Source organism: Conger conger, chromosome 3 (genome assembly GCF_963514075.1).
Source record: "Conger conger chromosome 3, fConCon1.1, whole genome shotgun sequence".
NCBI classification, from domain to species: Eukaryota; Metazoa; Chordata; class Actinopteri; order Anguilliformes; family Congridae; genus Conger; species Conger conger.
This window is the reverse complement of record NC_083762.1, coordinates 35,524,589-35,668,767: the sequence shown is the minus strand read 5'-3', so window position 1 is coordinate 35,668,767 and position 144,179 is coordinate 35,524,589. Positions and strand designations below refer to the sequence as shown.

The window sequence follows — 144,179 nt, the reverse complement described above, 5'->3', positions numbered from 1 at the left end:
AAGTTACAAACCCAAATTTCTAAATTATATTTTAAATGGAGTCAGATAAACGAGTAAAACTATAGTAACCACTAAGCGTACAATACGGCCCCGTTTGAGAGCAGAGAATATTAAGAATTGTACTGATCCGTTTCTGGCCAGCTGTATGGGGCAGGTCATGATAGGGGGCGACATGGCTCAGGCAGTAAGAGCAGTCGTCTGGCAGTTGGAGGGTTGCCCTGTTCGATCCCCCGCCCGGGCTGTGTCGAAGTGTCCCTGAGCAAGACACCTAACCCCCAAATGCTCCTGACGAGCTGGTCGGGGCCTTGCACGGCAGCCAATCGCTGTTGGTGTGTGAGTGTGTGTATGAATGGGTGAATGGAGAAGCATCAATTGTACAGCGCTTTGGATAAAGGCGCTATATAAATGCCTGCCATTCACCATTTGCCATTTAGGTCAATCCATATCCGACCCATGGCAACGGACCCAGTATATTCTTAAACATAATTGTGCTCTGTTCTTGTACGGAGGATAATAATTAACCCTACTAATGTTCTCCCAGCAACGCCAGAAGGACAAGCACGCAAAACCCACTTCGGCCCCCGCTAAATTCCGTCATTGGGTTAGCGTGGGGTTTTACAGTTGGTGACCCCGACGTGATCAAATTTTCATTCATATCAGATTTGTCCGACGTGATGGTAATTTTCATTCATATCAGATTTGTCTGCCGATGTGATCAAATTTCATGCATGTGTGTGGAATCTGGAGTTTTACAGTTGGTAAGCTCGATATGAACAGCTTTCATTCATGTAAGATTCGCCTGCTGAGGCTTACAATGGGTGAGGTGTCTGAAGTTTTCTCCTTCTGGTGGTGTTGTGCAACCCGGCATGATACCCATTACCGCGGGTGTGTGGTTTTTCTTCCATCTGGTTTTGCGGTCCTTGGTGTGGTGAGTAGCACAATTTATTTAATCTCAGCTTATGTTTGGGAGAGTTGTGTTAGTTTACTGCATGAACACTGTGTAACGGATCAAAATATCCTGGACAGGGCTGGGACTGTGGAATCCAGTCATATTTGCAGGTTCCTACCTCTCAGGGTATGTCACGTAATTTTGGAGAAGGTAAAGAGAGATAAATGTTGATGTGCATGTTTCGTAACTGCGCTGTGTTGCTGTGGCTATTAGCTTAAAGAGCAAGTAGGTTCCGGTAGCAACATGTTTGCAAACAAGCATGTCACAGAGAAGGTAAAAATGTTTAGAACTGTTTGTAGGGATGAGTGGTTTATGAGCTGGTAAGCTTTGAAAGTTGATTAATAATACATATCTGCGCGGTCTGTTAGGATGCGCATATATAATATTAATTTTGGAGTAAGCTTGAGCTCCGTTAAAGGTGGCAAGTTTCTCCATTATAATTGCAGAAATTGTTATAAGTTGCAACTGAGTGCTGAATCAGGGGCATAGCCTAGGTTCTAGGTTCCAGACCTAGAAGCAGAGTCTGGAGAGTGCTGATACTGAACCCAGGGTGTCTGTGTTCCACGGCGGGTGTACGTCTCAAGCCCTCTGATTGTAGTGGTTATAACAAGTGTGGTGTTTATAACAAGACTTGAGGCTATCGGGTATCCGTCTGTCGGGAACAGCAGTTTTAAGTCTCAGTGATTGAGGCCTGTATCAGTGGTTGTGATATCTCTGTATACTGGGCCCGATGTTACATCATAGGGCCGCTGGGTGCCACTCCAGATATAAGTCTCCACCCCTCTGATGCGCTGTTGCAAGGTTGTGGAATATGCTGCACGTGGTGCCTATGTCTAGACCTCTGAGACTGGTGTTGGGTGTCGCCTCACAGCATTTATGTCTTTCTGAGCGGCTGGAAACTGAGTCCTCTGGCATGTGTTACCTGTAGTGGCAACAGTTGTATACTTGTAATTAAATATATAGGCTATAGTTTGGAAAGCATTTGTTATAGGCATGTGGATAGTTAAATATAACAACTGTTCTGTAATAAATGTAAAATAAACTTTGCCCTGGTAGGGATACATCCTTAATAAAAAGGATGAATTCCCTGATTACATCATTTATCCTATAAGGATAAATTAAATAATTCAGGCATAGGTCAAATGTATAGTGCATCATGGTGTACCATATTAGTTTCCTCTGCTTCACTTTGTGTGCTCTAGCTGCACCACTGTGAATGCAGAGGATTTATATTATTATATTATGCAGTTGAAATTGTACTTACCTCTAGGGTCTTTCAGCGAACTTATCCCTGGTTATGGGTATGCACTTTGTTGTACGTCGCTCTGGATAAGAGCGTCTGCCAAATGCCAATAATGTAATGTAATGTAAAATATACAGTATACTGTATGTCTGTGCATGTCATTTAAGAATTGTTAGTTAATAACACTAATATACTTACTTGGATGTCAGTTAGATTTACTGAGGCATGTGTGTACTTAAAAATCTAATTATATGTTTGTGTGGTTTCTCCCACTAACATAAAACATATATATTAGAATATTTTCTAGACCTTAGATAAACTAGTTAATGCCATGAAATGAACCCTTTAAAGTTTTCACTGATTTACAGTGACCTGTGGCATCTGTACCTATACGGTGAGGTGTTTACAACAGGAGAGGTCTTTATAGCCCAGTAACACTGAATTGGCTTATATTTTGGAAGGTGTTCCAAATGAAAAATGCTTAAGCAAATTTAAGAGTAAAGGAGAAGAAGCAATTCCTCCTCTTACATCTCTGGGCATAAAACCTAACAAGGGGGGTCATTTTCTGGCAAGGACTGATTTATGGGTCATTCTACTCCCCCCACAGTTTCAAGCTTTTCAGTTTCTCACTGCCCCCTCACAGCTCCCTTTGTGCGTTTTGTCTCTCCTTCCCTAATTGTTTGTCACGTGTGGTGTTTCTTGTTGTAAGAGCAGTGAACCTGCACTCTCAATGGTTTATCTTGAGGGAGTGTATGATTTATTTTGGTTTTGATGTATTGTTTTTGATCAATTGTTTAACTTGATTGCAGATTTATGCAGACATTCACCCTGCATAAATGTGTATATTTTTATTGTTTTTGATAAATTCTTTAATTTGATTGCAGATTTATGCAGACATTCACCCTGCATAAATGTATATATTTTTATTGTTTTTGATTAATTCCTTAATTTGACTACGGATTTATGCAGACATTCACCCTGCATAAATGTGTATATTTTTATTGTTTTTAATCATTCCTTAATTTGACGTATGGATTTATGCAGACATTCACCCTGCATAAATGTTTATATTTTGAAGCAAATAGCTGCGTTATACATCTTGTGTTTGGTATATGTTAGTTTTAACCTTCCCAGCATTCTGGTCTGCATATACTGCGATAGACTGCAATATAGTAGTATGCATGGCTACAGGCACAGCTCGATAATTTAGTTTCTGAATTCTTAGGCAGACGTGCCATCCAAATACTTATAGGATCATTAATTATCCTAAATTTCATCAAGTTTGTTAAACCAGATGATCACTGGTCTCAAACATATCATTAATAGTTTACAAAAAATATATTCACGGCTGTTAGATCTGAAGCGCAGGCGCTCCATTCTATTAGCCGTTCACTTGTCCATCAGACCCATACCATCGAGCGTGTCTTAGCCTGCAGAACATATGCCAAGGGTTGGTTTGCTGCTGCCAGCAAGATATTCTGGACTTTTGTCTGCACAAGAACCCTAGTCATGTCGTAAGGGAGTTCATTGAAGCCTTAGACTGGCATAGGTGGATTGTGTCAGAACAAAGATAAAATATTCATTATCCACCTCATTAATGTATCTATGTATTGTTTGTATGTTTACTATAAATAGTTTTACTGTCTATATTGAATTCTTGGTTTCTTTTTCTTTGATTCACCTAAAACAGGTCTATCTAAATTCCACTACCATACGCTCAACCTGTGTAGGAGTGAAGAATTAGGTATTTAAATTAGATCACCGTATTGGTGCATATCTCTATAAGGGACATGAAGACTATATTCACCACTCGCACTGGTTGTCATGAAACATCTTGCCATGATTATATGTCTAACAATATTTTCCCATTTTGTGCCAAATGTATTAGTGTTCAGTTTTTGTGTGGCCACGCTGAGATCGTCCAAGTGTCTCACCCACAGTAGTGCGTCATCAGCGAGATGAGCTCCTTCACGCATGAAGGTCTGACCTGTCCAGCGAGTCATTTGATCAACTGGAAGTGATTGAGGACTTCGCAATGGGTCAGATCTGCGTTCTGAGGAGAATTCCCCTGGAGGTGGATGTCTTTCTGTGGTGGAAGGACACTATTTCTGGACAGTGTGCGTGGTCTCTGACTGACCTAATGGACCTGGTGCAACAGGTCGTCCAGGGCTAACTTCTCTACCAGCTCTGCCCAGGATGCCTACACATGGTGGGACTGGTGGGACTGGGTGTTCTGAGGGTCCGTCATCAGCAGCCTCATCCCACTCCCTAAAATCCTCTACCCCTGCTGCTTCGGTGCTCAGCCACCTGCAGGTGTCAACACTGTCGGGATTGAGACCCCAAGCATCCGCAGGGAATTACATGTATAGCCACGGCTTTCACAGTGACCCCTTGGAACTGTGTTGTGTGTCCCACTGGGCCAAGGGGGGAATCTGTAAGCCAGTCATAAGTAACATTTGGTCTCATGCGCTGGTCAGCTTGCTGACTTCTCCTCCTGGAGCATACATTGTTAGCCCCCACCGTTGGCACACATGCCTTTGGGGGAGAGCTAGAGAAGGATTGTTAGAGGCACCTTCTTGGGCCCTGGGGGCCCCCCTTTTCTCACATTCCTGACAGGTTAGAGCACAGGAATATTGGAGATGTCATAAAGATGTTTCATGATAATCCCAGGTCAGAATATAGTAATGTTTGGTGTTATTCTGATTGGCTCAGTGCGACTGGTTTAATGGTCTAGTTTTTGTAACAGTCTACCTTTGATAGCATAACCATTCAGGAGCCGAGGGGAAACTGGGCAAAAGCTGTCTCTGTAGAAGCCATGTGTTTTAGCCCCCTGCCTGGTGGGCCTGGCTGTAAATTATAGATGGGTGACTCACTTTAAGGGTCAAGAACTAAGGCCTGGATTTCGGAGATAAGGAGAAGAAACCAAGCAATCTGGGGTTGTGTCTCCTTTCCTTTCATTCACCCAAATCAGGTTTATTCAAAAGGTATATTGCCATGAGAGGCACAAATACATATTTACAGCATAATGCAGTTATCATGAAAACTCCCAACTACAGCATTCATAGATATGATGGGGCGGCCTGTAGCGTAGTGTTTAAGGTCAGGAAGGGCTGCCATTTGTGAGGGGCCTGAGAGCTAGGGAGTGTCAGGCCAAGGAGATAAGGGGAAGATGTTTTAGTTGAGGGGTCAATAAGTCATGGGAATCGTGACCGACTACCAGGGCACCTCCAAGGGGGAAGACTCCGGACAATGTCACCGTGCCCTCATTTGGGCACTGCTGCCATTACACCGGTGACTCAACCCAGGTAAAACTGAAATGATATTCATCCCTGCTAATACCTCTCCCCATCTGGATCTCTCCATTTCTCTCGGGGATACCACACTCACGCCGTCACCCAGTGCAAGGAACCTCGGCGTGGTGATGGACAGCAGACTGTCCCTTTCCGAGAACATTGCGGCGGTGACCCGGTCTTGCAGGTTCTTCCTATACAACATACGGAGAATCCGCCCCTTTCTCACCCCCTACTCGACCCAGCTCCTGGTCCAAGCGATGGTTCTGTCCCGCCTGGACTACTGCAATTCCCTCTTGGCTGGCCTCCCAGCATCCGCCATCAGACCCCTCCAACTCATCCAGAATGCAGCAGCTCGTCTGGTCTTCAACCTTCCCAAATACTCACACGTCACCCCCCTGCTTACTTCCCTCCACTGGCTGCCTGTCATGGCTCGCATCAAATTCAAAACATTGGTGCTAGCCTTCCAAGCAGTTAAAGGGTCTTCCCCAGCTTATCTGCAAAAAATCATCAGACCCTACACCCCTGCCAGACCTCTTCGTTCAGCCTCCACAGGCCGCTTGGCACCTCCCCCTCTCAGAACCTCCACCTCACGCTCACGACTACTGTCTGTTCTGGCTCCACGGTGGTGGAACGAACTCCCCGTTGAGGTCAGAACTATAGAATCTCTCCCCACCTTCAAGCGCAAGCTGAAGACGCACCTCTTCAAGCAGCACCTCTCCCCATCCCTCCCTACCTCCCTGTGAACCTTAATTGTTGTCTCTGTGACTTGCTTTGTGTATCGGTATTTTTAGTTGGCTAGGGAAGCAGTGTTTGGATAGTTAACTTTGGTGACTTTTGCTCTGTTTGTTTGTTTGTTCAAAAAAAAAAAAAAAAAAGCCCCTTGTCCTTATCTTTGTTGTACAGGTAGCAGTTGAAATTGTACTTACCTCTAGGGTCTTTCAGCGAACTTATCCCTGGTTATGGGTATGCACTTTGTTGTACGTCGCTCTGGATAAGAGCGTCTGCCAAATGCCAATAATGTAATGTAATGTAATGTAATGACTGTTCTCCTAGATTAAATATTCAAAACTGCTATCAAGATAGTAAATAGACAAGGTAAAACCTTGAAAACATTGCCCATGTGATCCTGGAATTATTGCATTAAGTGGTAATAGGAATTGCATGTAAAATGGATAATCAGGAGGGAAGTTTCATGATAGCTGCAACATAATATTACATTACATTACATTACGTGGCATTTAGCAGACGCTCTTATCCAGAGCGACGTACAACAAAGTGCAAATCAATCACAAGAACAAGTGCAAAAGTAGACCTGAGAGGACAGTACAGTTCCGAGTCCTAGTGTAAACATACAGAAATTCAGAACCCTTGAAGAGTACAATCAACATTCAAACTAGCAAACCACTGTTGGCAGCTAGAATACAACAACAGCCAATAAAAACAACAATACCTATACAAGTAACGATATCTATACATAAGTGCCATTACGGTCTAAGGCTAATCACAGTGATTGTGAGTTGGGGAGGGAAAGGTGTAGCCTGAAGAGATGGGTCTTCAGTCTGCGCTTGAAGGAGGTCAGAGACTCTGCCGTTCTGACATTCACCGGGAGGTCATTCCACCACCGTGGGACCAGGACAGACAGCAGTCGTGAGCGTGAAGTGCAGGTGTGGCGAGGGGGAGGCGCCAGACGGCACGAAGTGGCAGAACGGAGGGGTCTTGTTGGTGTATAGATCTTGATAAGGGATTGAATATACACAGGGGCTGATCCTTTTGCAGGGAAAATTCACAGAGCAGGAGACCCCCCCCCAAAAAAGTACAAATCAAAATCAGACTCTGCCCTAATGAACAAGCTGGTTCCTTCAACACTTTCGAAAATGTAGGCTAAGAGTGTATCAATATATATGTATACACAACATATAATCAATATATCATATGTATGCTGTTTTTATTAAATTGAATGAACCTAGAACCTGTTTATAACCAAGCTTATGAAAACGCAAGAAACCACAGTGTACACTGTCGAAAGGAGAGCAAAGACTGCAAGATTAAAGAATTACGTTTAGTCACTTAGAATAAAGTAGTGATTAGATGTGTAGTAATATATATTCCATGATTTCTTTGATGATTAATGTATATCTTCTATGATGTCACTGCTGTTCAGTTTATTTATACTTTCTATGACTTACTTTTATTTTTCATTTGATGTCTATCATATAATTTCTATGATTTTGATTTGACTGATGCTCAGTACATCTGTGTACTCTTTTATGACTTTTTACTGATGAATATTGTTATTAGAAATGCATAGGTGACCCACATGTAATCCAAAGTTAAGTGAAATGATTAATATGAGGTGGAAATCACCAAAACTGATCTATAGGTCGTAGAAAGTTCTGGAAAACACTATATAGTGAATAGCACCGTGTTTCATATGTTTTTCATGTTAAAGATTTAAGTTTATTAGACGACACAGCCTATAGCACAAAATGTATGGAAAATGATCTTTCTTTGTTTTGGGAATCAAGGGGAAAATTCGCCACAGTGGTTTCAGGACTGAAAAGTAAACATCTGCAACATAGCCAAGTCATATGATGGTTTTTAAGAAAGCTATTGGTTGTACTGAGATAAGGATTGTGCATAAAAAGAAGGTTTTGTCTATTATTCAAGGTTGGAAATCTGAGGATTTTAACTGGCTTTTGTGCACGTGTGCTACAATAAAGTCAAATTTTCTGCAGACTTTGCTTTCGTGGGATCTTTTCACTTCCTGGAATTGTTTTACAACTGATTGGAGATCGGACCTTGAGAGCTTCTGTTTCCTAGCAACGACACTTTAACTGCCTGGTATGCGAGCACCAAAGTTTTAAATTTGATGCGAGCCATAACAGGCAGCCAGTGGAGGTTGCTGAGCAGGGGGGTGACATGTGAATGTCTGGGAACATTGAATACCAGACGGGCTGCAGCATTCTGGATGAGTTGTAGGGGTCTGATGGCAGATGCTGGAAGGCCAGCCAGCAGAGAATTGCAATAGCCCAGGCGGGACAGGACCATTGCTTGAACAAGGAGCTGAGTGGAGTAGGTGGTGAGAAAGGGTCGGATTCTCCGGATGTTGTACAGGAAGGACCTGCACGCCCGGGTCACCGTAGCGATGTTCGTGGAGAAGGATAGCCTGTTGTCCATCACCACTCCAAGGTTTCTTGCACTAGGGGATGAGGTCACTGTGGTATCCCCTAGTGAGATGGAGAAATCAGAGAAGGGAGAGGTTAAAGCAGGGATGAAGATCACCTCCGTCTTATCTGGGTTGAGCTTTAGATGGTGGTTGCCCATCCAGCTCTGGATGTCTCTCAGGCAGGCGGAGATATGGGTAGAGACCTGTGTGTCTGATGGGGGGAAGGAGAGAAAGAGTTGGGTGTCATCGGCATAACAATGATAGGAGATGCCATGAGCAGAGATAACGGGGCCAACCTTCTCGTCAAAAAATACCGCAAAGTCATCAGCAGTGAGCGAGGACTGAGATGGTGGGGGAGGTGTGCTTAGGAGAGAGGAGAAAATGGAGAACAGGAAACTGGAAAATGGAAAACATAAGGGTAATCTGTTTGGTATGGATGTGATCTGGTAAAATCAAGGAATCGGATGAGATACATTTCATACCAAATGGAGTTTAATAAACCATAGTTTCAGTAACTCAAGGGAAAACCTACACATCCTCTCTTGGTAATCATCTCATTTTCCCTACTCAACAACCCCCAAGGGTGGGGGTCTAAATTCCAGATCCCCTCATCCCCTCTAGGTTGATTTATGGCACTGCCACCTGGTTCCAAACGTATGATTTGGCATAAAAGCAAGGGAGACAGACCATTCTGGGAAGATCGTATTCGACTTCCCACACAGCACATTGTATGTATATGTAAGTATCGGGAAGATCGTATTCGACTTCTCACACAACATGTCTTGTGTATGTATGTACTGTATGTATGTATGTATGTATGTATGTGTAGCAGCGGAAGATCGTATTCGACTTTCCACACGGCATATTCTATACTCTGTGTTTGTGTGTAGTCCAAGCAGGCTAGGTATGATTATTTACTCTATCTCTATTCTTAATTTGTGTATTTTGTAATTGATTGTGATATTCTAAAGCTAATAACCTACCTGTCTGCGAATAAACTATTTTGTTTGTAACTTGCGTGATCTCCATGACTCTAATTCATCTTGTACCTTTTCAGCCTAAATTACAACTGAATACTCAGGGGGAAATGGTGGCTAAAGACTGACCGATCGGCGGCGTGGTGCATCTGTGGTAGTTCTAAGCTGTGAGGCCAGCAAGTTTCTGTCCGTTAAAGGGTCGGGGGACGCGCGGCTCTTGTAATCTGGTGCGAAGGGAACCCATGGGCGTTACAGCACTGGTTCCTGCCAAATTAACTCTAAGGAGCCCAGTTAATGCTACGCTGACCTGGGCTCGCAACTATCATGGCAGGTTTGCATGTATTGTGTTGACTGGACCCTCAGCCTCTGAGTTCTCCACCGAACTGAGACTTCAGCAGTAATGTTAATCCCGGGAGTAATGGTGGCGCAGGTACGAGTCGAATGTAATCACTCCCGAGGTCCGCGTAAGTTACAAACCCAAATTTCTAAATTATATTTTAAATGGAGTCAGATAAACGAGTAAAACTATAGTAACCACTAAGCGTACAATACGGCCCCGTTTGAGAATGGAGAATATGAAGAATTGTACTGATCCGTTTCTGGCCAGCTGTAAGCGGGATATGGGGCAGGTCAATCCATATCCGACCCATGGCAACGGACCTAGTATATTCTTAAACATAATTGTGCTCTGTTCTTGTACAGAGGATAATAATTAACCCTACTAATGTTCTCCCAGCAACGCCAGAAGGACAAGCACGCAAAACCCCCTTCGGCCCCCGATAAATTCCGTCATTGGGTTAGCGTGGGGTTTTACATGTTTAACCATAGTTCTTTCTTTGTTTTGTTGGACATCATAGTCCTAATACTGGAAAATAATTTCCACCCACATCCCCTTACAATATCTCCATTTAATTTGCGGTGAAGCTTTGGGGCCGCTTCTTTTTTGCCATAGCTTATGTTGTTTTCTTGTTGGTGCGTTTTGCGCTTTTATTGAAAATGTCAGCTAATCAGAGAAAATAGTGAATTACACCAGTAATGTGATGGTGCTTCTGGCAAATCAACCCTGATAGCAAACAGAGCTAGTGAGTGGAGCGGAGCGCGAGCGAGCGAGGAGCGGAGCGGATGGAATTTTGTTGGACCGCAGAGCGCTTTTTAGTTTAGAGGCCGGAGCGGCCGCTCTGTTTCGCTCCAATTTCACTCCGATACCGCTCACACCATGAGTCTGAGGCATGCCCAAATCCACCCAGAATTAATTTCTTCCTAATACAACCAAGACCGTTAAACTTCAAAAAGTCATTTAAGGCACCATGACAAAGATATTAAAATAATGTAAATAAAACATGACATGCCAAAGAAGGCGCATTTCTAGGTGGAGTAGCAGGACGAGATTTGATACCACAATCTGATATCACATCAAAATTATATATAATATATGTATACGGTTGGATAATTTAGTTTGTAAGTTCCCACCAGTCATGATAAATTCTATATTTTTAAGTATTCCTGCAGTTTTATTCATAAAGAACTTCTCTCATAATGCAGTCAAACAGTCGCTGCATGGAGTGAATAATCGATCTTAGAAAGGTAGATGGGCCTAGTAACGTTGCACGTAGAAGCTATCCCTTAAGCAACCGCCTAAGTGATAGTTCGGGAAAAATTTCATCAAGCGGTCCCCATTGGCACTCCAACAGCACAGTTAAGTAACTATTCATACAATAGAGTTTCAAAATATTTATAAACAATTAGTTGATATAACTTGAGGAGAGTCAGTAAGGAAGGTGACCATGGATGGAAAAGTTCATTTGACTGTTACATCACTCTTGCCTTCACACGGATGAAGTAGGCCTAGCCCTTGCACACTGCTGTTTACCTGAGGGCTATGGGCCTGTTGGCTCCCATGTGGGTTTTCTGTGGGCACCCCACACTTGAGCTTGCCCACAGAAAACTACAGTTTGGGTCCGTCCTGGGTTTTACTGGGCCGTTATCTGGCTTTCTCAATAATGCTGTTTTGTGAAACAGGATCCAGCAAGTTCAAAATGCATAAATAAATGCATACTGTTCAGAAGCAGATAGCTAATTGGTGTGGGTGTCCACCATGCAGGAACAACACAGAGACACTGTATTCTTCAACCATACTTGATGTTTTATTGGATGAATTCACAGTTTTCAAACAATAATTGCACGCAACTGTGATTGAAAGAGGCTGAAAATTGCGCTGGTAATAAAGCTAAAAAAATTACAAAAGGAAGCTTAAAAAGAAAGTTTGGAAATATCAAACAACATTTAACTAATAACTACTGGGATGAACAAAGGCTTGCAATTAAGGCACCAATATGTTATTGCTATAGGCAATATTTATTTATTATTATTGTACTACATAGATGCTATTATCTTTTCCGCATCCATTCCTTGTATAACATGGTGTTGCATTGAGAGACAGTTAAAGAATGCATTGCTACACCCCGCCCCATTCACTGCACAAGCTAAGGAAGGCACTTGATAGACAGAGATTAAACTTTGCTGGCCAATTGGGTAGTGTGGGTAAGCATTTAAAGACATTACATTACATTACAGCTATTTAGCTGATGCTTTTATCCAAAGCGACTTACATTTGATTAGACTAACCGATTCAATTCGATTTATTTTTGTATAGCGCTTTTCAGAGAACACTGTCACAAAGACACTTTACAGAGTAACAGGGGTCAATCCCCTCCAGGAGCAATGTGGTGGTTAAGGGCCTTGCTCAAGGGCCCAGCATCTGCATCGTATTGTGGCTTCATTGGGGCTTGAATCACCAAGTCCCAGTCAAGCACATTAACCACTCTAGGCTGCCCCAATATTTACAGAATGAACAAGTAAGATATTTTATAGCTAAAAGAAAAAAATATATATAAACATTGAATAGACGATACCCAAAGTGAGTTTCTTTCTCCTCCGCAACAGTGTATGGAAAATTCATTTTTAGGGATTTACAAAACAGGATAAACACTCTTAACAGGAGTAAATGAAAAAACACAGATTGCAGATTATTACAGATTATGGCACTGCTTTCCCTGTCACAAATACAGTTTATACTGTTGTATGCATTTGGTGTAGGTATAGATGTTATGCATGAAAATATATAGGCCTACTCAGTTTTACTGTTTTGGTACAGTATGAAGGTACATTCTTTGTATGTTTTAGCTAGTATCAGAAAAAGCATTCTCATTGAAGCATCTGTAATGCTGCAATTGCAATTCAAAAGGTAAAATAAGTAGTAAGTACTGCTATGTGATTATACAGAAAGTAAAACATTGTCTATCATCTCTGAAATGTATACTTAAACAGTGGGATAACTTTTTGTCAAAGAGCTTAATGTTAAACTGCAAATCTTAATAAACAGGAACAACTTGTCTATGTGTCTAGTAATGGCTTATGGAAAAGTCTGCTACTTATTCTTAAAGTACTGCTTCCGCAACTGTCATGCCTAAAAGCCAAAGTTGGTAAAGCTTGGCCAAATTTAATAAATAACATTACAAATAATAAATATTTATACTTTAAATAAATAGTCTTATACATTTGTTTTATAAAATTTCTATAAAATTATTGATGTTAAGTTAGAATATATACTTATTTATGCAGTGTTAAAATAATCTACAAAACATCCCGTAAATATATGCACTGGATGAAAATACATTTTGCAGTACACTATATCTATATATGTCTATCTATATATATATATATATATATATATATATATTTTTTTTTAATCTGTCCTGTGTGAGTTCACAGACTCTCGGTTCATATTTGTAAGTCCATGAAGCAACAAAGGATATATTTTTTGCAACATTGTCAAGGATGCCTGTTTTCAGTAATGAGAGTGTTTTTTATTGTCTCTTGTTCAACAATAATAATGCTGATTAGGCATGATCTTTATCAACATCATGGCGGTCCATGCAGGCAGAAAAAAAAGACTGAGCTGACAGTGAATGGTTCAAGTGAATGTATATAAACATTATTTTTACGAATAGAGGGGGCAGTTTGGGCAATAACAAGTAACATTTAAAGCAAATATTCTCTGTTATTTTTCTTTGCTAGACTCTGGGTGGGGAATTCAGCATTGTTTACTCAGTGCTACATGAATAAATGTAATTCTTCTTTGTATTTTATATTGTTTGTACACATGGTTCACTTGTATCTTTGCAATTAGTTGAGAATAAATTAATAGCTGAGGTGAAGAAAACATGTAAAACACCTACACCCATTTGTATGACCCTGACAATTTTAAAATAGGGCCCTTTTCATATGATGTCAGTGGTTTTGATGTAAAAATCAGTCATATTAAATAGGTTTCTGTTAAAACTCGTCAGATAGAAGATATAATTATAAAAACAGCACATTTAGTTTCCTTAAACAAAAACTTCAATTTCCCAACTCTGCACTGCAAAAGATTTTTTCACCCAGCTTTCTTCAAACTTTCCTGTTTTTTTGTATTTATTTTTTGTTTTAGCATTTTTTTATGTGATTAATGACAAAAACATCATTATCAAAAATGATTATAATATAAATGTTTTCACTTTTTACAAGATTTTAGCATCTTCTCCCCCACCCCCCCACCAATATTTATCTATGTTGCACTGCATTGTACTGTACTGGGGTGGGTTTCCCAATAATGCTGGATTTTAGGATTAACAAGTGTGTTAATGAGGTTTTTAAGGAAAGTGTGTGCATTACGTGGGTTTCCAAAACACGCTCGAGTTTTCACAGGACTAGTTTTGAACTAAATATAATAGCACCTAAATAAAAACTAATATAGAAAAAAGATTCCACTAATAATAGACTAAATAATCATGTAAATTCCCACACATTACTCAGCCTAGGATTCATCTGTGAAGTGGTGGTTTAAATTCTACCCTGATTACCACGTTTAATCTCACTATTTTACTGTGTCCTCCATATATTCTTTTGTACCTTTGGCTCAGGCACAGGATTTTCTGAAGCGCAGCCATGACAATTTAACCTATTTTCCAAAATACATTGATGGTTTGGCCTTATTTAAGTATACAGGTGCAGCAATTGCAATGCAAACATTTTTTAATTTGCTTATCAATGGCATCTAATTGGACTAAACGTAGTCAAGTTATCAATGTGACATTATGTTCAATTTAATTTCATACACTGTCATTCCATATTCAAAGAAAGTTTTTATGGATATACATTTAATATTGTTACAATATTTACTCTCGATATAGGCTACATGAAAAAGACTATGAGGCTAGTACACCTTTTAGGCTATTGTAGGCTGTGATTTACAACAATCTTTTCAACAAACCGGTGTCACCCAGCAACAGATGGGTTCCCCAACTGGTTCTGCTCAGGGTTTCTTCCTGTTAGCCAGGGAGTTTTTCCTTGTCACTGTTGCCCACGAAGTTTCTCTGTAAAGCTGCTTACTGACAAAGCCCCTTTGCTAAAAGCGCTATACAAATATAAATGTATAGAAAAAATTGATTAATTGATTGTAAGCATGCATCGAAAGCGCATGTGTATTATGTGTGCTGCAGAATCTTAAAGAGGTTCTTTGCTGGGAAAGAGTGATCTAGTTGGTTCGTAACTTAAAGAGGGAACTAAAGAGACACTTTGTTATGAATGTATTTGGGAAACCCACATCATAAGATGCATTTAGAGAGGTTCTTAGCATTAAGCTAATGGGAAACCAACCCCTGTCTTGTCTAAAAATGACTAGCTGGCATTACATCTGGTCTCAGTTGAGTCAGACTCTGCTCTCCATAAAAAGTGCTGCCTTCTATTGATTCATTTGCTGTTTCTCAGGTTCATACTGTCAAATCATCTGACCTGGCCCTGCTGCTAGCTTTACTCAAGCTGCTTAGGGGTCTAGTGTCTTCTATTATCTCAGTTGCCTCCACCTCAGCCTCAGCAGGTGGTTTCTCTCCCTCTTCCTCTTCCTCTTCTTCGTCCTCCTCTTCCTGATCTTGCAGCACCTCAGCAGTGTCCTGCCCCTGCTCCTCATCCTGTTCAGTGGTCTGGACAGAGGAGAGCAGGGTCTCATCATACACCTTGGAGATATCATCAGGGGACCCTGCCTCATCCACACAGGACTTCTCCTCGAAAGTCTCAAAAGGTATCGGCAGCCCGCCTGCCTCCATCCCCACCTCTGTCAGGGGGAAGAAGTGGGAAGCAGGCTTGTCCTCCTCCAGCAGTTTGTAGCCCTTGGCCTTCTGGATGGAGGAGACAGCCATGGAGGTCAAGCTCTTCTCTGGGACCAGCCCCCCCTCCGATTGCTGCTGGGGAGGCTTCTGGAAAACAAAGTGGATCTTTTTCAGTCCAAGGTGGCTGATCTCCACAAAGTTGAGGAAGAGAGAGACGCAGGCAACAGCAAGCATGAAGATGATGAAGACGGTCTTCTCGGTGGGGCGTGAGACGAAGCAGTCGACGGTGTTGGGGCACGGCCAGCGACTGCACTTGTACAGGGGCAGGATGCGGAAGCCATAAAGGAAGTACTGCCCCACCACAAAGCCCACCTCGAACAGGGTCTTGAAGATGATGTGGCAGATGTATGTCCTCAGCAAGGTGCCCTCCAGGCGGAACTTCTTGCTGCCCTTGGTGCTGGTCTCCTTGGTGGTCCTCACGCTGCCCTGGTCGGGTGCCAGAGGCAGCCGTTCCTCGTTAATCTCTTGTTGGCGGTTCATTTCCGCCTCTTCCCTTTCCTTGCGCTTCTCCTCCATGTGGACGTGGTGCACGGCGTGGCCCACATACACCAGCGAGGGCGTGGAGACGAAGATGATCTGGAGCACCCACAGCCTGATGTGGGAGATGGGGAAAGCCTCGTCATAGCAGACATTCTCGCAACCCGGCTGCTGGGTGTTGCAAACATAATCCGACTGTTCATCCCCCCAGACAAACTCAGCAGCTGTGCCCAGGATCAGGATCCTGAAGATGAAGAGCACGGTCAACCACACCCTGCCAATCACGGTTGAGTGCTCGTTTACTTCCTCTAAAATGTTTCCCAAAAAGCTCCAGTCACCCATGATCAGCAGTCAGCACTGCAAGGTAGGAGGGCGGAGGGGAGGATAGGGAAGTGGGGAGGAAGGGGGGGGGGTGTGGGGGTGGGGGTGGTAGAGAAAACAAGTGTAAGAAACAAACAAAAAGTACACAGTACAAAATAAAACACACCTATTGTTGTGATCACATAATTATTATTTCTATAAGACTATCACCCTGTCACAGGTAAAGGTAACTTACGAGCAGGAGTAACACCAACCACAGCACTCAAAAGAGCAAACTGGTGCTAAACGAAATATAAAACCCCTCACAATGACAATAATGACCTGTGTTTTCTCTCTCTCTCCCCCTCCTCTTGCAATGGCAACAGTACTGCCACAAAAACACATTACAAAATGGTTTCCAAGCTGCAGTTCACAGAACAGTTTAGCAACAGCGGAGCCCACCCCCGCCCCCCCCCCCCCCCCCCCATGCACATACCCCCCAAAAAAACTGCACAAAACACAGTTTAAAATGGATTCATGGCTAAACATATATCCAAAACAATTGTATAGATTAATGGCATCAAATGGGCAACTTGCCACAGTTAAATCTTCCAGTGTGGTTGTGTTCCCCTTCTCTTGGCACTCTGCGCTGTAAAGTGAACTTTTTTTTTGTCTCTCTTTCCCACCTAAAGCCCTGTCCCTGTCGCACCACTGAGCAGATGTGAATGAATCTAGTCTGATGGTTAGTTTTTAGTTAGCTGCAATATTTAAGCTGGGAGCCAGACGGCCTTTATTCAGAGGCCAACGTTTGGTGACGCAGGAGACAATAGGATCAACAAACACAAACGGGGAGCATATGGGACACTGCTGTTAGGGGAGCGATTCCAAAAAGGTGTGCTGTAAACTATACGTGAAATAACTGAGGTGTTTCTTTATAGCAGCTGCAGTGCTGCATCTGAATATCGCTTTGTGAAAATAAATTAGGTGCTAAAGATAAACGGAATTTATCCTACAACGTAGATGTTTTATTTATATTTTATATTTCTCAAATTTGCACATGAAAAGTAGCTCTGATAATAAATAAAATAAAATTATATACCTATCCTTTCTCATGACTGTGACCTTTTTGAACATATTAGAATTGCACCTCACACACCCTACACCACTATGGACAACTAACAGTCTAAAAATTATTCAAGATTTAACAATACATTTATTGATTTTGAATGTGGGCATTCTGGAGAATCATGTGCACATCAATATTCCTTTCAGTGATCTCCGTATGCTTTATTCTAAATTGCTTTAGAAATTTAGAGTAAAATGACAGATCGTTGCATTATGTGATTATTTCATGGATACAAAAATCTAAATTAATTATGTATGTAAAACGCAAACGTGTTAGAGTTTAAACTAATAAGTACAAAAAATAAGTAAGCGTGATGTATATAACAAGTAAAGCACAAAGGCCAAAAAAAACTGGTGTCAATTTTACAGTATCTTAATTGATGGTGGGTCCACCATGGCTCATGAGTTTCAAGCACATTACTGGTGTAACTGCTTGCTTCAGATCCAGCACATTACTAGCTAGTCAGAGAAGTGGGAAGGGCCTGGCTGCCCATGACTTTTCCTTTGTTGGACCTTTTGGTATACTACGATTAATTAAAGTGAAAGTTCATCTTGTATCATACAGTATATGTTCAAACAGCACTGTGTGAAAAAAAACACTTAGTGAGCACTGTATTAGGTATTTATTATACTTATTTTTTTTACTTATTGAGAGATGCTCTTCCGCATACCACTGTTGTAACGCATGGTTATTTATGTTAGTGCCACCTTCCAGTCAGCTTCGACTAATCTGGCCCTTCTGCTGTGACCTCTCTCATTAACAAGATGTTTTTGACCACAAAACTGGATGTTTTTTTTGTTTTTCAAGCCATTCTCTAATGGCCTGAAAATAATAAAGTGATCAATGACTGTAGATTCTACAGGGCTGCCTGCAATCAGGCCTGGCTGTGTTCAATCAGGTTAATCTACTTATCCATTAAATTTGGTTTATTGGTTAATTGAGGAAAATAAGGGGGCAATTACATGGGTTATATGGGTGTTTGATCATTATTCATTAAATAAATAATATAATAATGAAAAAAATAGGTTTCATGTTTACAGTTTCTGTATAGCTCATTACTAGAAACACATTCCCTTGAATTTATTCTAAAGCATATCATACATCAATGTGGACTGAATGTAGAAGAAAATTATGATCTATGGAAATTGTATTGCACAAGTGATCACATTTTGGGGGTTAATTGACATGATATATTTTGATGTATTAGTTTGAGAAGGGACTTGTCCAAAGAAAGCACTTGAGAACAATCTCCATTCCTGAGCATGTTTATGTTCCTCTGCTGTCTGGCAGAATGAAGTTTAGACATTTAGACTTCCATTGGCCCCTGTATGTGCTTTTTGGGGTGTGGGTGAGAAACAGCAGGAACTGAGATTGCAAGGTACATTGTGCACAGTTCACGGAGCATTCACTTCTATGTGGCAAAACTGACAAGGGGTTTATTTGAAGGGGAAAACTGTTTATCAGTTTCCTAAATTGTTGATATTTTGTCCTCCAATGAAAAACTTTTTAGAACATCAAAAAAATAACTGTTAAATCACAGCCAATGGGTATTGTTTAATTGTTAACATTCTAGTTCCCTTGTATAATCTTTCTCATGCCCCTGAACACATTATTGTTCCCACAAAAGGACTTCATCAAGATGGCAAGGTGTTTCTTTCTAAGAGAAGTGAACATATTATATATTGCTGTCATATTAAATATTGTAAATATATTTATAATAGCAACATACTCCTTTTGTTGTGTTCAATGTTGAATTCACTTGGAAATGCTTCACAATAAGAAATTCATTTAATACCTATTACTAATATACATTATAACATTAACCTTTTGTCAATAACATACCTCCCCATTATGTAACAGTCATAAACCTACATGTAAATAGCTTTATTTTTACTGAACAAAGGCTGACGCACTGTGTAATGGCCATGTGTCATTTGTGAGTTATTGCTTGAAGTCCACTATAGATTTTCAAAAAGTCTGCCTGCATTCTTACTAGCATTATTACATACAGTGTACACAAATGATACATCAAAATAAATACAAAACTTTATAGTTTAGTACTAAATATCTCAATTTCTAAATCAAGGACCAACCCAGAACTACTTTATATTTGTGCACAAACTTGATGTCAACTTGATGTGTACAACATTTTGGATATCGACAAGCATTCAAATTCCAAATGAGTTTCCCCAAAACTGCACCAAGATATCCTCAAGTGTCCCCAAATCTCTCCAAATACAAAACATCTGCATATATTTTTGTCCAGACACAGGAATGATCAGAAAAGCTCATTTTTCTATTAAAACAGTTTTAATACAAAAAGGTCTGTTTTTATGAAGCATGCCCAAAGTGTCCAACACTCCAAAAAGGATTAGTAAGCTTAATGCTTTCCAACGAACCTGCATCACATTTAAAATTGTTTAAAAATGAGGTTAATGCAGTTGCACACCGGGGACCGGGGTTCAATTCTCGGTCCTGCCAAAAGCCAAGTTTGGCCGGCTCACGTGGGGCAGCAATAATTGGCTCGCTGCTCCAGAGGGAGGGACTTGGCAGGGTTATTAGATCGCCGCACAATAAGCACCTCGGGCGCCTCGGAATCACGGCAACGGGCACAAAACGAGACGGCTTGAAGAAGGCGTGTCGCTCTCATTCGGGCCGCCGAGGGACGGGGTACGGGCGGTACATCTAATACGACTACCTCCAATTGAATCAGACAAGGTACAATTGGCTACCAAATTGGGAGAAAAAGGGGAAAATCTGGAAAAAATTTATTAAAAAAAGAAAAAAGAGGTTTAAACAGAGCCCTGTTGAATGGGTGACATTTATATAGGCATATATACAGAATTTATATATTCTGCACAGATTTATGTCAGACAAAGTGAAATGTAAACGCACATGCTCATATGAAGTTCAGTGGTCTGGACAGAGGAGAGCAGGGTCTCATCATACACTTTGCATGTCTGCATATTCATTCTGCTTTGCGAATGCAGCGATATTCCTAATCTGTCCGTCACCTGAATATGACACATTATACCTTGTTGGAAAGGTATAATGGTAAGAAGCTTACCATATTTTACATTAGTTTGGTACTGAAATGACCCAGCAACAACAAGGAACATTGTATTTAAACAGCAACAAGACAACATTTCTAAGAGGAAATTTGCTCAGGTATAGCCCCAGCAAATAGATCGTTTTCTGTCACATTCCGTACCCTTGTCCCTCATTCTTGTCATCTTCTGACTTCCCTGTGCTATCGCCGCCTCAGGAAATGTCTCTGGCTCTGGCCTCATCTCCACCTCAGGATCCGGCCCTGTCTCAGGCTCCGGGTCCCTCCAGGTCCAGCATCCTGAAGCTCCGGTGTCGCTGGAAGCCCCATGAACGCCTGAAGCCCTGTGGACACCCTAAGTCCCTTGCTCGACTGGAGCCCCTGGTTTGCCCAAGGTCCCATCTCCTGAAACCCTGCGGTCACCTGAAGCCCCGTGGTGGCCTGAAGCGCTATAGTCTCCTGAAGCTCTGTGGTCTCCTGAAGCCCCATGGTGGCCTGAAGCCCCGTGGTCTTCTGAAGCCCTGTGTTCTCCTGAAGTCCCATATTGTTCTGAAGCCCCACAGTTGCCTGAAGCTTCATGGTGGTCTGAAACTCTGGTCTTTTCACTCCTGGGTCCCCTGTGCCTCCAAACCACACAATTTCATCCAGGACCTCCAAGCCACCTTAGTCTCGCAAGCGCCTCCAAGCCACCCCAGTCTCTCCAGCAGAAGCGACTGTAGCTGAAATAACGTGAATATGCATGGATGAATTTATTCTATTCTCCTGAATATATTTATTACCGCTACATTTGTTACAGATGTTACAGCGGGAAATAACTGTTTTTCACTGTGAACACTGTGGAAAACAATAACTCACTTAAGATGAGGCACCATATAGGCAAGCCTACATTTCACTTATGTTTCTGAATTAGCATATGTGGGGTGCAACTAAAAATTGTCTAATTTAAGCTGTTACAAGGTGTTCAGATCAGACACATTGGAATTCTGGGATTAAAGTAAATAGTTATGTTTGTATAAATGTTGCTGGCTACATTAGTGTCTCGAGGCGAATCACAATGTATGGTTCATGCTTTTTCAGGCTACTGTATCTTAATATGCAAATTGTGCTTGAAACTTTTTTTAATGCATTTTTTAAATGTATTTTGTAGCTTTAAATTGGCTTACCACGTGTAAAATCTGTAATTGGCTATGGGAATATTTGTGGGCTCGACCATTTCATCAACACATTGACTTTGATGATGCCAAAGCCAGTGTGTCCCGATTTTCTTCACTCTCCTTTGTGCACTCCTTTGCTCCACATGCTTCAGAGTGGAGGAGTGGAGTAAAGGAGGGTGGGGTGAAACATGAAAAATGAGTAAATAAGTGACTTATTAAAAGTCAATCAAGCTAAGATGATTTCAAAAATAATGCAATATTTAAAGTACAAAAATATCAGAAAATTTACTATAAAGAGCAGTGATAATCAAATCAATAAAAATGGTGTGACCATCCTTCACTTTTAAAATGGCATCAAAACTGTCTTGCTGTTTCATAAGAAAATCGCCTGGTAGGTTGTACCAAACCTACAGGAGAACTTCCCGCAGTTCTTCTGCAGACGTTGGCTGTCTCGCTTGCTTCTAGCTCCCCAAGTAATCCCAGATAGCATTGGTTAAGTTTTTATCTGAAAAGTAGTCTTTTACTTAATATGTTACTCTATTTAACAACATACAAAAAAATCTCTAACATCAAAAAAAAAAAATTATTAATGTTTGGGAAAATAAACTTAAAGACCAAATTTATATAAAAGAAATCTAGGGTGCCTAAGACTTTTGCACAGCACTGTATATTTTTTAAATTAATTGGAATTAATAATAGATTTGTATGTGGGTGGCTCTTTCCCCAGTAGCATGGTAACTGTCCTGTCCTTTAAAAGCTGTACTTGTTGATATAGCCAGCAGTACTGGGGCTAAGCCGGGAGTGTGGCCATGAATGGCGCTGGGATTTTGCACAAAGACATGATGTCATGACGGAGCGCACGCTGCCCATTGAACCAGAGCACTGGCGCGTGAGGCTAGATTTTGCCAATGAAGCAAGCCTCAGAGGACCTATCCATCCAACAAACTTATCTTACACCAATCTGCCTACCGGCAGGAGTGCAACACTTGTTTCCTGCTCTTTAGGGTGGTGTGAAGGGGAATTTCTAGCTGACCATAAACATAACATAAAATACAATATAACATTAAGGAAAATACAATTTCCTAATTATTACATATTGTAGCATGGCGGGGTTCCATGACGAAACTGACAACGAATGGAATTCTTTAGTCAGGAACTTTATTAGTCAGGAACATCACAAGCAGTCAGGCTCTGAAGAGTACACGCCATATTGTGGCAAACAGGTTAATAGCCCCCCGGCCACCCCCTGATCTTGTACAGGGTAACACACATTATTTTCAAACATTTTCGTAGGTCGCCAACTCATTTCAACAATTACATGTTGTTAATTTAATATATTGCTTAGTTACTAGGTTAAAGGTATTTCATGAACCCAGACATTTGCTACATTGCTCCCACCCGAGGGGACTGTCGTCCCTGACAGCCCTAGAATCCAGTTCAAATGAACACCAGGTCCACGGCTGTCTGCAGCTCCCAGCCGAACAGGAGAGCCATGGGCGTGCATTCGGTGGACTCCTGCACGGTGATCCGATACGCCCACAGCTCAAGGGGGAGATGGCAGTCCCAGTCACGCTGGTGTCGAGTTTAGTGGCCGTTCCACCAGTCCATTGTTCTTAGGGGGTAATTCAAGTTTTCTTTACACCCAGACAGTTACAGACTTCCTGGAAGTTCCGCCCCTTGTCGCTGTAGAGCTCTGTGGTGTCTGCCGTGGTAACAGCACTCTGATCTGGGACCACGTAGGCCTTGGCCACGAGGACATTCCGGTTCCCAGAGTTGGTGGTGGGGAAGTGGCCCAGAACATTGACCCGCACACACAACATGGGAGCCCCCACCAGGTACTGCTGTAGAGGGCCGTGTGAGCGTTGCGTCAGCCCCCTCTGGGTGCTCGACGTCTTGGCTGCACCCCGCCCAGTAAAATTTGCCCCGCAGGTGGTGGAGCATCTTTGAGATTCCAAAGTGCCCGGCCCCTACCATTCCCATTGTCTCCATTCCTGTTCCTGGTAGTCATGGACAGGACCTCAAGGTGCTGCTATGGTTCTGGGGTTTATGGGTGGCATCTCTACTGTTAGCGGATGATGTCCTTTTGGCCTCACTATAGTGCTGTGTAGAGTGTGATGAAGTTTGGATCGGTGCCTCCAGGTTTGTGGCTATAGTCATAAAGATACCCTGTCCCCTTCAAATGAAGGGGGAGTAACTGGCTGTTCAAGTTCAAGTATCTAGTAATGTAATGTAATGTAATGTAAAGTAAAAGTATCTCAGTGTCTTATTCACGAGTGAGGGTAAAAGGGATCCGGAGATTGATTGCTGTGTCGGTGAAGCGCATGCAATAAGCCGTTGCCTCCATTTGTTTTTCTTCCAGTATTTGGCTGCTTTCAAAGAGCACAAGATGTATATTATCCACTCCTCCACACAACTTGTTTTGGGAGGGGCACCCACTAAAATGATGCACCCACTAATGTCTGGGAATTTTCTCTCTCTGGGTATGTATACAGTCGCTGGGGCCCTTTGAACAGCTAGTTGCTCAATAGTCCAGTCCTTGCCAATGACGGCACTTCTCTTTGTTACTCTCTAGCTTGCAAAAGAGCATGGGACTGTTCTGATAGCTTAGCCTGCAGGCTCTCAAACTGCTTATATAATTTGTACAACATGGCCTTTGTGACAAGCTCAAAGAACTGAATGTCTGAATTATACTCAAAGCTAGTGTAGTAGGCCTACCTAATCTCAGAGTGCTATATTGGTATAACTTGCTGCTTGCCCAAACAAATCTGCTGTACTGTTCAGGATTAGCGGTATTGTCACATTGTGTGGGCAGGACTTTTGGATGGTGAAATTAGCACATGGGATTTCTGCCTTAAGCACTAGTAGCATAGAAAAATGACATATATTATGCTGGCTGGTCATACAGAAAGGAATGCAATAACAGCAGGTATAAAAATCACCACTGGCTATTCACAATACTTATGTATTGACATATGACCAATATGACCAATACGTAAGACTTATCTGTCTAGCATGATCTCTGCTGACAAGACTTGTGCCAGCTACACAATCTGAATCAATCGGATTGAAGCCAAATAGAGAGGCAGGATGAGGTTGTCCCAGCTTACTAAATATTTGGGTTATTTGGTCCTGTCCCCTGCTTTTGTGTTTTAGGCTTCACTTTCCCACATTAAGCCACAGTACCCAGCTTCATATTTATTTGTTTGTAGGAAACAGAAACTGTTTTCACAGTGCCTAGTTTCACTTGTTGAAGCACCTCTGTATTTCTGTTGTTCATTTCAGTGTTTCCCTGGGACAGTTGTGGGAAGTTTACCCCATTTCAACCATTTTTAAAGCAATGTATAAAGATTGCTGGAGAGGTTCAAGCAAATGCTGATTTTCCCACACTGGAAACATGGTATGTCATAGAGATAGCCATTTGACAGGTTGAAAACTGAATACAGATAAGCTATTGTTACCTCAAAAAATCACTAAATATAATTCTAAAATAGAAAAAAATACAAACTATACTGTAGTTTGGAGCCTGTACTATACTGAGTCACAGTGGGAGAATTATTCTTACCATTGTTACCTAGCAACAGATGTAAAAGTAATGAATTAAAACATAAAGAAGTCCTACAACTGTATGCTATGTAATCATTGCTGTTCCGTGAAGCAGGATTACAGATTACAGAAAACCCAGAACCCTCCCAAATATGGAACATGGACTGAAGGAAAAATAGCTTAACTTTGTGTAATTATCCAGCTAACTTACTTATCCTGATTTGTTGAACATGCTCCTGATCTTCAAATCACCATTCACCACTGGCTTGCCCTCTGAACCCCCTCCCCCCCTACCTCCCCTGAGAACAATATCCTTAAACACAGCAATCTGTTCACAGGCTCCAGATCTGCTGCTGCTAGGCCGACAGCAAATCACCCACACCCAGGGCGAGGTGGGGCGAACAAAGATCAATTGTCCCCTTCCAATCTGACAGGAAGCTTAAATATGACTTCCTGTTTATGTTCACAGGGGTATGAAGGGAGACCAACAGTAACACAATGGAGGAGAGGAAGAGTGTTTGAGTGATGCTAAGGCAGGATTTGGTGGGTGGGGGCAGTTATTCAGATGGAAGAAACAGGGAAGGAGAGCCAGAGCCTGAGAGGTGCATAAAGGTGAAGGGGGTATAAAGAGCACAACCCATCCTATCAAACTGCTCTTCCCCCAGTTCCAAATATGACATCATGCTGCAGGCTCCTTCTACCAGTGCCCATGAGACAATGTTATCAGCACTGACACTGTACCCGTTCTCACACATTCACTCACACTCTTACATGCATACGCACACACACACACACACATACACTAACATTAAGCACACTCTCAGTAACACAACATACGCCCCTCTCATACGCCACAACATGAGATGACTGTTTCAGACAGATTAGGCAAGGCAGGGTGTCAACCCTCGAAAGTAATGGAGGACAAATATTAATGATATTTTATGTTAGTTTGTTTTTAGACTAGCCAGACATCTTGCTGAAGTTTAGTGAAGTATGCTTAATCATTTTAGCAGCTATGTAAATCCTACCAACACAGCACAGTTGAAGAGGGTTAGTTTTAAGGTAAATAACTAGCTACAGTGGGCCCCAGAATTATTGGCACCCTAATAATTATGCGCACAAGTACTGTAAACGAATACAAAAATAATACAGTTATTGACATAAGCTTTATTTTCCAACATGCATGAAATCATGCATGCAAGTCTTACATTTTTACAATTATTCGCACCCCTGGTATAATACTTTGTGCAATCATCCCTGACAAAGATGACAATCTTTTCCTATAATTTGTGATAAGGTTAGAGAACACATTTGGAGAGAGTTTTGACCATTCCTCTATGCAGAATTTTGGGATACCCCCCCTCTACAGTTCAGACAAGAGGTTTTTCATAGGATTTGAGTCTACGGACTGAGATGGCCATTGCAGAGCATGGTTGTCGCTTTTACTTTTAACTTACCATTTCTGTGTGGATTTTGATGTGTTCTTGGAGTCTTTGATGTATGAATGTCCAAAACATTTTTATTTGGCCTCAATTGACCATAGCACTCTCTGCAAGTCATTATTCCAATGAGGTTTGGCAAACTCAAGATGCTTGGTTTTGCTTATTGTGCTCAGGGTTGTCTTTGTGCCGCCCTTCCAAGGTTTGCTGTTATGGTGGTGCCATTTAATGTTTTTTTTTTAGACTTGGTGCAATTGCTGTGATCCGTGGCCTCCCTCACCATCTTCCTTACTGTCTGTGGGGATAATAAGTAATTGCATCCTCTTCCTGGCAAGTTTGCAACCATTTCATGTATTTTACGTCTTTTTATTGTTGCCCTTACTGTGCTAGTGGTATGTTTAACCATTTAAGTAATTTGTTGTACCCATCAATTACCATGTGTCTTCTGAATTGACAGTTCTTTGGGATTTTGCATGCTTGTTACCTCATTTCTTATAATCAAGTGAAACAGGAAGTCAGGGACACAATATAGTCCCTTTAGACAGAGAGCTGGACGAACAGAAAAGTGACAGTGGCTCAGACTGCAGATATGAACTGAGACACCCCCCCCCCCCCCCCCACATAGGCCTGTTAAATGGAAAGATGTTGGACAGGCAACTTTAAAGTGGAGCACATTCACGTTATGCCCCACCTGTCATGCTTCAAAACTCCCTCAAAGCTTGGGAGGCTGTGGTGTGTCACAGATATTGATGTTTTAGTGCATTGCATTCATGAGTGAGAGAGTTTGAGTTTGATGCTTGCCTGACACTTACCTGCCTTTTGCTTAAAATGTCAGGAGACATTTTTTAGTGTGGAGGTTTAGTTTAAGACTACTGATATCTATCGTGACAGGTTAACTACCCAGGTTTGCAAGAGTGTTTACACAGTCCTTCAGTCATGAATGTGACGTAGCTCCTGGGATTGTAAACAAGGAAGTAAATGCAGGGTGAATCTTTTATTAGTAGTGTGTGATTTAAATGTGATTTGAGTGAATGGCAATGTAATTAATTATTTTAAATATGTAATTGTAAGAATATTATAACATGGGATAATACATTTGGGTACGTCTAGATTTAAATTCCACCATTTCTTCTCATTTCTTATTTTTGAATGAGAAATGAATATACATTCAGCAAGCACTTTATTAAGTAGACCTGTACACCAGCTTGTTAATGCAAATCAGCCAGTCATGTGGCAACAACTAAATGCATAAAAGCATGCAGACATGGTCAAGAGGTTCAGCTGTTTTTCAGACCAAATATCAGAATGAGGAAGAAATGTGAAGAAAAGTGACTTTAACCGTGGAATGATTGTTGGTGCCAGGCAGGGTGATTTGAGTATCTCAGAAACTGCTGATTTTCTCGGATTTTCATGCACAATAGTCTCAAGGGTTTACAAAGAATGGTGCCAAAAAGCACTGCGGACAGAAATGAGAGATTGGTGAAAGCTGACAGGAAGGTGACAGTAACGGAAATAAGCACACATTACAACAATGGTATGCAGAAGAGCATCTCTGAACGCACAATGCATCATAACTGTAAGTGGATAGGCTACAGCAGTAGAAGTGTAAAAAAGTCTAGCGATAGAGTAGTCTAGCGATAGTTGTGAAAGCAGATAGAGAAACACATACATGCACACAAACACACACACACACACACACACACACACACACACACACAGATGAGGCACCCACTGCATGTTCTGTTCTGCAGGACCTTACTAGGGCGAGGATTGTGGCGGGTGTGAGTCCCCCCCAGCCCTGGCTCAGTCAGCAGGTCACTTTGTCGGGCGATAACCCTGCATAGGTGTCACAGTCACACACCAGGGAAATATAATGGCAAGCCTCCTTTTTTAAAAATAGCGTGTGATAAACGGTCAAGTGTTCCCATTTATTCTGCCCACACTCCAGCCATGCACATTTTCATCCTCACAGCCATCGGTCCAGCTGCTGGGCTTCCTGTGTGATGAGTTGTCCCTGTTTATTCTTCACTGGTCGGCTAATGGTTCTGTTCTTCCCCGCTAGTTGTCTTGTGATTCTGTAAAGATCTTTCATGTTCCTCTGTCCGGCTGCTACTTCTGCCTCACATGCTAGGTTGTCCACATATCTCCTCTTGTCCCTTCTCATCTTCTTCTTCACTACCCTGCTCTTTTGTAAGTATTCTTGCCTCCATTTTTCTTTCTTTGTCATATCTGGTTCCCTATTGCACTTGTTTTTAAGGTTCTTCCTTTCCTCTATGTCTTGCCAGGTGTCATCTGCAATCCAGTCTTTTCTTTCACCTTTCCTATAGCCCAAAACCTGTTCACAAGTGTCAATAAGGGCCTTCTTGCAGCTTCCCCACTGTTCCTCAACGTCTCCTGTTTCTGCTAGTGTTTGGAATTCGTTTTTAAGTGTAAGCCCTGCTTCCTGCCTAACCTGATGATCCCTTAGTTTTCTGATGTTAAATCTTCTCTCTGCCCTACTTTCTTCCCTTGTCCTTACAGCTACCCTAACATCTAAGAGTAGTTTTCTCCATTTTCTTGTTACTGCTATGTGGTCGATCTGGTTCTCTGTGTTTAGATCAGGAGAGATCCACGTAGCTTTGTGTGTGGGCTTGTGTGGGAATAAAGTCCCTCCGATGGTTAGTTCATTAAAAGTGCAGAAGTCCGCAAAGAGAGTTCCATTTTCGTTCATTTCTCCGAGACCTTCTGTTCCCATGGTGTTCTTCCAGTGCCCGTTGTCCCTTCCAACCTTGGCATTCACAATCAAGGAGGCTTCTTGCTGCATTTTTAGAGAGAATTAGGCCCACATCCTGCATGTGTGGATCCTCTTCGTTCTCCTTCCCTGAATACAGAAACCTCTCTCCTGTGGCTGTGGTGACTTCCCCAAAGGTGTTCCATCTACACTCGCTAACTCCTATTACACTGACATTATATCTTCTCATCTCCTTTGCTAGTTGTGCTAACTTTCCTGCTTAATGTAGAGCTCTCACATTCCAGCATCCTATTCTGGTCTTGGACTTGAACCGGAGCAGGCCTTTCCTCCCTTGGGCTTCCATCAGGGTGTGCTAGTCCTACCCAATATATAACCTCTTCTCCAAATGGGAGGGCTTTGTTTCGATACCGACTGCACGGAAGTGTAGCTGATTAAGAGTCATGTTTAGAAGGAAATTAGCTTCCTTTGTGGTTTGTTTGGTCACTTTTTGGGAGAGCTAGTTTTGCCAAATATATAGCCTCCTTTCTGAACGGGAGGGCTTTGTTTTGGTAGAGACTGCATGCAAGGGTAGCTGATTAAAAGTTAATCCTCTCATTGGAGAAAGCGAGTGGATTGGTTTTGCTGAGCAGCGCCTCTTCCCCAGTCAGGGTGAAAGCAACCGTTTCGGCTATGGCTGTTGACCGGCGTCTTCCCCCGTCAGGGCTTTGACCATATCAGCCACATTGGAACTGAGCTACAGTGGTGCCTCTGTGTGACCTTCTCGGCAATGGCCCATTGAACTGGGTAAATAATGAAAAGTAAATTATTTAAAATAATTTGTAGATTCCCACATCAGCACAAGAGTGACCGTTTGGCCATGGCTGTGCTAATTGGATTGGCTATCAGATGAATACAGTTGGCTATGTAATATAGTTATGTGGGTAGATTATATTTACAGATATGCTGTTAATATATTGATATTGTTGGGAAAGCAGTGTTTTGTTATGCTACCAAAAAAATTATAATAATAAGAAATAAATAGAAATTTAAAAAAGGAGAGAGGAGCCTCCCCTGAGCCATGTTGCAGGCTGGTCAGGAGGAGGATGGCAGTGGCCCTCCTTCAGAAGAGATGTCTTCTGGCCAATATGGCCTCCTGATAGTGACTCGGAGGGTGAGCATGAGCTTCTGCAAAGGCCTGGTGGCCGGAAGCAGTCACCGAAGTGTAAGCATGTGCAGATGCAGCAGCTTCAGCAGCAGGTGCAGGTCATGCAGCACACCCTGCGAGGCCTTCTGCAGGTTCCTGACCGGCCTTCTGGATTCCCAGGTGTTCTGGACTTGGTGGCTAAACACCCTTGTCGACGAGCTGTCACTAGCAGCATCGGGTGCTTTTGGGGAAGGGGAAAGTCCTCGCTCATCAGACCTGGAGGAGCCTTTAGAGTCTGACTCCCAGACCTCTGATTCCATTGCCCTGGATCCTTTGATCAAGGTGGTGATTGCTAGGGCAGCGGAGCATGCATACCTGCTGCCTCCAGCCCCACCACCGACTCCCTCTGTTTGACAGAGATTTACAATGTCGAAGAAGGATTGAGGGGTTGCCAGTGTTTCCAGATTTCATGTCTGAGCTGTTATCTTCTTGGGGGGCCCCAAGCATGACTAGCCTCCCAAGGTCCCAGTTGGCTAACCTGGAGGGAGCTGTGGCCTATGAGGTTGGGCCCACCTCTTCTATGCTGGCAGGAGCAATGGTGAAAGCGTGTTGGGATGCCCACCCCCAATAGCTGTGCAGGGAAACTGATAATCGGCTGCGCAAGGCCTATAAGGCTTGCCTGCTCCAACTCCCTCTTTCTGGTGTATTTGGAGGGCTTACTTCAAGATTCATCCCGCACTACTCCTAGTGAAGGGAAAGCAGCAGTGGTGGAGATGCTTTGGGTGATAGATATCTTGATTTGTGGGGCTAGTGCAAATACCCAGGCACTAGGTCAGTATCTGGCCTCCTTGGTCCAGGCACAGCATCGGTTGGCCCAATCTAATCTGGCTGTGCAGAACTGTAATGCAATCCTTGCAGCTCTAGTGGTCCCAGGGGAGGTCTTTGTGTCCCCATAGGAGGCAGCATTGGAGCAGTCTTGCAGGACCAGGGAGCTGATGTGTTCGATTCAGTGGGCACCAGCCGTGCCTATGGACCGGCCCTCAGTGTGGCGTGTTTGCGCCAGGGCTGGTCCCTTCGGGCTTCCAGTGCACCTCTGGCCCTGGGCCTTCATTGGGTTCAGGCAGGGTCAGGGTCTTTTTCATAGTGATCAGCATAGTGACTCAGCCACAGTGGGGCCATTCAAAGGCAAAGGACGTCTCAAATGTGATGCAGATTTGTTAGAAAGCATTACGGTGAGCAATCCTTTTTGGAGAGCTTTTTGAATACCTTGGGCATACTTTATAAAAACATACTCTCAAATATGTGAATAAAACTTGTGAAGTTTAATTTTCTTTACATTTTGTATCAGAAAATTGGTTTCAATGGAAAAATAAGCTTTTCAGATCATTCATGTGTCAGGACAAAGAGATATGCATATTTTTCTAAATGTAGATATCTTTACTAAATCTTCTACACACATAGAGATAAAGCTTGTTCACGAATATAAAGTAGTTCTGGGTTGGGCCTTGACTTGAAAATTGAGATATTCTGTGCATAAGGGGTTTGGAATGTTTTTGTATTTTTATGTAACTTTTGTGTACATGCTCTGTTACCAACCACCTCTTCTCCCTTCTTTAGGGCCACCAAAATCCTTGAGCCAGCTCTCTCAAGTTTCAAGTTTAGTAGCGAGTGGTGTATTGGCATAGGCAAGCATGGGAGTAAACACAGCGTGATTCTCTGTGTTTACAGCACTCCATATTGCAGCTATGTCTCTTTTTCTCTCACCACAAGGTCACACAAAGGCCTTGCATTTCCATTTTTGTGCCATTCAGTGGTTCACTCATGAGGCACAAGGATCTGTTAAGGATCTCTGATGAAGTGAAACTTTGCAGAAAGTGAGGCTTGTTAGGCTTTAACCCTCCTATTATGTTTGGAGTCATTTTTACATCTCTTAAAAATGATGTCTCTTAACCTTGTTTCATATTGATACTGTATGATTTTTCAAATTTGGTGGGATTAAAAGGTAAGAATGCAGTAAACATACTGCTATGCTAAGTCCTGTACCAACTTTGCATACAAATGTGTTGTGTGGGGGTTCTTTTGACCCTCTGTAACTGTATAAAATGTAAGAAAATATACAACCATTTTTATTTTTATCTCAGATTTCTTTGCAGATGATTCTGGGACCTTCCCATACAGGTTAGGCTCTAAAATGAGATGTTTCTCACAGATATTTATGGATAAAAGGCTAGTAATTTTGGAAACAATAAGAAGGCAACAACCTAAGTGTCTAAAGCGGTCTTAAATGCTTAATATAATAGGAGGGCTAAAGCTGGAACAATCTTTATGAGTATGTCTGACAGCCAATGATTCAGGAGAACATGGAAAAATGTTGGATATAGGCTGAAAGTCAGTCCCTCTTCAAAAGTCTTTGCCCTGTTTATAGAACCAAAGTGCAACTCACGTGAAAATAATATTTTTTTTGCCATTGTCTTAATAAAGAGTTCAGTTTCAGTTCTGAGGAAAGCTCACTTGCCTGAAAGATAAGCATAATCTTTGTTTTTGAGGACAAAATAAAGACTTTTGCTGAGTCAATTCAGATTTGCTGACAGCTGACCTCTGTCTTTCTATTGTAAGGCAGAAAGAAAATGGTCACATACTTCTTAACACTCCCAAACACTGGGGAGATGGAGATTATACCCCCTGGTTTGTTTTGTCATCTAAATGCCAAAACACAAGGACAGGTCTTTTTGTGTTCAGCTAGTCCACATGAATCGACAGTTATCTGGACTCAATCAACATTTGTCCTTAAATTAGACAAATCAATGCCAGTGTTTCTTCTTTTCTTTGCAAAAGCAGATTAACAAATTGATTTCTGGTGACTGCATTAACTGCTTTGACATAACTAACACATCAATTTATTTGTCAATTGAATATACAGACAAATATTGAATCCAGTCCAGTCAATGCAGGCTTGTTAGGAGAAAAAGCACATTTGAAATTGTTTTATCATTTCTATTCATACAGGATGCCAATCACCCTTGTATAGTAATTCCAGTTAAGGTTGTGTAAATGTTTCCCATCTTGCTGTACAGGGTCCATTGACTTAAAGGTGAGATTATGTTGATGGGATGTATCACAGGTGAATTGGGGATCCTCCTAGCAAAATAACAGTTTATATTTTGAATGTTCACACAAATGCAAACATTTTATTTTATGAAGTGGTGCTATTCACTCATATAAATCTAACTTCTTAGACCTAATGATAGGTTAAACAAATGATTTATAGCACTGTGCTGTGCATGAAGGAAGGCTGTGCTTTTTCCACTGACAAATGAACTCAGAAACAGCAACGTCACCACTTGTTATTCTGAGTTTCAGACATCTCTATCTAGGCTCGTTAAGCTAGCTAAAGTCGTGCCACACCCAAGTAACGGAATTCCGATGAAGAGGGGTTTGTTTTAATTGTGACATTCACCCTTAAATTCGAATAACTTGCTGATACGCATCAAGTTAAACATACCACTTAGCACTGTAGGGGTCCTCGCACGGGCCGCCAAATAACGCAGGGATTTTACTCTCTACAAAACCGGGGCGCCAGTTAAACGTTGTGTAGCAGTATAACTGCAAAAAGTAATCAGTCTCATAAAATTACTATTATCAGAAATATCTAACCACAAATTTAGTATTTTAATTAATAATTAAAATAACCAATATTAATGATTAAACATACCGATAACCTGAAGGTTGGAAGTTCTTCGAAAGACTGCTTTAACTCGGCTCTCATGTCTATGTGATTCCAAAACGGACACCGGGGTTTAATAAAATATATTTATTAAACAAACATAAAACACAGAACAGATAAACTAACGGGAAGTTAGTAATGAAATTTAGTTGGGTATGTGTGTGTGTGTGTGTGTGTGTGTGGCGCACGCAAGCGCGCGTGTCGCTTGAACAAAGGAAAGGTAAAAGTGGGAGTAGCTAGCTTGGGTAAGCTAGAGTTCTGGGTGTGTTAGTTATTATTAGCTGTGAGAAGACTACTTGCGTAGTTTACTCTATATATGCGCAAAAGACGGCGAATCAATTCACGTACATATATAGCTAACAAAATACATTCCAATGATAAGACGGCAAATATGGAAACACAGATTCACAAAAACAGTTAAGACTAAACTAAACACTGGCTATGCCTGAATGTTTGTTCTCTTACTGAGTCCATACGCATTGGATCCAAAAGACGTGCTGTCCTTGTAGGAGCCGCGATGGTGCTGTGAATGTGTGTCCTGGAGAGATGTGCAGGCTGGGGCGTCTTAGCCACGCGTTGTCGTCTGGTCCGCTCGGTTGCTGGAAGGATGTTCGTTGGTCCCTTTTCCGGGTGGAAAGTTTGTTGCTGTTGTTCTTTGGTGAGCTTTGCAGGGGTAAACTGATGTAGCATTCCGCGCACACCAGTTTCCACTCGCTATAGGCCACGAAGTTACCGCCAGGTAACTGGGTGTGTCCGTAGGCCTGGTAGTGCGCTGTGCAGCATTCAGCCTCTGTCCGAGTCTCGGAGCAGATGAGCTGAAGCGAATGGCCAAAAAGGGTGCGTCGAAGAGAAGAAGCAGAAGAAGCAGAAAAAGCAGAAGAGAGATCCCAAGAACGTGTCTTGCTCTTATACGGGACCGTTTATTGCTCCCGCCATTACGGGATTGGCTGAACCAAGTTAGACGTCATTCGTGATGGACGTCGCAGAATTTTCCTGTGGGAATGTGGAAGTTGTAGTCCCTACAGCACTGTAAGTGCAATAATAAAAAGGCATAAAAGATATGGAATGGTTGCGAACGTGCCAGGAAGAGGCAGCAAGTGCATATTATCCCCACGGACAGGAAGGAAGATGGTGAGGGAGGCCATAAGTAACCCAAGGATCGCAGTTTAAGAATTGCAGAGATTTGTTGCATCTTGGGGTCACCAAGTCTAAAAAAACACATACAATGGTACCTCCATACCAGCAAACTCTTTGGAAGGGAGGCACAAAGACAGTCCTTACTGAGCACAATAAACAAACCAAGCATCTTGAGTTTGGCTAAAATCATTCGAATTATGGAAGAAAGTGCTATGGTCAGATCAGGCCAAAATGGAATGCTTTGGCCATACCCATCATCAACATGTTGGAAGTAAAATGGAATGTGTCATGGTTTGCTTAGTTGGGCAATATTTCTTGGAGCTGCGTGAGGGCACTCCCATCACATTCATGTCTCCCTTGTGTAGCCAGTTATCCCTGATTGCACGAGGAGTGGTTAATTGCGAACAGGTGCTCTATATCTATAGAAGTCCTTTCTTTCTGAGACCCAGCGCTTGGTCTGAACTGAAGAGAGGGGTATCCCAAGGAAATCTAAATTCTGCATGGAGGAATGGTCAAAACTCTCTCCAAATGTGTTCTCTAACCTTATTACAAATTACAGGAAAAGACTCATGGCTGTCATCTTTTTCAGGAGTTTTTACACAAAGTATTAAAACAGGGGTGCCAATAGTTGTGGAACCATTTTTTTGGGGAAATATGTTTTTATGTCTGGCGGAGGCCCCCACCCACGAGGTCTTCAACTCCTACCTCCGGAGGAACTTCTCACGCATCCCGGGAAAGGCTAGGGACATGGAGTCCGAGTGGGCCATGTTCAAAGCCTCCATTGCAGAGGCGGCAAGCAGGAGCTGTGGCCAGAAGGTCATCGGTGTCTGTCAGGGCGGCAACCCAAGAACCCGCTGGTGGACACCAGCGGTGAGGGATGCCATCAAACTGAAGAAGGAGGCTTTTTGGGTTTGGCTGGCCCGGGGGTCCCCTGAAGCAGCAGACAGGTACCGGGTGGCCAGAAGGGCTGCGGCTTCGGCAGTCACTGAAGCAAAACCCGGGTATGGGAGGAGTTTGGGGAGGCTATGGAGAAGGACTTTCGATTGGCCTCGAGGAAGTTCTGGCAAACCATCCGACGACTCAGAAAGGGAAAGCAGGGCTTGTCTCAGGCTATTTTCAGCAGGGGAGGAGAACTGCTGACCCGGACTGGGGATGTTGTCAGGCGGTGGAAAGAGCACTCCGAGGAGCTCCTGAACCCGAACAACACGTCCTCTGTGGAAGAGGCAGACCGGGGTGGTGGTCCCCATTTTCAAGAAGGGGGACCGGAGGGTGTGCTCCAATTATCCGGGTATCACACTCCTCAGCCTCCCCGGGAAAGCTTACTCTAGGGTGCTGGAAAGGAGGCTCCGACCGATAGTCGAACCTCGGATTCAGGAGGAGCAATGTGGCTTCCGTCCTGGTCGTGGAACAGTGGACCAGCTCTTTACCTTGGCGGGGTTGCTGGCAGGGTCATGGGAGTTTGCCCATCCAGTCCATATGTGCTTTGTGGATTTGGAGAAGGCTTTCAACCGTGTCCCCTGGGGAACCCGGTGGGGGGTACTGCGGGAGTATGGGGTACTGGGGCCGTTGTTACGAGCCATCCGGTCCCTGTATAACCAAAGTGAGAGCTGTGTCCGCATCCTCGGCACAAAGTCAAGCACGTTTCCAGTGGGTGTTGGACTCCGCCAAGGTTGCCCCTTGTCACCAGTCCGTTTGTGATCTCAAGGCGCAGCCGAGGTGAGCAGAGTGTCCGGGTTTGTGAGTTCAGGATTGCATCTCTGCTTTTTGCGGATGATGTGGTTCTGCTGGCTTCATCGGACCGTGACCTTCAGCATGCACTGGAGCGGTTTGCAGCCGAGTATGAAGCGGCCGGGATGAGAGTCAGCACCTCCAAGTCCGAGGCCATGGTTCTCTGCTGGAAAACGGTGGATTGCTCCCTCCGGGTTGGGAACGAGTCATTGCCCCAAGTGAAGGAGTTCAAGTATCTCAGGGTCTTGTTCACGAGTGAGGGTAGAAGGGAGTGTGAGATCGACAGGCGGATCAGTGCAGTGTCAGCAGTAATGCGGGCACTGCACCGGACTGTTGTGGTGAAGAGGGTTTACCGGTCGATCTACGTCCCAACCCTCACCTATAGTCATGAGCTTTGGGTAGTGACCGAAAGAACGAGATCGCGTATACAAGCGGCCGAAATGAGCTTCCTCCGTGGGGTGGCTGGGCTCAGCCTTAGAGATAGGGTGAGGAGCTCGGACATCCGGAGGGAGCTCGGAGTAGAGCCGCTGCTCCTTCGCGTCGAAAGGAGACAATTGAGGTGGTTCAGGCATCTGATCAGGATGCCTCCCGAGCGCCTCCCTTTGGAGGTTTTCCGGGCTCGTCCAACGGGGCGGAGACCCTGAGGTAGACCCAGAACCAGGCCAGGAGAATATCTCTCCTGGCCTGGGAACGCCTCGGGATCCCCCAGGAGGAGCTGGAATGCGTTGCTGGGGAGAGGGACACCTGGAATACCCAGCTTAGCTTACTGCCACCGTGACCTGACTCCGGATAAGCGGGTGATAATGGATGGATGAATGGATGGATGGATGGATGGATGTTTTTATTTTAAAAATGTAAGATTTTGGTTGATTTCATTGAATCATTAATATAGCACACTAATACAACTCATAAAACATTAATAAAACACTAGGCTAAAACCAAGAGTAGATATTCAGAAGATTCAGAGTAGACATTCAGAACTATTGCTCACCTAAAAATTGGGTGGTCTGATAAAAAAGATTATATGTTCTAAGTTATTTAACAAATGAAGATAAAAATAACAGGTAATAAAAGCTGAAATTCAGATCTGTCATCAATATCATTTCACCTCAAACTCAATTGTCTTCAGTGTATCGCACAAAAAAAGGAAATGATCCTGCTGCTCCAATACTTTTGGATGGTACTATAAATGAATGAATGATTTCTGAGAATTGCATCATATATTTTATGAAACTATAGTAGTTGTAGAAGCTAACTAATATCTAAAAATGGATCCAGCCAGAATCGTCTGTGGTACCTCCTATTCACAGACTATATCTCACTATTAAAAATGCGCTCTTAAAATCAATATGTTTTCCATTTTTAGGACAACCTCTCAGCATTAAACTAGTTTTTTTTTTTGTTTCCAGTCCCTGTTTACAATTTAGGAAGCCTGCAGATCTCCTCTCCTTATTAATTGGTCTGTGATGTTTCAACGCATTCTCTTCTTGGTGCTTGTCGTTAGCATTAAGTTGATTCTTATTGGCATTAAGAAACATTGTTGGCTCATGTTAACATGCTTCACTTCCAGCTTGTAGTCTAAAATGAGTTATTGCTATATAAAGCCCACCCGCTTACAGTCTGCAGTGGGGCTGTTAAGGAAATTTTGTAGAGTTCCTCATGACAGGGTTGGAAAGATAAGATATGAGAGGTGTTGGGACTCACAGAGTCACTGATGACAACCAAGAGGGTTTGCAGTTGCACAGCTGCTGATTGCCCATTTCTCTCCTTTCAGCCTCCTCATATGTTGGGGAAGGAGAGGGGAGAGGAGTTGTGTAAAAAAAAAAATATATATATTAATAATAAATATGATATGTGTGAGTAGGACGTACTCGGGAGTCGCTCCGCAGAATTTGACATTTTTACATTTTACTTTTGAGATTTTATTACTTTTAAAACACATATATTTTATTTGAAGCCCATCCGGAAGCCATATAGCGTTTAATGGAGTATGCCAAAGCCGGGTAGGCAACGAAAAAAGAACGAAGAAGTGTCTGTGTCGGGAGACACCATTGATTGTGACAAAATGGCGGACAACAGTAACCTGAAGGAAGTGCTTGACACCATACGCACAGAGATGGCTACCTTGTGGTCAGAGGTCCTCGCTGAGTTTCGCACAATGGTTGTTTCTTTACAGGTTCTTTCTAACCATGGGCAGAAACTACAAGAGGTGGAAACCGCACTAACAGGTGTGGATACCAGACTCACTGGCGTGGAGGAACGCTGTGCCAATCTCGCCGTGGAGAACGAGACATTGAAGCGTAAAATTGAAGCAAGAAAACCGGGCGAGGAGACAGAATATTTGTGTGATAGGAATTGCGGAAGGCGAAGAAGGGAAGAGCCCCACTGATTTTATGGCCTCATTTTTGACTGAAGTCCTCGGTGAGGGTGCGTTTGATACGCCTCCGGTGATAGACCGGGCGCACCGCTCATTTGCGCCGAGGCCACAACCAAACGCTCCTCCAAGAGCTATGATCGTACACCTCCACCATTTTCAAACAAAAGAAAAAATTATGAAGCTCTCCCGTGATCATGGCCAGCTTCACTACAAAGGTGGTCGAATTCATATTTCAGCGGAGCTGGCGAGGCGCAGAGCTGCGTTTAAAGAGGTGAAAACTCAACTGCATGACGCCGGGGTCAGATTCGGCATAATGCATCCAGCCCGACTGAGACTAACCTTCCAAGGATCCAGTCACTCGTTTGATACTCCGCAAGCAGCAGCCGAGTTTTACCGAGCCAAAATCCGACCGATGCTGTCAAACGAGCCTCCTCCAGTTTGATGTCTACCCTGCTAGATAAGCCATCGGAATGTCCGTTAACTATGTGACGTCGCCGCATCTTTTTCCTGGACTAAAAACTTTTCTTCGTTATTGCTCATTGGGGAGTGGCAACACTCGGCATTTTGGAGCTCTCCCATTGGACTGGTGGTGTACAGTAAGTGAGTCTGCTGGTGTCAGACTACTGATAATAGTGACGTATATTTTGTACTGTATTTTAGATTTAGATGACCAGTTACATCTTATTATTGTAATAGGCCAGCTTAACGTGGTCTGTTGTGTTTACATTGTTTCTTTTTACTTCATTCTGGAAAATGTACTGCCTTGAGTTAGGTTGTTCAAATAGGATTTTTTTTGTGGTGGACATTGTATATTGCACTGACACCACTCTATTAATGGCTTGTTGCTTTGGACTGTTGTTTAAACTTTGTATTGGTAATAGCCAAAGTTAATATGGCGTGTTGTGTTTAAGCTGTCCCGTTTTCTCTTTACATATATGTTGTGTTGGCTAGCAATGGCACTGGTAGTGGTGCAGCTGACATTCAGTGTTACTTCATCAACCTTAACAATGCTTTATTTACTTGTTATTTCTTTATGCTATTGCAATAATAATAATTTTGTTATAACCTGGTTATTTTATTTACTTACTAATTTTGTTTCTTCTTCTTTTACTTGCATTTGAGAGTGGCCACAATAGCCATATAAGAATAGGTAACTGTCATACCTAAACAGGGAATGAGGGAGGGAGAGGATAAGCAATAATAGGTGTTAATCTAGTTTTTCCCCTTTGTGACTCCCTCCCCCCTACTGGGTTTTGTTTTTGAATTGATCTACTCATTTTATTTTATTAATCCTGTTATTTAGTCACTCCAACCTTCCAGTTTGCTACATTCCTGATGTAATACGTACGTTATCACGTGTGTTTATATTTCAAAGGCTATAATTTAGCCTCTTTTTTACTTACTCTTGTGTATTGTTTGATTCTGTGGAGAGCCGAAGATCACCAAGTGTTAAGATGATTGGTGAACACAGAGTAGGTTCTCTGTTTGGTAAGTGCCGTCTCGTTCGGGGAGATGGCTATTGGGTTGTGGGACTTTTTTAATGTTTTTTCCCCTTTTTTTTTCTTTCTCTTTCTGTTGGTGACTTATGGTTCGAGAATTTTTGGTATCTGGCTAATCCTCCTTTCTATAGTTACTCATACCAATGGCAAATTATAACTTGATAGGCGGCTCTAGTGTCAGGCTGGTCAGCTGGAACGTGAGAGGGATGAACAACCCAATTAAGCGCACCCGAGTGTTCACTCATTTTAAGCAGTTAAAATCTGATATCTGCTACCTGCAGGAAACCCACTTGAAGGTGGCAGACCATATCCGATTGAAGAGAGGGTGGGTGGGGCAGGTGTTTCATTCTGGGTTTCAGGGCAGAGCTAGGGGTGCAGGTATTCTAATTAACCGGAATGTTCCCTTTACGCCAAATAAAGTAGTCTCTGATCCCCATGGTCGTTTCATTATAGTTTCTGGCTCCCTTTACGAATCACAGGTGATTTTAGCCAACTGCATTTTAGCTATATGCACCTAATTGGGATGATAGTAATTTTACTGCAAAGCTTGTTTTGTCTCTCCCAGATCTTAATAACCATCAGCTGATTATGGGTGGAGACTTTAACTGTGCCCTTGACCCCTCATTAGATCGTTCTTCTTCCAAGCCCTCACCCTGCACACAAACTGCAAATGCAATTAAATATTTTTTGGCCAAATACGGTATGTCAGATATATGGCTCTTTCTGAACCCCACTTCGAGACAATATTCTTTTTTTTCTCCGGTACACCACACCTACTCCAGAATCGATTACTTTTTTCTTGATAATAAATTACTTACTTGTGCCCGTTCTTGTTCATATAACAGCATTGTGATCTCGGATCATGCCCCCTTGTCATTAGATGTTGCTCTCCCTGGAATCCACCACACACGGAATAATTGGCGCTTAAACCCTGTTTTGCTGTCAGATAAGACTTTTACCCAGTTTATCTCTGATCAGATATCCTTTTTTTTGGAAACAAACTCCACCCCAGGTATCTCCCCTTCCACCTTATGGGAAACATTGAAGGCCTACCTACGTGGTCAGATAATTTCTTATACCTCTTATGCCAATAAACAGCGTACAACTAGGCTCTCGGAAATTACAGATAAAATCTTACAACTGGACCAAGATTATGCAGTGTCTCCATCCGCTGAGATTTATTGAGAAAGGTTGGGCCTACAAACTGAATTTGATTTGTTGTCATGCAACCAAGCTGAGCTTTTACTGTTCAAATCACAAAGTACTTTGTTTGAACACAGGGATAAGGCAGGCAAGACCCTTGCTCTGCAACTGAAACAATCAGCAGCTCAGAACTTTATTACCCAGATTCGCACCTCTACTGGCACTGTAACCTCTGACCAACAGAACATTAACAACGAGTTCAAATCTTTTTACTCCACATTGTATACCTGAGCCTCCAGGTGACCCATGCATCATTGATAATTTCTTTGATAACCTTAATATCCCCTCCATTGATGCTAAACACAAAACGGAGTTAGATGAGCCCTTCACAATCAGTGAAATTACCCAGGCTATACAATCTATGCAGAGTGGGAAATCACCCGGCCCGGATGGGTTCCCAGTTGAATTTTTTTAATCTTTTTCGTCCCAGCTTACCCCAGTCTTAGCCTCAATGTTTACAGATTCCTTTGAATCACAGTCTCTGCCACCATCTCTATGCCAGGCTTCCATTTCTTTATTATTAAAAAAGGATAAGGACCCTCTTAGCTGCAGCTCATACCGCCCTATCTCATTACTCAATGTTGACGTTAAAGTGCTTGCTAAGGTGCTTGCCCTGCGCCTAGAGTCTGTCTTACCCAACATAATAGCTTCTGATCAAACTGGTTTTATGAAAGGCCGACTGTCTTTTTTTTATCTCAGGTGCTTAATGAATATTCTCTATTCTCCCACTAAATCTGATGTCCCTGAGGTCCTAGTTTTACTTGACGCAGAGAAGGCATTTGACCGCGTGGAGTGGGACTATCTTTTTCGTACACTGTACAAATTTGGTTTTGGTAGTAATTTCATATCCTGGGTTAAGCTTCTATACTCTACCCCAATGGCCTCTGTCAGGACTAATAAAGTCTCGTCTAAAATGTTTCCACTTCACCGCGGAACAAGACAAGGGTGCCCTCTGAGCCCTCTCCTTTTTGCCCTGGCGATCGAACCTCTCGCTATCTCCATTAGAAGTAACAAAAATGTGCAGGGGGTGATTAGAGATAAAGAACAAAAAATTTCACTTTATGCTGAAGATGTGGTACTGTACCTGTCTAATCCAGTGTCCTCCCTTCCATATCTGCTGAGTACTTTGGCCCAATTTGGCATAATCTCAGGCTATAAACTAAATGTTCAAAAGAGTGAGCTATTCCTAATCAATTCTCCAGCTAATGCCCCATCTCTATCACATTTCCCATTCAGATTGGTAACCTCAAAATTTTAATATCTAGGTATAACAGTAACTCGCAAGCATACAGACCTCTTTAAAGAGAATTTTTCTCCAATGCTGGAGCGCCTTAAACAGGATTTTACCCGGTGGTCATCTCTTCCTCTTTCCCTAGCAGGCAGAGTTAATGTAATTAAAATGAACACTCTGCCAAAATTTCTGTATTTCTTTCAAGGCATCCCAATCTTTATCCCTAAATCTTTTTTTCACAAGTTTAGATCAACTAATTTCATTTTTTATTTGGAACGGCAAGCCCCCTCGGATCAGAAAATGTTTTTTGCAGAGGCCTAGAGGCATGGGTGGGCTGGGTCTGCCAACTTTTCTTTTCTACTATTGGTCTGCTAATATTCACAGTATGCTGCATTGGAAACATTCGCAGCTAGACCCACTTATACCAGCATGGGTCGCTATGGAGGAGGCATCATGTGACACATCATCCCTATGGGCTCTGCTTTGCTCTCCTTTGCCATTGTCAATTGCCCAACATAGCCTCAACCCCATAGTGCGAAATTCACTCAAAATATGGGTACAATGTAGGAAGCACTTTGACCTTCAATGTATTTCCTCCCACTCCCCTATCGGAGGCAACCACTTATTTCTTCCTTCTCTACAGGATAGTGCCTTCGATATGTGGGGGGTGGGAGGCATCAGTACAATTAGGGACTTATATATAGATGGGATATTTGCTTCTTTTGACCAAATCTCACAGAAATTTAACCTTCCCAGAAATAATTTTTTTCGCTACCTCCAAATTCGTAGTTTTGTCCAACGTAAGTTTTCTCATTTCCCCCAGTTACCCCCTGACTCATTGGTAGATAGTATTCTTTCAAACAAGATTTATATTACGGGTGCGGTTTCAAAGATTCACTCCCACTTGTCTTCGGTATCCTACCCCTCTCTAACTGTAATCAGACAGCAGTGGGAGGCTGATTTAGATTATAATTTCTCAGATGAGGAATGGGAGCAGGTTCTTTCCCGTGTCAACTCCACTTCAATCTGTGCTCGCCTTGGCCTTATACAATTTAAACTTGTCCACCGACTTTACTGGTCAAAAACGAAACTGGCCAGGATAAAACCTGATCTTGATCCACTCTGTGACAGGTGTAAGCAAGCCCCAGGTTCTCTCATCCATCTATCCGTCCTGTCCTAAGTTTTCAGTTTTCAGTTTTCATTTTCAGAAATCATTGGAACTAGCATCGACCCTGACCCTCTTATAGCCCTCTTCGGCCTACGTCCCAAGAACATCTCAATCTATAACTTACAGTCCAACTCTATGGCCTTTGACTGCCTTATCGCCAGGAGACTCATCCTGCTCAATTGGAAACAGGTTCGCCCTCCCTCATATGTTCACTGGATGAGGGACGTGATGTATTTTCTCAAACTGGAGAAATTGAGATATACAATTGGAGGTCAGACAGATCGATTTTACCGTGCCTGGCTTCCGTTTATGTCTTTCATCAACAAAGAAAGGTTTGATTTCGATATGAGCTAAATATTTTTTGTTTTAGAAGGGATAGATATGTCAGAAGTTGAACAATGGATAACTCACCATAACTAGTCACCTTTTTCTTTCTTTTCTTTGTTTTTTCTTTTTTTCTTTTCTATTAGAACTATTAGTATTACTAGTTATTCCTATTATCTTGTTTTTTGTATATGCACCTTGTCCATGTTTATATTTTTTTATTTACGTCTTTTTAATTCATGTTCTAATCTCTGTTGTCTTTATTTTTTTATTTTTTTATTCTCTGGGGTTGGGGGGAGGGGGGTGTGTTAATTGTTAAGTGTTGGCATGTATATCTCCTGGTGCTTTCAATTTGTTACAACTTTTATATCTTATAGCACTGGATGAATCCTGTATTCTAAATGGAAAAACCAATAAACAATTGTTTAAAAAAATATATATATATATAACCGTAAGTGGTAATTAATGGGGTCCAACCAGCATGCAACAATTATGCATTTTCAGGCTAAAAAGACACATATTGGAAGAATGGTAACAGTCAACATTGTTTTGATAATTACTGAGGTTCAGACCTCAATTTTCTGAAGATGGCCCAAAAACCCAGAGACTAGTTTGCAAAAGTAGGTTTTTCATATAATTCAAGGTGGCAGAAAATGAAAATTGCTTGAGGAAAAGTTGTTCAGCTGGAGGACATAAATCATATGGTATGGTATATAATTTTCCATTAATCACTGATACGCCAATGATACACTCTATGAAAACGTGCATATTTGCTATAGTCCCCCTAATGGCCTACTGATTCCAAATTTATTTTGATTGTGGTATACTGTGCTTGTAGAAACTTTGTGGTGACTACTACACTCTGATAGTAAAGTTCAATATGAGTGAGGTTTAGATTGAATAGGATTGGCTGCAATCATTTCTGGCTGTAATTATCAATTAAATTTGATTGATTGGTTGATTGAGTAACTAAGGTAGAAATTACTTTATCACATGGGTGATATGTTGTTATGGTCTAAATTTCCCTTTAGCACCCAATGGGCATTTCATTATAAAAACTGCAGCAAAATGTACCTTTTAGATATTTGTTTTGCAAAAAAGTGCTCAGAGGTACATATTTGCCATGAGACTGGGTAGAACACATTCCACAATTTCTCATTCAATTTATTATTCAAAAGCAGGTCTACTTTATATGCATACTGAAAAATAATAAAAATATTTTGAGAGTGTATCGAGATGCTCAATGACATTAGGCAGACCTGTACACCAGCTTGTTAATGCTAATATTTGATCAGCAAATAATGTGGCAGCAACTAAATGCATAAAAGCATGCAGATCTGGTCTAGAGGTTCAGCTGTATTTCAGATCAAATCTCAGAATGGGGTAGAAATGTGATCTTAGTGACTTTGACCGTTGAATGATTGTTGGTGCCAGACAGGGTGGTTTGAGTATCTCAGAAACGGCTGGGATTTTCCTGCATAACAGTCTCTACAGTTTTCAGAGAATGCCAAAAAACAAAAAAACATCCACAACATAATTTCATTAGCAAAAATTCTCATCAGTCATCACTATAATAGCATATAATTGGCTGGATGTATGCTGAGCAGAAGTGACACTGTAGTTGCTTTCACATAGAGGGGAGCATTGCCTGTATTGAGAGACTGCTTGAGAAAGAAGCTTGGAGCTGGACTAATCTTGTTCCATCTTCTGTTTAATTGTGCAGAATTTAGAGAGTGCAAATAGCTTTTTTAGATGCTCCCTTCTTTAGGGCCACCAAAATCCTTGAGCCAGCTCTCTCAAGTTTCAAGTTTAGTAGCGAGTGGTGTATTGGCATAGGCAAGCATGGGAGTAAACACAGCGTGATTCTCTGTGTTTACAGCACTCCATATTGCAGCTATGTCTCTTTCTCTCTCACCACAAAGTCACACGAAGGCCTTGCATTTCCGTTTTTGTGCCATTCTGTGGTTCACTCATGAGGCACAAGGATCTGTTAAGGATCTCTGATGATGTGAAACTTCTTAGGCTTTAACCCTCCTATTATGTTCGGAGTAATTTTGACATCTCTTAAAAATGATGTCTCTTAACCTTGTTTCATATTGATACTGTATGATTTTTCTAATTTGGTGGGATTAGAAGGTAAACATGCAGTAAACATACTGCTATGCTAAGTACTGTACCAACTTTGCATACAAATGTATTGTGTGGGGGTTCTTTTGACCCGCTCTAACTGTATAAAATGTAAGAAAACATACAACCATTTTTATTTTTATCTCAGATTTCTTTGTGGATGATGCTGGCACTTTCCCATACAGGTTAGGCTCGAAAATGAGATGTTTCTCACAGATATTTATGGATAAAAGACTAAGATGGCAACAACCTAAGTGTCAAAATATTTTGATTGAAAACATAAAAGCGGTCATAAATTCTGAACATAATAGGAGGGTTAAAGCTGGAACAATCTTTATGAGTATGTCTGATAGCCAAGTCAGGAGAACATGGAAAAATATCCCTGCATCACTCATGCCCATAACAAATATTAGAGATCTATGACAAACTACATATATGTTTTATTCCTTATTTGATGGCTTTCTCTTTCCTCTCATAGAACAGCCCAGCTCATTGTTTAGCACTGTTTCTGTACACTGAATGTATTATATTGACTGCTCTCTCTCTCTCTGTATAACAGTACTCTGTAAGAGTATCATAAGCAGAGCTCATAGAGAGTATTTGTTTACAGTTTGTTGACTGCTATAATCCTGATGGTAGAGGTACTGGGGGAGTAGAGCACCTCTTCTGAGTATGTGTGTGTGAGAGAGAGAGTGTGAGTGTGTGTGTGTGTGTGTGTGTGTGTGTGTGAGAGAGAGAGTGTGAGTGTGTGTGTGTGTGTGTGTGTGTGTGAGAGAGAGAGTGTGAGTATGTGTGTGTGAGAGAGAGTGTGTGTGTATTTGTGTGTGTGTGAGAGAGAGTGTGTGTGAGTGTGAGAGACAGAGTGTGTGTGTGTGTGTGTGAGAGAGAGAGAGAGAGAGAGTGTGTGTGTGTTTGTGTGTGTGAGAGAGAGAGTGTGTGAGTGTATGTGTGTGTGAGAGAGTGTGTGAGTGTGTGTGTGTGAGAGAGAGTGAGTATGTGAGTGTGTGTGAGAGAGAGAGTGTGTGTGTGTGTGTGTGTGTGTGTGTGTGTGCGGAACATGGCTGAAAGTTCACCATGGCAATAACCACTGATTTTAAGTGAGAGTCAACTGAGAAAACAGGTCAGATCCATTGTTTCCTAATACAATCTCACTTCCCTTCCTGGTGCAGTTATTCTTCTTACAAAAATAGTACTAGGGAGACAGATTATGGCTGACTGTGAGCGGGGCGAGAGGAGGGATGTAGGGAAAGAAGGAGGTGGAAGAGATGGGGGTGAGGAGTTGGGGAGGGGGGAGAGGAAATGCAGCAGAAATGCCTGGTACGTCTTACCATGCCCCCCAGCACCAGCCTCCACTTCTGCACCCAGACCGAGAAGCAGCCACAAGTGCTCCTCACACACAGCAGTGACACACAGCTGCTCGCCTTCGTCAGCTGGAGATTCTCTTCTCTCGACAGCACACAGACGCGCTCACACACAGACAGGCTCCTGCCGTCCTCCATCAGCACCTCTGCTGTTCTCCTCCTGAGGGCTTTCTGCTGCCTCTCCTTTGGAAACGTCCGGAAACTCCACTCCACATCTCTGAGACGGGACACAGAGCCACAGAGCCATAGAGCCACAGCGCCAGCTTCATACAAGCCGTGGGCCTGCAGGTAATTCACTGCTCCCCCCTTTTCCTTGGAGAGGTATTTTCACAGTACCTGTGTACCTGCGCGTATAGGGCTATGCTCAAGAGGCACGACAGATGACTGCTATGCTCTTGTTTGGGCTAATAAGACTGGGGGGTTGGAATTGGGCTGGTCACCCCAATCTCATACAGCTTTAAGGCTAAGGTCACCAATCCTGGTTCTGGAGAGCTGCAGGGTCTACTGGGGTGGTTGACTGGAACAAAGCTGAAGGGTGTCATTGGGGCAATGGCTGAGAAAACTGAGTTGTCAAATATGTCTTTTATGCCTAAAGAGAAGGAGACATAGAGCCTTCTTTGAAGGCTTTCTCTTTCACATCATAGAACAGCCTAGCTAGTTTCTACTCAGGATCATATTATGCCCAATAAAGTTAAGTCTCAAAAATAATCTGGCCTTTATGTTATGAGGTTTCCGGAAAACCAAGCGGTAAAGGATCCGGTGTTGTCCGTGGGGAGGGGGAGGGTCACTGAACTTTAACGCAGTAGAATAACAAACAAAAGATAGAGTTGTACATATTTGCGAGTGATATGAACATGTTGCGTAGAATAAAAGTGTTTTTATTCTTGGTTTCTTGACATAGAAAAACAAACATGATTATTGAACTTATTTCAAGCCAAAAATCTCCATCACGTGTTTACTAGTTTACTGATAGAGGGAGGTAGCGATGGCGAGCGGTGGGGGGGGGGGGGAGACAGCAATTTTGGATTCATGGATTTTCTTTCTCCTTCATTTGGCAGTCCCAAATGAACTGTGCATGTTGTTTGCTTGTCCTGTTCAGTATTTGTCCTGTTCACCTCAGTCTCCAGAATTGAACCTGGTCAAAATGTTGTGGTTTGAATTTAAGAGGTCAGTTCACAAGTGCAGACCAAAGGATCAGAAGAATTGTAAAATATTTTGTAAGAAGGTATTGTCAAACTTCACTCCCCCCACACAATATATCAGTAATCTCATGGAACACTATAGAAGATACAGCCAGGTCCATGGGAATCCTGGGGAACAGGGTTCTGTGTTTGTTTTAGAGCTACCTATTTGATTTAACTTTATGTTATTTAACCATATAAGGTTATGATTAACTTTGATTAACCGAAGAAAAGACACATTCAATGGCGATATACAGCAAAAAGCTAAAAAGGCTTTAATTAAATAATTAATGTTGAACAAACTCAGCCTGTTATTTGTCTTCGCAAGAAGGACACCAGGCAAGCAGGTTCCTCCGTGAAACAAAACAGCTTGTGTGGTTGACACTCTCCCGAACAGCGCGCCAGTGGCCTGAGCAGAGCGGCTCAGCGATGAGGAGACCTGCTCACGCTCCTGAACCGCAATGGATTCAAAGACTTCCAGGAAACGAGCAGCGAGGCAGCTCAACACAGCGTTTGGGAAACAGCTGCACGTTTCCTCTCCAACTTTTCCCTACTTCAGCATGTCTGGGCTGGCTGCAGTGTACACGCATTACCATGCCAAATTATCCCTGGGCAGCCTGACATAGTGCAATATTGAGGACAGTGTTTTCATTTACATGTTATTAAGTTATTCGGAAAAATGACAGTAACGTTATTACTTATTTATTTCCAATAATTTACTTGTTAAAATATGCTGTGGGCAGGAATTCCACTGGATTAAAAGATGTCTAAATCTAGTACTGTAGTATGTGGTCTGTGTTTATGTGACCACAGAGGAGACGATCCTCGGGTTCCCCTTGACCGTATTCTGTACTAGTCTCTGACTCGGCCTCCTCTTAAAAGCACTGAGATTAGTCAGCACATGGCATTCACCACTAAGCTATTACTGACAACTGTCCCTCATGCTTTGTGGCACAGTATATATATTTGTGTTTATTTTAGATAAGCTTTCTGTTATGTTGTCTCATAAAGATCCTGGGAGGAGTTCATACCTCTTCCTGTAACTATGCAGTTATTTTAAGCGAAAGCCTTGCTGCTCTGACTCCCATGGATACTGAGTGCAGAGCAATTAAAACCACAAACGTGTAAAATTACCCCCTTCCCACTCCAAGGGATTATGCCGGGTTGGTATTTCTGTCGGGAAGATCTTTTAGGTTTGCCTGTCCCTGGTCATGTCAGTCCTACTGGACACCTGTTTTATTGCAAGAGCACACTGAGTCAACTTCCAGGTTGTGACAGGTTCGCCCGCTTACGTATCCTTACTGTAAATATAGAACGAACATGGACACTGGTGATCTGGCAGAATTCTCGAGACAAATGTGGCTGTCTAAATATTTACAGTGGCAAAGGACAGTAAAAGCTCAGAGCGTAGCAATGGGTACAGCCTCTTATGGTACGGGACAGAAAAGTGCCACAATCAGAAAGAAACTGGTCAGGCTGCTGCAAGGGAGAACTCTGACAGCTAGAGCCCACTGGTCTGATTCCTGTACATTACTCTCTCCCATTATAACTTTAACACTAAGTGTTATCATGCTGCTGCAATGTCACAAAAATGGACAATAAAAATAGTGGTTTTCAGTTAAATGAGTAGGCGATTACTTTCAGGTCTGGTTGGTATGAGGCCTTGTTACTCAGCACACTTTTCCAAACATATGATGGCAGTTTTGCAAGCTCCTTCAGCTCAGGTTTTGTGTACATACACTCAGTGACCACTTTATTAGGTCGACCTGAACACCAGCTTGTTAATGCAAATATATAAACAGCCAAACATGTCCACAGCTGTTGAAGCCTAAAAAACAAGCCTAATAAATACCTAATAAAGAGGTCACTGAGGGTATGCATGTCTACTGTAAACAGATGCAGTACGATCAGTATTATACAATCAGTATAACCTAAACACTATGATGTCTATTTTTCTGACCATAAAGTGTATCAAACATATGAATGTGTCCTCTGATATACATTATCTTAAAAAGTCTGTCTTACTCATGGCCTGACAAGTTCAGTATGTACATATGAGTTTCAATCAGTAGTGGTATTCAATCTTTTTGCTCTAGGTTCGGTCCCCTACAGCAGGGTTTTTAGGCCCTGGTGTGGCTAAAGGGAAGTGGACTCAACAATGTGACCACAAGTGTACTGAAAGCAATTGTCCTTTTGTAAAATAGTCTAACACAATTACATTGGCCAAAAATAGCAGTAATTGATTTTATCATTTTATCATTTTATCTAAATTATTTTAATATATTCCGTTGCTCCCAAATTTAATTAGCTAAAATAATCAACTACTACATAGCTTTTGAGGGGAAGGGTTGCAACAGGTTATTAAGTGTATAACTGAACTCAACTTTTTAAGTTTTCCACTTTTCCATAAAGTTCACCTACTTAGTGACACGTCTGCCTACTTAATCTCGTCAAACAGTATGGGGTATGTCAGGTTTTGTTCAAGTTAACCTGCCGAGTGACAGCGTAGTTTCAGAGCATAAGTTCCCATAGTAACTGACACAGGCCTTTTCTGTTGCTACTAAATTTTGACTTAATAGATCTGGATAACTTGCTAATCACACTTTCTGGAATGGACTCCAGAATAATATTTAAGCAGCCCTCCCATAAAATTCTGTTTATTCAAATAGCAATTTTTTTAAAGAGTTGCTTTTGGAGCATTCAAATGTTTTCAACTACTTAATGCTTAATAATTATATTGTCATGAAATATTCGAACTATATTCATCCAGGTGTGATGGGCACTTTCTACAACCCTCGAGTGGCGTATCAAGATTATTTTTAATATTTTCCCTGGTGCTCCTCGTCCTCTAAAGCAGGACCCATCAATATCACCGTCTGCTACTCAAATTAATCTATATGTAACCCTGTAGTTCAGGTCCCCACAGAAATAATGATTCATGTCTGAAATATCTGTATGCTATGGCTGTATATCAGTCATGTACTGTATTTAGTATTTAGAAATATAATAAGAATATCTAAATGTTTTCGAAATTCCAATTACTGTCATTACTAGCATAATTGTCAAGATGATTTAAACCAGCCTTTTCCGTAAAAATTGTTTATTTAATGTGTAAAATATGCCATTTACAACACCGAGAAAAGAAACAATATACTGTATTCTAAAACAATTATGACAAGGCTCCCCTTGGACTGGACTCACTGACTGCTATGAGACCCCATGAGACTACATCTTCATCTTTCCCCAAGTATGATGGGAGAAATAACTGTGATCCAGCCTGTGTCCCTGAGAGCACTAGCACCATTGTACCACCAAACGGCAGTATTGTGCAGCAGAGGCAGTCAGCCATGGTATTAAAGGGCCTGCCGCTATCATTAGCAATTAATCAATTAAAGAAGTCAATTTATCTTGCTGATGTTAAGTTAAAAATGCACTATTGTCTGGACTGTTAAAATTATAACCCGCCGAGCTGTTTTACACTTCCAGTCCTTCACTGTAACACCCCCCCTAAACAGGTTTTCTGTCCTCTGAAAGCAAAAGCTCTTATGAGGGCGATTTCCTTTTAAGTGCCTTGTCACTAGGAAATCATATTGTTTGAGATTGCTTCCTCGGGAAAGCTGAAAAAATATGGCGACTAAGAGGCTGGCCTCAGAACAGATGGATATTTACGTTTTTTCCCCCATCTCAGCACATCTGTAAATTATGTTCCCACAACTGGCAGCAGGCTCACAAAAAGGTGACAAGCTCAACCAGTGTTCAACCACGTTCAACCAGTGCATTGTGATGGTATTATTCATTTATAGTATTAATTTAGACTTGTACATACACATGCTGACACATGCATCAACTTCATTATTGAAGTTGATGGTGGCAATGACATTAATGTACCAATGCAAGGCCAAGGGCTCTCCGGGGAGAGGCTAAACAACACACTCATGATGAAATGTGAGTGACATTTTTCGCCAACAAAACATTTGTATTGTTCAACATGTCAGGAATGGGAAACAGACCCTGAATAATGCGTGATAACTCCTGTTGCGATAGTGAAGATAGCCTGTGCCAATTCAGGCCAGACAATAGGGGGCTCCTTGTTGACTGGTGAGGAAATGCTTCAGCTTCCTGAACCGGGCTAAATGGGACTTCCTACATCTGTGACCTTTCTCCCCCTCGCAGAAGTCTGGACAACAAGCGAGGGACCCAAATCTCAAACTTTTATAATACTTCAGTTCATCAAATGTCAATATCAATCCAAACTCCACCATGATAACTACTTGGCCTTTAAAGGGGAGCGCAGGTAAAAACATGAAAATAGTATATTTTGTGACCACTTCATTAATTTAATAAACTTTTTTTGCTTTTTACTTTTAATGTACTGAACAAATTACAATTTTCTTGTTTGAAGAAAAATACAGTCTGTATATTTCAGGAAATAGTACAAAAGAAACTAAAAAAACAATCAAAAAGTATTATTGTATATCAAATATTAAAAGAAATGCAAATGTACAAGAACACTGCCTGTATGAAAAATGTAAGCTTTGGACACAATTAATCTATTTTTAATCTATGACACAGTCCCGTTCGACTGGGATGTAATTCTGATCCAGCCTGGTTTCGCCGAGAGCACTAGCACCATTTTGCCACCAGGCAGCAGTATTGTGCAGCAGGGGCGACCTGGTACGAAAGGGTCATGGGGTCTTCATTGATCAATTAAAGAAGTCAACTTACCTTGTGGATATTATATAAATAGCAAAATAATTAAATAAGATGACGGTGCCTGTATAAAAATGTAAATCTTCAGACACAATGAACCATCCCATGTCAATTAGAGCACTGTGCCTAAAGCACTGTAAACATTCCACCATTTTCTGGCTACATAAAGAAAGAAACACAGCCAGTCTAAGGAATCGGTTTGTTCTGAGAGTTCAGGAAAAAGCTTACACCCTTCCATACCTTCTGGATTATTAGATTGAGAATGCAGTGTGATACCCCCTGCAGTCATATATAAGGATGCCTTTACATCATTGTTTTTACTGTGGGCTACAGGTGTTTGTATCTCCTGTATTCCGGCACATGCACAGATAGAACCGGGACCCCTGCCCCGAGGCAGCTAGTGTCATTTTGGCTGCAGTAATTGCTGGTTTACTTTAATGAATCAATTCAATAAAGACAGAAATAACAGATGATATCTATACATGTACAGGCACATGGCATTAGCATGTTGGGATATTTTGTGGCAGTTTTCAGGGAACATTGAAAGACACAATCATGCAGATACGGGTGAGGAGCTTCAGTTAATTCTGACCAACCATCAGAATGGGGACAAAATGTGATCTAAATGACTTGGAGCGTGTAATGATTGTTGTTGCCAGACAGAGTGGTTGAGTATCTCAGAAAATGTTGATTTTCTGGGATTTTTCACACACAACAGTCTCAAGAGTTTGCAGAGAATGTCAAAAACAATAACATTACATTAAGTGCATTTGTAAACATCCTGTGAGAAGCCTTGTTAATGAGAGAGGTCCGAGAAAAATGGCCAGACTGGTCAAAGCTGACAGGAAAGTGACAGTAACGCAAATAACCACACATTACAACAGTGGTATGCAGAAGAGAATCTCTGAATAGACAATGTGTGAAAACTCCTAAGTGGATAGGCTGCAGCAGTAGAAGACTTAATAAGTTTAATAAATATCTAATAAAGTGCTCACTGAGTGTATAATCTCCATTTAGAGAGAAGCTAAAAATGGGCATTAATGTATTTCTATGAAGGTATTAGGGCAGGGTTGCTAGCCACAGTCTTCATTTTTGTCACTCAGCACAAGTTGTTGACAGCAGTAACCTCACCTGGTTTCTTGAGTAGCGTAGTGGTTAAGGTACATGACTGGGAGCCACAACGTCAGTGGTTTGAATCCTGGTCGAGCCACAATAAATGATCCGCACAGCCGTTGGGCCCTTGAGCAAAGCCCTTAACCCCACATTGCTCCCCGGGCGCTGCACTGTGGCTGCCCACTGCTCCTAGGTAACTAGGATGGGTCAAATGCAGAGGTCAAATTAACCCACAGGGTTCAATAAAGGATATCTTATCTTATCTTATTATCTTATTAACTGGTTGCTTAACTTTTAAGGTAAAAAAACCAGGATTGGGGGAACCAGCAGATCCTGTGACTCTCCAGGACAAGGGTTGGGGGAACTCTTCAGTACCAGGACTGAATATTCACTCTATAGAGGAAAAGGTCAGTGGCTCAGAAGGACTAACTGGTTTAGGGAATAAAAAAGGTTCTGTGCATAGAAACACAACCCGTAATGGGATTGGAATTACTCAATTCTTAGTCCTTCATCAAAATATACACATACACTAATCAAATGATGGGAAAAGCGAAGTGAGAACAAACAAAAAAAAGAAAAAAAGAAAAAGCTCACAAAATGAACGAGGAAAGATACTGGCCTAGCCTACTAGATACTGCAGCTCACACATTTACATCACGAGAGTTCCAGCATTTTGGCCAAACAAAAATCAAAGATCAGAACTGGAACACTATTATTATAACTCCCCTATAACTCCAGTAACTACAGAAAGACTGGAATCTGTATGTGTTTTTTTCTACTTTGGCATGATGCATGTCAAAGTAGAAGAAGTGCACAGGGAGTGGCCTGTAGCATAGTGGTTAAGGTAAATGACTGGGGCACGCAAGGTCAGTGGTTTGAATCCCCGTGTAGCCACAATAAGATCTGCATAGCTGTTGGGCCCTTGAGCAAGGCCCTTAACCCTGCATTGCTCCAGGGGAGGATTATCTCTTGCTTAGTCTAATCAGCTGTACGTTGCTCTGGATCTGCTGTCTCTCCACAGGTATCTTCTAAGAGCGGTGTGAGAGGTGATGGGTGATTGGAGTCTCCTGGGAAACTTCCTTGAAGAGGTGCAGGAACACTCGACTTCGGTGGGCAAGGTGTGGCTGACCGTCCTCTTCATCTTCCGCATCCTGGTCCTGGGCACGGCGGCGGAGTCCTCTTGGGGTGACGAGCAGTCGGACTTCATGTGCGACACGGACCAGCCCGGCTGTGAGAACGTGTGCTACGACAGGGCCTTCCCCATCGCCCACATCCGATACTGGGTCCTGCAGATCGTGTTCGTCTCCACGCCCTCCCTCATCTACATGGGCCACGCCATGCACATACTACGGGCGGAGGAGAAGCGCAGGAGGAGGGAGCTGGAGGATAAGGGCGGGGGTGAAGCCGGCGGCGGGGAGAAGGAGTACCTGGAGGGCAAGGAGGCTGGGAGGGGGGAGGACACAGGCAAGCTGCACCTGAAGGGGGCGCTGCTGAGGACCTACGTGCTGAGCATCCTGATCCGCACGGCCATGGAGGTGACCTTCATCGTGACGCAGTACATGATCTACGGAGTGTTCCTCAACCCGCTGTATGTCTGCGTGGCCTGGCCCTGCCCCAACCCAGTCAACTGCTACATGTCCCGCCCCACGGAGAAGAACGTATTCATCGTCTTCATGCTGGTGGTGGCGGGCGTGTCCCTGTTCCTGAGTGTGGTGGAGCTCTACCACCTGGCCTGGAAGCAGTCAAGGCGATGCTTTCGGGCCTACCTGGCCTCCCACTCTCGGCAGTCCAAGCCCGCCCCCATGTCGGCCGTTGGCCGTGAGCCCGAGAGTCCCCTGCAGTCCTCCCGCACCCGCACGCCTCCCCCTGATTTCGACCAGTGCCTGGTGACGGCGCTGCCCCGCTCTCACACTAGCCTCACCCACCCAAGCTGCCACCCGTTCAACAACAGGATGGCTCACCAGCAAAACTCTGTGAACCTGGCAACTGAGCGCCACCACAGCCGTGACAACCTGGAGACGGTGGACTTCCTGAGGATGAGCTACATGCAGGAAGCCGAGGGGACTGGCACCTGCGCCCCGCCCCCAGCGCCGCCTCCAGCTCTATCCCTGAGCAACGGCTTCTTCAAGGACAAGCGGCGCCTCAGCAAGACCAGCGGCTCCAGCAGCCGGGTGAGGACAGATGACTTGGCTGTGTAGGAGATCGAGAGGGAGCAGAAGTGGAAGGGAGAGGAAAATGAAAAGTGGAAGAAAGAAATTATGAATGGACAAATCACACTGAAAAAGAGTGAGGGACAGGGATAGGATTGGAAGACTCTGAAAGAGAGAGAGCTGCATTTCCTAAAAGACAAAAGAGAAGCAGGAGCCCCATTGATTTGGGGGCGGGGGGTGTAAGTAAGGCACTGACTGCTGCCAGTGAAGGCCATCCAAAGCAGAGGGAGTGCAACTATGTGGACATCTGTCATTTCATCTTTATTTAAAAAAATAATAAATCATACAGTTCAGTTGAATATTTTCAATATTTTTTCCATTGACTTCAACAGAACAAATTGTCAGGAGAAACAATAATTTTGCCTTCAGGGTCCTAGTCATGTACCTTAACCAAACCACTTTTTCACCTCATAATTTTTGCACTATTCACTACTATTTAACACACAGGACAGTAAGGAAGAATGCTTATCAATGCAATGTCAAATACATCACCCGCCCATTGTCTTCACCTCATGTGCCTGAGGGGAGGCTAGCCTATAATGCGAATGCGAATGGATTCTAACTGTACTGTGATGTATTGAAGTTGTTTGTTATTTTTCATATGTTTTAATAAAAATATATAATATAATGTATAAAAGAGTTATTTTTTGATGAGGTATGCACAATGTACTGCATATGAATGGTATCTGCAGAAATGTATAATTAAAGGCAAACCAGTATTATCCCTGCAGAAATTCAAAAGCACTCACCCTCATTTAAAGGCAACCTGGGCCTTTAACCTTTAATCTTAACCAAAGTTAACAAGACTAGGTGTGATCAATTTACAATGGACGCTTATATCCCTCCTGTATTAAATAATGACATGTCATGGGATTTACACCATATTAAGGTTTGACCTTCAAGCTTAATTTATAACAGGATATGTGTTGCACATTCATTGTGAATGAACCAACATTCTTAAGTTATATGATGTTCAAAAAATATGATGTTCAAAAAAGCTTTTGTGAGGCCGATTCTTCAGGAATTGTCAGTTCTCCTATCAACATTCCATAAACCCAGAATGAAGTGTGGCTCCTTTCTTTAAATTGTTCTTAAATGGAAAATAATAGGGGAAAAATAAAAGTAGAGGCACCTGTCCAACAATTAACTCAATAATATAACACCATGCGCTCTGAAACACTGTTCAAATAAGGAAGGTGACTGGTACATGGTAAATAAATGATAAGAAATAGCAGGCATTCCATCGTCCAAGTTGTACCTTGGAAGGGCATGGTCCATACTGATACAGCAGTGACAGTTTGGAACTTTTTAGAGTTTCCACAGACATAACGAAAATTACCCAATGACTCTTAAATCTAAATTCTGTACTCACTGGCCTCATGTAGATTTCTCCTCCCTGACGGTCCATTGCAGTTCTGTTCCATGGTGGAACGGGAGTCGTGGGTAGGTGCTGGCACTGCAGATACCACTTCCTATGGCTGCGAAGGCCAATGTGAGAGCCACACAGTCTGCTGCAGGTGAGCCTATTGGGGGCAGCAGACTCAAGTTCTGCTTGAGTTCACACCTCTTCCACAAATCTTACTATCGTCATTGAATCTTCTCTTCTACAGTCCTGCAGATCTCCTCGCAGAACAGAGTAGTCCATACACGCCTGCATGGCAACTGATGATTTGGCATCCTGCTTTACAAGGCTGAGCCAGTGTTGATTTTGAGGTGATTTTAACAGCTTATCACATCAAAGTCAGGGTTGCCTGGTCTACATTAAAATGCCAGCCCAAGGGGAATTGAAAACCCACACAAGAGTGGACAAAGGTTGCCAAAATCTGGTGAAGATCTGGGGAGGGGCAGGGTATTATGCTGCTAGACCAGGGTGAAAGGGAAACAAAGGCACTTTTCACGACCACACACTTGTTAGTTTTATTTTATTTTATTTTATTTTTACAATCACTTTGGCACAAATTTCAGAACCTTGAGGTAATTCTTGAAAACTGTAGACACAAAATTCAAAACGGATAATTAAATTAAAAACTCAAAAAACCTTTTTCAATTGCCTGAATACAATACACATAAACCAGAAATAATTTTTTTCGCTGAACCAAATCACTTGCTCACAATGACACAAGACTTAACATCAAAGCAATAGCATTTAAAAATGAAATTCACACGCTTCATATAAGAAACTGCAGATTATGAATGGTTTATGATGAATATATCTATTGATAGCAATGACTTTGGAACATGATCAATTTTACTGCATTATCATTGAATGTAATATTTCATCATTATCTTCTATCACTGGGGTTTTATTGTTTTTTTGTTACAATAGAGATCAAGCAGTGAAGGGAGGAGGGAGAGGATGTGGAGATGGTCAAGGGAATGGCAGAGGACAAGTACCCCTTCAGAGAGGTGGCCATGGTCAGGGGTGGTTGGGTGTGTGTGTGGTAGAGGACATTGTCTTTCACTGCATTTGAGCGATTTTTTCTCCTTGGTAGCTAAAATTATTTTTTGCTATGATTAGTTTTTCGTTTACAATTGCTAACAATTGAAAAAAACTATTTTCAAAACTCTAAAAAAAAAAACCCCCAAAAAATCGCGCGTAAAACTATACAATAAAACATAAAACTGGAATTTACATAAAACCGGAAACGTGGCAACACTGACGAAGTTCATGGTGCTCCGGTCGCACAATAGACTATAGACAAAATAGGGCCGTAGGAGAGGCAGATATGACGTGAGAAATGGGGAAGCTCTTCAATCGTTCTTGGGAAATGTAGTTTTAGCATAGCAGTTTATCAATTATTAGGACGTACGACACACTACAATTCCCAGAAAACATTCTTTCCTAAACCGGTCTGGCGTTTTCAAAATAGTCCCAAAAAGGGGTTTTATCTACTAGAACAAGTTTATGCAATTGCATCTACCGATAATGCGGAACAGTGAGTTCAGTTTAACTTACCTCTTTTTGCTTACAAACACTTAAATCTAAAACTGTCATTTATCCAACAACGTTACTTTCAAATCGTATGGTAGCTAGAGATCGGCGACATTACACTCTTGGGTAGCTAGCCTTTCATTTAACATTTACAGCAAGGTAACGTTAGTCAGCTGGCTAGCTAGCTAGCTAGCTGGCTCTGAAAGTCGAATGAGTGTAACATTTATCAGTTGCTTTCCAATAGCTTTAATGTGTATTTAATGTTTATTTGCCAGTTGCATATTGTGAAGCGGCATTGGTTAACTTTTCCGAAACTCTTTCAATCAAACTTGCTAGTTGGGTGCACGCGTCAAAGTCATATCTTTTAAAGTTGTTTTATGACGGGCTAGCTAGCTAGATTGTGTGGCAAAACCCGCTTTCTGTTTTGAGGCATCGTGGCGAATGGGGTTTGACACTTCCGTTTAGAGTACTTGTTTAACTTGCTAGCTACGTTTAGGTAACATTTTTGATATTGTTACGTTAGTTAGAGCCGACTGCTCGCTGAATAGATTAATTTGAACTGAATCGCTCCCGTTACATTGTTGCCACATGAGGAGTCATTGGATCAGGGTGGGTGTTTTTGGGTCGGCGGCATTAGGGTCCATGTTGTGGTCGGAGAAAACTGCTCCCGTTCAAACGGATTCTGCGAAGTTCTCCGAAAAATATGGCGATCAGTCTCAATACGAGCTCAAGCTGGTCCAAATCCTGTTCCGACACGGCGCTCGGACTCCACTGAAGTCAATACCGGATATAATGGAGGTAAGAGCACACTTCCCATTTGCTATTGTCGCTGAGCACATGTAGCAACACCGCCCCCTCCCCACAAAAAAAACTGCATTTATAGTGCGTTCCCTCCGTTTGTTCCCATTTATAGGCGCAGTGGGTCCCCAATCTTCTGAAAGTCCCTGCTCACACAGAGGTCAATTACGTAGTTACAGACCTGAGTGGTGGGCCCCGGCCCCCGGCTCCTGTGGAGGACAGCTACAGAGCCAGCACCCTTACGGTTAGTGTCAAGTCCTTTGCAATGTTATGTTCTGTTGCTTGTCTCTTGGAACATTCATGGAAAATCCCACACACAGAAATCTATTTGTATTTATTTTAAAGGCTATAGCCTACATTTTAATTACAATAAATAGACATGTATTTGTATTTATTAGCTCATGCCTTGATCGGTGGTATGGTGCAGGGCTGCCTGCCCAAACCCTGTTCCTGGAGAGCTGCCATCCCGTCGGTTTTCACTCCAAACCTAACAAAACACATCTCATTAAACATACTAAACATACTGCCATCTTATATTATACGCAATGTGCTAACGAATGCAGATCGTGAGTACAATACATGTAGTTAAGTAGGTGAAATGTTCTCTCAATTTAGTGTACTTTATTAAACATATTTCTGGGATTTTGCCGAGTGTTTTTGCAAGCAGACTTTTCAGGAAGTAAACCACACTTTTTAGGTGGTCCCACAGACGAAGAGGCAGTGTCATCTTTGAGTCCAGTCACAGTCCAATAGATCATAGACAAAGAAGCGGGGCTTGATGGGACATTCTATTGGAAGATATCATGGAGGATATGTCAGACAGTATGCAGTATGTTTAGTGGACCATACATATTTTGAGTACACACTAGTGTTGTGCACACCCACACTCAGCGAAACCCTGGAAATATGTATGTAATTTACACTACATTTAGAAAAACTTTGCTTACTTAACTACTTTCTCATCCACTGCTTTTTGCTGTTGGTGTGTGATGGGTGAATGGGAAGCATTAATAGTAATGCATTTAACCCTCACCCTAGTTGCTGGAAAAATTTTTTTACTCAATTTACAGTAGTGTATTTGCTCTTATGTAAAATTAAAATCTAATGGTTTAGATTTACTATATAAAATAATATGGGCCCCACAGTAGGAACTCAATGCAACAAAAGTCAGTACTTTCATTACTGAGATTCAAATCTTTTATTTTTTCAGTACTTGATATGTCCACCTTTATTTTTGATGACAGACTCAATCCTCCTGAGCATGGAAGATACCAGTGTTGCACAAATTTCTGGAGAGATGTTCTGCCATTCTTCAGTGACAATATTCTTCAGCTGCTCTTTGCTGGAGGGGTTGTGTTGCTCTGCCTTTTGCTTTAAAATACCCCAAAGGCGTTTTATTGGATTCAAATCTGGTGACATACTTGGCCAGGTCATAGTTTTCACTCTTTTCTTCTTAAAAAAAACTCTTGCGTGATTTTGGCAGTGTGCTTGGGATCATTATCATGCTGGAATGATCTTCTTCTGCCAAGCTTCTGGAGGCTGGGAGTCATCTTGTCAGGCAGTATTTTGGTATATCCACAGGGATTCATGGTGCCATCTATAAATGTCATCTCCCCAACACCTTTTGCATTCATGCAGCCCCATATCATCACACCCCCACCTTTGTGCTTCACTGTCAGGACTATGCATTCACTGTGGTAGTCCTGGCCAGCTTCACGCCAAATATGCTGGACCCCATCTGAGCCAAACAAATGTATCTTGGTCTCATCTGACCAAAGAATGCGCTCCAATATTCATTGGGCTTCTTTTCATGCTCTTTAGCAAAGTTCAATCTTGCAGTTTTGTGCCGAAGAGCAAGCAAGGGTTTTTTTCTTGGACGCCGTCCATAGAGGTTTTGGCGTTATGCAGTGTTCTTCGCACTGTCTTAGCTGTCACAGAAACTCCATTGATAACCCCTGTGCCAAATCTGAAGCACTAGCTTGTCTGTTTTTCAGAGCTAGATTGTGCAAGTAGCGCACTATCTTTGATGTCATTTTAGGAGGACAGCCACTGCGGCTCTGATTAGTGGTACTATGGCTTGTTGTATACCTCCTGATTACTGCTGCAACTGTGTTTCTACTGATTTTTAGTTGGTCACCAATCTTCCTGTATCCTTTTCCATCTTTGAAGTCTCACAATCAGATTTTTCCTTTCCTCCAGCTATTATTTTCTATGTGAAGCCATGATACAGACATGCAGATCGACACAGCCAAATTTCTGGTGTTCACAGGTCATTTTATAACCATATTCATGCAATTAGTGCGATTAGGCTAATTAGAAATCACAGGTGTACTCAATTTTGGTTCAATGATCACACGTGTATTCACTTTTGTTGCATTGAGTTTATACTTCCAGGCCTGTATTTTCAATATGGTCTTTCCAAAGTATTTGTTTTTGATTGTCCATAAGAGGAAATACTCTACGTGTCAACAGTGGCGCAGCCTGTAGAGCACTAACCGCATGCTCATTGCGAGCCGCGACGTCGGTAGTTCGAATCCGACCATGTCTTTCTCTCTCTCTCGCTCCCATTCTCTTCTCTTCCCAGTCTCTCTATACTATACTGTCCAATAAAGCTGAAAAAGGCCTAAAAATATCTTTAAAAAAAGATAATAATAATGCATTTATTGAGAGGTAATACAATATTGAATAATTTGACATTTAAGTGATATTGCACAGGGGTGTACTCACTTCTGTTGTATACTGTATATGAAAGCTTTCAGTATCTCATCTTGATTCTAAGCTTTTGATTGCCTTTGGAGTCTCTTATTGGCATTTGTCAACATGAGGACCAATGACAGCCAAGGAAGTGATTATGAGGTTGAGAAATAATAAATAAATAAAAACAGTCAGACTGTCTGGACCTAACCTCATATTCATTGTTACATTTCAAAACCAATGCTTAATTTGTGAGCCAAAAGAACGGGAATTGTCCAAATACTTACGGACTGCACTGTAAATGCTCACCATTTTCATCACTGATTATAAAAATGATGTATTTTCTTATTTGTGGGTAATTATTAGAACTTGCTAGCTTGCTTCTTTGTAGGTGAAAACCTAAAATTACAACACAATGCTTGAAATTCCAAACACACTCCAAAATGGCATCTAGTAATGTAAGCATCTTACTAACACTGACACGCACACATAACGATGGTTGTCTTTGAGGAGCACACCTGATTTCCTGTGGTTCACCTGCACTTGCTGTATATATTTTCCACAATAACCAGAACAAACATGGAACCCATACAGCTTGCGACAGTTGTGCTTTGTGCTGTAATTTGCATGGGAACTTTAGCACTCCAGGAAATTTATTTATTCAGCTCAGCCATCACAAACGTTGGCTCCTGTGTTTATTTCCGAACCCCTCCCTCCTTCCTCTGTAACAAATGTAACATTTTCATTGGCTGCTGGAAATTCCCCTCGTGATTTGAGCCTTGGTGAGCGTATACCACTGGATTGTAACCACAGGTAACACCAATAAAATGACTGTACACCTTTAAGTATGCAGAACTCTGTGTTATTCATTTATGATGCTAGGAGAATGATTCTATGGGTAGTGTTTTCAAAGCATTTTCGATCCTGCCTCCAAAGGGTATTAAACTAAAATGTTTCCTGAGCCGAAATGGTTTTCGAAATGGGTTTTGGTGCTAGTGTGCACAGGCCTTATATTGTTTTGAGAGCACCCTGACATAATATTGAAGCACCATAGTAGGTGCAAGTGGGAGATTGAGAATGTAGTGCTTCAAGGAACAAATTGGGTTGAAGATACCATTTTCAATGTAATATAGGGGAGGCTAGTAAAGCTATGGTTAGTGAGGCTAGTGGTCTGTCAGGCTGCTGTTTAACTCTGACCCCTGCCCTTCCAATCCCCCTCAGGGTGGGACACATCCTGGTCAGTTGACCACAGTGGGCATGCAGCAGCTGTATGATCTGGGCAATAGGCTCAGGAAGAGGTATATTGAAGATGTGCGCTTCCTCACACCGGAGTTCAACCCAACTGAAGTCTAGTGAGTACTGAAATATTCTGTTTCTAGGGGCCTGATAGATGCCCCTTTTGTGTTAATGTTATGGGGGACAAAATACATTTTATTTGTATTGTGCCTTTCATAGCACTCCAAAGCTTTTTACTGAAATATGATGCAGAATTACACCAACAACAAAAAATGTAATACAAGAAAAACAACACATTATAGTAACAGGGGCGCAAAGCTAGTGGACATTGTTTAGAAACAGTGTCTGGATAGTTGTTACAGAGCAAAGCGATGTCAGGATTTAAGGTTTTATAAGCATGGCTGAAGAGATGCATCTTGACAGCTGACTATAACAGCACTCTTTTAAATCAAATGGACTGCATTATTGTCTCCTGATTGATATAATGTGATCCTCATCCCAAACCATACTGGTGAGATAATGCCAGAGAACTGCTCCCCTCTCATTTCAGACTCCAGTCAGTAACTTCAGACTGTATTCAATTGATTCATCAATCCATTGAATATGAATATGAAACCCTAGTCCTTCCAGCTGGATAAGGCAGACTCACCCCACAGTGGCAATAACCAGAAAGCACCACAAATATGGACTTCGCACACTGATGTTTTAGTGCGTCATAAATGGCAAACCTGCACAACAGACCACAAGCAATGGAAAAGGTTGACCTTCACAGCACATCACCAGTTTCTGTTATCAGTTTCCCACTTAGTGAAATAATTTCCTTGACAATATGGTGCAATACAATGGCAGCGTGAATGTGATCTAAAATGAAATAAAATGGTCGTTTGTTAAATGCAGCATCTTGCACTCTTAAGGTATTAAAAGAACAGCCAGCAGTATACAGCACAGGCCATATTTGGACAGTGGCACAATTGTCACGTTGTTTTGCTGTTGTGCTGTCTCCAGCACATTGACAGTGGAACTATGAATAAGGTGAAAGTGCAGACTGTCAGCATTAATTTGAGGGTATGTTCATTCATATTAGGTTTCATGTGAAGGAATTAGTTATTTTTATTCATACGCATTTTAGGGGACCAAAATAAATTGTACAATTGGCTGTTCGGTTGTTTTTTGGCCAGCTGTGTGTCGTTGCATGATTAGCTCATGCATAAGAAAGCTATCAAAAGCAATGCATAAAAAACTCATTGTACAGCACTTCACCAGCAGGACAATGACCCCAAACATATTGCTAACACAACCAAGGAGTTTTTTAGAGCCAAATGGTGGAATCTGGCTAAGTCAGTTAGCTAGATTCCACTATTCCCAACCTGAATCCAATTGAACACGCGTTTCACTTGCTGAAGACAAGACCGAAAGCAAAAGGCACACAAAACAAATAGGAATGGAAGATGATTGTATTATAGGGTTGACAGAGCATCAGAAGGGAAGATACAGTGGGAGCAATAATTATTTGATCCCTTGCTGATTTTGTAGGTTTGCCCACTTACAAAGAATGGAACTGTGTAGAATTTTAATTTTAACATTGAGAGACAGAATATCACAAAATAATCCACAATAACAACATCATATAAATTTTATAAATTTAATATCATATTTTCACATGAAATAAGTATTTGATCCATAGAACAATAGGACTTAATACTTGGTGGAGAAACCTTTGTTGGCAAGCACAGAGGTCAGAAGTTTGTTGTAGTTTTTCACCAGGTTTGCACAGATCTTGGGATGGATTTTGGTCCACTCCTCTTTGCAGATCCTCTCCAAATCCTTAAGGTTCCGAGGCTGTCGCTTGGCAACTCGAAGCTTCATCTCCCTCCACAGATTTTCAATGGGATTTAGGTCTGGAGACTGGCTAGGCCACTCCAGGACCTTAATATGCTTCTTTTTGAGCCACTCCTTTGTTGCCTTGGCCGTATGTTTTGAGTCATTGTCATGTTGGAAGACCCATCCACGACCCATTTTCAGTGATCTCACTGAGGGAAGGAGGTTGTCGCCCAAAATTTCCTGGTACATGGCCCCATTCATCCTCCCCTCGATACGGTGAAGTCGTCCTGTCCCCTTAGCTGAGAAACACCGAGTTTCCACCTCCATGCTTCACAGTGGGGATGGTGTTCTTGGGGTTGTACTCAGCATTTCTCTTCCTCCAAACACGGCGAGTCGAGTTGATGCCAAATAGCTCTATTTTGGTCTCATCTGACCACATCACCTTCTCCCAAGCCTCCTCTGGATCATCCAGGTGTTCTTTGGCAAACTTCAGATGGGGCCTGTGCATGTGCCTTCTTCAGCAGAGGAACCTTGTGCGCGCAGCAGGATTTTAATCCTTCACGGTGTAGTCTGTTACTGATGGTTCTCTTCGTGACTGTGGTCCCAACGGCCTTCAGGTCATTAACAAGCTCCTCCTGTGCAGTACTGGGCTGATCCCTGACTTTTGTCATGATCATTGATATCCCACGAGGCGAGATCTTGTGTGGAGCCCCAGACCGAGGGAGATTGGCGGTGACTTTGTGTTTCTTCCATTTTCTAATAATTGCTCCAACAGTTGTTAACGTCTCACCAAGCTGCTTGCTTATTTTCTTGTAGCCCATCCCAGCCTTGTGCAGGTCTGCAATTTTGTCCCTGATGTCCTTAGACAGCTCCTTTGTCTTGCCCACTGTGGAAACGTTGGAATTTGATTGATTGTGTGGACAGGTGTCTTTTATACAGCTACATAACGATGTAACGAGTTGACACAGGTGTTTTGGGTAATGAGTTGAGATTAGGAGTGCTTCTTAATGGAAAACTAACTGGTCCGTGGGAGCCAGAATTATTGCTGTTTGGTAGGGGATCAAATACTTATTTCATGCAAAAATACGATAATACATTTATAAAATGTATATGATGTTGTTATTGTGGATTATTTTGTGATATTTTGCCTCTCAATGTTAAAATGTACCTATGATAAAAATTCTACACAGTTCCATTCTTTGTAAGTGGGCAAACCTACAAAATCAGCAAGGGATCAAATAATTATTGCTCCCACTGTATGCAGCATCTGGTGATTATGAGTTGCAGATTTCAGGCAGTTATCGAATGCAAAGAATTTGCAACCTCATACTAAATATCACTACTTTATTTAAAGCTGCAGTAGGCAACTTTTTCAATGGTTGCGATGTTACAGTATAGAAGCATTTTGGAAGTCGTAGCAGCTGCTGGCCCCTCCCATGCAGAGAGAGACGCACTCCCCTGCTTCACCACACACCTCGCACGTCAGCATCTCTAGCAAATTCCTAGCGTGATTTCTAGCTACGACATCTCGACAGACAGGATTACAGGCTGGCATAGCTGCAATAATCATGTCAGGGAAACAACAGAATCTTGTTGTATAATGAGCTCTTATTGAATTTTCCCATCCAATTACTAACCTACTGCCTCTTTTAAGATTTGTCCAATTACTATTGGTCCCCAATGTGAATAAAAAGGTTGTAATTCCGATGCAGATCACCCAATAAATGGCCTCGAAATAAAGCTGCTGATAGTCTGCACTTTAACGTCATGTTTTTGGTTTCATTTCAAATTCACTTGGCTAAAACAACAAATATAGTGTCACTGTCCAAATACTTAGTCTATATATTTCTGTCTTTTGTCAGTACCTGCTGACGTATTAGAAAAATAATTTTGTCCATGTTTCATTTAGTGTGCGGTCCACCAACATTGTGAGGACAATAGAATCTGCCAAGTGTCTGGTGGCGGGCTTGTTCCATCAGAAGCAGGGAGGTAAGGCTTGCTGCTGTGCACACAATGACACTGGTCCCGCATTCCTTTGGTAATTTAGTGTGTTTTACTGTCCAGAGCTGTCTGTGGTTAACAAGGGTTTCCAGTGCTTTATTACAGCATAGGTACATTGCCACAGTATTGCACTTGGTCACGCCCCATTTTTCAGAAGATGCATTACACGGAGCGTAGAACATTACATTACATTGATGCCATTTGGCAGACGCTCTTACCCAGAGCGATGTACAGTTGATTAGATTAAGCAGGAGACAATCCTCCCCTGGAAAAAAAACAATCTCTATGCCATTTCACAGGTGAACTACAATATGTTACTCCATTACTATGTTCTGGATACCCCCTAAAAATCAGCAGAAAAAATTAAGACTGGTTTTTGCGCAATTAATTTAAATCCAACATTTCCCGACCACCACTCAATCGGACGGTTATTTTGAGACTTGCTTTTAATACTGTCAGGGCTGTAACATTTTGAGAATTAATTGTCTGTAGACTTAACATGGGGAGACACAATGCTAATGTATGAATCAGGCTACCTTCTCCTAGTTTGAATAGTTCCACCATTCTAAAGTTTTAAAGGAACATAAGGACAACAGGCTATGTCTAGTGCCAGAGTAACCGCCGCACGATATACAGTACTGTGCAAAAGTTTTAGGCAGGTGTGAAAATATGCTGTAAAGTAAGAAACGTTAACAGTTTCTTTTTATCAAATAACACAATGCAAAGTGAGTGAACAGAAGAAAAATCTACATCAAATCAATATTTTTCCTTCAAAACAGCATCCATTCTTCTAGGTATACTTGCACACAGTTTTTGAAGCTGTTTTGAAGGCAAAGGGTGGTCACCAAATATTGAGTTGATTTAGATTTTTCTTCTGTTCATTCACTTCTTCTGTTCATGCATTTTGTTAATTGATAAAAATAAACTATTAACATTTCTATTTTTGAAAGCATTCTCATTTTACAGCATTTTTTCACACCTGCCTAAAACTTTTGCACAGTACTGTATGTACTTATTTACTTATGAGCAGACATGTTTATGAAGAGCGATATACAATATATGAATGCCTATTTATTTTCAGTATATGGAGTCCCCAGTTCAAACCCACTTGTACCTTAGCATTGTTAGCTCTATGAACCATAGAGCCATAGCACTATTTCACTAGGTGAAAATTAGATCTGTAAATGTATTGCATCCAGGTTTAATATGAAAAATAATATACAAGTCTCACACACAGTGTAAAAGTATGGGTCACACGCAGTGTAACTGGGTATAGTTTACAAATGCTAACACAGGAAAGCGTGGTACAAGCCAAACATGATAACAGTGTGCAGGTTAAACAAAGATAGCACCATATAACAGGCCACACATATGATATGCACACACAGGGTAAAGGGGTTACAAACAGGATGACGTGCCAATTCCTCTCATTGCCTGTAACACGGCTTGGTCACTAGAACAAGGGCCATTGTGTGTTTACATGAGCACATGCCATCACTTGGACACTAAGGTTAGGGTCTCTGCCCTCTAGATATTGTGCCCATCGTTACCACGGAAGCCGAGAGTGAGGTCCTCTACCCCAACTACCACAGCTGCAGGCTGCTCAAATTCCTGAGTGGGTGAGTGACCGAGGCAGCCTTCTGGGGAATCCAGAGGAGTCCCATTATACCCTGCGGGTATGAATGAGCCATGGCTCCTAGCGCTTATTTCTAAGTGTTAAAGAGATGCAGAACACAACATATAGAACATATAAATACTCAAGTCTGGCTTTGGGCCAGAGCATGTGAGCAGAATGGATGTAATTTCACTGTAGCCAGGTTTCAAAAGGATGGAGCATCTGCCTGTTTTCTTGTTTCAGTTTTGCTCTTATATTGCTCACTCACAAGCTGTGTACTTGAGCAGACAGAAAACATGGCCCAGCAGGCCTATGCTGCTTCCCCATTTCCCCAACCCCGTACCTGTAGCAAGCAATTGGCTTAGCTTAATTTGCTAAGCAGTTTGTTAAATATTTTCACCAGGAGACTGACTAATAGGTGCACCATTGAAGTATATTCAGAAGAGCGGAATGAAGGGAGAATGTGGCGATATTGGCCCATTTCCGTATCTAGTCCATAATTCCTGTATTGGTGCATTAAATATCGGCAGCCTCGAATCTCATCAACACTATTCCTTAGTCAATTCAAAGGCTCTCCAGAAAATCTTGTTTAATTGTAGCCCATTAGCTTTATTGATTAACAAAGACTATCATTTTATGCACACAAATGGTGCCAGAGAGCATATACTGTAAGAACTAAAGTAATAAATGCACTTGTTTGGTTTAAGTGACTTTATGGGTGTTTCCCTATAATGGACCATTTTCTATAAAATTTAAAAGTACACCCATTAAATAAGAAATGCAATAGATTGGCTCTCTTCCATAAAAACACACAATGTCTACTGCGTATAGTCTAGGCTGCTTGGGTTTCCTTTTTGTGTTTGATTCACATAAATTTTACAAACGCATTGCATAGCCTAAATGAAATGGTGTTCCTCAAAAGAACTTTGTTAACTTAGGGGGTCAGTAGTACTGCTGGTTTTTATTCCTCCCCTCTAATCAGGCCCGGATTTAAACCTGATGAACCAGGTGAGTGTAGTCTGGCCAAGCAGTTGCATTATGGACTATCAGACAGAAAAGATAAAGAAAGTACCCTCCATAACAATTTGGGACAAAGACCCATTATGTCTTGATTTGCCACAATTTTAGATTTGGAATCTCACAATCAACATGGTTAAAGTGCACATTCTCAGATTTTTATAAATGTTTTATACATGTGGAAATTACAGTGGTGTTTATACATAGTCCCCCCCATTTCACAGGTGTTTGTAATTGCTCAGGTGTGTTTAATTGCCTCCTTAATGTAGGTGTAAGAGTAATCACAACACCTGGTTTTTCCTCTAGTCCAGAGGTGTCCAATCTTATTCTAAAAGGCCCGGCGTGGGTGCAGGTTTTTGTTTTAACCCAGCAGTAACCCACCTGATTATACTAATGAACTAATCGTGGTCTTTAATCAAGACCTTGATGAGTAGAATCAGCTGTCTTAGTCCTGTGCTAAAACAACAACCTGCACACACACCAGCTCTTTCTGGATAAGATTGGACACCCCTGCTCTAGTCTTTTGATCACCCTTGGGAAGTATTATTTTAGAAGCCATCATGAGCCTGAGAGAAATGGTTTGAAACATTAGGCTTGCCAAAATCGACTGTTTGGAACATAATCGAGAAGAAAGAACACTGGTGAGCTTACTAATCGCAAAGGGACTGGCAGGCCAAGGAAGACTCCACAACTGATGACTGAAGAATTATCTCCATAAGAAAGAAAAGTCCCAAAACACCAGTCCAACCGATCAGAAAAACCTCTTCAGGAGTCAGATGTGGATTTGTCAATGACCGCTGTCTGCAGAAGGTTAGCTGCATATGGCCAGATCACAATTTCTGAATAAGTACTTAAAAGTACTACTACAACTACAGTTCTGGAAAAAGATCTTGTAGACAGATGAGATAAAGATCAACAAATCAGAGTGATGGCAAGGGCTGGAGGAGAGAAGGAACTGCCTAAGATCCAAAGCATACAATCATCTGTCCTTGAATCACAGACTTCAAGCAGTCATTGCATGCAAAGGATATGCAACAAAATGGTAAACATGACTACTTTCATTTACATGACATTGCTGTGTCCCAAACATTATGGTGGCTTGAAATGGGGGAATTATGTAAACACTGCTGTGAAATTAAAATCGTGAAAACAAAATGTATAAAAATGCCCTTTATTAAAATCTGACAATGCGCACTTTAACCACATGTGATTTTTTTAAATGAAATTGTCGAGTACAGAGGCAAATAAATAAATGAGTCTTTGTCCCAAACATTATGGAGGGCTCTGTACATGTGTGTTTGTACCACACAAAAAATTTGATCACACGTTCTATATAAACAAAACATAATTGCAGTATAAATGAGGACCAGCATTTTACCACCCATGGAAACACGGCTGATCTGTTGAAATGAGCTTCTAAATTCCGTTGTACAGCAAGATGGTAGTTTATCTGCAACATCATTGGAAAACAAGCATCAGTACCATGTACGTACAATGTTAAGAAAAGTGCTGTAAACTTGGTGAAAATAATTTCCTTTGACTCTCGGTCAGCCATCGCTGGGCAGAGTCCTTGCAGCTCCCAGACATTGACAGGGACCTGAAGAAGCTGCAGGGCATGCTGGGTATCGCTGCACACCAGCGCGTGGACTTCATCCTGATCCGGGACGACATGGTGGCCAGAGAGGTACCGTGCCCACACACAATGCTGCGAATGCTGCAGCATACACGAACAGGCAGCCCAACATTCTGCCTCGCGGAGGAGCCTAGCCTAACGCTACCGCACTTTAGAATGGAAATTCATGGTTTGGGTCCCACATCGGGCAATTAAGGACTTTCCTTTACAAATAACTGACATGTGTTATGAGGTCCTAATTCAGTTAGCACCTCATAACACCAGGTATTCCAGAGGGATGGCGGTTGAGTGCATGCCTGTGGTTTCTGTTGGGCCCGCAGACGCACGGTCTGCCTTGTCCGCCTGTGCTGAGCACCTGGAGGACCACAGTGGAGCAGAGAGCGGTGGACATGATGTGCCACATCTACGACCCCAGCCAGAGGTGAGGGGTGACGTCTGCCTTCAGAGTGTAGGGTGTAGGGTATAGGGGGTTTAATTACTATAAACTTGCATTTTGAACTTTGGAAAATGTAGACTTGTGTACATAGACATTGTTTTCTTATTTAATCTTTCAATTTTGTTTTCATCAGGCAAAATCTTCAGCTGTGTGTTGGACGGGTACTGAACATTCTGGTAGGAAACATGGAGGACAAAGTTAAAGGAGTGTCATCTGAGACCAACAGGTGAGACGCCACAGTGAGCACTACCCAAGGCATAGTAGAGCATATTAACATTAGTACAGTGGGTAGCGATAGTCCTACCTCATCCACAACATAAGACTGCTCAAAGGGGAAGTTACCCCCCAAAAAAAGAGTATGCTCTTTATTCATTAAGATAGTTTTGCTGAGATTTGACAAGTTTTCTAGAGATCTGCTGTAGCTCACACCCTGATGCAACAGACCCATATTTTCTATGGCGCTCGAAGACATTTTTGGTGGTATCTTAAAAAAATCCTAAACTCAACAGCAACGTCTCTAAATATAATGCCAGAATTACTCACAAATATCTGAAGCTTCTTCTACCGAAGTACACCAATTGTGTATATCCGAGCAGTTTAAAACAAAGCATGCTAGTGTTACAGTTTATAGTCCGAAAACCCGGAAATCAGCAGAGGTGGATGGACCAAGTACTAAACCAGGGATGCGTAAAGCTTTTTCTTTTTGCTTTTATTGTAATGTGTAACCATCTAAAATATACACTCACTGAGCACTTTATTAGGAACATTTTTACTTTATTACACCTACTTATTCATGCGATTATCTAATCAGCCAATTGTGTGGCAGCAGTGTAATGCATACAATCATGTAGATACGGGTCAGGAGCTTCAGTTAATGTTCACATCAACCATCACAATGGGGAAAAAATGTGATCTAAGTGACTTTGAACGTGGAATGATTGTTGGTGGTAGACAGGGTGGTTTTGAGTATCTCAGAAACTGCTGACCTCCTGGGATGTTCACATACACTAGTCTCTAGAGTTTGCAAAGAAGGGTGCAAAAAACTAAAATAAATCCAGTGAGCAGCAGTTCTGCAGACAGAAACACCTTGTTAATGAGAGACGTCAGAGGAGAATGGCCAAACTGGTCAAAGCTGACAGGAAGGTGAGAGTAATGCAAATAACCACACGCTACAACAGTGGTATACAGAAGAGCATCTCTGAACACACAATGCATCATAACTCTCAGTGGCTACAGCAGTAGAAGTGTAAAAAAATAAGTAATAAATACCTAAGAAAGTGCTCACTGAGTGTAACAGATGCTTTCAAAATGCTAGAAAATAATGTGGTTAAGGTTGATCCCTGTAGTACATGCAATCTGAGGTCCTAGTATATGGGTATTTTCAGATGCGTAAAGAAATTAAACGGGTCGTAAGACCTGGATCCATTTACTAACCTAACATGGAGCTGGAGAAGCTCCATGATGTCCTTCCTGTGGGTAAAGTTTCCTCAAAATAAAGAAACGGACATCTGCATTTCCTCACAGAAAGCTGAACCTCTACTCTGTGCACGACACCACCCTGATGCCCTGCCTTATGGCACTGGGAATCTTTGACATGAAGTGGCCACCCTACGCTGCAGAGATCACGCTGGAACTCCACCAGCACCGCGACACCAAAGAGCCCTTCGTCAAGGTGTCTTACATCGGCCAGGTGAGACAACACAGGCCACTGGGTCAGGGGACAGAGTGGGAAGATGAAGCAGCACACTTGGCAAGTTCATTAACATTTCTCAGGAAGCAATGTCTCACCCTTTAGTGGGGGGGGAATCACAGAAACGTTATCACAGTTTTTACATGCATCCGGTAGGTGGTCTATGAAGTAAAAGTCTAAGTACAAAGGTTTTTGTAAATCTAAAACAAATAAGTCATTATGGAGAACAACTTCAAATCAAATCATTTTACCTGTATTAGAGCCTTACAGATTGATCTCTCTAAACAGGACAAGCTGATTCCAGGTTGCAGTGGGATCTACTGCCCCCTGAAGGAATTCAAGGAGGTCATGTCGACCTATTCTCTCACTGCTGAAAACTACCGGTCACTATGCAACCAGACCCATGAGGACTGAAGAAATGATCCATTCTCTCTTGCCGTTCAGCTGAAATGTTTCCACACATTTGCTTTTTATGAACTTATAACCACATTCAATCTTGGCAGCTATGTGGTCTGTTCTAAACCTCAATTAAAGGAAGATTTTTTAACAGGGTTTCCACTCGTCCTGAAAAACCTGGATATTTCTAGTCTGGTTTCCCAGTCATGGTAATGGTGGGGGAGCATGATAGCCCAGTCCCCCAGCTTTGGGCTACCTTTGTCCATGTTTCATGCATGCAAGCCGTGGAAAATATCCTTGAATGTTCTGGAAAGCTATTTCCTAAAAAGAGTGGGAACCCGTTTTTTTGTTGTTTGTTTTCTTGCACATGAGTTTGGTAGTTTCTAAAGCTAAATGGGAAAAATGTTTTTAATCATAAAGAACTAGTGCATTTCTGCAAGATTGAATTGGGGGGCATAGCCATGAATTTGGCTGAGGAAGCTTAATCATGTTAAATGTGCAGTTCATTATTGTTTTTTAAAGTAATAAAATAATTGTTTTTTTCTGGACATAAGGGCTTACTATGAAATCCCCAGAAGTAATTTTATTTTGAAAAGCTGCAAATCTTTTCCAGGGGACTACATGGTACTTGATGAATGTTTAGTAATAAACTTCATTAAAGTTGAACTCTCTCACTCATTGTCTTGCTTTTACAGCTGTGGTTGACTCACAATACTTACAAACCACAGCAAGATTGCATATGATTGACAGTAGCATCACCCAGGGTTAGGGAGGGTTCAGTTGACCAGCATCTGCATCTTATTGCTCTACAGTGACCCCACTGGTCAGTGCATGTCCATCTACACTCCCAGGTACAAAAACTAGCTATGTCACTGGAGAAAAAACATTTTTAAAAAAAATTTAAAAAAAATTTTTTTTAACAGGTTGTACAGTGTACAGCTGACCTGTTCAGGTGAAACAACCTATATACACCGATGAGCAAAAACATTATGATCACCTGCCTAATATGCTGTTGGTCCGCCAAATGCCGCCAAAACAGCTCTGGCCCACCGAGGCATGGACTATACAAGACCTCTGAAGGTGCCTGGCACCAAGACATTAGCAGCAGATTATGTAAAAAGTGGAGCCGCCATGGATCGGACTTGTTCCTTGTTCTCTGTTGAGATCTGGAGAATTTGGAGGCCAGGGCAACACCTTGGAATTCTTCGTCATGTTCCTCAAACCATTCCCGAACAATTTGTGCAGTGTGGCAGGGCACATTTTCCTGCTGAAAGAAGCCACTGCCATCAGGGAATACCGTTGCCATGAAGGGACTACTGCCTGTAGGTACTCGGGGAGCACCCCACAAGCCTTGCTTTTTCGGGGATGCTCTGACCCAGTCATCTGGCCATATGCGATTTGGCCCAAAGTCGATCAGGTCTTTATACCTGCCCATTTCTCCCGCATCCCACACATTGATTACGAGAACCAGCGGTTCACTTATTGCCTAATATATCCCAGACCTTGACATGCGCTGTTGTTACAAGATTATCAACCTTACTCGCTTCATCTCAGAGTGGTCCTAATGTTTTGGCTCATTGATGTACATGCTGTACATTATGGGAAGGCTGTACATTCTTTATTAGCCATTTTCACATTCCATGAATTTACACCCAATTTCCTTCAAGCATCTGTAATGCACTGGCACACACTACCTGCACCCCATTCAGGGCAATGTTCCAAATGCATACTTTCACATTGTGCTTCTGCACTTAGAACATGCTATGATAAAGATACACTGTATATAAACATGGCACCGTACACACTACCAAGCTGGCAAGTATGCAACAGGACAGAAAAAAACACATTAAAACAGGAATGAAATATTTTCCAAACCTCAACACACTTCACAAGAACCGATTAATATTTCTTGTAAAGAAAAGACCAAAAACACTTGCTCAACTCAGCGCATGTACATGCATTCTTCCATCACAGCGGTCTCCTGTGACATTAAAATGGCTGAGAATTCTGGGAATGACAGGTACTTAAGTGTTCTCCGGTGCATGTTACAATTTTCAGTCCTCTCAGGTACGATTTTACACATGCCTGCTTTCCAGTGCTTTGAGCTTGAAACTTTACACCGCACCTTTCATACAGTGAACTGCCAAAGATTTGAGTTTTGAATGGTCGATTAATATGGCGTCCACATTTATATGTGCATTAGGTAGCATGTGCTCAGGGATTTTTGAACAGTCAAAAGGTGGGCACCTGCCATGCATTTCTTGTGTGCAGGATCTGTAAAAAACACACAGCTGCAGAGTGCTTTATACCAAACAATATATTTTATTTGTCTTCAACACCACAGCGCTGGGAAGTGGTTCTGTACCAAAGTCAATGGAGTTACACATGACAAGTTTACACAGGAGGGGGAGGGAGATAACAAAACAAACCATTTTCTATGTTTTAGTTCTGTTTCTTTTTGCTTTTTATTTCATTTATTTTTTAATTTTTTTAAACAAAATTCTGGTTTTGACCTCCAGAACTCCAGGTGTCGACTCACCGCCTTGCGCACCTGGAATTATCTCGAGTAACTATACACAAAAAATGTGAAAATAATAGTAATAAAGTCATGTTTGCATGACTGTTGAAAACAGGTATAACGGTAAAAGACTGAACCTGGTACAAGCATGATCCACCATTTTGAGAGCTGAGGATTCCCCCACCCCCCTTGGAAAATGTGGCTGAAGAACCAGAGGACACACTGCATATAGATAATTACGGTTCCTACTTTATCCATAGTGTTTTTCTCTACAATAAAAAAGGAGGAGAGAGACACCTTTTTATTTATAGTTAATCCATGTTTGTGCTTTTTATAATACTATTATCTGTAATGAGGTCATAGTTTGGTTTGTTATACACTGGAGTTACAAATAAAAAAAAAGAAAATTGTCCAAGCCCACCTGTGGTAAACAGTACTGTGTGGTGGGTGGGGGGGGGTGGGGGTACACCACCTCCCACCCCCCTAATGCAAAACAGATGGGAAAACCCAAGTCACTGCTAAAATCCCTTTTACAATACAAGTACAGTACACAAATACAAAGAGCATTTTTATCTCTGGAGGGAACAGCTCAGATGAGACGATAACAGACAGCAATAACGGTGCAACCTGGTGACAAAATGGAGTCTCCTTTGCGAGTTCACTGTTTTTTCTCGGTTCGTGTATTTTACCCTTTCCTTGATGAATCATGTTTTCTTATTTAGTTTTTTTATTTGACTTTTTTCCTTTGTAAAAAAAAAAAAAAAAAAAAAGTACAACTACAGACCTCTATTTCCGGTTGTTTTTTTCCCCAACATAGCTTCCGAAGTCCAAACATTGGTGGATTTCAAAAATTCTAGGAGCAGTTCTGAGCTAATCATGTAGATTTACTTCCATACATTCAGGAGTTTCTGAAACAAAATAACCCCCTCTCCACCCTCCTCCAACTGCCCCACCCCAAAAAAGCGAAGATCCGTGAAGAACTCATTCTGGTTTTGTACACCTTCCCTCGGTGTGTGCGCACAGACCATGGTTTTGCCCTCAGAAGGGTGAGCAGGAGGGGAATGTGGGGTTGCCACTCCTCACGTGAGAGCGAGTGCAAGCGACGGCACTTCTCCTGTAGTCCCCGGCTACACTCGTGCTTCTTAAGGACAAGTCTTCTTTTTGTACTCCATTCGGTTCTTGCTCTCAAGCTTGGTTTCTGTGTTTTGTTATGTTTTGGCGAGTTCTCAGCAGCTCAGAACATTAGGTTCCCTGGGTTGGCGGGCCCGGGGTTGAAGCCCATCCCCACGTCGCCCGCCATGCCGCGGGGCCTCATCTGCGGCGGCATCATCATAGTCTGCTGGGGGCCGCCCATGCCGTGCAGCGACATCATCATGTTGGGCGAGCCCACGGGCCCCGGGTGGTTGTAGATCGGGCCCCTCTCTTTGCCCTGCATCATCCCTGGGCCTCCCATCATGCCGGGCTGCCCCGGCGACAGCATCCGGTGCTGAGGTCCCATCATGCCCTGGGGCATGAAGCCCGGCGGGCGCATGCCGTGTTGCCCCGGGTTACCCATGGACATGTCCTGGGGGCCCATGTGCCCGGGGCCCGGCATCGGCAGGCCCATCCTGGGGCTCCCCTCTCCCATCATGCCTTGCATCTGGGGGAACCCGGGGGGCTTGCCCCCGCCGGCGTCGCCCCGGGGGAAGTACGACAGGGTCTGGCTGGGCTTTTCGGACGGGATGATGCGGGAGAGGTCGAACTCGGGGATGCCCGAAGCCCCGGGCCGGATGACCTCGTGCAGGTCGGCGTCGTTGAATACGCCCGGCATGTTGCCGAAGGCCTCAGGGCCACCAGGTCCGCCTGGTTTACACATTCCCGGCTCGCCGCCCCCGCCGTGGGGCATGCCGCCCAGCCTGCCCATGGGACCCCCCTCCCCGGGGTACCCCATCCCGTGGGGGAACCCCCCCTGGGGCCCGGGGCCGTTGTGGGGGAAGGGGACCTGCTGGGGCGGCGACTGGCCCGGGGGAAAGCCCTGCTGTCGCTGGGGGGGGAAGCCCATGCGCCCCTGAGGCATCATCTGGGGGCCGGGCATCCCGGGGTCCTGGGGCACTGGGGGCATCATCATGCCATGGGGCATCATGCCGGGTCCCATGGGCCCAGGGTGGGGGGGCATACCCGGGCCCATGGGGTTGGGCGAGGGCATCTGGTTGGGCATGCCGTGGGAGAGCGGCTGGGAGCCCATGCTCATGCTCATGGGGCTCAGGGCGTGGCCGGAAGAGTTGGGGCCCATCATGCGGGGGTGTCCCGGGTGGTGATTCACTCCCATTCCTGCAGAGGGCAGAAGAGAGACAAGCTTGTAAGAGCTCCGGTGCACACAGTATGAGCAAACAATGGGTATCAAGTACGGGCAGACCGGCAGCTTTAATTTGAGGCTTGTGCCTATATTTGGTGACGGCCGTCGCACTGGATAAGAGCGTTTGCCAAAATGCCATTAATGCAATGTAATGTAATGAAACATGCAGGAACTGCAGCCTTTTTATACATAGCACCCCCCATTTTAGGAGACCAAAAACATACATGGGGCCGGCCTGTAGCGTAGTGGTTAAGGTAAATGACTGGGACATGCAAGGTCGGTGGTTCTAATCCCGGGGTAGGAAAAATAAGATCAGCACAGCCGTTGGGCCCTTGAGCAAGGCCCTTAACCCTGCATTGCTCCAGGGGAGGATTGTCTCCTGCTTAGTCTAATCAACTCTACGTTGCTCTGGATAAGAGAATCTACCAAATGCCAATAATGTAATACAGAAGCGCACGCATTTCATCCTACCAGGCATGTTGTTATTCATGGGCAGGTTCGGCGACCGGGCAGGCGGCGAGTCATCGTCCGAGCTGGCGACGGTCTTGATGGCATCGTGGTAGAGGGGTGTGGAGCTCGGCATGGCAAACTTGGACATCCGGGACATCATGATGGAGAGGGGATTCTGGGATAGCGTAGGCTCAGGGGGCAGGGCGTAGGGGCTGCCTGTTGAGAGACCCGCTGACAGGTTCATGGAACCAGGCTGGCCAGAGGAGTTACTAGAGGGGGGTTGTGAGGGGGGACCGTTTCCACCTAAGAGATGGGGAGGGAGAGAGAGAGAGAGAGAGACATGTCACTCAATCTGACTTCTGACACCTGTTCCTATTACACAAGCACATGGGGAAGCCAAATATACTTGCGCAAATCTGAGCCTTTTATTGGCTGTCCCAACGTAACACCTACTTATGCGTCAGCATGTTATGACCAATGCGTCGGACAGTAATCAAACTGTACATATACCTGCATCCAACTGCAAATTACTCAGTTTGGGCAGTCATGTCTATAGAGGAAACAAATGCAACTACCACTGAACTTTCCCAGTCAATCCAATACAGCAAGGCAAAACAAATAACCTGTACATTGTGACAGCGTGCATGTCTCCACTAGCATGTGATATTCACTCATTCATTTTAGTTTAGTATTTGCTTGTTTTAAAAAGAGCCTTGTGCTTTAATCTCTCAATTTTGGCAAAGTTTCAGCATTTAACTGCAGAAACATCCACAGGAAAGAGGCATTTTGTGGTTTTATGTTGCATCTCAAAGCACAAATACAAGTATAAATTGCAGTTGGCTAAAATAACCAGTGTAGTGTTAAATAGCTACTTACAGGAAGACATCAGCTATGACACTTAACCAATTTAAATTGCATGTGGAAAGAAGCTATATCAGGATACATTCTTATTGTCCCCCACCAGATGAAATCGGGGTGGAGGACGAAAGACCAGTCTTATCCATATGTTGTATTCACAGTATATTATTGTGTGTCCACCACAAGGTGGCAATGAAGCTCAATCTCGGTTTGAGCTAGGCTACTAATGTCATCAGGTACCAATTTCAGTGCCTCCGTTGCACATCTAGAATGAACAGTCATTCATTTCATTTTAAAATATTTATATTATTTTGTTTAGCCATCATAAAATGGCTGGGCTACTATGTGCTAGTCCAGAAGAGACCTGGGCTACATTGTTTTGCTTGCAGTGCCTGGCTTCGCTGCTAGCTTAAGCGTACCATTTGCACAGTAACCTTTAGCGAATTAACAATCTTTATTCTTAAATTAATGAGATGGCTACCAAAGTAACTACAGTGGCTTCAGAAAGTATTCAGACCCTTTCACTTTTTTCACACTTTAGCATCTGAACCTCCATCTTCAGGTCTCCCAAAAGATGTGCTATTGGGTCAGGGCTTTGGCTGGGCCACTCAAGGACAGTCAGAGACTAGTCCCGTGCGTGGAGCAGGTTTTCTTCAAGGACTATATTTGGCCGCATTCATCCTTCCCTCAATTAAGACCAGTCTCTCTTTGTCCCTGCCACTGAAAAGCACCCCTACAGCATGAGGTATTAGCCAGGTGATGAGCAGCGGCAGGAGTTTGCCAGGCATAGTGCTTGGAGGTAAATGTTTGTCTCATCAGAGTCCAAAAGGGCGGTCATTTGCCTTTTACTGAAGAGTGGCTTCCGTCTAGCCACTCTACCATAAAGGCCTGATTGATGGAGTTCTGCTGAGATGGGAGAATCTGCCTGAAGGACGACCATCTCAGCAGAGGACTGTATTAGAGTGACTGTTGGGGTCTTGGTCACCTCTCTGATCAAGGTTCTTCTTGCCCGGTTACTCAGTTTGGCCGGATGACTCTAGGAAGAGTCTTGGTGGCTGCACACGGGAGGGTGGAGGCGGCGGTCACATACCTTGCTCGACGCTGCCCATCATGTTGGGCGAGGTCATGCTCAGGGGGGGCTTGTTGTTCTGGGGGATCCCGGGGCTCTGCATGGGGGGTTTGGGGGAGGAAGTCCAGCCAGGGGAGGGGGCAGGGAGAGAGGGGGACTTGAGGTGGACGGGAGAGGCGCCGGCAGACCCCATCATGGGTGGGGACTTGATGGAGGCGGCGGCGGCTGCGGCAGAGGGCCCGCTCAGGATGCCGGCCAGCTGGGACGGCGTCTGGGGCGACTTGAGGTTCCCGGAGGGCGAGCCCAGCATGGGCGACTGCACCTGCCGCAGCGTGGGCGACTTCAGCGGGTTGACGTTGGGCGAGTTGACGGGGCCGGTGGGCACGCTCAGGTCCGAGGGCTTCCGCCCCATGCCCCTCGGGCCCCCCGGGGGCCCCGCGCCCATGCCGGCAGGATTCGGAGGGGGCGGCTGGTTGGGAGGTAGAGGGGGCAGGTGGCTGAGCCGCCCGTTGCCGCCCATGTTAGTTCTTTGATCAGGGCCGAAGGGCTCGCCCCGGGGGCCTCTCATGTTCCCGGGCCCCTGGGGCCCGTGGGGCATCCCCGGGAACCCTCGGTTGGGCCCCATGAAGTCCCCTGGCTGCGGCTGGTCGGGGAACGGGGGCCCCTGCAGCATCTTCTGCTGGGGCCCCATGTTTTCGGGAGGTGGCCCCATGTCCGGTGGAGGCCCCCCTGCTCCTCCCTGCCTCAGCTTCATGATCTCCTCAGGACTCAGGCTCATGGGCGGCTCTCGCATCTTCCCTCCCATCATCGGGGGGCCGGGCCCCATGGCGAGGTGCATGTCCTTCATGTTCCCGGGGCCCATGCCGAATTCCCCCATGTCCCGGCCCATCCCCTTCACAAACTCCATGCGGGAGGGGCTCATGGGGCCTTCCCCCCCGGGCATTCGGGGGTCCATGGCTCTTTGGTTTCCCATCATCCTGTTCATCTCCATCACCATGCCCGGAGGGAGGCCCATGGCCTGCTTGTCCCCCATACCCTGCTGGAACATGGCTTCCTGCACGGCCTGTGGATTGGGGAACCTCTCACCTCGCCCCCCGGGGCCCCCGTACACCCCCTGCCCCGGAGGAAAGCCCCGGCCATCTCCCATTTTGGCCATGTCGTCGGGCCAGGCCAGACCCGGACGGGACATGGGGTTGGGGCCGGCGTCCATGTCGGGGTTCATCATGGGGAACCCCGGCATCCTCTGCATGTGGTGCGGGGGGTGCATGCCGCGGGGCCCCATGTTCATCTGCTCGGGGAAGGGCTCCGGCCCCCCGGGGCCCCACACCTCACCGGGGTTCATTTGGTAAGGGGGAGGGGGCCCGCGCATCAGGCCCCGGGGCCCGTGTTGGTGCAGCATCATGTCGGGCAGGGGCCGGTGCTGGAGCTGCTCCTGCTTCCGCTTCTTCTCCTCGTAGAACTCCTGCTGCAGCTTCAGCCAGGCCATCTGCTCAGGGCTCATGTGGTCCCCGGGTTCCCCTCCGGGGCCACCGGGCGGGGGCCCCAGGTCGTCCGGTGAGAAAGGCATGTCTCTGTGGCCGGGAGGGCCGAAGGGGGGCCCGTCGGGCCGGGGCCCGGGGCCCGGCTTGCCCAGGCTCTGGGACTGAGCCATCATGGCCTGCAGGGGCCCCTGGTCGGGCTTCTTGGGGCCCTCCATCATGCCGGGGTTGGGGGGAGGGGGCGGCGGTGTGTCCTTGTCGTCGGGGAAGAGCATGCGCTGAATGTCGCGCAGCGTCTGCAGGGACCGCTCCCGGTGTTCCAGCTGCTCCTGAGACAGCCCCTCGGGGTTGTCCCCCATGCTGGACATGATCTCATTGGCCAGCTGCTGGTGATGCTGGGCCGTCATCTTGGCATCGGCCCCCTTGGGGAGGCCCTCCAGGGAGGGGAAGGTGGGCTGCGGGGGCCCTGGGGTGCCGGAGGGCTGGCCGCCGTCCTGAGGCGTGGAGGTGTTCCGGGGGCTGCTGCCCTTCGAGTCGCCCCCGGCCGCCGAGGCTCCGTCCTGGGCGAGGCCGGCCAGCTTGGGGCCCTGGGCTGGAGTGGGTTTGGAGCCCTGGTGGTTCTGGTCTGGGGGGTGGGCCTGCTGCTGCTGGGGGGGTCCGCCTTTCGGGTCACCCCGGATGGCCCCCACCTGGTTGTTCTGGGACAGAAAGCGGGAGAGGAAGAGAGAGCGGGAGAGAAAGAAGAGAAGGGTGGAAGGAAACAGGAGAGTAAGAGCAAGATAGAGGGAGAATAAATAGGAGAAGGGAAAATGAGAAAATAAGACAGAACGAGGGAGTGGGAAGAGAACACATTTTTTTAGACAGTGACACATCAACAAGCCTTAAAACATTATATATATACAGCATTACCTTCACACGGTAAACGTGTAGCTGCTGGGACAAACGGCTGCTGCATGGAGACACTGACACCTTGAGTTCTCCGGTGTGCAACGTATTAATTGTCCCCATTAATTTTGGGCTCCATTAAGAGAAGCTGCATCAGGGGAGCGCTTTGGCTATTAGACTCCTGGTGTGGTGGCTTAGCGCACAGAGTGATCACTTAAGAAAGATAAACAGACACGCGGTTTTATTTCTTCACTCGGTTGTGCGTCTAGGTAATTCAGAAAGCAAGAGAGATTGTGGATTCTGTCCCCACTTTCCTAGTGTGTGTCTGTGTGTAGTGGATTTGTGCCTCCAAGTTGGTCTGTTTTTTATTTGTAGTGTACATACTGTATCTACAGGTGTGCGCACTGCAAAAAAAACGCTTAACAAGTGTTAGGTCTTGGAACAACACTTTTTTCCCCTCTCAAGTATAAAATATTGGCGTCTTTTAAGTAAATTTTTGCCTGTCAAGCAAAATATCCTCACCCCATTGCCAAATCTTGAAATGAGTCAAACTTTCTCATTTGTCTCATTTATAAAATGTAAAAGAGATAGTCTTACATTTAGACTAAAACCTTAACCCACTTGTTAAGACAGACTTATTTCTTTGCTTTTTGCAGTGCACGTGCATATGTGTCTGGTCTGGCCTCACCACAGGGAGATGGGGTTTGTCGGTCTTGCTGTGGGAGATGTTCTTCATGTGGTAGGCGATGATGGTGTCAGCATTGCCTGTGATGACTGCATCTGCCGCCCTGGAACAGAAGACCACAAGAGTGTGGTGAGTGCGGGGAGGAGGCCACAGAGGAAATGGAGAAAAGTCTCATTTAACCATAAACAAACAGGACTTAATTACCCACAAAGCAGGATGTTGACCCACGGTTAAAGACCAAGACAACAAAAACATCACAAGTCCCTCACTGAACACTCCATAGTTACTAATAGGGGTAATATGTGGGAGTGGGAGTGGGAGTGTGTTAGCAGTAAAGTAATTGGACTGCCGGCCTGAACCCACAGGTGGCACACATGTTGCGGGGGTCAGGAATTGAGCAGCATTCCCCAGATTTGGATTTCTGTTCAGCGAGTTTCCTCTTTCTCCATCCCACCCCTTGATTAACTGTAGGACTCACTCTCTCAGAAATATCACAACAGCCCTCCCCAATTTCACAGGAGACCCAGAGTAAAGGGTCACGAATCTCAGCGCAGCAACTTTTGTTACTTCTCACACAAAGCACTCTTTTCTCAAATTGCAGAAACCAACAGACCAAATGGGAATTTCACTGTCTCAAGACTGATAAGCTGGACTGTCCGTACGTGTCCATCTGCTGCAGTATGTTATTGCCAGGCGCCACAATATTTCACGCATTTGGTCCTTCACCGTCTTAGCAGTTTTTACTTTGTATAACGTCATCTCTCTGCTTCTATCTGACAGCATTATTTGAAACCTAGCGGACTACAGTGGGGGTGGGGTGCATTCACTGTTAATAAACACGTCATCTGACCTCTCTCATCTGGATGGTCTGAGGGCTGTGCGAGTGAAAACATCTGCAGGCCAATAATAACCATGTGCAAAACGCAGACGTACAAATAAACTAAAAGAACCCAAACACAAGCGCACACAGGCATCCCTCCACAGGACAGACGCAGGCAGTTATGCAGACAAAAAAACCGTCAAGCCTCCTTACTTGTTGGCCATCTCAGTGGTGAAGACGTAAACAACTTTCGACAGAGGCTTCTGGCTGCCGGCCGGCTCGGAGACGGCGTTCTGTCCCCCGGCGGCATTGTGGGAAGGCGTGGAGGACCGGCTGAGCCCGGCGCCGGGGGGAGGGAGGGAGCTGGGGTCCTGGGGCTTCACGTCGCTGGAGTTACAGTCTGAAAGAGCAGCGAAAAGGCTCATTACACAAAGAACTGGGGTACACACAGATCAGTCCCCTAAACTGGGATACACACAGCTCCATCACAAATCCAATTTCCCCATATAAACACTTGCTTTGTAAAACAGGGTGACAGTGACACACATTTGCACTTTGTACCGAGCTACTCTTCATATAACTGGGTAAAAATACTTTGGGATAAACGTTTATAAATCACAGGCCTCGCATTTATTACTCAAACGCATGCTATCATTTCTACACTGATGGTGCTGCTGGGTGCAGTTAGGGTGGCAGAGGACCAACAGTAGTACTCTTTCAGTCCCAAGAGTGCAATACGCCATCAACCACTCAAAATGGCTGCTATACTTCTGTTTTGAGCCCTTTTTAAAACCCTACTAAGTGCTCAACCAAAGCCAAAACCCCTTGGAATCCGGGTGGAACCAGTTCGTATGGGGCTGGGGACTGAACGGGATGAAGGAGAAGAGCAGAGCGGGCCGGCTGAGCGACAGGCCGGCGGCGCGACAGGCCCTGCAGGAACTCACTGAAGAAGCGCGGGTCATCATCCTCGCTCTCGCCCCCAGAGCACCAGTCCGTCCCACTGTAGGGCTGCCGCCGCTCGGCAACACACATCCGCTTGGCCCGGCTGCCTGGTTCTGAATGAGAGAGACAGAGTTACCGCAGTCGGAACGAGTCCAATCCCACATCTGGGCACAACTGAGCTTAAGCAGACTTTCATCAGGGACTATCTAGCAGATAGTGGCATTTTGTCACCCTGGGTACAGGCATGACAACGTGGAGAGGTGTGATGGCAGTCAAATCTAAACCCTTCCCCTCCCGGTGAACAGAACTAATTCAAGGAGAGTTGAAACCTGTGCCATTCTCGCTTGCTCACTCACACACAGCACTGAAGACTGAGCATCATTAGTCCCCAGTCTTCACAGAAGATACAGCCATTTTTCAGTGACCCCACAATCTCTTTATCTATGTCTTTTGGGTCAAATAAACAGAGTCTGATGTACAAATCCAAGAATATGGTCATTAAAATGATAAAACATTTATACTGTACTGAATAGCTACATGTCTTACGCTGACTCATGATATGCTGCCATGCATTATAAATCACGACTCAAAGCCAGTTTATAGTCCAACAACAGTGTGTGGCTGTACAAGCATCCCACCTCTCCCGAAATGCGTCACCTCCTACCTAATACCTGCTAGTGGGCAGGAAATCAGCAATCTGCACCACGGGCAGAAGTGAAGTTGAGGAATTAGCATTATCCTGTGCCGATTTGGCGAGCTGTGATTTAAGGAAGCTAAAACAGTGGAGGAATCCCCCAGGTCACATACAGGGGGACTTATTGTTCGATAAAGGTGGCAAAAGATAACCAGGTTTTGATATGAGATGAGGGGAGGGGTTCATTTGTCGATGTGCGACAGGAGGTAAGAGCGGTCGTCTGAGTTTTGAGTGAACCGAAGAAAACAAACAAAAAAGGGGGGCGGGTTATGAATGCAAAAGGCGGCAGTGGGCGGCAGTGTGGAGAACCCAAAGGGACTCTCTGAAACACAGCTGCGTCCAGTCGCTGCTCATCACTACAACCCCAAACACAGGAGCGTCGACCCCGTCCCGACCCCCAGGGGCCGTGCGGTTAACCGCACGCCGCCTACCCGCCGAGTGTCCTCCTGATAATTAAAAGAGCCGCTCCAGACGCGCTCCACCCTCTCAGCTCAGCGTTGAGTTTCCTCTCCCGTCTGCCTGCCCGTTCCGCTACAGACCGTTACGCTCGACGAGCGCGCCGGCTCCAGATGCACGCGCGAGAACAGTGGTACGTCAGACGCCATTCTGGCTCAGCCCACGCAGTGCCACAGCACCTGCCTGGTGTTACAAGGTGTTAGGATGGAATTGCATCAGGTAGGAAGGGGGGAACGGGGGAGGGGGAAACAAACCGTGACACACACACGCGCACACGAATGCAAAACCCAGACAGAACACGACCAAGAGAGGCCTATATAGTAGTACACAAAAGCAGTTACAAGATTTTTGCCATATACCACACAAATTTGAGGCCCAGACCGTCAAAAAACAATACTGCCATTAGCAATGTTAGCAAACAGATGAGTGAGGGTTCCATCGCTTCGTCCACAACGCCTGCAGTGTAAGAATTCCCCAGGAGGGGTCTTATTGTGGCGCAACACCCAGCTAAACACGCACGCTCTCATCCTCTCGCTGTCCCAGCTTGTCGCTTCCTCCACACCACTGCCAGCACAGAGAGATGTTTCCACGGTGATACGCGCAGGGCGTGAATGTCAATGCAACACTCTGGTCTGGCCGCGCTACACAGCTGGCTGAAGCGCGTGCGCTCGTACAGCCCACCCCAGTGACGGGTCGCACAACACGCGTTTCACAGACAGCCCGGAGGGCCGGAAATGTGCGTTTCGCTCAGCGCTGAGCCAGCAATGTGTGTTCCAGTGAAAGAGAAAGGGGGCTTGTGGAGCCTCTCTGGAGGTAGGATTTCATTCTTCACAGACAGCTTCAGTGTGGTCTGTGAAACGTGTGCTTTGAAACTACCTGTGAGGGTGGTTGTTTCACAAACAGCCTTCAAGTAACAACATGAAAGTGTCACAGTGCTGAGATAATGTTTCATACCGCACCAAAGGAGCATGCGTGGTTCAGACCGCACCAAAGGAGCATGCATGTTTTACAGACCGCATTAAAGCAAAATTCGTGTTTTACAGACAGCAGTGAGCTAATGCGCGTTTCACAAGCAAAACTAAAGCAACATGCATGTTTCAGACAAACTAAAGAAACATGCATGTTTCAGACAAAACTAAAGAAACATGCATGTTTCAGACAAAACTAAAGAAACATGCATGTTCAAGACAAAACCAAAGCAACATGCATGTTTCAAACAAAACTAAAGCAACAAGGTAACAACATATGCGTTTCACATTGTTTTACCGAAGGTGCTGAGGTAACATGTTTCATAGAATGAGACAGTGAGGCTAAAGTCAAAGAGGAAAGTCTATCACTAATTCTTGAAGCTCCACAAGTCTCTTCACTGCAGAGCCAACAAAAACATTTATAAAAAAGACCAGGAAAGGGGCCGCTAACTTGATAAAACAGGCGAAGTAGTTACGGAAGAGAAATACCTTTCCATTACTCCGCTTACCATGTGCAGCCAATCTCCTGCAGAGTCTGCCGAAATGCCCAGCACACAGCCAGCTCCAAACACAGGCAAGAGCCAACAGGACGGGATTCCACCAACTAGCTCTTCAGCTCGCGAACAATGGTGGCCTATTACATCGTGGGAATTGGAAAATGGTTCCATATTCCCAGCCATCTCTCACTAAAATGACAGTCATAAACATAGCTTGCTCGACTCACCCACTGAAAGACGCCCCCACTCTGCAGTTATACGGACTGGTAACATTTTTTGGCGGAGGGGGGACACAGACCTTTCTATCTATGGACCAATGTGCCAAAAGCGCAAACGCACCGTAAAACCATCAATGCCTCGGCACAATTGGCCACAGCTGCACCATGAATCTTTCGCATCTTTAGTTGTGTTCTCGACAGTTCTTCTTTAAATTGGAGCGATTCCTCCATTCTGGATCAAGCCCAGCTAGGAGAGACATAAGGCAAATCTAAATGGCAGAAGAAACTGGGAAACAGAACTCCCCGTCTCCAACACACATCCATGAGCTTAAATACAGGCAACAGCCCAGCAGGGCTCCAACACAGAAGAGCAGTTAAACACTCCTTTTAGACTAAACTGTGCATCCCACGAAGCACATAAAAGAGCAGCACATTCCATCTCAAAGAGAGCACAACAGAGCTTGACGTTCATTTGCCAATAAGAGGATGTAATTCGATGCAAGATGGCGGTGAGAAAACTGCAGCATGGCTTCTGAGGAGCTGACAAGCGCACACGCGACTCTGAGAGACGACTGCAGGAATGCAACACCGCATTACCAGTTTCGGCCGATACCAAGTAACGATTCGATACCACTGCATTACAAAAAAGAATAATGATATACATTGTTATATATTTTCAACAGCTGTATACTACTAACCCTGTAAGGATGTGATATGATTGCTATCATTGTTGTATGGCCTGGCTCAGGTTAAACCATTTGTAAAACATTAAATACATACAGAGAATGAATGCCTGTACAATAGTGCCAAATTGCTTACATTTTTCTAGCTCTGACTAAGGTTACACTCCGCAAGCACCGCAAATGTTGTTGTTTGCCTGTGTAGTGTAAATGAGCCATCATCACGTGATCAATTCGGCGCATAGACTTGCATACTCGCCGATACCGGATCCAGCATTTTGGGTTTTCCCGATCCTGGTATCGTTATCGGAACAACTCGACGGTCCATACCTTTCTGCTCCACCTCGTTCCCGGGCGTCCCTGTGTCCCGTTGCTCAAACGACTCCACAGACGTGCTCCTCTCCCTCTTCACCTTGCCCTTGGCCCCGTTGCCCGAGTTAACGCCCTGTCCGTTTTTAAGCCCCAGGCCGCCTGCCGTCCCCTGCGGGCCCTTCGGGGCATGGCTGCTGCTCAGCGTCTTGGGGTCACAGGGGGAAGGCTGCGATTGGCCACCCGTGCCCCCTTGCTTTCCCTGATTGGGCAGTTTGGAGTCCATTTGGGCGGCGCTGGAAGGAGACATCACAGGGGGTGACCGCACCATAGCCTCCTGCTTGGATTTTGGACTGCTGTCAGGAAGGGAAAGAAAGACTGAGATGAGAAACAGACGAATAAGGGCCATTCCTCTTTTTGTAGACATAAGGAGGCGGTTTCTATCCCCATACATTGGAGAGTACATCCTTCCCGCTCGCCTCCCTAAGGAAGCAGGCAGACAGCTGGACCAGTCGAGCAAGCAGAGGGTCTGTTCTAGGCAAGGAACCAAGGACTGAGCTTCCTCCCTCCAAATGCTCATCGCCAGCTCATTCAGCTGGCAAATTGGTTGGTTATCAGCTGTTCACATGTGTAAAAGTAAAAACGGGTCTTTTGGAGAAAAGTATGGTCAGAAGCCTGGGACGGCAGGGAACACAAACTCTGCACAGTAAAAAGAGTCACGCACCTGTGACCACACACGGATGCTCAAAAGCACGCATGATAACTAATACTGCCCTGTTAATCGGATAAGGTAAACGCTGCTTTTGTATACTTGTACGTGATCCTTTTTTTGCAGGGATTTCTCCATACGGACCTACAGAGAGACACACTGAGACGCAGTAATGGGGGTACTGTCTGCCCTTCTACCCTCCTGTATCTCTCCCCTCCTCCTTGAGTCAGCAGAAAAACAAAAGGGGTGGTAGAGGGTTGGTTAAGTCCTAGAGCCCTGAGCAAACGCACAGTCTCCATGGCCAGGTCAGCGGAAGCTCCGAACACTCTCATTAGCGGTCAGTGAGAGAAGGACCAGACGCCGTTTTTAAGAGAAGATTACTTCCCATTTCACCGGTAATTATTTTGCTGTCTCCGATGCAGTTTACTAAGAGAGCGAGAGATGGCAGATTGCAAATGAGAAAAAGGCAGGGGTAAAATCAGGGGACAGAACCAGAGTTTGTCTGCATCTGAAGAAATCAATACACAGAATGGCTTTCTGAATGTTCTTCTACTGGAATGACATCATTGTGAGACTGAAAACAACTCAGTGGAAACCAGTGCTTGGATCAGTGCAACAACATGGAGCAAACAAGCAGCTCAAAAGTAAACTTTCAATGCTTCCAGTGTTACTACATGTCCCTGTATCCCCCCGTTATTTAGCCCTCACTAGAGGCTGAAATGCGCTCTGGAGGATGACCAATAAGCAGAGAAAGACAAAGACCATTGGCATTTGTATTGCCTGCTTATTTTTGAGAAAAAAACTAACAAAAACATGACTAATTATGTACATCTCTCTGACCAGTAAGGTGGCAGGTCTTGTTTTTCGGTCTATGCACTGTTGACAGAGCAGCAGTTAATTTGTAATCCTGGTGTAAGCTCTATGCAAACAGCCAGGTCAGCAGCAGGTTTTTCACAACACACACACACACACACACACACACACACACACACACACACACACACACACACACACACACACACACACACACACACACACACACACACACACACACACACACACACACACACACACACACAGGGGTGTGCTGATAATCAGTTAACCACAGTAACGTGCCCATATGACAGTAAAAAAATTCATTCATTTATTTTGCACATGCCAAACAAAGACACTAGTATAGCCAGTGCTTGAAGTGGACTGGTACCAGTACCAGAACTTCCCTGTTTAGCTCTTTGCAGTAGGTCAACCTAGATATTTTCAGCTCCCGGTCATCTTTTCTGCTCCTGTCAGCACTTGAATAGGTTCAGTAAATACCTTTTGCCCATATGCATACTGTTACTAATTGCATACCACCACTTGTTAGAGGACATTGGTGTGCTAGCTAGTCATTTACCCCAATAAAGCTTAGTTTTAGGCTGGTGGTTTGGATTTCAGAAATTTTATAATAAAGGCAAGTTCTTTGCTGTTAAAGAAAAGGAACAGCTTGAATGAAACAAGAATTCTGATGACACCTCCCCATACGGAATTTAGAATAGTGATGTCCACTTCATGCAATTTACAAACTGCTAATAAAACCAAATTCCATCATAAAAAAAAAAAGCCTGCTTCAAGCGCTGAACATAGCTACTACTCCCATGCGACTTTTAATTACGTTAGGTGGCAGCCTGCATTAATAGCACATTTATTGTATCTAAAAGTAGAGGATGATATTCTTTTCCTCAAGTAGAAATGCAGCAGCCCAGAGCAGTTTATTTGAAGCTGCTGTTCTGTGACTGTTTACTTTTGAAGTTTTATTGGATTTTAGTTGTATTAATAATCTGTATAGCAAGTTTACACAACATAGTTTTTTATACTGATTGTAATGGCAGGTAAACGGGGAAATGTGTAATAAAAACAAACAAATGTGTGCAACACTTCCCCCCTGGTTTAACCATATATCACGGTTACTTTACGCATGGTTAACAGAGTATTCAAAATCACACACAATAATATTTTTACCTTACAGAGCGTAGTGTGTCATGTGGAGGAGCTGATTTTGGGGTGGATGGGGAGTATTTTTGGTAAAGTCTGCAGCTACATGGCTACTCAGGAGGGGAGTGGAAATCAGCAGGGCTACTACACCCAAGCTTCAGAATTGCATGAACACCACCCTGGGTGCATATGCAGTAATTCTGGACAAAGTGACCGTTTCTCAAAGGGTCCAAATTTCAGGACTAAACCCCACTGTGTGATGGAGGCATTGACAGGTCCTTTGCAATCCAGACTCCCCTACCCATTCCCTCCAGAAGCACGATACTGAGCACAGAGCTGCTAGACCCACCAGGACCTTGGGTGACCTTCAAAGGAGCCAGTTCCTTCCCAGCATCCTCGCTGAGTCACTGCAGGGTTAAACCAGGTCACTCCAACATGAATAGCTCTGACAACCTACCTTACCTCTTTACTGACTGCAGAACACCTTTAGTGGATTGTGAGTGCATGCCTGGGCTGGTGCCAAGCTAGCATGTCATAGCTAATGCAACTGCGCCCTGACAGCACAACATCGCACATATGCTTGCAACTTCTATCCCTCGCACCCCAAATTCTACCTAGAGGGGGTCAGTTTGCAGTTTTGTTTCACCCCAATACACTCTACAAATGTGTGATGTTCCAAATGGCTCCATAAGGACTTTTGAACACCATTGCTTCAGCCCCGCTGCCTTCCTCTGACATCACCTCCAACCAGAGGAAAGTCCAGGCCGTTGAAAGGCCAGCGCATTTCAAGCAAGAATAAAAACAAAAGGCAAAAATCTGCACTTTCCTGACAACAAATTAACACACTGCGACAAGATGGCAGCATTAACATGCAGGGACAAGATGACCCTGTCTCCCCAAATTAATATCTCAGAGCTATCACCACAGCTGGGGTATCAAGGAGTACAGCACAGTGTGGGTTCCACTGCCTCTTAGGGATGGCCATTTTCAGTATTTTCATGTTTCAGTTAACTGCCGACATTTAATCGATTAACCAATTATAAATCTATTTTTAGAACTCAAGTAATCATGCTGCAATAGGCTGGACCACAGCCAAAACAATAAAAGTCAGTATAAGCACATTAATTAGAGATATTACTCTACAACAGGAACATTATTTCAGGAAAAAAGTTGGGCAAAAAATGACTTGACGAATGTACGGAACTGTACATTCGGAACGTCAGAACAGTACTGTCCTCTCAGGTCCTCTTTGCACTTGTTCCTGTGTTCGATTTTCACTTTGTTGTACGTCGCTCTGGATAAGAGTGTCTGCTAAATGCCACGTACTGTAATGTAATGTAATGTACGGTTGCCCAAAAGACAGGATGTCTATAGCAGTCCATCACCGGTGACAAGGGGTGACTCTAAATGGCAACTCTAAACATCAATACCAAGATACTAAGCAATAGGCTACCCACTGAACAACAGATATTATAATAACTATAGGACACTACCTGAAGAATGGAATGGAACAACATAGGCTACCTGTAGGCAAAGTTGCCTGCTAATACTTTTTCCAAAGTAAAAAAAAAAAAAAAAAAAATGGAATGGAATTAGCGGTTTTCGGCTGGTTGCCCGTTCGCATGAAATGTAATAACCTACCAGTTTTTCCACATTCATGGCTACTCCACTATCGTTCAAGGACAGTAGCTTGCGTTTTAATTTTAAAATTGATTAGGTATTGTACTCCCCTAATCCCCACAATTGAGCCAGTAGTTTAGGCTTGAAAGCTGGTAATAGCAATTGTCGAACTGAACTTGTCAAACACTTGAATTGTCATTTTTCCCCTAAAACCCATCTCATGCAGTTTTGCTTCATTTAGTTTTAAAGGTAATAAAAATACAACTGACGTTTCCGATTCTAATCAGATCTAAGACGAGCAAGTAACATTACAGACACCAGGAAGGTTGGATTTTATCTTAATCTTTACCCAATTTAATCGTAGCTGTAGTGTGTTCCTTCTCAACCTGCACTGTAATGATCTTGTGCGATGGTATATTCTGGTTCTAATCATTCCAGGGGTTCAAGAAAGCCTTTATATAGGTTAACAAAACTAACAGGTAAAATGTCATTAGTAGAGCGCAATATGATTCTTTCTGGTTGAATCGCACTAGCGTTTTCCTATAATGCAGGATTCAAATTTTTTTCTTTTTTATGTTAAACCTTAAACAGGTAAAACATTGGCTATTTCAGTCAAGTGTCCATTTTGGTTAACCATGCCTAACCTACTTCCTCCCTACTTCAACAATTGTTATCGCCTAATTTAGCTAATGTCGGTATGTTCGACCTATTTGTTATACAAATTTATTGCGAACATATAGGTACATCTCTGGAAAAGCTATTTTTCTTCCCGTAATTTTATTCAAAAAGTGAAACATTCTAGATTCATTAGACAAATTAAATATTTCAAGCCTTTTTTTTGTTTTAATCTTGATGATTACAGCTTACAGCTCATGAAAAAAAAAAACAGCATCTCTAAATATTAGAATATTTCATAAGACCAATCAAAAAAAATTTATAATACAGAAATGTCGACCTTCTGAAAAGTATGTTCATTTATGCACTTGATTTCAAAAAGTATTATAAATCCTTTTTTGACTTGTCTTATGTAATATTCAAATATTTTGAGATACTGGATTTTTGCAAGCTGTAATCATCAAGATTGAAAAAATATTTCACTTTAGGTGTAATGAATCAAGAATATATGAAAGTTTCACTTTTTGAATTAAATTACGGAAAGAAGAACTTTTCCACAATATTCCAATTTTTCGAGATGCACCTGTATGTTAGCATAGATTTATTTATTAAGTAAAACTTAATAATGCTTAGCCGTAGCTATACTGAGCTTACATTACATTACATTATTAGCATTTGGCAGACGCTCTTATCCAGAGGGACGTACAACAAAGTGCAAAGTGAATACCCATGACCAGGTTAGCTAAGATATCAGCAGCTAACCTTAGTCATCTCCAGTCAGTGACATTAGCAAGCATATGTATTTTAGTTTGCACTTCCTATTAAAAGTCTGATATTCACATCTTAAATAGCCAAGTTCTATATTTGTCTTAAATGTGCATTGTTCAATACGTTAATGGTAAATACTGCCCATTACAATTCTTAATTGTAAAAATGCTAATGGACAACATGTTAAAGTGTTATGTTAAATAACTATTCATTAAAAGATTAGATTTTCATTACATTATTTCCTAAAATTGCTTGTAATACATGGAAATAAGTTGCATGGAAGCACAAAAATTATTGTATTATTGAGGAAAATGTATAAAATAGCTTTGAGGCCAAATCTCCCAGCTCTAGTGCATTTGTCCAGTCTGGCAGGCCAAAGCATCGTTCCAGCCGTCTCAGCCCAAGCGAGCGAACAGGGACAACCCCGTATCGACCTGTGACTCGCGACCCCACATGCCCGTCAGCTCACCTCTGAGTGTTTGCCGATGGGGAGTTCCTCACTTTGGGATTGCTGGAATGCATTGACGGAGATCCCAGGGAGGCAGAGGGAGGAGTGGAGTGCTGGTGTGGGCTGGGCGTGGGTGTGGCAGTGGGGGTGGCAGTAGGAGCAGCCTTGGCACGTGAACTCCTGGGGGGGGCGCTGCTGCTGCTGGTGGAGGTGCTGCTGGGACGGCCGTCCTTGGCCTCCTCCCTCTCCTTCTTCGGGCGCTCTTTCTTTCCGAAATGTGCTGCTGCGGTCGCTGCTGCTCTGTCGTCGTGCAACTCCAGCATTCTCTGCGTCTCCCAGGAGCCCTCACAGGCCGTGGGCACCCTGCGCAGACGGGGACACATACAGACAGGCCATTAACCAGGGAGCATGTAGCCTAGTGGCTAAGGTGCTCGACTGGGACCTGGAAAATTGGTGGTTCAAGCCCCAGTGTACCCACAGTAAGACCAGTTCAGCGGTTGGGCCCTTGAGCAAGGCCCGGTCCTGAGTGGGTTGTCCCCTGTTTGCCTAATCAACTGTAAGTCACTTGAGATAAAAGCATCAGCTAAATAACTAATGTAACGTAATAACTATGACATACTTCCTGGCCCGCCCAAGCCACCATCACACCATGAGGAAAAACAAGGACTGCCACTGACCATGACCCCCAACCCCATGCCGACCCAAGACCCTGGGAGGGCTGGAGACTGGCGCCGCTCTATTTTCCCTTCTCCACTTCGGGGTGCTTGTGTGTGTGTGTGTGTGTGTGTGTGTGTGTGTGTGTGTGTGTGTGTGTGTGTGTGTGCATGTGTGTGCATATGTGTGCATGTGTGCGTGTGTGCGTGTGTGTGTGTGCTCTTACACTAAAGCTTTTCTCCCAACAATATGAAAAACTTCTTCAAAAGCTGAAGAGCCAGTTTACATTGTCATTCATAAAATATTTACAGCAGCGTCCAAAATGCTGCAATGATGTAAGCGGCGCTCACGCTAGCCTCCGGCTCAGAGGACGAGGCACTGAACACAGGCGTGGAGGCAGAGACTCCAGCCCACACTGTAGCCATGTTTACAGAGTAGCTGTGTGAAGGTGGGGCGGGACACCTGCCACAAACCCTTAAGCAAGGCACTTAAATTACCCCAGTAAATGCCCAGCTACATGAACAGATAGTATTTAAAAATACAAGCAATACAGTTCACCATGGGTGAGTACGTCTGTTAAGCCAATTGATTGATAACATTAAATAAGCTTTCCAATACAGAGACTACACTGAGAATGCACTCCCATACAACTGCACAACCACAGAGACCACACAGATTATATTATGCTAAGCTAAAACACAACAATATAAACTACACCTTAATAAAAAACCACACCAATTAGACAAGACAAAAGGCAATACATGGGGCGACAACACACATAGCAGAGAACACTGATGTAGCACTAGACTACACATGTAATTCCACCTCAGGAGGAGCAGGACAAACACGACAACTGCCCAACAGGAGTTTAATTTGTTTCGATTTAAACTATGTTCTTTAAAGGGATAAAATGTTACCAACAATGTCTCAGGAGATGGGTACTCTGCATCACTGTCACCACATACAAGACCTGCTACAATGAAAGCAAGCCATTCAGACTACACGAAAACCTCCCCATGGTAAAACAATAATGTCTCCCCCTCCCTTTAAAAATAAATAAAATGTTTGCACTTCTGAATCTGTAGTCTGAGAGAAATATTTAAAATCCATGTTTATCGACCAACCTTGCGGTACTCCAGCAAGCCACATCTCTTTCCCTCCCTGTCCATTAATGTGTCACAGAGGGGGGCTTGTCTCTACACCTCTCCAGAGACAGAATGTCCATCCACAGCTTGTCTGTCCTGCCCTGCCATTTTCACATAATGCATTGGTTCCATGGTATGCCTGTGAACTCTGACCTCCGCCCTGTCATTCCAACTCAACCACGCCATCACAATCACAGAAGAGCTGGCCTATGCAATCACTGCTGAGGTAACCACAGCTGCAATGCTGCACATTCACACTTAGCATTTTTTAGATGTGATTCATAAAAATAAAATTGTCTGCTCACAGTCACAGATGTTTGTTGTTCACACTGCTCCAAGTAGGAGCTTGAGCCAAATGCAGCAGGTGCAAAATGAGTGTCACACAATTGGCAAATCCAGTCTTTTGCTGATGTTCAGTTTTTCCAAAACTCAAACACAGCTGTAGATGAGTTTGCCTATTCTAATGTGTGCACGTGTACACAATTCAAATACACCAGAGTCCTGTAGCAATTTTCACAGCATTTTGTATAAACTTTTATACAGCACCATAATAACTTTTAATGCCGACAGTGTTGTTAAAGCATTGTGTATTGCATTCAGTGACAAGAGGAACAGTAGAATTGCATTCGCTAACATTCCTTAAGTTTTACAACTTTACTTTCGCTAAAGTTAATGCTAGATGTGTGTATGCTGCCATGGTAATCCAAAGACACTTTTAGTTTGCCAATTTTTAAAATTTATATAGCCATTAAAAAAAGACATTAATGGTTTGCCAACTAACGTTCATCATGACTTACATGTTAGCCTGTAACTTCTTACGGTAAAATTGACACTCAAATAACAGTTCTCTATCCCAAGCCTAGCCATTACATATTTAGTGCGCAACAGAAAACCTAACATAATTATAAGCTAATCAAAGTTTCATTTCAATGTGGGTTAAAGTTTTTGTTTGTATTGACCACACATTTGTTATGCTAATAAAGCTATTTGCATTTAAAAATTGTGGAATGGCATCTGATATCACTGTGAATGGTTTTGAGAAGTACAATAGCATCACATCGAGATATTACTAGCTGTAAGCTCTCTGTTATTTGTATGCCGTTTGAAAATGGACAGCTGATAGTGGTTAGCTATCACCAGCACAAAAAACAAGCTGAATTGTGCAATATAGTTGTGTAATGTGTGACCCAAGACGATTACGGCGAAATTTCAAATAGGCAGTTACAACACCGGTGTAAAAAGAAATTAAGGTGGATCGAGAATTACGAAAACAAACAGTACTAAAACAGTTCATTTAACCAAGATAAAGTTTCAGCAGAACTTAACCAATATACACTCACTGAGCACTTTATTAGGCATTTCAGACTTAGCATTGCATAGCATTTGACTGATTGGTTCTGCTGCTATAGCCTATCCACATAGAGGTTTGAAGCGTTGAGTGTTCAGAGATGCTCTTTAGCATACCACTGTTGTAATGTGTGGTTATTTGAGTTACTGTCACGTTCTGGTCAGCTTTGTCCAGTCAGGCCCTTCTACTCTGACCTCTCATGAACAACAGGCTTTTGCCCGTAGAACTGCTGCTCACTGGAAGTTATTTGTTTTTTGCACCATTCTCCACAAACTCTAGAGACTGTTGTGCATGAAAATCCAAGGAGATAAACAGTTTCTGAGATATTCAAACCACCCTGTCTGACCCCAATAATCATTCCACGGTCAAAGTCACTTCAATCACATTTCTTCCACATTTAGTATTCCATGACACCACTCAAAAAGACTGGTGGCCATATTGTATGGATGCACAATTCTCCAGCAGGCTAAGGCATGCAGACAAAATATCACAAATGACAACCAGAATCAACCAATGCCAGCATGAAATATAACAAAGACACTTTAGATAAACGATCACAGAGATGATATGGAGGGAAAAAAAAAGTCTTATCAATGGATTAGATCAAGATAGACATAACAAAACTTGACAATTGGCCACTCCGGTTTGCCTGGAAATAAAGGAAAGATACCATAAATGTAGCCGATTAATCTTGGAACACATTTATTACAGTCACAGAGCAATTTAGCCAAATGACAGACAAGTCAAGATTAGTAGCAGAGTGTGCAGTGCGCTCATTTAAGATAAGGATCTCTCTCTCTGCTAACGTTAACAAATCATCGAAAGCTAGATAACATTAACCAGCCAACTAACGCTAAGCAACTAGCCGGCTAATGTTACCCTGCTTATGCTTATGACGTTAAATTACACACGTTGTGACCATTTTTAGAAGAAAGAAATCAGCCATTTTACATGTTTCTAATTCTACTCCACAAAGCGGCGGGCGATTCCATGTTCGTGAGTAGTTAGTAGTTAGTATCCGTACAATATGGTGCCCAGCTATTCAAGTGACATCATCGTAATACTATGAATACTGACATTCGGTCTGAAAAACAGCTGAACCCTTTGACCATGTCTGCATGCTTTTATGCATTTAGTTGCTGCCACATAATTGGCTGATAATACTTGCACAAACAAGCTGGTGTACAGGTGTACCTAATAAAGTGCTCACTAAGCGTAGCTGACACTTGTACTCATGTCAGCTAGCTAAGGACAACCCAAAAATAAATAAAGAAATAAATGAAAAATTTGCATATTTTTTATTCTGGCATAAAAGTATTTAAATTGACGATAACATTGTTTGTATGCTTTCCGAATAAAATAACTTATGGTTTATTTTTGATAATGATATCCGTCTTTGGGTAGGGATTCAATATGGGTCAACTTTGATGGTCCCAGTCTCCTGAATGTTTGGTCATTCTAGTTAATCATAGATTAAAATGTATTTAAAAAAATATTAAAATCTAACAGTGAGATCTGAAAGTTCTATATTTTGAGAGCATGCCCCAAAAAGAATATAGTTGGTTAGCCTGCTCTTGCTTTCGGTAATCTTATAAACAACGTCACTTTGAATTTTCAACTGTTCTATGGCCTGTTCAAACCATCTGTGCGCCCACACTAACAAATTACCCAAATCCTTTTCAGATATAGCTGCATACCAATTCACTGCTTAAGTGAGCAAGCAGTGTCCTTCAGTTTTGGGTCATGCGGTTTCAAAACTAGCTCACAAGGAAAACCACAGCAAACTAATACAACAGTTCTGGAATCACACCATCAAAACTGATCCAAGCGCAGCACTCATCTTGACATACATGCCCCTAAATGTAATTCCCATCTATGTAATTTAGAAACAAAACAATGCACCTGAAAGAGCCCAATGGCTATTCGCATGCTATTGAGAGAGCCTACCATACACTTCGGACTTGCTAACAGCATGCTAGGGTAGGTGTGGGGGGAGGTAGGGGTGTAGGAGTAGGCACCCTCAGAGTAATTTAGTAGGCCTAAAATGCACACCAGAACCTAAACATACTTAAAAACGTCAGGACAGTTGTGGGGATTGGGGGGTGTGTGGGTTGATCAGATGACCTAAGAGGCAACGACTTTGAAGAGCCTGGAAAACCCATTTCACACATTCCTATTTTTTCTTTGTGTTTTGTTTACACCACATTGGTGAGCATATCACAGCTATCAGCAGCATTTCACAAAACAAAAGAAAGGGAAGAGAGGGAGGGGATGTTTTCGGTCAATTGTTCAAAAATTGGTGCCGATTCATCTGTGATATCTGGGGGCTGTTGGCCATGTAAAAATGTGTCTGTGTGCGAGTGTGTGTGTTTATACGTGCATGTGTGTATGCACACAAGTGCGTATATGTAGAGTGCATGTGTGCATTGCATACGACTCTCTGCACTCCAGTTATACATTCACTCCACATCATTGGGGCCACATCACAGGCACTGTTGGTATTTTGTGTGTAACATACCCAGCAGTGCTAGCCTATGGCTAGCTCACTCCTCCCTTCCGCGTGGAGCCAGCCAGGGTTTTCGCCAGAGGCGTCCGCTTCCCCAAACTCTGCATCATAGACCTAACGGGACACCATTAATTTTCCCTCTTCCCTTCATTCACCGGTTAACAGCAATAGTGGCAGGAAAAGGGAAACGGACGCGCAGATTTTTTACACTATAAAGAACCTAAAACGTCACTCACAGCGTACACTCGGTTTGAATTCATACAGTGCTGAAAGATAAAGGCAGCAAACAGCCTAATGAAGGGGCTCTGTCAAACCCTGCACCTCGCGCTGAATATAAATATTAACAACTCCCATCCGAACAGAAGAGAAAATCTATTAATCATCGGAAACAGGGAGAAGGCGCAGGGGAGAGTTGCCTCCTTTTATCGTCGAGGTTCCGTCGCGCTCCCCTGCAAGGGAGGGTTTTTTGCGAAAGTCGGATTATCGCAGTTCTGAGGGGGGGTAGAAACGCCACCACCCAGCGTGTGCTTACGGGGATGTCTGAGCCTGGGAGAAAGGCGTTTTTTTTTTTTCTTTACCTCTGTTCCAGCGAAGCAAGGGCACGGTCGCCATGGCAACGGCAGAGGTGTCTGAATCGGAGTGACTCGAGAGGCGAAAGAAAAAAAAAAAAAGAAAAAAAAAGGCCAGAGAGACTGTCATCTAGACACTCTCACGCGCACGCACTGACAATGCCGCAGTAGGCTACCACTTATCTAAAAGAAATGTGAAATATGATGTTTTGTCGGACAAATGATAGATCAAAATACTTTCAAATTGAAATAACCCCAGGGAGTGTTAACTGAATTAATAGAGGAGCAAAAAGTTCCAATGCCATGATGTTAACTGTATTCCTGGCCCACATGTATGACTAACTATGCAAACTCATTAACTGCAGGCAACTACACTTATTGAATACACGCTGACAAAATGGTCTTACAAGATTATCACGGAAACTTGTTCAGTATTAATCTCAGAGAACGGTGGTGGTATCAATTAGTGATCACTTTGGAGTTTTGCCTTTTATCTGTGAAGGGGCATTCAAACAAAAATGAGTCATTTCTCATAACATACCACCATTATGGATGAGTAAACCAACAGAGAAGACAAAAAATTGGCACACAGTTTCCACAGTGCAAAATGCGATTAGCAGTATTAATAATATTGGCCAAGTCAAATCACTTTTGTGCAGGAACTGACATATCGCCCAGACATTTTGCTACATGAATGAATAAACCAGGGACACCTGCAGTAATGTGATAGAGTAAAAAGTCTGCTTCGGTTTTTGATGTGACAGTGTTGGTTAGTGATGCAACGTGGGTTAGTCACGCGACATTTGCTACAGTGTGGGTTAGTCACGTGACGTTTGCAACAGTGTGGGTTAGTGACGCAACGTTTGCAACAGTGTGGGGTTAGTCACGCAATGTTTGCTACAGTGTGGGTTAGTGACACAACGTTTGCTACAGTGTGGGTTAGTGACATGACACTTGCTACAGAGTGGGTTAGTCACGCAATGTTTGCTACAGTGTAGGTTAGTGACGCGACGTTTGCAACAGTGTGGGTTAGTCACGCGACGTTTGCTACAGTGTAGGTTAGTGACGCGACGTTTGCTACAGTGTAGGTTAGTGACGCGACGTTTGCAACAGTGTGGGTTAGTGACGCAACGTTTGCTACAGTGTTGGTTAGTGACACGACGTTTTCTACAGTGTGGGTTAGTGACATGAGGTTTGCTACTGTGCAGGTAAGTTAATTGATGTGCTGTCTACTACAGATTACTTCCCTGCTACTGTGCGGGTTAGTGGTACATCCTCTACAGAGCAGGTTAGTGACACACCGGTTACGGCGCAGGTTACTGATGCATCCAGGTTAGTGATGGGCCAGTGAGATGTCTACGGCAAAGGTTAGCAACACACGGCTGCTTGGCAAAGTATTTTCATTTTAGCCTGGCAGCCCAGAGGATGGAAGACGAGGGATGAGGTGTGGGAGTATGGACTGCAACCAGAAGCTCTGCAGATCGAATCCTGGGTGGGATGCTAATGTACCCTTGAGCAATGTGCTTCATTTGCATGGTTTATGCATTGTACATATCCAACTGCATAAATGGATTATCCCCACTGTAATTTCCATATGTCGCCCAGGGCATCTGCTCAGCACACTGATAAAAAATAAACAAAACACTTCCGCGGGGATACACAGTCTCACAAAGCCATCCTTAGGGCTCCTACAGAGGGAAAACATCTTTCAAAGAGTCATCACAAGCAGTTAAAACACTCCGCTATGTACACAACCCAGATGGAGCTAGCTGCAGAATGTTTCATCATTCTTTGTCACCATCTTCACAGTTGCTGTTTTAACACTACACTCATATTTATTTGCAGAAGACAAATAGGAACGCATTCGAACATAAAATGTACAATTTGAAAACAATTTCGAAGGAATAGTGCCACAATAGCAATCTTAAAGGAGCTTCACTCTGGGAACTGAATATGACATAGGACATATAGGATTTCAGTTCTTATTACATTAAACAATGGGCTAAATGTACATAAGTGTCTTCAACATGCAAACACATGGACAAGATGTCTATTGCTCTTATGTCCATGTTAAAAAAGGCCCAGGAATAGTAATCATCCCAGAGAGGAGAGGAGAGTTTGATTAATCACTGTGGACACTGCCTGTACACAGAGCCATAAATTAAAACCATTCAGCACCAATTAACAGGTTAGCAGGAGATAGGGTCAACAGCAGTGCAACACTCACACTCTCGTTAGTGTTATACAAGGCAGACTGAGGCTGTGAAACAGGGAGAAGACCCACCCAGTGTCTCACACACTCAGAGGCACACATAGACAAAAGAGCAGTGCACGTCAGATACACACTCGCACACCAATGCACAGAATTACACACGATGTGTGCACAGCACACAGGTGCACACATATGTAGAAATATGCACACAGAAAAAAAACATGTAGAGACACAGGCCAGCATGTACACATGCAAGTACAAAAAAATGTACATGCACACACAGGCGCACACTCACAAAAACAGACACACACTCACGACACACAGACACAGACACGCACGCACACACACACACACACACACACACACACACACAGGCATAGACACAGACAGACAGACAGACACACACACACACACACACACACACACACACACGCACACACACACAGGCTCCCCCTTTTAAGACCTCCTGTTTGTGGCCGCTAGCTAAAAAAAGGCCCACTGATCTACCAGGCATATTATGCAAATCCCATTCTGAAGCAAAGCCATAACTCATCAGTGATAAACTCGCTTCCTCACTCTCCATTCCTCTCTCACTCTCTCCTCCCTTCTACGAGCTTGACTGCCTGCAGGGACAAAGGCTCACACACATTGCATACACGCCAGCCCAGAACTGGATTATAGACTGCACAGCCATTACAGTCCAACCAGCCAGACGAACCCTGACTGCGTTTATTCATGCACTGTAGTGTACACACAGAAACACACACACATGCACAGACACCTGATTGCATTTAAACACACATACAATCCCAGAAAAGCAAACAAATTTCCAATCCCATAGCCCAACCGCGACATTGGGGCGACATTGGCTCAGGCGGTAAGAGCAGTCGTTTGGCAGTTGGAGGGTTGTCGGTTCGATCCCCCGCCCGGGCTGTGTTGAAGTGTCCCTGAGCAAGACACCTAACCCCTAAATGCTCCCGACAAGCTGGTTGGTGCCTTGCATGGCAGCCAATCAACATTGGTATGCGAGTAAATGGGTAAATGAGAAGTATGAACTGTACAGCACTTTGGATAAAGGCACTATATAAATGCCAGCCATTTACCATTTACCCAACCATTACTGTTGACTAAAGGTGATGAGAACTGAAAGACCAGTTAATCCAGCATCTCCATGATACCACTTCCAGCTTCATCAGCATCCATCTATCCCACAATCCTCTTCTCTAATCCTCCATTCTTTACTTCAAATCCTCCAGTCTGACTGAATATCTACCCAACAATCCTCTTCTCTGCTCCAAACATTCTTATCTGACTATCTATACCACAATCCTACCCTGTATGCTCCAAACATCCTTCAGTCTGATTAAATATCCATTTCACAAGAGTTCCTCTGTGCTCCAAATATCCTTCAATCTGATCGAATATCTATCCCACAATATTCCTAAGTAAAAAGGGTCCACACACTGTATATCTTCCCATATAATGTTAATTTATTAACACAGATAACGTGAAGCCATTACGCTTACTTTCTGGTGTTAATAAATTCATGTTATACAGGAGCAAATGGGCTAGTGTGCAGTCTTGCTTTATACTTAATGTGATGGTCTCATTTGCTTGTTTGTCAGAGAGGCATTAAAATGAAATTGAGACTAATAACTAATCAGTGAAAATCACAATTTTATGTTCACAAAACTAGCTGTGACTACCTCTAGTTAACTACCAAGTTAGCTAGAGGCTAGCGATGAGCTTTAGGTATGACCTGAAGGAATGCAAAGTCTGACTTCAGAGCTGTGATCAGCTCCACAATTGGTCATGAGCTACTCATCCCCTGATTAGCAGTGGATACCTTAATTTTGTTAGTGCATACACTTGCAGTTTTTTCCAGACACCTACGTACAAACCCGTTTTTTTTTCCCCTACTGTACTGGAAAAAATGGCACAAAAATGATTTGTGCTAAATGGGATTTGTTGTTTTGCGATGCGTAAAACACGTGTTGTTTTTGCTATTCACAAAATAGACTTACGATTCACAAAATAGTGTGGATGGAGAGACACCAGTGTCAGTCAAATACATAATTAAGCTCAATGGTGGAGTGTGGCAGCTACAGTGGGAGCAATAATTATTTGATCCCTTGCTGATTTTGTAGGTTTGCCCACTTACCAAGAATGGAACTGTGTAGAATTTTAATCATAGGTACATTTTAACATTGAGAGACAGAATATCACAAAAGAATCCACAATAACAACATCATATACATTTTATAAATGTATTATCGTATTTTTAAATGAAATAAGTATTTGAGCCCCTACCAATCAGCAATAATTCTGGCTCCCACAGACCAATTAGTCTGCCATTAAGAAGCACTCCTAATCTCAACTCATTATCCAAAACACCTGTGTCAACTCGTTACATCATTATGTAGCTGTATAAAAGACACCTGTCCACACAATCAATCAGATTCCAACGTTTCCACCGTGGCCAAGACAAAGGAGCTGTCTAAGGACATCAGGGACAAAATTGTAGACCTGCACAAGGCTGGGATGGGCTACAAGAAAATAAGCAAGCAGCTTGGTGAGACGTTAACAACTGTTGGAGCAATTATTAGAAAATGGAAGAAACACAAAGTCACCGCCAATCTCCCTCGGTCTGGGGCTCCACGCAAGATCTCACCTCGTGGGATATCAATGATCATGAGAAAGGTTGGGGATCAGCCCAGTACTACACAGGAGGAGCTTGTTAATGACCTGAAGGCAGTTGGGACCACAGTCACGAAGAGAACCATCAGTAACACACTACACCGTGAAGGATTAAAATCCTGCTGCGCGCGCAAGGTTCCTCTGCTGAAGAAGGCACATGTACAGCCCGTCTGAAGTTTGCCAAAGAACACCTGAATGATCCAGAGGAGGCTTGGGAGAAGGTGATGTGGTCAGATGATACCAAAATAGAGCTATTTGCCATCAACTCGACTCGCCGTGTTTGGAGGAAGAGAAATGCTGAGTACAACCCCAAGAACACCATCCCCACTGTGAAGCATGGAGGTGGAAACCTTATGCTTTGGGGGTGTTTCTCAGCTAAGGGGACAGGACGACTTCACCGTATCGAGGGGAGGATGAATGGGGCCATGTACCAAGAAATTTTGGGTGACAACCTCCTTCCCTCAGTGAGAGCACTGAAAATGGGTCGTGGATGGGTCTTCCAACATGATAATGACCCAAAACATACAGCCAAGGCAACAAAGGAATGGCTCAAAAAGAAGCATATTAAGGTCTTGGAGTGGCCTAGCCAGTCTCCAGACCTAAATTATAACTAAATAAATGTTATAATTGTGGATTATTTTGTGATATTCTGTCTCTCAATGTTAAAATGTACCTATGATTAAAATTCTACACAGTTCCATTCTTTGTAAGTGGGCAAACCTACAAAATCAGCAAGGGATCAAATAATTATTGCTCCCACTGTATACCCAGGTTTACTCTATAAACTATGCGATAACACTGCTCCTATAGCATGGCTAAGACCCTGTAGCATCACCGCCAGCATAGCTTCCAGGCAAAGCTCCTGTAGTTTGACCCCCAGTGTAGCTCTAATGCTGAGGTTATGCAATGTAGCCCAATGTGGTGTGAGGACTCCACAGTTTCACCATTTAAACATTCAGCCTTTTTCATCCAAGAAGGAAACACCGTTGACTATAACACCTCTTCTTCAAGGGCTATCTGGCCAGCACCTTGAAGGGGTAATGTCCATGAAGAGGTCTGCTGTGTGGCTTCCACTACCTGTTCCATCCATGTGCACACTAAGGCTTCTCACCACCTCTTACTGCCTGGAACACTGAACACCTCCCATCTCTGCAACTCAGTCATCTGTCTGTTCAATGAAGCCACACAGCAGACCTCTTCATGGACATTACCTGTCTGCTACACTCACCGTCACAGTCCCATTAGGTGTGCTATATCCTTAACATGAGTCACCAGCAAGCAGGAATGACACATACTGACCTGAAGCCCATTAGGGGAACATTTCCAGTGCATGTCTCAGCTCCTCTAACACACATCAAGTATGAAGATAATAAAGACAAACTGTTAGGAACCAAAGCTTCTTTCCGTGGAGTCAAAGTCAGGAGAAAGAAGAAGCTCACCATTAAAATAATATATTAAAGAAAGCATGCTGGCCAGTGGGATGATCTCCGAGTTATTCCATGAAAAAACTGGTGTGGGAGGTGACCTCACCAATTGTTCACAAACATTGTACTGTGGATGCAAATGCCCTGTTGATGATAGATGGCAATGGAGAATGGCCAGACTGGTTCCAGCTGAAAGAAAGGCTACCGTAACTCAGATAACCACTCTGTACAATTGTGGTGAGCAGAAAAGCATCTCAGAATGTACAACATGTCGAACCTTGAGGTGGATGGACTAGATTACATATTACATACAACTATAAAAGCAGAAGACCATGTCGGGTTCTATTTCTATCAGCCAACAGAAAGCCGAGGCTGCAGTGGGCACAAGCTCACCAAAACTGGACATTTGAAGACTGGAAAAACGTAGCCTGGTCTGATGAAATTTCTGGTGAGGCATACAGATGGTAGGGTCAGAATTTGGCACCAACAGCATGAATCCATGGACCCAACCTGCAACAGTCCAGGCTGGTGGCGGTGGAGTAATGATGTGGGGAATGTTTTCTTGGTACACGTTGGGCCAGTTAATACCAATCAATCATCGCTTGAATGCCACAGCCTATTTGAGTATTGTTGCTGACCATGTGCATCCCCTCATGTACCCATCTTCTAATGGATACTTCCAGCATGATAATGCATCATGTCACAAAGAAAAGGTAGTCTCAAACTGGTATCATGAACATGACAATGAGTTCAATGTTCTTTGTGTCCTTTGGTGTCCTTCCCTGTCACCAATAGAACACCTTTGGGATGTGGGTAGAACAAGAGATTCACAGCATGAATTTGCAGCTGACAAATCAGTGCGTGGTGCAATCATGTCAACATGGAACAGAATCTCAAAGGAATATTTTCTACATCTTGTGGAACCCATGCCGCAAAGAATTGAGGCTGTTTTGAGAGCAAAGGGAGGCCCTACCCAGTATTAGTATAGTGTTCCTAATAAAGTGCTCAGTGAGTGTATATGCACCACAAACTGGCTCTAAAAAAACAGGTTGTAGAGTATCGCCAGGTACAGGCCATCAGTGGCGTATACGCTGGTGCAGGTAAAGTTGTGAAAGCTCCACCTCGCCGTGCCCATCTCAGGCTGGCGCGAGCCAGCACCCTGTTGTCCAGTGGAAATGTGGGAACTTTAATGGAGATTTATCCACAGCAGCGTCAGAGAGCCTTCTGCTCCTCCTGCCGCTGTTATTCCCCACCTGCCCTTAGACCCCTCGCCGCTGTCCCCAGACGCCACACACCTGCTCCGTCCTTCACGGACATCCTCCCTGAGCAGCAGCTGCCGGCAGCTGGCTCGCTCTCCGCACAACCTTCCTGACAACCTTCAGCCAGGGAGACGCGTACATGCACAGATACACTCGTCAGCGTAGAATTGCAAGGTTAAAGCCAATTACCTCAGGCACAGCCAATTACTCAACATGTATGTCAATGCAGAGGGCTCCTGCAAAGCTACAAAAGGGACAAAGGGGAAATGACAATGGAAAATAACAAATGCCAGATACTAGAGGGAGAGATTGAAGGTAACTAGTAGTCACACCAACAATGTAAAGTGATGTTCTCTTTCTGGTGTTTTATGATATTATTTCAGTTTTAGTGTACATTTTGACTGGCCAAGACTGTTTCTTTCAGTAGTGTGAAGGATATTTTAGATATTTACAGAAGTCTCTGTTGGATTTACAGTGACTGGTATAAATCTATTTAGAGTTCTAAAGTAAAACAAATGCATTTGAAGAAACTTCAAAGGTACCAGTACAGCAATGTTATACCACCATATATAGAGGCTGAGTTTAGAATAACAGGTTATTCTATAAAATAGCATTTAATCTTACTGTTATTTCTAACCATTTCCAATGGCACATGCAATGCACGACTGAAGAAAACTGTGCTGCAGCTTCATATATCAACATACAGTAACCACACCGTTCCTTGAAGTACCATAACTTTATAAAATAATAAAATAAATAAAAGTTTCTTGTCTAGTCTAGTTTCTTGTTTCTTGTCAGAGCATATTTTCATTGGATAAACCTGTAACCTGTATTTATAACGAATCAAAAATAGCAACAGTTAATTCGGAAACTTTCTGGTACATCAAGGTCACATGACATCATTCATACAGTTGCTGGGACTCAGTAGTCATTAGCAGTTTCATTCAGCACACTAATGGAACTGGTCACTTGGCACATCAGTATCAAAATGATAAAAAGATGTGGCTTGGTACCTTAAGCTGGGTATACACTGTGAAATTTTTGCTAAGAGTCTGCAGTTGCAGATAAAACTTGCAAATTGCAGAATAATTATTTTATAGCGAGCCAAAATTGGCCGTCTTGGAAATCTGTGTGACATTCCCACAGCTGATTTAGCCTCTGACGGAAGTGTCACATATTTCGGGCCAAAATCATGCAATGTGACAGCTGCTACAACTACAGACAATGGACGTCTAACGAACAACCAATAGGAGCATCGTAATACAATACATGATGTACTGTAAACGATACATGCAGCACTCCAACCACAATAAAAACATTGTTTTAACATTCATTAATTCAGTCAGTCTATTTCATAAACACAATGAAGCATCATTAGACCTTATACCGTCCTCTTCATTTGAATTCTGAGAGAATCGAGTGGGACTTCAGCATCATTGCCTGTAACCTTGATGAAGCCAACAATGCTGAAAGTTCCACTGCTCCAGGGTCACAATTGTTGCTGAAATGAAGACAGTGGAGTAAGGATTCCAGAAGAGTGTTACCCATAAATACCAAACTGCTAAATCCATATGAAACTAAGACCACTTGCATTTATTAAGGAGGCTAAGTTATCGAATACTGTATAGTACTCAACAGTACACAAGCACTTGTGCCCCTGCCTACAAAATATCCATCAACCAAAACGGTAACATACCCAGCTTGATTACCATCTAGGTTCTGGAACCGGCAAAATGATAACTTTAGGAGTAAGAGGCGTTTATTTAGTGTGAATTCTTAAGTGAAACAAAACACTCTATTGGGCAACTGTAAATGTGAAGTCTTGGATTTCTCTCGTAATAGCAAAATTTTTTTTTTAATGTATAGCCTTTACTTGCTTTATAGCTGCTTTGCTTTGTAACTTTGTCAAACTTGCCTAAAAATATATTTTGCATTTCTCAGCAGCACTGGGGCAATTGCATTATAGTCAGCTAACTACACTTAACAATTGGCATACTGTATATATTTACTTGCCAAATTGCTACTGCCATCTCCCAAAAAAACAGAAACGGTGAAAGAGCTCATTGTGAATAGAGAGCAGTAGAGACCTTTTACTTGGTCTGTGGTCTGTGAGAAGTTTAAACATAAGTTTCATTCAGATCAGAATGTTTTTCAGAATCTTTCCCATTGTAGGAGATGTTGAACAGTTATTTAGATACTCAAGGTTGACCACCTCCATAAGGGCAAATCCGTGAATAGGTGGATATGGACAAAATAAATAATTTTTACTGTAGAAAATATTTTACGAGAGCGGTTATTTCATGAGACCTGATAGTTTCTGAAATGATAGATTTGGACTCTGGGGCCTCTCCTATTTTCTTTTAATGTGGCCCTTACAAAGTTGACCCATTCTACCATAATCAGGATTAAGTCAATGTTTATGTAAAAATGTTCATTTTTGGCTGTTTTAGGCTTTCATCTTCATTTTATAGAACAATATCTTGGCTTTCATAATCTGCATGTCCTAATGCCAAATTCAATAAATTCAGTAAAAATATTGTCAAAGTTGCGCTTTGTTTGGAGGTTAGTCAGCTTGTCACCGTTCACCAGTCACAAACAACCACATGAGCTTTGTTTGTGGCTACATGTTAATATACACTCAACAAGCACTTAATAAAGTATTCAATACACTTCAGACTCAAGTCTTCTGCTGCTGTAGCCTATCCATTTAAAGGTTTGACACGATGTGTGTTCAGAGACGCTCTTCTGCATATCACTGTTGTAATGCGTGGTTAGTCACCTTCCTGTCACCTTCGACCAGTCTGGCCCTTCTCCTCTGACTCCTCTCATTAACAACGGATTTCTGCCCACAGAACTGTTATTTTTCGCACCATTCTTTGCAAACCCTAGACACTGTTATGAGTGAAAATCGTAGGAGATCAGCAGTTTCAGAGATAATCTATACACCCCGCCTAGCACAAACAATCATTCCACGGTCAAAGTCACATTGTCACAGATTACATTTCCCTCCCATTCTGACATCTGGTCTCAAAAACCTCTGAACCTCTTGACCATGTCTACATGCTTTTATGCATTTAGTGGCTGCCACATGATTGGCTGATTAAATATTTGCATTAACAAGCTGGTGTACAGGTCTACCTAATAAAGTGATCACTGAGTGTATTTGCTTTCATGGTCTGTATGTCTTAATGTCAAGAGTAAATGTTCAGAGTAAAGGGTTTATACATAAAGATAATGAGACGTAGCCAGAGTTTCATATACCAGCCTCACATAACTCTCGCAACAAAACTTTGAAGCCATTTTTCCCAAAAGCATGGTTTGGTGGCACTCAAAATGAAATGGGACACGACTCCCTTGATATCTGGAGAAGAAAGATAGGTTTGGTATCATTAGAAAGCTTAAATTCTTTTCTTTCAATTTGTTTCTAAAACTCAAAATATGTTTTGGGGTAAATGCACCTGATTTTGATCGAGAAGGTCACAAATAAGCATCAGTTAACTAATTACAAAGACTGTAATTCCTCTACATTTCAGAACTCCTTGAAAACATGCAGACTGGCCTTCAGTATCAAATTAACTGAGATTACAGTTAATGGATTCATTTACAAAGCTTTCAGCTTTTGAAGAAAAAGTCTCTATTACTTTTTTGTCCCATGGTTCCTCAACCACATGTAACGTCAGTCACAAAAAGCATCACTTTATTTTGCTGCTAAGACTTCAATATGCGTCTTTCACATTTTTGAAATAACGTAAATGCAAAGTGTTGCTTTCGGACTGTTTATTTTAAGGGTCGTAACTTCAGTCACAGTAATGTCAGCATCGCTACATTTATGTAGATTACTGGAAAAACAAACACTCTTTCAGAGATGTTTTTATTCTGTATATTTTAGTGGGATATGGTCTTCTAATTGTATAAGCACCAGTCTCCTACTTCCAGTTGTTTGAAGACAATTTTGAATCAAAGTTGGCAACTTTTTTTTATTTTTATGTCCAAACTTCCACCTCAACACAAAAGACGCGCAGAGCTAATGATGAATTGACAATGCTTCCATGACAAGCAAAGAAGCAAGATAAGCAAGCCTCAAAACTTGCAGCTAAATAATGAATGGCATTGGCAGCTGCACAAAAATTATTTTTCCATAACCCTCCAAGTTGTAATGCCATGATGGAATCGCCCACAACAACCCCACTCCATGAATCAGGCTTTTTGTTGATTTTAGCTTTTTCTTAGCTACTGCAAGCTATGTACTTAATAGCTGACTGATTTAAATAAAATGTAATTAATGTTGAATTCTCCTATTGCATTTGATTCTCCCAGGAGACTAAACATAGTGTTTTTCTAATAGCTAAACACATACCAGCAAGGTGTGCATGCACATGCTGTACCCTGCAGGTACTGTATGTGAACACAGGGGACAGGTCCTTGGAGCCAGAACTGCAACAAGGTGGACCCATGTGAAAGCTCCAGTCCTGCTGTTATAGTCTGGGAGGTGACTGGCTCACTCCTGTGTGCCCACCCACCCCAGGTAAACCACTGCAGAGATTACCACAGCGGAGACTCCCCCATAGTCCTTTTCCCTTGTGATCAGTAATTGCATGCTGCAAGTAATACATGTTCACCCACTTTTCTGTTTTCTGTGAATTTAGTTGTTTCAGTCATAACTTCACAGACTGCCCACATAAGAAGGCCATTTTAAAGGATATGAAGTACAAAATGTAATGTGTGTTAATAGGCATATTAATTTCACAGTTAAAACTGAAACAGTGAATGCATGTTCATGGACATCGCAACATGTTTTGAGGAGTGCAGACCAGGTTCGCCCTACTGGTCAAAATATTCAAGTGACAACAGCAGGAATATGTCCTGTGGAGCTACAAAAATAAATGAATAAATAGATAGAAAAACCCACCAGCACCAAAACAAGCCTGCTTCCAAGGCAGTTCAGGAATACAATGGCATGTTGGCACATTTATGACGTTAGGCCTAGCATCCCTGCTGATTAGATTTGCATACCTGTATGACGCCATTGGCTCACAGAGTCGCATACGTTTATGCTACCGAGACAAACGCACATTTGACTCCAGCTCATTCTTCCTCTTGAATGCCAGCCATTCCAAATATTTGCCGTGAACTTTTCAACTGTTCCGCATTCCCAGCAAGCATCTTCACAGCAGCGTTGGCTCTCCCCGGGAGAAGGCCTGGCTTTCACAGTGCAGACTGCGAGGCTCCCTTGGCCAGGCACTGCATCAGGTCGCGCTTCGCTGGGAACCCCACCTGTCGTTAATGCCGCCGCAATGAGAACGCTTTCGATTTAGGCAACCGCCAGCACTGCGCCGCAACATCTCTGAGAATCCAATTAAAAACTGAAATTAAAAAGGAGAACAGCACAGAAATATGCTTTAACTGATGGGGCCGAGAGTCATAGGGCCGAGGGATTCATCGTAGAAAAGCTTTTATTATTAATCTATAAGAATCTGTCATTGCTCCAGTTACTGCGCAACAGAGTGAGGAGATTCACAGCCTCGCTGGGCCGTGTGCAAAAACTTGTCTGCTGTACCACTCAACACCATTCACCATTTCTCCTGCCTATGTACCTTTTCTCAAAAATAGACCATTCACCATTTCACCTGCCTATGATCTGGATATCAAAACAATGCCATACATCAATTCAACAGCATATGCCACAAATTTCTGTGCCCCACAAACTGCTTCCTCACTGCATGAATCCAGGTACTCACCATGTCCCTCTGTGTCACGATATAGCCGTCGCCATATCTTCTTCAGCACAGCAACTGGACACGCAGACGAAACTCTGAAATCTGCCGGAGGTAAGGAGAGAGAACAGCACAGCATTACACACCACAAATCAAAGTATAGTGCATAAAACCCGAAGCGCACTGTGCACATTAAAACACAATGCACTGTATTGGACACAGAGTAGAACTGCAACACTGTGTAGTTCACGCTGTGAATAAATCCACTACACCCAGCATTACACATGGTGAATAAAGCCACTACACTGCAAAACATGTTGTGAAAAGGGCCACTACACACTGCACTCCACACTAAATGTCAGATCACAACATACATAAATGGTAAATGGTTGGCATTTATATAGCGCCTTTATCCAAAGCGCTGTACAATTGATGCTTCTCATTCACCCATTCATACACACACTCGCACACCGACGGCGATTGGCTGCCATGCAAGGCACCGACCAGCTCGTCAGGAGCATTTGGGGGTTAGGTGTCTTGCTAAGGGACACTTCGACACAGCCCGGGCGGGGGATCGAACCGGCAACCCTCCGACTGCCAGGCGACTGCTCTTACTGCCTGAGCCATGTCACCCTGTCGCACATACAAACACCTTCACAAACCACCAAACTCACAGCATCACAAGCCCAATCTGCACTGCATTCTGTTGAATACAACACTATGAACTGAACCATCTAAGGCAGGGGTCGGCAACCCAGGTCCTGGAGAGCCGCAGGGTGTGCTGGCTTTCGTTGTTACTTGGCATTAATTGATCAATGAAAGCCGTTGATTACACAGTTAACTCATCTCACCTGGTTTCTTGGGTCTGAATCGGTTGCTTATTTTAAGGTGGAGACGAAAGCCAGCACACCCTGCGGCTCTCCAGGACCAGGGTTGCTGACCCCTGATCTAAGGTGACACTGGAACATTGCTGCCTGACAACATAGCACACACACACTGCTATATGCCCATAAAACACAGACCTCCACATAACAGGTCACAAAAGACTGAGGCAATCCTATTTAGACCCAAAAGCAGGAGTTTAAAACACTGCATCTAACATCTGCAGAAGGTGCTCTGGGAATAAAAAAGGTCAAATATACAACACACAAGCTAACCAAGGCTATATTTATTGACTGTACAACAAAGACAACAACTAGCCAGGCTTGTTTGTGTGTGTGCGTGCGTGTGTGTGCAATCGCATGTAAATCTGTGTGTCAGAGCAAAAAAAGAGAAGATGAAGTGGTCTCGTCAACTAAATAAAATATATGCAGTTTGTTGTGACTGCACAGCACATTACATCAAAATTATGCTGCATTATCTCAAGTCACACCACCACTGTCTATTTGTCATTTTCCACAGCCACCTGTGATGCCAACACGCAAACAAGCACATCCAACTACTCCCACTGTGCACCTCAGACACAGGACTGTGCATTTTGAGATCCACAGATAATGCAAACGAGATTCCTGTTAGAGAATTTCTGTTGTTTCAGCTCTGTACTCCAGCACATGCTGGTATGCCAGGCCTCTACTGCATCTTCAGTTCCTGTTTGATTTGGGGGCTGTTTGCCTATTATCTTCTCTTCAGCAAGTGAAACATGTTCAATCAGACTCAGGTCAGGTGATTGACTTGGCCAGTCAAGATAATTTAACTTTTTTTAACCATGAAAAACTCTGGGCTCACTGTACTGCTGGAAGGTGAAGTGCCGCCTAATGACCTTTGGTGCATTCGATTGGATCGGAGCAGAAAATATATTTCTAAACACTCTAAACACACAGAATTAATCCTGCAGTCAGCAGTCGATAATGACAAGCGAGCCAGATCCGTTGGCTGCCGTGCCCAGATGGCACTTTAACCTTATATGCATCGTTTAATTTCAAATCCAATGTGGAGCACAAAGCCACAAAAAAAAATTGTGTCACTGTCCAAATACTTACGGACTGTCCAGTATCTGGCCTCCTTTCACCACAACCTGCTGGTGAACCCCAGTCTGACAGGGAGAGTACGGAACCAAGCCCTCACTGTTGGACCCAGGACCACCCCTCGTCACCCTCTACACCAGGGGTCACCAACCCTGTTCCTGGAGATCTACCAACCTGAAGGTCCACACTTCGACTCTAATTTGGCACACCTAATTCAACTACCAGCTCAATAAGATCTGAGGCTGTTGAATGAGGTGCACTTTTTTAGGGCTGGAGTGAAAATCTATAGGACCATAGATCTCCAGGAACAGGGTTGGTGAGCACTGCCCTACACCTTCTCACAGGAAGCCAACACATTTGGTTGGGCCAGTTCAGCATTTGCCCGAGTTTACACCGATAAGGCCATTGCCTTCGTTCTACTGCAGTTGTGAGAATGTTAACATACTGTACTGTGCACCTGGTGCAACCTGTTCGGAATCGCAATCCTGGCCTTGCCAGTCAGGGTCCAATTAACACAGCAGCCATATAGCCATTGCCTTGCCCGCCCCCCTAATTTTGGCCTTTTAGAAATAACTACCTACATGGTCATTTGCCCCTTCTCTTGCAATCTATATGACCATGGTGCCCTCTGGAGGAGAAACCAAAATAATTACCTGTCCCTTTTCATGGAAATAATCATCTCATCTAGTGTTTTAGTTTTTCCCCAGTGGTGCTGTACAGAGGGTTTTCCCCTATGGCATTTTATCACCCAGATGCCATTCTGGTGCTCTTCATAGCAGGCTTACATCACCCGCTCAACCATACATCTGTGTGCATGGTTTGTGTCCACTGACATACCAATTTTATCCAAAGTTACCCATACTAACCAAGTTTCTCCATTAGCGCCATGGGGATATAGTATAGTTCAAGCTGTAATTGGCTAGCTAGCCTAGCTAGGAATGTAAGGTTATTTTGCAAGACAGGAGGAAGATTGTATGTTGATTGTGAATTTCACATTACCTAGAGATAGCTGACTAATCTACCAGTCACTATTAATATAAATTCTGATATAGCCTGCTAGCTAAATTTGCTAGCGGGAACAAAGAATGGCATCAGGTAAATTGATGCATAAAATCAGTGGTCACTGTCTCAGTGGAAAGTCCTCTAGCCCAATGGGAGTAGCCAGTTTGGCTTTAAGTTTACAAATGACAGGCACAGGCAGGTGATGATTTCTCATGGTTAAACTTAAAACCGGCCTCAAGCAATGACTTCATATAGCTTCTGCGCTACTGCTAAACTAAATACCTTGAGCTGCAAACAAAGCAGGCACATCCCCAGACACTGTCAGAAACAAAGGTACAAAAAATGCCTAAAAAGATACAAATGTTTGTTACTTGGGAGGTAACCTACAGGTACATAAAATTGTACACCAAGCCAGCAAAATATCATTGATGTGTACCTTTTTTGCCTGGAAAACATACTAATTTGTACCCAGAGAACATTACTGTACTTTCAGTGTACATTTGGGAAATTTGTTACTTGAAGAATGAAAATGTACCTCCACTGCCACTTTATTTCTGAGAGTGCAGCAGGTCTTAGCAGCAGGAGTATTCTGTAATTAATATCTAGATAATTAATTTAAAGAAATTCATTACAGATGCAGTCAATTTCTACTATTTTTTTCATGAAATATGTACAGTAGCTAATTTAAATGACACTGCTGAAGGTGCAGTAACCATTTCTGAGAGATTGCGGTCCCCCCCCCCCCCTCGCCCATTGCTCTCTCTCTCTTCACCCCTGACTCCGCTTGCTCCCACACTGTAGGCACATTCCTTCACCCATGCTGTGCGAAATTTTCCTTGGCCACAGCCCAAGGCATTGTGGGAATCCCCCCCCATAGCTGGACAGTACAGGGGCTCTGAGCACCCTTTGTCTCCCCACTGCTTTGCCAGCCTGAGAGACCGAGAACACGAGGAGAGGGGGAGTGTTTCACCATGTCTGAGGGGAAACAGTCCCCTGAATCAAGCCCAGTGTGATAGACACAATGAGAGAAAGAGAGGAAGACAGAGAGCCCAAAAGGGAGACAGAGAAAGAATGTTCCAGCACCTGCTGCTTCATAGTCTGACTTTCACAAGGCTATTTTGGCTATTCTATTTTGCCATTTTAGTAGCTTAGGGTTATATACTTAAATACATATTTACACACAATACACACAAATGTAATTTGCTAAGGCAAACCAGATACAAAAGGCAGCACTCCATTCACTCTCTCAACTTGACTGATTAATAATGTAGAATGGGAGGCAACTAAAAAATTTAAAATGGGTTGCGTAAAACCTGTAATTCAACATTAAATCACAGATTCCACATTCAGCCTCCTCATCATCACAACCGGACAGATAGATAGGTTCCCCAACTGCCCAGACTAACTTAGACTCACCATTCAGGCTATATCACACAACATCTGAGGGAGGGATCTACTGGGGATCCACTCAATCATAAGAACAGCAGTGATCTACTGGAGGCCCACAATTTTAAAGAGCAATTTGGTATGTTTATCTGACATATCAACATGATATACTGCTAAACAGCAGACATTTACAGGGGAACAACTCAGTTAGACCAGCAGTGATACACGGTGTATCCAGGATATAAAATAATAACCTGCAAAGAACTTATTCCCCTTTATTTCTTGTCTTCAGGATGTCTCTGAAAAAATAATCCATATCATTCAGCTCACTCAGCATGCAAGCAATTATAATCAATAATTTGCATAATTTGAATCGCAATATTAATACTGAAACTAAAGTTTTCCGAGGACAAAGTCAATAAACTGAAGAGCACACTCAGGGAAAGTGTTTTGGCTTGGGCCCACAAAGTGCACTGCAAGGATGACTGACAAAGGCCTGCATCGTCCAAACAAACACTTGCCCTGGGAACCGTTCCTCTTTCCAGTTAACAACCATAGCTGCCTTGGGCCCCTGTCTGGGCCCCTGGCTGACCCCCAGTTTTAGACGGTCTAACCGAACCGACAAAATGCACAAAGCATCTGTAGAGGCCATCTTATTTAACTGCCTCTACATTTCCCCCAAGAGTAGACATGGAAAGGGAGGCCAGTAGAGGGAACCTAGGTTTTACGGCCACACCTATCAGTACAACAGACAGCTTTGTGTTAGCGACCGTGGGCTGAGGTACACACAGGGTGCTCACTGATACAGAACAACAGCTACACCCATTCCACCATCTCACCACACAGGAACATTGCCAATAAGGAGCAACAGCAAAGTATAACTGTCATGGGGCCTGGCACAGCAAGCCAATCAACAACAGCCAAGCCAATAGAAGACCTAGAGAAATGCTCCGATTGGGGGGGGGGGGGGGGGAGAGACTGGGCTCTCTCCAATCGCTTATTTTTCACCTCCTTGTTCTTTGTCTGACCCGGAAATCGATCAAGGTCTGCCAATCTTTAAGGAAATTACATCCTGTTAAATGTTCCTTCTAAGAGATAGAAGCTAGAAGTGACTAGGCTCCCAAACTTTTCTTGAGCAAGGTAACATGATAGGGCTGCATGATATGAGGACAATATGCGATAACGTTGTTATGCATCGCGATGATATGACTTGCGATGAATACATATTGAAGTGTGCACAGTTCTAGCTTTAGGTACACTGCTAGCATAGACCCCAGACAATGCATAGCCAATGCCCACTGACTAGGAAAAGATTAAAATACATTAATTTAACATAACATAACATTAATTTTAATAAATACAATTAATTGCAGTTGAAGCAGTCTTTTGCGATGTGTTTATCTTGCAAGTTCATATCTCGAGGACGATAAATATAAGATATATCGTGCAGCCCTAAAACACAAGCACATTCTTTGGAGAATTATTTTTTCATAACACGTGGACTATATAGACCTGTGGATCCACCTCTCCCGATCAGCCATGCATGCACCACATCACTCTGACGCGGCTTCAAACCGACTTTTGAAGGACCTTCCATTTCCCTAATTCACCATTTCTTGATTTCCCCGTCTTCACTTCCTTTTCTTGCCTCTTTCTCTTGCCTGGTTGGAGCTAGGAGCAAGAAAAGGAGCAAGGAAAGGAATAAGGAGGTGAAAAATAAGCAATTGGAAGGAGCCGTCTTGCTGGGGCAGAGACTGTGAGGCAGAGAAAGGCATGGAGAAGCAGTGCTCCAAGCAACAGGGACCTTTTTAACCCGCGGGCACTTTTGTTTAAAATCCAATGAGCAGCACCACCTTTGCCTCACCTCTCAGCTAGATGCACCTGGTGCCTCCATTTCCCCCCGACCGAGCAGCATACAGCCCTCTCCAGCCAGCACACTAAAATTAGCGCTGTGCACAAACCATGAGCCGGGTCCTGTCCCCGTGTTACCCCAGACTGCCACTGCGCTTAAAATTCCAACAGAATGACACAGCGCTAAAAACCGTTCCATTCAGCGTCCTGGCACAGGAGCATGCCCTGGCTGGCACACAGCTGGATTTGGGGATGTGGGGGGGGGGAGGGGACGCTGGCACGGCTGCACCGCTCAAAGCCGCAGTTTGGCACAGGCTCAGCACCACGTATAATCTGGCAATGGTTACACCATACCACCATGACAAGCCATTATGGTGCGGTTTTTTTCCCTTCAGAGATTGTTGCAGTTATCAAATGTTTTACCCTATCGCTTTCCCTGAGCAGCAGACTAGATGCTACATCCATGATGGTAGAGGTTTACTGAGGTTTACACCAGGGGTTTAAACCTTAGGCATCACCATAGTAGGCATTATATTAGTTATTTAGCTGAGGCTTTTATCCAAAGCATCATACAGTTGATTAGACCAAGTAGGGAGCAATATGAGGTTAAGGGTCCAACAGCTGCACTGATCTTACTGTGGCTACACTGGGGCTTGAAGCACCAATCTTGCAGGTCCCAGTCAAGCACCTTAACCACAAGGCCATAGGCTGCTCCAGGCAAGAAAAGATTTAGATTCTTGGGACATTAGGTAATACCTCACAGTTTGCTATGATAGGACCAGAAACATTCTGATACAGTACGAAACTATCAATATATAGCACATGATCAAGCTAACAGAATCCTGTAACAATGCACACACAGACCATGAGAGTGAAAAAACATTAACGTCACGTTTATCAGAAGGAAAAACGGCCCTAGTGCGAGGGCTGATGAGTTTCAGTCAGAAACATAATGTTGCCAGTGTTGCTAGAGAGCAAACTGCCATAAGATTATGGACTTTTAAATAAATATTTTGCTATGAGTCATAAGGATACAGATCAATTTTTGCCCGTTTTATCGATTGGATCATGCCCTTTGAACTGATGCACCAATCTTGGTAATGACTGGGTTTGATTCTGTGTCAGCATAGTTTACCCGACAACAGGTTCCAAACACACTTCGAAATCCACATCCTCACGCACTCGCGACTGCGTACCACCAGAGTGACCAAAGCCACCTCTCCCCAATACCCTTCAACCAGGAACGGATTCAAACCCACACCAGTCCGATCACTTTTGAACACTAAAAACAAGGATGCAAATTCTTCCATTCTGCAGAGCAATGAAACTGAACCAACTTCACTGGGGGAAGCTTCCAGAAACAGAACACACACAGAAACCCAGAGAGAAGCACTCCTTGTACTTTACTTAATGGAGGCAATCTTTTAAACTTTGGTCTAAACCGGCCACTGCTGTGCTACTGCTGGCAATATAGAGACAGATTTTCTGTTCATGGTCATGAACCTAGGTTCAGGTCCCTTTAGCATCATTGTGAGAGAAACCAAACACTCCATAATGCCTTTTGGGCTGGTCATTACAGTCTATAAAGCACTTGGGGCAAGTCATAGCACTTCATAAAGCATTTAAGACTTGTCATTAGAGTCTCTCCACTTTGACCCAGCTGTCTCTGACTCGGGCACAGATTTTAAATACCACAACTTTACCAAACCCTGGAAAAGCACCTATTCCTATGGATGAGTGTGTGATAATTCTAACACATGAAAGAAAAACAGAGTGAAGAACAACGGAAGAGAAGCAGAAGCTCTGCCTTGAGAAAATATTTCCTGAAACACTGGGCTGTGCGCTGGCCCATCTCCGTGCACAAAATATGATTAATTAAGCTGTTATTTTCCACTACACAATGGACTATTTTGTGCGCTCTCCATTAAATTCTGTTTACCTGCACTCCATCTTTTCTGAAGGTTGTTAAGATAAGGACGATCACGATGGTTTTGCTCATTAAATGCTACTGTGGGCTGCATGCGAGAAGCACGCGGCTACATCTTCTGGGACTGAACACAAATATTTAGCCAGATTCCAAAAGCATTCGTCACCGACGAGGACGAACTGCCCCTGAACACACATCACTCTAGCAGCGATTCCATGTGTGGATCCGATCATTTTGGATGGATGGACAGATTTGGCCTTCTATTAGTGTTTTTTTTTTTTTTTTTACGCTTCTAAATGCTCCCCATTTTTTCACTGTTTTTCCTCCACATTTTTTAATGTCAAATCAAATTATTTCGTATTGTTATTATTACATGTTTTTAATTTAAATTCTTGCATATTTGTCTAATGGTTTTATCCAAAGCGACTTACAGTTGATTAAACAAAGCAGGAAACAATTCCCCCCCCGGTCATATACCTTAACCAAAACACGACAGACTGCCTCTTTAGCAGTCATTGCTGCAACCTGCAATACTAATTTAGAAGAGCGCAAGCAAGCATTTGCTCCTCCAAAGTGTGTGATGTCAGCCACCACATGTTATTACACTACGGTTTCAATGTCGGGCTCACACAGACATGAGTAGGAGGAAGGCACTTCAGGTGCAGTCCAACATCCACATTTCAGGTGGGATCGCCGGTGCGCAGTTGGGTCTGGCATCTCGGCCAACCGAAGCCTTCGCATCCCTGGGCAGCAGTAGCACAAAGTGCACGTCAGCCTTGAGGAGATGCCAGCCACAGACTTGATACCAGACTGTGGGGCCCATCCACACACTAAAGCAGTAACCTTTCCCACAAAACTTCCTTTTGTGTGTAGTAGTTTGCACTGTTAGCAGACATGGGTTCAAGTAGCATTTGTTTTGGATTCAAATACTATTGTGTGCTCCATTAATCTGGTCTGGAGCATTTGAGCCTACAAGGAGGAGCAGATGTGTGGGGTTTATACCTTAGGGATCATTTAATTTGTTCCAATACACCAGGCGGCAAGCTTAGTCAACTTCAGAAAAGTAGTTGAATCCAAAACAAGTACTGGGTCTGACTGTTAGTCAGAATCAAATCAAATTTCAAACTAATCATATCAAACTAATGTTCTTTACAACCATGTATATTCATATATTTATAACATTTTAAATGGAACCATTGCACTCCAGGCCAAATTGTGCACTCAGTGAACTGTGTTCCTGACAGTGAATGACAGAGGAACTAACCCAAAGTGAAGCAAAAGGACACACAGAAGTGGAAAAAATAGCCCTCCCACACAGAAACCAACAGTGTAATTTGCTTTACATAATTATCCATTTAAAGAACATACCCAGCATTAAAGAGAAGGCAGCACTCCAAGTTCAGCTGTTATGCAATTTCATTTCAATAAATCATTTTCAAATGCAAAATGTTTTCCTGAGTAAAGAAAGCATTTTTTCATCCCTAGATGAGGCATATTCTTTCTGGTTCTGTCCAGGTGCATGTCTAAAGTCACCGTAAGGACAAAACCAAACCACTCTTCCAGAACACACACAAACATAGTTACACAAACACACACACCGACTTAGTTACACAAACAAAAACATGAAAACAGACACAGACAGAGACACAGCCAGATATACATAGCCACAGACAGAGACACAGAGAGACAGAGAGAGACAGAGACACAGAAACATAGAGACACAAAAACACAGACAAACAGACACAGGCTGCCAGGTAAAGGCAGTTTGTGGGTCAGAGCAGTGGTCAAAGCGGGGCGCAGGCAGGAGGATGCTGGTGCTGATTAGCGCTTGACGCTCTCCTCTCTTTGTGCTCTAGCACTGCCAGGATGACAGCACTGAACAGAGAGCAACGAGACCACTGCCCCACAGGCCAAGCCCATCTGTCTGATCCACGGGACGCTCACCCCTCCCGCCCGGGGCCTGGGAGCATGCAGGGCAGGGCAGGGCAGGGCAGGGGCTGGCTCACTGCTCAGCCAAAGAAGCAGAGAGAAAGGACTGCAGGCACTCAACTTAACACTTTCACTCACAAGGACAGAAGCATGGACACAGAGACACAGATACAGACTCACAGAGAGACACACAGAGACCCATAACTCTAAGCGAAATAACAAAATTCATCATGTTGTGATTTTTGGACAAAATCTGGAATGTCTGATGTGAGAGAAACAAGCACACAAGAGCTGCGTTTTCCTGGGAAGAGCAGAAGCCCCCTCTCACTCCCAAAAGCACTTGAACAGACAGAGACCAGGCTAACCTGAATTTTCTCCCTTCCATTCACAGGCTACGGCATGTTGTCAGAGTTACAAGGGTTCACCCGGAAAGCTCCTGACACAAACACGCCGCCAAACCGGATGCCGCACAAAGTAGGATGCGTCGGGCTGGTCACGTGACACCACACGGGGGTGCGGCACACCTCTAACAGCCTGCGTGTTCTTGAGGGCTGAGACCAGCAGCACTGGCTGGGTACAAACCGTTAATTATCCAGAGTCAAAGATGGAAAAAAGACATGGCTCCTCTTTTCATGTTCATTTTCCGAAACTGCACACAACACCACCTCCCTACATTACAAAGGACTTATACTGCATCAAAGTCAATGCCATTATGGGCTGTGCATGTACGTGCCAATACTGCATAGCAAGTGGGGCACGTGCACTCTTCCGACCACTCCCTAATAGATCTGCAGGCAACCGCTGTGCCAGTGAGGCAGAGCAAATGAGCGCCTGATTCACGTTAATGTTCTCTCCCTCTTGCTTTCTCTCTTAGAAACACACACGCACACACGCAGAGCCTGAAGCGAAAGTGATATTCTGTTGCTGTGGAAACACAGGTAGTGGGGGAGTCCGAGGGGTCTGAAGGTTTAGGGGTACGGAACAGACTGCGCTTCAACTTTTCTCTGCATACCGTATGAGACCAGCACAGCAGAGGGCAGCTACTGACAAGCCAGTATCCCTGACCACTACATGAGACAGCCTGCCATGCACCCAGCAGCATCACTCACTCACTCCAAACCTACACTCAGACCTTTAACTCAGAGTCCAAACACACACAGTCCAATAGCACAACTCACTCCAAACAAACACTCAGCCCAGTATCACCGTCTCTCTCATGCGTCCATTTCTTCTATGATGTCATATGCACTGAGACTGATGTGCTATATGAACAAACACACGCATGCACTTACGCACGCAGGCAGAAATACCCCCCAATGCTCCACTCAAAAAAACAGTGCAACATAAATAAATCTTCATTATTTATATGAGCAGCAAACTGATGAAATTAAGGGAATTAGCAGAATACTTTTGGGCCAATTGCACTGCTGCCCTTCAGAGAAATCCCTTTGGGCCTGGTGGCTGGCAGGCAGACAGGCTTTGGCCTTCCAGTGCTCTGCAGCAGCAAAGGTTCAGTTCTGGGCTGTGTGGTGTGTTTCAGCCTCCACACACTGCCACCTTCAAACTCAGAAAACACAACACACTCAGTCTGGAATGTTCTGCTCTTCATGTGCAGGAGTTAGTGACACACTGTAGAGAAGGCGGTTTGTGTGTCTGGCCTGTGTGGATAGTGTTCATGCCAGACAGCATACGTGTGTGGGTGATGCACATGTCAGACAGCATGTTTGTGCATGGTGTGTGTTGGCATGTGCGTGTCTGTGTGAATGTGAGCTTGTCAGACAGCAAGCATGTGTATGTATGTGTGTGTGTATCTATGCATGTCAGACAACATGCGTGTGTATGCATGAGTTTGTGTGTGTGTGCACGTGAGAGTCAGACACCGTGTGTGGCTGTAAGCGTGTGTATGTGTGTGCATCCATGTGTGTGTATCTGTGCATGTCAGACAACATGCGTGTGTACGTATAAATGTGTGTGTGTGTGTGTGTCTGCGTGAGTCAGACAGCATGTGTGCATGTGTGGCTGTAAGCGCATGTCAGTGTGTATGTATGGCGTGTGTATGTGCGTTACAGGTACCTTGAATGCCCCCAGGTCTCACAGGGCTCTCGGGCTGTTCCTCATCAGGAGCGCCTACCCACAGGTCCCCAGGGGAGTAACCTCTGACCCCTCCTCAGCAGACAAAGCAAGGTTGTGTGTGCTGGAGCAGTTTCACAAACTGCTGCCGCCTCCCAGTCTCCAATCCTGCAGCTTGTCCTTAAGAGTGGCTCACACCATCCATTCACAAACCTGGAGAGATGGAGAGAGAAAGAGAGAGGGGCAATGTTTCAGGGTGGAAAATGGGTCAAACTGGCAGACACATCCATCCAGCAAGGTAACCTTTTTAATGACCTATTTAATGGTGGCAAGCATGAAGTAGGTGCTGCAACTATTTCACTGCAACTATACTGTACTCTCTGAATGAACTTCAAATGAACACAGCACAGTTCAAATGAACGCACACAACAGCCTACAATTTACAATTTAGGCAGTCTGCATAGTTTTAGCCTTTAAAAGGTCCAGGAGAATAAAATCTGTGTTGATGTGTTTTGTATTAATACAGTTTTGCATTCACAAATGGCCAGATACATTTAAATACATTTAGATTCTTGCAAAAAAAAAAAAAAAAAAAAAAAACAAAACATAGAAAAGCCCATGGCGAGATTGGCTTGCTTTCCCCACCTTTGCTAAAGAGCAGGTTCAGAGGGCAGGGTTAGTTGAGTACAATGTATGTCACTAAAACCCCAAGACCTGTGAAATCCTTTCTACTTGTAAACTGTAAATGATGCTCTTGCCACTTGAGTGGGCAAGCCAAGATGGAATTGCCTAAGCATTGCGCCTTCTCTGGATGCAGAAAAACCAGTACGCCATTTTATTTTCCAAAACACAACCCATTTCTTGTGGGGGTTATTTCTGAAAGCCCATGGGCACAGCAATATTGCAATAACCCCAATATTTTCAGTGCCCACGGATGTGGCAGAATAGACATGACAGATCAGTAAGTAGGTCTGCCATTAGCGAGCAGAAATTAAACAGCTTTCACGCGATGTAGAATCAAACCCTTTATTCCGGTATAATGTGCAGAGTAATGTTAGTGTAAAGTGGCACAACATCACTGCAGGAAATATTAGTAGTTTCAAACAGCAGGGAAACATCCGATCCTATTCTCATCTATACAGCCGCCTAATCTACCACTAATGCACAAAATCACAAAGGTGAATGCTAGATGCCAGACTGACATCACAGAGGCACACAGTTGTCAAGGGTCACCCGGGAAGAAGAAAGGAAAAATAATAATAATAATCATAAAAAATAATAAAACCCCACAAGAAAAAAAACCTCAGTTCAAGCATAAGGCTGTATAACACCAATGTTTGCAGTGTGCCATTTTTATATTGGTCATCAAACTGTGCTAGCCTGCATAGGACATCTAGCTGGAACCTAGCGACAAGGAATGGTTTACATACAACGCATCTGGGAATGTGGGTTCAAACACTTGCAGAAAAAAGTCTGGAAGTAAACAAGAGCGGAGAAGACCTGGGGCCACAAGGAGTGGCTGCTAGTCACCCAAAGAGAACAGACAACCAGGTGACAACAGGAGGCAAAGCTATACAATATATCTGGTGGGAGTCTGTGGTCCAATCACTGTCTGAAGGCAGGAGGGCCAGTACCTCACACAACTTGGTATGCCAGTGGAAGCGACTTATTGGATGTGCGCTGAAATGGAAAAACAGTGAGGTTGTTGATGTGTTGGTGGGTAAGCTGTGAACCTAAATAGGCAGAAGACCAGGCCACCAGGGGCATCTCGACTAGTTTCAGTGTACTGATGACACCCAGCAAGCAAGCCATTGCAGTAGTTCAGACGAGAAATTACATGGACTTCAGCAAGTAGCGGGGCAGCCTCTTAAGTGAGCGAAAGGGTTCTCCTGGCCTGAAGAGTCTGCAGGCTCGGGGGGGGGGGCCTCTTAGCATGTTGAGTCGTCAGAAATTCACTCACTTCAACAGCACGATCGTTTTACCCTTTGCATTTTTGCCATTTAGCAGACTCGCTTACCTAGAGCGTTATACGCTGTACTTTCAATCCTTTGAAACAGCTGGATATTTACTGAAGCAGCTCAGGTTAAGTACCTTGCTCAATGCCACCTTGGAATCTAATCTGAAACCTCAGTTATAGGCCCAGTCACCTACGGAGTATACCACCCTGAGATTTGTTCCTCACATTGTCACCGTAGCAACAGGTAAAGGAAGCTAAATAGGTAGGACTTTGTGGCCATGCCGTTACCTGCTAGGAGAGAGAAGGCTAGGGTCATGCATGTGGGTTTATACTGGATTGAATGTGGTTCAAACAACTGGATAAAACACGGATTTCCTGCAGTGGGAAAACTGGATTTTTTTCAAACTCAATTTCCAGTTATAGTGAGAAGGGGAAGAAAGCCTTTAGAAGCGAATATTCACATGGGTGAATAAAAGCCTTGATGTTGATTTGGCCTAATAAGAAACCCATGGAACCGAAATTACACTCGTCTCGGATTGTTAATCTGGGAGATATGGACGGAGGTTGCAGGATTCGATGCGGTCCAAAAGTGTGTTGGCACCTACACAGAACAAAACTTGGAAAAACAAGCACAGGAGAAGCAATTCCGAACCAGCCCCCCCATCTTTTTGTTCAGTCTAACTATGGTGCATATGCTAAACATCTGCTTTGTATATACTTTACAATTTACATACATATAGCTGGGGCAATTCAGGTTGCAGAAAGTAAAAGATCCGGCAGTCACAGAGCCAGACTGGCAGGTCACTCCACCTGATCACAGGTGTGACATCGTTTCTGTGTGACTTGCTGAATGTCACGAATGGCGACAGTCAGCAAGTCAGTCCCAAGAAACCAGGTGAGTTCAAAAAAGAAAAAAGGTCCAAGGCACTCTTCTGGCAAAATGCAAAAGCCTTTATTTAGATGCCGAGTAACAACAGAGACTAAAAACCGTACAGTCCACACAGCACAACAGGAGAGCAAGTGACGATTTACACCCTACAGGACAACACAGTACTACAGGAAACTGATAAAACTGATCAGTGGAGGCACATATCCTGCACAGGCAACTAGCATCCTGTACAGGCGGTCATGGCAGGACAAACTAATGTTGCTGTTATGCAAGGAACAGTGATCAGACAAATCCACTGTACCTCTGATGGCATTAAGCTCACGTGTACACAACTGCAGACTCCTTTTGTACTCAGTCAATGACCATTTGGTCATTTAGATCAGTGTCTCAACCCCAGTCCTCAGGACCAACTTGCCAGAAGGTTTTTGTTTTTTGTTGCAACCAGGACCTCACCCACCTGATTTTACTAATCAAGGGCTTTTTTTTGTGGTTTGATTGGTTCAGTCATGAAAGCAGGTGTGAGTTCCCTCCAAATGTGTTATTTAACATTGCCAATCATTAAAGTCCATGCGGTTATTCTTACCAGAGGTGCATCCAAGTACTAAACAAGGGGCCAATAATGCCAATCATGAAACCTTGATTTTGGTGAAATGTAATGTTAACAAAAATTTCATTATTAAATGAATGTATGATTTGGTCCCATATAAACATTAATGAAGTATGGTTTTTTTCCCCACATGTAGGCATTTTGAGTTGCTGAATAATGATATGGTTTCTTTCTTTGTTTTTGTTTTTTGTCAGTGATGCCAGTAACTCTGAAGCCCACCAAGTAATAGACCACTTTTCAGATATAAACTTGATTGAGGCCATCTGGGAATACAACATGTTTGGAACAACCTACCAGCCAGTTTTCTTCGGTACACTGTCCGGCGGTGTCAGAGAAGTGATACCGTTGTAAAGGCAAAGGGTGGTCATAATAAATATTGATTTGATTTAGTTTTTAACCGTGCACTGCTCTTTATAGTATTTCTTCATATTTAGAAACTTTTCAGTAAATTCTTTTTTAAATAAAATTGAAATTTGGATTTTAAATGAAACAATGATTATGATGTGAAAGTACAGACTGTCAGCTTTAATTTGAGAGTATGGTACATCCATATGGCGCGAGTAAGAGTGGAGGAGAGCTCCCACATTTCAGGAGGGCAAAAATTATTTTACAAATTACATCATCTTACACAAAATCCTTGGTTGCCTTAGCAGTATGTTTTGGGTCATTGTCCTGCTGCAAGGTGAAATACCATCCTGTGAGTTTGGAGGCATTTGGCAGGATCTGAGCAGTAGAGATGCTTCTGTGCACTCCAGCTGCTGCCATCTGCAGTAACCTCATCAATAAATACAACAGGTAGTTCCAGTGGCAATGATACATGCCCAAGCCATGATACCCCGACCACCATGTACACACATGAGGCAGTGTGCTTGGGGTCATGAGCAGTTCCTTTCTTACTCCACACTTTCCTCTTTCCATCACTTTGGCACAGGTAAGTATTTTTTGTTCCAGAACCCTACACTTTAGCAAATTGTAACCTAGTGCAACAGTGTGTTCTTGCTTCCAGACAATGTACCAATCAGTTGATTTTGACACACACAAGATTTTGGCTATGAGTCAGTCTGATTTTTCAGTCTAATGATGCCCTGCGTTACTGGCATTGACACTTATTTGGTCCTCGTGTAGAGATAACAGCAACAGACTCCAAATACAAATTGCCCACCGAGAATCAACCTTTTGTTACCTTTCTTGTGGATAGACTTTTGAAGACACAGCTGGGCAAGAAACGGTAGAGAAGACAACTGTCCAACTACTTTGGTTGAAATGGGAAAATATGTTTAAAAAAAAGACTGCAATTCCTACGCTGTTCACCTGACATAAATGCAAATACTCTTATATTACAGCTGACAGTTCGGCCTTTAACCACATACTCGCCATTTCCTTTCAAATGCAATGTGCTGTAGTACAGAGCCAGGACCACCAGAAATATATCACTCAAAATATTTATGGACTGCAGGAAAATGGAACTCCAAAATGTTCATAACCACTTACCTACATTGCTTATCCTTTTTTATACAGGCACTCGTTTTGCAGCTATAAATCCTTTCAAAAGTTAACAACCAATGATTAAACATGCCACAGGCATATACTTGTTCATTAGAATGTATAATTTCCCGTATGTTGGCTTTCAGAAAGATGCGGCACAACATGTCCATAGTTGGAAACTATTTGCAAACAACTGCAAGATATTTTTCCAATCTCAGTCACAGAAACATTAAAAAATGTTTGTTGAAATGTCCTAAGAATGTATAAATGCTGATTAACAGGAAACTGAAAACAACTCACTGACCAAGGACACCATGAAACAGACTTGAGGTCACAGCAATTTAGACACAATTCTAGCCATATCATGTAGGATACAGCATCAGAGGGCACACTGACAATGGCACTCTGCTGATCAGCAGCTTCTGACTACCCTGCTCAACTTGAGCAGTAATGCCTATTAATAAATACATCAGTCAGTGTGTGCAGAAAGGGATTAAACAGGTTTTATAGTACACAAGAAGGTAGCGTCATTTTGTTTTACTGTGCTGCTCCCTCAGACACTTGCTCTCAAACCAGACTTCAGATGAACTCAACATACAGTAAGAGAGATTTTTCCTGTTGGTTTAAATCAATGAAAAGTTATGCATCCTTCATTAACAATGACTTTTTTTGAATGAATGATAAAAGGCAGTCTGTAATGCAGAGATTCCAAATACAATTCATTATGGTACTTCCATACACTGATTTGAAGGACCAGACACCTGGTAAATTTATAAGCAGGTTTTCTATCGCTAAGGTTTTATTGCACATGCAAACTCTTTATTTATAAATGACCATTTCAATCACAGCTCACTCACTGTCACATAATTTTTCACTTCTGTATCTAAAAACACACATCATCAAGAGTAGGTTATGAACATCACACTATCCAGCCATGAAAAATAAACCAATATCAAATATTATTTTTTATTTATTTTTTATGAACTCAGCTTCCACCTTTAGTCTAGAGTAACAAGGCCCTGGTGGCATTTTGGAGGGACTGGCACGCAGGTTTGGAACCAAAGCTTTAGGTTGCTTTCCTTATATGCTCTATGTATCTATCCGTATTGTAAACTCTGGACTGGTACATCGATAACAATGTAATCATATCCAAAACATATAACAGAATATGAGAACCAAAGATTACAGGGAAAGAATAATTTATACTACTGTTTAAGTCGTATCCTATGAGTTTTCTGTAAAGCATCCCACTGCCTCTGCCACACCTTATCAATGTACCAAGATGTCTCGGTAAAATTCACCCAAAAATTGTCCATCGTCAGGCCCAGTAGCAGTGTTATAATACGGACGTCCAATTATAAAAAGGCAAACAAGACATAGTATTTTCTGTCTGTCCCAATGCAACACTTCCCAAAGCGGAGAGGCGCTAGAAGTCTCCAAAAACACGAGACATGCGGGGAAACAGCCACGACTCCGAACCGCAAAGATCCCGTGAGTTCGCACACTAAGAATGTGCAGCTATTCTGAGCCAGGGCTGCAACATGTTTACCCTCAGACATTCTAATGTATCGCCTTCGCTTTTTGTCTCTTTGTTAGGAGTGAGAACAGCCCCAGTCCCTAGAGTAACTTTGAACGGCGAAACATGGCTGTAACACAATCCGACCCTCCTGGTCCCAGCTTTATAGTAAACTCGATGCAGATCAAAACGGGCCAGGACAAAAGTGGGTGAAACTAAATAACGCCTACAAACTCCAATACCCTCCATTCCCCTCTCTCACTCACAGATACGACTGAATCGTAATAAATGCTCTGCTTTGATTTTGCCCACGTGTAAAAACACTGAAATGCTTATTCAAATATTGCGATTTAGAAAACTGGAGACAATAGAATAAGCACTGACTTTTAAAGAAACATGCTGCCTCTGGCCTCACTTAAATTCTACATTTTGATATTTCGAGCCTGGGGAAACTGGTTAGCTAGTTAAGTTTGGAATAAATATTTTTACCAGTTTTTAAACATTTCCTCTCCATTATGAAATCAGTTTTAAGAACGATTTCAACAGACTGCAAACCTACATAGTAAGAGAATGCTAGAAATCCAAGAGGTGAGGATAAATGGCTGACTTCCCAGAGAACAAGGCCGAGCGTGTTTCTGCCGGGCAGCGGGCATGAGGGTGAGGAGAAAGCGTATGCGCTCGGAAACGGCTACTGTATAGCAAAACTTACCCATTTTTGCAAAATGAACAAAGACCGCGCTCCATCAGGAAGTCCTTCCATTCCAAATACAGATTTTGTATAGCGATCAGCAGCAAGTATCCCACAAATCCCGTAGTTTCTCTTTTGAAAGACGTAGCTTGCTGCTAACGTATTCCACAAACGAAAGCTTGCACCCAATTAAAATCTTCGAAGTAAATAAACCATTTCTCCAGGAGGGGGAAAAGAAGATTAAGATGGAGTGTGAATGTTTTTTTTTGTTGTTGTTTTTTTTTTTTTTAGAATATCCACTAACAACAGCAATCCACAAAACAAAACAAACAAAAAAATCTCAGCGTCTGACTGGGGTACGCCAGACGACCAAAAAGTTTCTTCAAGACGTTTCAAACTTGTGCAACTTTTTTTTTCTTCGAAGAAGAAGTTGTTCCTGTTTCACTAAGGCTTGGGGGAGGGGTTTTTCAGCAAGCTCACACTCAGCTCGCTTAGACAAAGTCTCTTAGCAAAAAAACAGCCAACATTGACAAAAGTCTCAGCAGCGGCTGATTAGATGGGTCATAGGCCTACAGTAATAACGACATTACCTTCTATAATTCAAAGGAGAAATAGTATCGGTTTTATTTAAATAAAAAGTAACAACGTTAAAGTAGCTAAGGCTGACACGCCTTATATGCGATTTGTAACAAAGTTACACGTAAAACAGCAGTGCTTCGTTGTGGTTTACATAATTTGGCACACTGGAACACAATTATCTGTTCAAAGACTGCGATAATACTTGATGATATAATTTGATTGATTTAAATGCCGTGTAGATCATTTCATCGCATCACTTTGTGGTTTCGGTCTTTGTAGCGTTATCCTACTTATTTAATATTAATATCAATATCACAACTGAGTTGTATTTACTTCACAAAACGCTAGCGATAACATATTCCTTGTTAATGCCATCCCGTGCGCTTTTGTTCCAGCAAGTCAGCACTATTGCAAGCAATTCGATCGAAATTCTCCATAAATTCGTTAAGTTAGCATTGTGCTTTCTGTCCTTTCAATTAAACGTACGGATGGAACATATTGCAGCTACTTCACTGCTGCGAGCAAGGAGGGGGTAGTTTAGGGGGGAAAGCGAGGGGATTCATCATATACCGTTCTTAGGAGGTGTGCAATAACAATACTCCATAATACTCACCTAGAGGGGGTCTTTGCAGGCGACGTCACCAAACGCGCGCGATAAGAACGTAGAAAGAATGGTAGCATTATTTGTGACTACGTGTAAAGAAACATGTTTGCGTCTTTGCATTTAATTTCTGCTGTTTGGCTGGAATACACCCGCCACCTATCTTTCCTTCTTTCTCCCCCGCCTGTTCCCGCTTGTTGGTTTAGCCCGAATTCTAAGTAGCAATTCTAGGTCAGGTCTGTGTGCCATTGAATACATTAAAAGCTTGGAATCAATGCAAGATTCCAGCCTAGCGAGCTGACAAAGAACGGATTCTCAGCTCAGTCGCAGACAATGTAGTCGAGCCTTCGTAAGAACTTATATAATTATTATTTACTTAAAATATCGATTCTTATTAAACGTCTAATGGTTATTTACAAACCACTGTGTCCAGAAAAAAATGTTTTGGCTAAGTAAATCATGAAAAATGATGCTGTGTGTGTGTGTGATTAAATTTTTTCCCAAATAAATTTTTCACGTGGGAAAGATGCGGTAGAGGATGCAAAGGAATTAGCCTTTGGGAGAACTGATGAAATCTTATACAAAAAAGAGCATTGTGGTAAAAGCAGCACTATATCAATTAATGACCTTTGACGCTTAGACGCATCTCTTCCATTTAGCGGTTTTACTAGACTGTCCCAGCCTGGATGAAATAGGCAGTGTAGATGCTGGTGCGATTTGTGAACACTCTCACCGATCGTTAAGCATTTTCAACGAAATATGTTACAATTCATCTGGCAATTTTGTAACAATATTCCAATTGGTAACAATAACCAACCAATACGATGGTACTCTGATGCTACTTGATTTTCTTATCAAATGTTTCTCTTGACAATTTTTCCTGTTGAACTCAATGGAAAAACAATCATTTTTGTATCTATTGCATATCTGGCAGTGGCAGGGTGGTTTCAGGCTCAATTGATACCTTGGGCCCTTGATGACTGAAAGCCATTTAGCCAACACATGTGTTCCATACTGTATCAGCATAATGTACAGCTGAATCGAGTCCCACCCCCCAATTCCCATAGAGATCCATTCAATTGCAACAAGTTTTAGTATCGCTTGTAGGACAACCGGAAAATAAGATATCCAGACTCTGATGCCGCTGATAGGTCACAGACATCAGGAAGTCATTGCATGCAAAGGATATACAACAATATACTGAACATGACTACTTTCATTTACACAACACATGCACATGCACTTAAGTTATGAACAGAACTGCAATGAATTATAACAATTGGTAGAACATTTTCTGAGCAAGAAGTTGTGCCAATAGAGCTTAGATGTTATAAAACTCATTTTGCAAAATCTCTGCAATATTATCATTCTTTAGATCTTATAGTATGCTACATTCACATCCTTGCATGCAAACAGTTGCACATCCATTCATATTCATATTCATACACTGACATGACTACTCATGTACATGTGCGTATGAACATGCTCACACACGTGGGTACAAAATCAGACTAAAACTCTCACACACAAACACGGGCACATTAGTGTACGATTCCTTCACACAGACTCGTCCTGCCGTGTCCTCCCTTCCTCCTCCCCCTCTGTTGTGTTTCAGTCATTTCCTTTAAAAAGCCAGGGCTTGTGGGTAAACTCATCGATACATGGCCCCTCCCCCTCCCTTTGGCGGCCATGACTGCGACAGTGCCAGGAGCTGGATCTGATGCACAGGAGGGGGGGGAGGGCTTGCTGTCACACAGGGGTGTGTTCGGACCGTGCCATCAGCCTGCGCAGCAGCAGCACTTGTTCTGCAACGGTCCCCAGTGTCACCCAGAGACGCTTCTCTCACCCACTACCCCCGCCCCCCATCCGCCGGTCTGTGAACCATGTACCAAGCTCTCGGACATTCACACACAAAGTCACGCGCACGCCGCTCATAAACTCTTGCGTGCACGTGTACTCACACTCGCTCGCTCACACACACACAGTCCCAATTCAGCTGTCTTATTTATACATCTGATTCGAGACATAAAAATGTATGCTCATAAAATATTAAAGTAAAGCATGTGCAGTTTACTTGTGTTAAGCAGCCTGGTGTGACTGAAGCTGTAGGAGGGAGGTGATTGTAAAGTGTTCCCTCACACCAAGCACTGCTCCGCTTTCCCACTGATGCCTCACAGCCGAAAGGCACAAGCACACACCAGCGGAAACAAAAAGGATTGCCGTGCACAGTGGGCTGTTTCGGAGCAACCAAATTCTCCTCAGAGTGACCACATGGGTTTTGTAGACTAACCAGATGGAAAGGTCCTGCATTCCTTCTGTGTTCCCTACTACCCAACTACAGGAGTTTCTGTAATGATGTTATTATAGTTCCATGTCTACTGCCACTGAAAATGCATGCCAAATTACCAAAAAAGAAACACTTAAAATGGTGTTAACAGTAAGGAGAGAGAACAGTCAAACTTAAGAATAAGGATCTGGCAGATTAACTGTCTTGTGTTAACCAAGGGCAAGCATATCCTTGGAATTGTGGGATTGTGCTACACCTGGAAACCAGGTTTACCCGAGGGATGCATCTTGGTGCACCTGTATCCTAGCAGCATAGATAACAGCTAGTAAGGCAGGGAACACCTCACAGGGAGACACAGCTGGGAACAGTGGAACATATAAACATTCTCAGATGTCCACACAACATATTCCAGAGTATGAACCAGATGTTCGGAAGGCACATCAATAATATTGACATGGGTTGATCCAATGAGTTTTGGGGCATTTGGTTGGATCTGAGATGATACCATCTGTACATTAAAAAATTAATCCTGCAGCTACCGTCAGCAGTCACATCGTCAATAAAGACAACCAAGGGATTAGATCATGAGCAGTGTTCTTTTCTGTCCTCTTTCCATTATTGCATCAATGTGGTACAGGTTAATACTCATTTCAGCTGTCCATAAGACTTTGTTCCAGAACTTTTGTTAGTTTTCTTGTGGGTGGACTAATGATGCAAACACACACAGCTGGCCAAGAAACAGCTGAGAAGCCAATTGGCTAATTACTTTTACTCCCTAAAAACAAAGGAGAATGTATAAGAAGGGCTGTAACTGCTACACTGTTCACCTGATATGGATGTAAATACCCTCAAATGACAGCTGGCATCATTCTTTCATTTCAAATCCAATGTGCGAGAATACAGAGCCAAAACAGCAAAAATATATCACTGTCGAAAGACTGTACATATACACTCACTGAGCACTTTATTAGGACATGGTCAAGAGGTTCAGCTGTTTTACAGACCAAATGTCAGAATGGGGAAGAAATATGATCTAAGTGCCTTAGACCGTGGAATGATTGTTGGTGGCAGACAGGGTGGTTTGAGTATCTCAGAAACTGCTGATCTCCTGGGATCTTCAAGCACACTAGTCTCTAGAGTTTGCAAAAAAAACACAAAAAATTCAGTGAGCAGCAGTTCTGCAGACAGAAATGCCTTGTTAATGAGACGTCAGAGGTGAATGGCCAGACTGGTCAAAGCTGACAGGAAGGTGACAGTAACACAAATAACCACACATTACAGCAGTGGTATGCAGAAGAGCATCTCTGAACACACAACGCAACATAACTCTAAGTGGATAGGCTGGAGTTGTAGAAGTCTGAAAAATAAGCCTAATAAATAACTAATAACGTTCTCGGTGAGTATATATTATATACATAGAAAATCAATAATTCCTATTTTTGAATTACTAAAAATAAAATGACACATGTCAATAGTTTCCACTTCTAACCCTTTTCAAGTAAAGGCATAAGCTGTGATAGTTTGGGGGGGGGGGGTCTTTTCTCTCTCTCTTTCTGCATAATAAATATGGGGGGGGTGATCTCAGGGGATTAAAGCATCTGTGTGCCATCTAATCCCCGCTACGGCCATAAACCCCAGCGGGATCGATGGAAGCAACAAAAAAAGACAGAGAAAAGGGGGAAATACAAAACTGGGGGAAAGAAGAGTAAAAATAACAGCCTAAGGAAACCTGTCACTGCAGGGGCACACATTCCTTTGATACTTTACACAGTTTGGGGTTTTTTTCTTCATTTTTACTTGTCAGTTCTGCTGATTTTCTCTAATCGCAGGAGGTTGGGGTGGGGGGTATAAAAAACCATATTTTTTTTGTCTGGGAGAGAAATAACCCACAATCCCCTGCTGGGAAAAATGTTTGTTCCTTTTCCCTGGTGAATGCAATTCTCAGCCTTCAGATTTGAAGCGTTTACTTTTATATACTACCTCATTGGTAACATGTACTGAGCAAATAACGACAATCTGCAATATTTACATGATTAGAGTGCATTTTGAGAGGCAAGCCTGGGTTGAGGTTCATTTTACATATTCTGCATGTTGTATTTCAGAACTCCTATGCGCTACTTTGTGTATTGCACTGTAACTGCAGAGCCTTGCACATTTCTATCGGTTACATAATAAGATCACAACAGCAGACACTCAATATTTAGTGTTGTAAACCCCAGAAAACGGTGACATCTGGCACAGTGAAGGAGGGGAAAAAAGAGTTCACAATCAGGCCACCCTATATTTAATTCCCCTCTGTTTCCACTTGTGCTTCAAAGCTGAGGACTAGAGGATTGTGGGCCATTTCATGACAGGATGCTCATGTAATTTTGGTTTAAAAGAACAACAGCAGCAGCAGAACGATGCTGTTTTCTGCTGTGTGAAGCCCTTGACTGTGCTCACTGAACAGAACACTTCCTTGAAACCTCAGATTGGCAGCCAGACGGAATGGCATCACGTCTGCAGCGGCAGACAGCTCACTCTTCCTTTCCTGTTGCCCATTCGTGACATCATTTTGGAATTTCTTGCAAATCTAGCGACAGAGGGGTTTGTGGCACTATAATAACCTCATCCAGCAACAGAAACATGGCCATCTCCCTGTGTGTTTCATAATCACAGAAATGCAAAGACAAGGCCAACTATATTCATCACGTTTTGCAAGTGCAAAATCACTTTTGACCCTTCAGTAATGAGGAATGAGGGAAAAGAAAAAAAAGCCTCCAAAAATATTAAAACTTTTCATTTTCTTCTGTTCAATCCTGATAAATTATACATCCAAATTTAACATGTACTTACAATAAGAGTTAATTTATCAATTTACTTTCCATTCTGAGCAAACGCAAACACCAACAGCGAGGAAAATGAGAGTTTCCACAGAGTTCTCTACTATCTGCATATTCACACATTCACATATGCACATACTCACACATTACATACAATCACACACACACACAATCACTAATATCTACACATTATTATATGCTCATATTCATATGTTACAAACAAACACACACATACAAATTTACGTTATAGTTTCCTGCTGGTATCAGGATGAGAAACATGAGACGGTTGTGTGCACTGAGCTGAAAAACAGAAATTAGTGAGAATCTGATTATGAGAGTCTACTTTACCATGGTACCATATGAAACCAAGCAGAACAGTCCCAGTGCAGCACAGGGACACTAGAGGTGTTAGGAACAGCACAGTAGTTTCCACTCCGTGTTACAATTCATGTCTGTTCCTCACTGTCCTGTTCAGAAAGTCTTCGTGCATTACTCAATTTGACACAAACTGACATTCATTCACGCAGACACCTCATTCCCCCTCACCCCAGGGGCAGAGCCTCTGCACCTGTGACCACCCAGTGGAACCACTCTCTGAACTGGTCTGTGGAAAAACACTCCAGGCTGAGAATGGCAAGATTTTCATAAAGCAAGATGGAGTAAAAAATGACAGGAGTTTTCCTTATAAAGGTACTTGTTCATCATTAGTTTGGTTGATGGAATGGGATGATGATGCTTGGCCATTGCTGCATTCCACCAGTTCAGTTCAGTTCATTTGCATTTGTGTGTGGGCATGGGTATGTATTTCTTCCCTAGATATTGCGTTCTCTACAGCAGTGTTTTGACCTTGAGCTGGTTGAGGAGACAGAATCTCTCAGGAGAGAGAGACATGGTGTGGCTCCATAGTTACAGGCGCTACAACTGATAAACAAGCACTGAGTACTCGGCACTGTGGATTACCAC

At 43.3% G+C, this 144,179-nt stretch overlaps 4 protein-coding genes and 1 pseudogene across 16 annotated transcripts; 3 read left to right on the top strand and 2 right to left on the bottom strand.

Moving 5' to 3' along the window:
- Positions 1–172: 172 nt before the first annotated feature.
- On the top strand, positions 173–4,365 carry LOC133123464 (uncharacterized; annotated as a pseudogene).
- Positions 4,366–15,438: 11,073 nt separating this feature from the next.
- Positions 15,439–16,653, bottom strand: LOC133123761 (gap junction alpha-8 protein-like). 4 transcript variants are annotated; one of them, XM_061234273.1, is made up of 2 exons: positions 15,607–16,653; positions 15,439–15,564 (listed from the first exon to the last, which is right to left on the bottom strand). In XM_061234273.1, exons 1-2 carry the CDS (start codon positions 16,651–16,653, stop codon positions 15,439–15,441), a joined length of 1,173 nt encoding a protein of 390 aa, XP_061090257.1. The 4 variants fall into 4 exon arrangements, with proteins under 4 accessions (XP_061090257.1, XP_061090258.1, XP_061090259.1 ...); XM_061234274.1 differs by having other exon boundaries at positions 15,439–15,558; XM_061234275.1 differs by having other exon boundaries at positions 15,439–15,648; positions 15,718–16,653.
- Positions 16,654–48,663: 32,010 nt separating this feature from the next.
- LOC133123955 (gap junction alpha-5 protein-like) lies at positions 48,664–58,404 on the top strand. Of its 2 annotated transcripts, XM_061234700.1 has the most exons (3): positions 48,664–48,940; positions 55,956–56,063; positions 56,678–58,404. In XM_061234700.1, exon 3 carries the CDS (start codon positions 56,706–56,708, stop codon positions 57,852–57,854), a length of 1,149 nt encoding a protein of 382 aa, XP_061090684.1. In that variant the 5' UTR covers positions 48,664–48,940; positions 55,956–56,063; positions 56,678–56,705; the 3' UTR covers positions 57,855–58,404. The 2 variants fall into 2 exon arrangements, with proteins under 2 accessions (XP_061090684.1, XP_061090685.1); XM_061234701.1 differs by lacking the exon at positions 55,956–56,063.
- Positions 58,405–60,687: 2,283 nt separating this feature from the next.
- On the top strand, positions 60,688–76,801 carry acp6 (acid phosphatase 6, lysophosphatidic). 4 transcript variants are annotated; one of them, XM_061235834.1, is made up of 11 exons: positions 60,688–60,802; positions 61,436–61,596; positions 61,712–61,840; positions 65,512–65,642; positions 69,257–69,336; positions 70,880–70,967; positions 73,532–73,664; positions 73,934–74,034; positions 74,183–74,275; positions 75,574–75,739; positions 76,028–76,801. In XM_061235834.1, exons 1-11 carry the CDS (start codon positions 60,772–60,774, stop codon positions 76,151–76,153), a joined length of 1,239 nt encoding a protein of 412 aa, XP_061091818.1. In that variant the 5' UTR covers positions 60,688–60,771; the 3' UTR covers positions 76,154–76,801. The 4 variants fall into 4 exon arrangements, with proteins under 4 accessions (XP_061091818.1, XP_061091817.1, XP_061091819.1 ...); XM_061235835.1 differs by having other exon boundaries at positions 60,711–60,804; positions 61,424–61,596; XM_061235836.1 differs by having other exon boundaries at positions 60,784–60,802; positions 61,407–61,596.
- A 1,633-nt stretch (positions 76,802–78,434) lies between these two features.
- bcl9 (BCL9 transcription coactivator) lies at positions 78,435–138,236 on the bottom strand. Of its 6 annotated transcripts, none has more exons than XM_061236361.1 (12): positions 138,120–138,236; positions 129,789–129,998; positions 117,681–117,761; positions 116,956–117,305; positions 98,150–98,491; positions 92,019–92,353; positions 88,178–88,288; positions 87,447–87,633; positions 86,417–86,516; positions 83,387–85,541; positions 81,460–81,741; positions 78,435–80,963 (listed from the first exon to the last, which is right to left on the bottom strand). In XM_061236361.1, exons 4-12 carry the CDS (start codon positions 116,985–116,987, stop codon positions 79,888–79,890), a joined length of 4,620 nt encoding a protein of 1,539 aa, XP_061092345.1. In that variant the 5' UTR covers positions 116,988–117,305; positions 117,681–117,761; positions 129,789–129,998; positions 138,120–138,236; the 3' UTR covers positions 78,435–79,887. The 6 variants fall into 6 exon arrangements, with proteins under 6 accessions (XP_061092345.1, XP_061092341.1, XP_061092342.1 ...); XM_061236357.1 differs by lacking the exon at positions 138,120–138,236 and adding an exon at positions 136,949–137,328; XM_061236358.1 differs by lacking the exon at positions 138,120–138,236 and adding an exon at positions 136,949–137,328 and having other exon boundaries at positions 116,956–117,286.
- Positions 138,237–144,179: the final 5,943 nt, after the last annotated feature.

Excerpts from the sequence above, each read along its gene's own strand:
- LOC133123955 (XM_061234701.1), top strand. The coding sequence starts at position 56,706 with ATGGGTGATTGGAGTCTCCTGGGAAACTTCCTTGAAGAGGTGCAGGAA.
- LOC133123761 (XM_061234272.1), bottom strand. The coding sequence starts at position 16,653 with ATGGGTGACTGGAGCTTTTTGGGAAACATTTTAGAGGAAGTAAACGAG.
- bcl9 (XM_061236361.1), bottom strand. The coding sequence starts at position 116,987 with ATGCGACTCTGTGAGCCAATGGCGTCATACAG. Across the intron at positions 92,354-98,149 it reads CCATCGGCAAACACTCAGAG|CAGTCCAAAATCCAAGCAGG; the intron begins GTGAGCTGACGG and ends CCTTCCTGACAG. Across the intron at positions 85,542-86,416 it reads ACAAACCCCATCTCCCTGTG|AACAACCAGGTGGGGGCCAT; the intron begins GTGAGGCCAGAC and ends TTTCTGTCCCAG.
- acp6 (XM_061235833.1), top strand. The coding sequence starts at position 61,387 with ATGAGGAGTCATTGGATCAGGGTGGGTGTTTTTGGGTCGGCGGCATTA. Across the intron at positions 74,035-74,182 it reads ATCTACGACCCCAGCCAGAG|GCAAAATCTTCAGCTGTGTG; the intron begins GTGAGGGGTGAC and ends TGTTTTCATCAG. Across the intron at positions 74,276-75,573 it reads GTGTCATCTGAGACCAACAG|AAAGCTGAACCTCTACTCTG; the intron begins GTGAGACGCCAC and ends ATTTCCTCACAG.